Below are 144,179 nucleotides of genomic sequence, written 5' to 3'. Positions count from 1 at the left end.
GCCCAAACTCTGCGAGTTGCCGTTTGGTCTGACATTTGGCTCGCCCATCTACCCGTTGCGCTTTGCCGGCCGACCCCACTTTGAGTGAAAGACCCTGTATTATCATACCTTATTTCACTAATTATAAATTGGAACATCTTTACTTAGTTCGTCGATTGGTGAAGGGGTATGTCGCTAAGTGACCAACAACAAATTACCAAACTTACCGTTCACTGCCGTGAGTGTCTAATTAAAAGAGGAGAAATTGAATTTTGTTTCTTTCAATGTATTTCTCCACATTTTTGGCTTCTCTGAGAATTACCATGTAAACTTCTTCCTACATGTAGATTGGAGGTTTTATTACACTGTTCAACAAAGAAAAATAGTTGTCCGTTCTTTAACTAAAATAGTCAATTCCAAGCAAAAGGGGGTCATGAAACATGAATATAACATCAGAAAACATTATGTAAGCTCTTTGTTTTTACCTATTCACTGGAGTGTTCTTGTTTCTTTGATATTTGTAGTATGCTGCTGAGGCATGTCTCATCACAATCCAACAATATTCTGCAAGCACACATGTGTTCAATTGACCCCGTAGCTTCTTTCAGTCGCTAAAATATCTTCATTGAAATGTTCTCCATGCTCGTCACTCAAAGTACCTTATATTCTTTTCATCCAGTTATTATTTCCCTTTGGTATTTAACGTAACGTAACATTGTGATTTTTGCTGTGATAAAAATATGCCACAGGCTCATCGGAAAAAAATGTGTGCGAAATCAAAGAGGAGAAATATTAGACAGCAAAGAAGCAGAATCCACAGCAGAAAGGGAATCAAGACGAGAGCAGAGCAGAGAAAGAGAGCAAAGAAGATAAGCGGAATCCAGCACATAAAGAGAATCAGCAAAAATAAAAGGCAAAGGAAGACATGAAAGAAGCTGAAACTCTCACAGAAAGAGAATACAACACGTTAGAACTGTAACAACTACATCAAGCATGCGCATCCGGGGAGCTTTATAGAACGCAGCTTTTGAATAAGGACCCATCTGCGTATTATGCCTACAATACTTTGTAATAATAATTAACTACCTTTGCGGTTTTGGGAGACGCTGAGGATCGGAATTCAGTCCCGCAGGAGTTTTCTTACGTGCCAGTAAATCTACCGACACTAGGCTGATGTATCTGAGCACCTTTCATTTCCAGCGGACTGAGCCAGCATCGAACCTCCCAAGTTGGGGTTAAAAGGCCAGCGCCTCAACCGTCTGAGCCACTCAGCCCGGCACCAATATTTTGTGTCTCATATCATCAATGGCTATAAGACGCCACACTGCGAAGCAAATAAGAGGAAAGGTTAAGCCCCTGGTATGCGTTTCAGCGGAGAAAATGTTCAGCTTACGCCGTTAAAGGATCATTCGTGCCTCTACGTACTTTTATGATTCGCGTTTCCATGCAGGCTGAATATTTCCTGAAGAATATCAGACGTTACAACTCGTACTTTCTGATGACTTCTTTCGACACCACCAAAAATATTAGAGAGCCATGATTCATGCCCACTTTCAACGTTCAGGATCAAGTATATATTATAGCAGCGGTAGGCTACAGAATCCATCGAATGAAGATCCTATATTTTTGCAAGCATATTTTGTTTGGAACAGTACGCTATAAGCGAAACAGCGTTTCAGGAATGATCCACAAATGAGACGAGGCAAATTACATCAGTTGCAGGACATACCGAATCGTGAAAACTCCTACATCCATACCTTCATAACGTCCATGGAAAAGTTTAGATCAGAATTCAACCTCGTATTATTTGCAGAAAAAACCCCACAAGATGAATATGAGGGGGGATTCAGTACACCGGCGCCAGCGGAAGTTGGTGTTACAATGGCAGGAGGAAAACATGGAGCAGAGGACATTCTTACAAATCATAGAATAGGGACCATCAAACGAATTCCCGATACTTACCGGACATAAAATATGCTGCAGAATCCACTGATATTTTGGCACATGAAGGTTGATATCATTTTCAACAGCAACGAAGAAGCCCAACAACGAAAATGCTCCAAACCAAGAAGGTGTCTGCTATGGAGTTCTATGCATAGATAATGATGATTCGCTGTTCAAGTTACAACATTTTAATACGAAGTTATGGACTGTTGCTACAGTTAATCATAGACATGTATGTCAAGATTGAATCTGAAAGGCTGAGGATAATTAGAGTTAACCAGAGGACACTGACCTGGAACAGTATGTGCATTTGAGAAATGCCATTTACAACGATGGTAATGTTTCCGACATGGACCAGCTGATCATACAGACTTCTAGCTTTACCAGTGGTCACATGAACAAACACGAGCGTTCCCAGGATGCAATCACGTACGTGAAAAACTACGGTAGACCGGACTTCTTCATCCCATTTACCTGCAATCCGAATTGGACCGAGATACAGCAAGAAATTTTCGATGGACAAAAATCCCAGGATCGTATGGATTTGTCAGCAGAAGTCTTTCATCAGAAGCACAAGGTACTTATGCGTCTCATCACGAAGGCGAAGATGTTTGGTCAAGTACGGTGTCATATATAAATGATAAAGCGACAGAAGCATGGACTACTCTATGCTCACATTCTGGTTTCGGTCAGAGGCACCTTACACGTGCACAGATTTGATGATTTCATCAGTTCGAATTCCATGAACCAGAAAACGACCCAGAACGCCTTAGTGCAGTAACGGAGCAGATGGTGCACAGTCCCTGCGAATTCAGAAATCCTCACTCTCCATTCATGTAGGATGGAATATGCATAAAGCTGTACTCTCGACGCTCTCTGAAAGAGACTCAGACGGAGCAGGACGGATATCCACTGTATCGTCTTAGAAGCCCACACGAAGGAAAATTTACCACAAACATCAATGTTCAAGGATCGCAAGTTTCTGTGGACAATACGTAGCTTGTTCCGTATTGTTCCCTGTTATCGAAAGATGTCAGAGTGCATATTGCCCCGTTACACGTATTAACTCATTTGGCAAACGCGAGGAAAGCTACCTGTTGTTCGTTCGTGTGGCCAACCCAGAATTAGGACCTTAGAAAGCGTTAGGATGAACAAGTCATAAATAACATTCACAAGAAATATTGCCATTTATTTATAAAAGCGCCATCGTGGGTGGAAGAAAAGGTAATTAATATGTATTAGTGAATTCAGTTGAAATCAAATATGCATTGAATTCTTCAGACGAAATTTCTCACTCATCTCCACTGACAATCTAAAAGATAAAATAATATTACATTAACTTGTGAAATCGTATCACTCAGGTGTCAACATAACAATAAAACCTATCCACTTCTTCTGATAATTATTTACAAGCAAACTCGTTCATTCTCTGAAATGTAACCTCATATCGACGTATCCTAGCTGTCAAAATAGTAACCTAGGCTTGAAAATTATTTACTGACTAGTAAATATGACAACATTTCTCTGAACTGGAATTGTTGTATCACCTCATAAAACTAGAGCTTCAAGATTAATCTTACTCAAAAGCATCAATAAATTACATGAACTAAACTTATTCCTGCCTAAATCAAGGCATTTATTTAACAAATAATTGAACTCAGAATTACTCTAATAGCGCAATCAACAAGTCAAAGAAAATTTGTCTAGCTCAGCAATAAAGGTTTATCACAGTCGATCTCGCAGTTGAATTCATTCCACTTTAACTATTACGTCTTGAGTGATTAGTAATCTCCAAATTCGTTTATTTACAGTCCCTATTGAGTAGATTTCACACAAGTCTTATTAAATTGACACTATGAGATGTTAATCTCGAAAATAACGTCAAGTTACAACGTGAATTGGTCCTTATGGCGATTTTTGTTTACCTCATTAAATTACAAAATGTTTTATGAATCGGTTAATTTACATAAATTTATTAATAATCTGTTGTCCATTCAATCCGTTTGATTTGCGTTAGATTTATGAGTGTATTACGATCCCACCATTTAAATTAATTATCTAATTGTTCAATATTAAATAATTAAAATCCTCCAGGTACATAATTCAATTAATAAAAATAAATTTTAGCAAAATAGAACAACACACAAAATATATCAGACACGCGCCTTTATACAAGTATTTACGCGTCATAGTTTCCTTAATTTTAGGTAATGGTTTTTACGTAATCCAACACAATAATATCACAAAAGATCTACTTGTACGCCTCTATGAGCAATAATTTACGTGTGGATTGTGGCTGAATTAAAATGAGCCACCGAATAGGTCTACTTCCATTAAATTGCAACTTTGTATCATGAATTATAATTTGAAAAAATAGGCTAAATCTTTACTCCAATTTGCATTGAAATATCAACATGTATGAGGGTAAAGTAATCGAAATCACCTAGCTAGTTGAGTGCCAATAAATATACATTTAAATCTCACCTGAAAAACCACAACGTGGTTATATTCATCACCATCGCGTCGTGTAGGTGCTCCACAATTAAAGTCTAAGAGACTACCGTATATTCCACGAGCAAATTCACAGAATAATAGAGCACACTTCGCATTTCAAATCTCATCATAACTGCAAGTTTAAAACATTCAACCATTTCTTAACGTCATGTATATTTCGGTAACTGGAAGTTGAAAGCATTAATTCTACTCCTACCATTCATCCACATTGAAATTAAGAAATACATAGATGATCCACAGCTATCAAAATGAAGAATATGCGTTTTAGACAATTCTAGCTTCCTTTCTTTAATCTTAGTTTTCGCAATCATCGGCATATCAGAAATTAGTAATAGATTGTCACTGGTTGGTGCTTTTTATATCATTTTATTTACAATTTGTTTAACGTCGTACGGACACAGATAGGTCTTATGGCGACGATGGGATAGGAAAGGGCTAGGAGTGGGAAGGAAGTGGCCGTGGCCTTAATTAAGGTACAGTCCCAGCATTTGCCTGGTGTGAAAAGGGGAAACAACGGAAAACCATTTTCAGGGCTGCCGACAGTGGGGATCGAACCCACTATCTCCCGGATGCAAGCTCACAGCTGCGCGACCCTAACCGCACGGCCAACTCGCCCGGTTTATATATATCATTTATAGTTTCATAGTTCTTATTATAGGCCATAGCGATTTAGGTATAATATACTCGTAATATGGCGGTAAAGAGACCGAGAGGTAAAACAATTCACAGTGAGGCTAGAAACTTCAGGAATTATAAAGTGATGTAATGATGAAGCTCAGAATAAATGTTTCTCTGTACCTATAACTGAACCTGCACCTACGGCTGCGAATAACTGTAATGTTTCAGAGCGTACAATACGACGTATAAGAAATGAACTTAGTAATAGTGACGAGAATGGTATTTTGACCACGCCGGGCGAGAAACGGCCACGACCCGAGTCCTTGAAACGAGAAATAGATTACTTTGATCGTCGGGTGATAAAGGTACAATTGAAAACTTTCATTTGCGGCAGAATGTAGTGCCTACGTGTAAGAAACTTCTTCCTGTATTAGAAGAGCGAAGTGCTTTCAAGTAGACGAATTATTGTTTGTCACGCTTTGGTTTTAAAGTGTGGTTTTTGAAGTTTTTAGGCACATTTGACGAAAGGAACGTCGAGGACATGGTGATTGTATTGGACAATGTCAGCTTTAATTCGATACAGCTAGAACGAATCCCTACAACGAACACACAAAAACCTGATATATCGTGATAGTCTGCTAGGAATAGCAATCACACCAGAGGCGAACTGTTGTATCATCATCATCATCATCATCATCATCACAGATACCAGAAGTGGACACAGCAGCTGTAATTTTCATGCCATCTTCACTCAAAAAGAAAGGAAGTTACACTCGTTGTGATTGCACAGTAGCCTGTGAGCTTAGTGAGTACAGTCGAGTACCGAAGGGTGTGGAATATATAACATTTACCTTGTTTGATAGTTTCTGTTCCTAATAACGTAGTACCACAACGAGGCATCCATTCCACAGGTTGACGGGAGACATCTGGATATACATTTTTTATTATAATAATGTAATGTTTTACGGTTTTCGGAGACGCCGTGGTGCCGGAATTTAATCCCGCAGGAGTTCTTTCACGTGCCAGTAAACCGACACGAGGCTGACGTATTTGAGCACCTTTAAATACCGACGGACTGAGCCATGATCGAACCTGCCAAGTTGGAGTTACAAGGCCAGCGCCTCAACCTTCTAAGCCACTCACCCCAGCAGAGATAGAATAAAACTCATCTAAGGTCATACTCGAACTAGAACATATGAAAATCTGTATTTCATGACTATGCAGATTTCAATCCAACTTTAACGCGCGCGCAATCCCGGCAACGTTGCAGTATTGCTCTCTGTCTCTACCCTTACCGGCCTCTTACATCGTGCAGAATAGGTCGGCCCGCGCTTGCCACTTCCCCTGACAGCATGTATGCCGCCGCCGTCAGCGCAGGAAAAATGCCCATAGCAAGAGTGAAATAAATGAATACTCCACTTCTCACCGGGCTTCCATAGCTAGACAGCGAGTTGCTTGAGACATCGCTTGTCCGTAATACATCAGCTTGCGTTGTTCTTTTTATATAAGCCATAGGATTCTTACAATCGTCTTAAAATATAGTCAATCCTTTAGGTATTGTTGAGATACACTTTTCCAATGATTTAGGAGGATATTAAAATGTGATGCAAGCTGGCTCTTGGTGACGTCTATCTCGGCGCAAGCCTGAAGTGATGCGGTATACGTCATTATCTCCATGCTGAAACTCGCGTGCCTGTTGTACTTCAAATCACCTGAAGTAATTCGCGTTTTCAGCTCAAATTAATTACCGCACCAGTGTTATTGGCACAATATATTCCAGAAGTCAGTGCATTTTATACATAAAAGCCATAAAAGCCAATTACTAAAAGAACTGAGGATTGTGTATCTTCCAAATGAGAATCACTTACAAATCGTTACCTATAACATGACTTTAATATTACGTTAGTCCCTTTAATTTGTTATGGCAGCAAAACAGTAGGCCTATATAGTTTTGTGGAGCCGAAGTTTGTCTGGAATTGGTTGGAGGCATGGAAGGCCGGGACCTCCTTTACTTGTATTTCAGAAGCATTCACATTTTCCTATGAAACAACTGAGGACCTAATTTATTACCTATCAGAAGTTCGTGGCCAAATTTCATACACTTTTGCTTGTATAGGGCCTACCTCCCGCGCAGCTGTTGAGGATGTACACCCTCTAAATGTGAGACCATATTGACAATGTAGGCGTGCGTTCGGGCATGGCCAGGCCGCTCGAAACGATGAGCGTGACGTCATCGCTGCCATGGTAACTAGTAAACCTCCTATGCTGGCAGTCATATTCAGCAGAGGCCACTCTCATTCTGGCCTCAGAGGCCATGTGACGAATGGTGCCGAAAGCTGTTTGTATGACTCCTTCAAAGCGTACCGCAAGCGCGGAAGTTTGTGCGGTAAAACAGTGGCTTTATTATTAGTTGGTAGCCTGTACTTAAGCTCCAGTTTGGTGTAATTAATACGTATGTGCATTTAATTTTATTATCCCTGACCTCCAGCTCACATGAACTCGTGATCCGCCACTGATATGAACGTTTCTACCTATTTATGAACTCACAGTATTCGCCAGACAAGAAGCCAGTCAACCATTTATGGTACGACGAGAATAGGTTAATTGACTTCCAGAAACTGCACATAAAATTATCAGGGTAGGCTGTTATGAAGATATCCTCAAAAAAAGAAATGTGTCTGCCGGCTTGAGTGTCTCCGGTGGTTGAGGCGATGGCCTTCTGACTCCAACTTAGCAGATTCGATCCCGGCTCAGTCCGGTGGTATTTGAAGGTGATCAAATACGTCAGCCTCGCGTCTGTATCTTTACTAGTACGTAAAAGAACTCCTGCGGGACTAAATTCCGGCACCACGGCGTCTCCGAAAACCATAAACGTAGTTAGTGGGACGGAAAGTCAATGACATTATTATTATAAAACATGCATCTCCAGAGGTCTTCCATCAATTTGTGGAATGGATGCCTCGTTGTGGTACTACGTTAATAGGAACAGAAACTATCAAACATGATAATAGTTATATATTTCACACACTTTGGTATTCGACTGTTCTCACTAAGCTCACAGGCTACTGTGCAATCACAATGAGTGTAACTTCCTTTCTTTTTGCGTGAAGATGGCATGAAAATAACAACTGCTGTGTCCACTTCTGGTATCTGTGATGATGATGATGATGATGATGATGATGATGATGCTTGTTGTTTAAAGGGGCTTAACATTTACGTCATCCGCTCCACTTCTGGTGCAAGAGGTTGATACATTTTAGCCATCAAATGTGTACTTAATAACGGATATATATTCCAAAAATGTGCGTACTGTTGTGGTTCCTATAATTTTAATCAATGAATTAAATAATTTTTTACTAGTGGCTTCACGTCGCACCTACACAGGTCTTATGGCGACGAAGGGATAGCAAAGGGCTAGGGGTTGGAAGGAAGGGGCCGTGGCCTTAATTAAGGTACAGCCCCAGCATTCGTCTGGTGTGAAAATGGGAAAGCACGGAAAACCGTGTTCAGGGCTGCCGACAGTGGGATTCAAACCCACTATCTCCCGGTTGCAAGCTTACAGCTGCGCGCCCCTAACCGCACGGCTAACTCGCCCGGTAAATAATGGGTTTTTTTGAGGATAATAGCACTTGACTAGAAATAAGATACGTTCCCCTTGTTTGCCGGAAATAAAATCAAATCGGGACAATAAAACTGGTGATGGCAAAACTTTCACGGGGATTTGACGCTCTCGCACTGAATACCTTCTCGGTCTATCGGAACAATTTTGGGTATGCTGGATGTTAGGTTAGCGGAATAGAAATCTGTACTTAACAAGGAGCCATACCACCTTGAAGCAACGAAGCTACGAAAACACCTAATGATAGCCCACGGGTATTCATCTTAAGACCAGATAAATGCGAATTTACATCAAAGTACTCTTACTTGCGCATGCGCAGTGAAGAAACAGTTAACTGTCTCTAACTAGTGTGCTGAAATAACAGAAGGAAGAGACGGAATATTTATTCTGGTATATGGAGAAACGAACTTTAGGAGAAAAAATCAGCTGTCTACTCTCGAATATCTGAGAATCGCATTGCAAGGCAGGCAGAATTCACGCTTCTTGTATACACAGAGCATAACCATGGCTCAAGTGCTTATCGCTCCCGATACAGTCTCCACTGTCCAGTAGCCGTATTTCTTGAAACACGTTTTGGTGACATCTCATCTATCAACGCAGTTATATCCCGCATGGTATCAAAATAACTAGTCAGCAGTAATATTGAACGTACATAGTATTGCTCAGCGGGTTCAACATTCGCCGGACTAGACAGCTGATATATCTGAGGTGGTGTAAGTTCCTTCACGGCAACTGGCGTCAGTCACATTAAATGGGATTCAAAATGACCAAATATGACATTTTAATGGCCGAATTAGTCATGCATATACTTTATTGTCTAATTTATTATTTCAGAGACGCAGTGTATATTTCTTTCTTTCTTTCTTTCTTTCTTTCTTTCTTTCTTTCTTTCTTTCTTTCTTAATCTGTTTACCCTCCAGGGTTGGTTTACCCTCGGACTCAGCGACGGATCCCACCTCTACTGCCTCAATAGCAGTGTTCTGAAGTGGAAGACATTGGGTCGGGAGATATAGCTAGAGAGGAGGACCAGTACCAGTACCTCGCCCAGGCGGCCTTACCTGCTTTGCTGAACAAGGGCCTCGTGCAGGATGGGAAGATGGGATGGGATAGACAAGGAAGGGAAAAGGAAGCGGCCGTGGCCTTACATTAACTACCATACCAGCATTTGCCTGGAGGAAAATTGGGAAACCACGAAGAACCACTTCGAGGGTTGCTGAGGATGGAATCGAACCCCTCTCGACTTAGTTGACCTCCTAAGGCTGAGTGGACCTCGTTCAAGCTCCCGTACCACGTTTCAAATTTCGTGGCAAAGCCGGGAATCGAACCCGGGCCTATTAGGGTGGCAGCTGATCACGGTAACCAATACACCAAAGAGGTGGACGAGTGTATTTTTACCCAGCAGAAATGTTTTTCACGTTGAAATACTGGCAGAACATATTCATCGTTGATGGGCTAATTGTTATCGATGTCACTGAATTACGCCTCAGTAGTTACTGTGCTTGGTTTCGATGCAAGTAACAGAGTCCTGCAGCCAGGCCCACCGCGCAGCATTTCAAACCCATGGGCTCCGCCAGCCCAGCCCGTGCAGTACCGTTCTCTTCTGACGCGGCAGCGTACTGGCCCACAGCACTGGTCTCATACAGCCCACCACAGTCCACCGCACTGGGCGGGCTCAGTAGAATAACCTTGAGTACTTCTCACAACAACAATTGCGCCGTGCACAACGAAATGTTCACGTCACACTACTATTGGGATCATTCACTCTACGAATTTCCATACGCTAATAACATCTTTCAAAGTAGGCTAATCGCATTTTGAAATTAAACGGTAGATATTTCTCCTGCACTGTAATAATACTAATAATAATAATAATAATAATAATAATAATAATAATAATAATAATAATAATAATAATCATCTGTTTACCCTCCTGGTTCGGCTTTTCCCTCGGACTCAGCGAGGATTCCCACCTCTACCGCCTCAAGGGCAGTGTCCTGGAGCTTCAGACTCTTGCTCGGGGATACAACTGGGGAGTATGACCAGTACCTCGCCCAGGCGGCCTCACCTGCTATGGTGAACAGGGGCCTTGTAGGGGGATGGGAAGATTGGAAGGGATAGACAAGGAAGAGGGAAGGAAGCGGCCGTGGCCTTAAGTTAGGTACCATCCCGGCATTCGCCTGGAGGTGAAGTGGGAAACGACGGAAAACCACTTCGAGGATGGCTGAGGTGGGAATCGAACCCACCTCTACTCAGTTGACCTCCCGAGGCTGAGTGGACCCCGTTCCAGCCCTCGTACCACTTTTCAAATTTCGTGGCAGAGCCGGGAATCGAACCCGGACCTCCGGGGGTGGCAGCTAATCATGCTAACCACTACACCACAGAGGCGGCTAATAATAATAATAATAATAATAATAATAATAATAATAATAATTGAAAACAAACAGAAACTTTATTATAAAGTAATATTCGTCTGCAATTGACATCAAGTTAACTGAAAATGAATCTAAATAGCACGAAGCATATTCATAGGACTTCATTCGCGTTCACCTCAAAATAAAATACAAACAGAAATGACGTGCAATATGCCAAGAACAAAAACAAACCAGAACATAGCTTGTACTTAGTGTGCGTAGTTTATTGGTCACTGCTAATGTGGTGGAATTACTGTGAATGAAAAGAAGAGCATCAGCATTGTCTGGCTGTAGAAGAGACCGGCATACGTTGAGAATGAAGCCCGCTGAACTGAAATTTATCTCTGAAGCTGAACTTGATGCTAGCATACATATTACTTTCTTAGCGATCTGGTGAAATTTTGGATAGTTTTGTCCATTTGTTCTCCAATAGGACGCTATATCTAACTTCTTCCATTCCACAATTTTCCTTTAAATATCTTTACAGCTCATCTGTTGGAATAGGAGCATTATGAACGTCAGTCCACGAAGAAAACTTCATTACTTTGGCAGGTTGTGGCATAGTCGTGGAGTCTGGTGACACGGAAACATTAGAATGCTCATCATTCAAGCAAACCTCGTTCATCGTAAGTTTTTTATCTAATCATAAAAAGACAAAATCAGTCCGACTCCTTTAATCTATACTAATACAATACAGAGTGAGCGCGAATTTTGTTAATTTGTGTATACCTGGAGGGTAATCTCAGAAACTACTGGACAGATTCTAAGAATCCTTTTACTAATGTAAATACACTGCTGTTCGTAGAAAGTGAAATACTCAGAAGCAATGATCTGAAACACGCCAAAATCAGAGGACGTATAGAACAGTGGAACCATAATAAGTGTTTAAAATGGCAGAGAGATGGCGTGCACGTAGGCCCAGTAGTGCCCTTCTGTGTGTGACCGGCCAGGGCAGTGTTACGCAACGCTCAGTCAGTGTGGAGCCGTCATACGAAGGGGAAACGTGTACCTCAGTGCCACTATGTCTCGCCGACATCACAGGGGGAAATATCAGCATGTGAGTGCGTTCGAACGGGGCATAATGATAGGGCTCCGGGAGATGGGTCTGTCGTTCCGTGACATTGCGGCTCGTACAGGGTACGCTGCTTCAACGGTGAGGCGTATGTGGAACCAGTGGGGAGAAGAGCGCTTTACACAGCGCCGACAGGGTACTGGACGACATAATGTGACCACAGCGCGAGGTGACCGCCATCTTGTCCGCTTGGCCGCAATGGACAGAACAGCTTTGTCCACGGTGTTGGCTCGATGTTGAAGCACTGCAACGGGTGTGGGCATGTCTGCATCGACGGTTCGATGCCGTCTTGTGAGGGCCGGACTGGTGGCACGCATACCATTGCGCCGGCTTCCATTGACCAGCAACGACCAACGCCATAGACTGCAATGGGCACGTGAACACCGACACTGGCGTGCTGAGTGGCAAAATGTAGTGTTTTCGGACGAGTCCCGCTTCAACGTGTCCTACAGTGATGGTCGCATACGCGTTAGACGCCGCCGCGGTGAATGCCATCAGGCAGACTGTATTGTTGAGCGGCACAGCGTACAAACGCCAAGTGTGATGTTTTGGGGCGCAATTGCCTATAACATGCGATCTCGCCTCCTACGTCTTGAGGACAATCTGAACAGCTACCGCTACATCAGGGAGGTTTGACAGCCCGAGACATTGCCCCTCCTGCAGGCTGTTCCAGATGCCATATTCCAGCAGGACAATGCCCGGCCGTATGTGGCGAGGAATTTTTAAGCCTTCTTCGAAGAACGACGGATACCACTGCTTCCCTGGCCTGCCCGTTCGCCGGATAGGTCACCCATTGAACATGTCTGGAATATGGCCGGTCGGCACCTTGTTCGTTCAGGTCCTCCAGCAGCCACTGTTGATGATTTATGGACGCGCCTACAAACCGCGTGGCAGAGTATTCCCCAGCAGCATATTCAGGTGATCTTTGATTGCATGCCACAATGTCTAGTGGCTCTGATTGCAGCGCGTTGTGGCGCTACGCCGTACTGAATTTCCACGGTCACCGTACATGTACAGTTTTGTAATTGTAATCATTTGTGTCTTGTCATATCCCTAATATGTGGAATAAATTCCATTGTGATCACAGCTCTCAGTCTTGGTGTTTCACTTTCTACAAACAGCAGTGAATATATTATCCCTGAGGGACATGGTCTGTATTTTATTTTCAAAACAATTCGAGGAGGGGGCCGACGGGGGAGATATAAAAATAATAGGCTAATGTAGGCGAAATATCGAATTTGTCTTGCAAGGGCGAGACTAAGCTCATTTTAAGCCCCTTGACCCAAAGAACAAATCTCGGTAAGCCCTACGGGCCCGAAAACCATGTTTTAAGGCCCTAAAACCGAACGTTATGGAGATATTGGCACCACACTACCCCTGCTCCCGGAATGGGAAAAGGAAATGAAATGCCGTAACCATGGATTCTACAGCAGCGAGATTATGCGTGTACGTTTGGGCATAGCTGCCAACCAAAATGTGTACACATAATCCCTGAACATATCTACAATATATCTCAAAAACTTAACATGTTACAGACGTGAAGTGATATTTATAATCTCTTTTAAAAATAAAGGCCCATGTATTATTTTGTTTTCGGAAAAGACACTTAGGGGGGGGGGGGGAATAGGACTGAAATGTGGGTTGGCGTGAATTTTTAAGATGAGCATATCTACAGTATATCTCAAACACTTAACATGTTACAGATGTGAAAATTGATATTTTCATTATTTTAAAAATAGAAAACAGGTACTATTTTGTTTTTTGAAAACCACTTAGCGTGGGGGGTAAAGAGACTGAAAAGGGGGTTAAATTAATTTTATTAGGGCACTGATATCTCAAAAACTGAAGTTGTTACAGATGTAAAAATTGTTATTTAGAGTCTCCTTTAAAAAGAAAGAAATATGTATTTTTTGGTTTTGGAAAATCCACTTACGGGGGGATGAAAGGACTGAAATATTAGTTGAATTATTTGTATGAGGATACTTATATCTAAAAAACCTAAGCATGTTGTAGACGTGAAAATGGGTATTTGAAATCATATTTAAAAGTTAAGAAACACTCATTTTGGGGGGTTAAATGAACTTCGGAGAGGAGGGTTGAAATAGGTGTTGAATTCTTTTCATGAGGATACTAATATCTCAAGAACTGAAGATATTACAGCCATGATAATTGGTATTTGGCAGCTTCGTTATCAATAAACACGTATTTTTTTGTTTTTGGAAAACCACTTAAGGGACTGAAAAGAATTGAAAAAGCAGGTGAATTTTTAAAATGAGTACCTTTATATCTACAGTGAATGTCAAAAACTTTACATATTACATACATGGAACTTGGTACTTGTAACGTCCTTTAAAAATAAAGAAGCATGTTTCTCTTTTTTGTTTTCGGAAAATCAACATAGGTGGGGGAGGAGGAAGGGTTGATAAAAAGGTTGAATTCTTTTTATGCGGATACTTATATCTCAAAACCTGAAGATGTTACAGATGTGGAAATACGTATTTGTAATCTCCGTTAAAAATAAAGAAACCTGTTTTTTACTTGAGAGAAGACTTTCTCACGTGTACAGTTCTATGTCGCATGGTCATCTCAGCCCCAAAAGGCAATATCACAAACTTGGTTTACAAAGAGTTTCTGGGGTAAATGAAACTCAGTTTTTCAGTGAGGTTTTATACTTCAGGGATTTTCTGATAATGTCTTAGTACAGTACCGAGGAACGATTACTATTATCAAATTACGAAATCCACGCGAGAAGCCGCGGGTAACTGCTAGTGCGTACATAAAGCTCACCGCAGATCGTACAGCACACAAAATTAAGGTATTTCCCATCACCGTCAACTGCAGGCTTGAATACCAAACAAATACGACTTTTAAGTTTAGGATCCGGTTCAGAAGTCTTGTATTGTGCGGTTTTTAGTTCGTTTGTTGCTTCTTCTTTTACTTCACGATTTTTTGCCACGGTTTTTCTTTTGGAACTACAGTCCACATTCGTTTCCGATAACAGGATAGGTGGAGAACTCTAACTGAAAACCACAGCAAATTTGATCGGCTCCACTCGACCGCAATGCTACGCACTCCGCTGACACCCAGTACAATGTTACACATTGCAGCAGTAAGCCCATAGAACTACAACAGCGCTGTCCTTGGTTCACCACGTACGAATGACAGAGCGCTGTCCAGACCAGCCCATGCGATGACGTCACGGGCTTCGTATGTTCGAGCCTTCCAAAACTCATTGCAGTCTATCACCGAAGCAGCTCATGGGCTGGGCCCCTCTGCAGGACTCTGGCAAGGAATGCTCATGTATTTTGAGTGTATGTGACAGGGGGGGGGAGGAGTGGAAGGACAATTTCTGTGGAAATCAAGCACGAATAATTAAAAATCGGTCAATGTTGGATTATTCCAGATCTTGGCATTTACGATGTGCAGACACAGACTAAGTTACCGCAAAAGACTTGGTAAACTGAACGCCTTGGTTATCTCGGATAAAACCTATCTTTATATATATAATAGCTTGTCCTGACTGACTGACTGACTGACTGACCGACTGACTGACTGACTGAATGACTGATTCATCATCGCCGAGCCAAAACTACTGGACATAATGAAATGAAATTTTGGAGATACATTCATATTAAGATGTAGGTGCTCGCTAAGAGAGGATATTTGGATATTCCATTCCTATGAGGGTGAAAAGGGGGTGAACTTTTAAAGTGAGTGTATCTATATCTCATAACTTTAAGAGTTTACAAATGTAAAAATTGGTATTTAGAGTCTTCTTTGAAAATAAGGAATCACGTATTTTTTGGTTTTCAGAAAATCCCAATAGGACGGGTGAAAAAGGGTGAAAAATGGGTTGAATGCCTTTAATCAGGATACCGGTACTTATATCTCAGAAACTGTAGATATTACAGACCTGAAAATTGGTACTTTTGATCTCTTTTAAAAATAAAGAAACACGTATTTTTTGTTTTTGGAGAATCCAATTAATGGGAGGGAGAAAAGGGGGTTGAATTTTTAAAATGAGTGTTTCTATATCTCAAAACTTACAGATCTAAAAATTGGCATTTAGAATCTTCATTAAGAATAAACAAACACGTATTTTTTTTCGGAAAATCCCAATAGGAGGGGTGGAAAGGGGTGAAAAAGGGGTTGAATGCATTTAATGAGGATACTTATATCTCAGAAACTGAAGATATTATAAACCTGAAAATTGGTGTCTGGGATCTCCTTTGAAAATAAAGAAACACGTATTTTTTGTTTTTGGAAAATCCAATTAATCGGGGGGTGAAAAGGAGGTGCGTTTTTCAAATGAGTGTATCTATACCTCAAAACGTTGAAAGTTTACAGATGTGAAAATTGGTATTTAGAATCATCATTAAAAATAAAGAAACACGTATTTTTTGTTTTCAGAAAATCCCAATAGGACGGGTTTAATAGGGTGAAAAAGGGGTTGAATGCCTTTAATCAAGATACCGGTACTTATATCTCAGAAACTGTAGATATTACAGACCTGAAAATTGGTAGTTTTGATCTCTTTTAAAAATAAAGAAACACGTACTTTTTGTTTATGGAAAATCCAATTAATGGGAGGGGGAAAGGGGGTTGAATTTTTAAAATGAGTGCATCTATATTTCAAAACTTTAAAAGTTTGCACATGTAAAAATTGATATTTAGAATCTCCTTTAAAAATAAAGGAACACGTATTTTTTTGTTTTCTGTAAATCCGAATAGGAGGGGTGTAAAAGGGTGAAAATGGGTTCAATGCCTCTAATGATGATACATAAATCTCAGAAACTGAAGATATTACAGAACTGAAAATTTGTATATGGGATCTCCTTTCAAAATAAAGAAACACGTATTTTTTTGGAAATTCCAATTAATGGCGGTTAAACAGGAGTGACATATTGGGATGAATTTTTTGAAAGACTATATCTACAGAATATCTGAGAAACATAGAATGATACAGACTTAAAAAGTGGTATTTGGAATCTCCTGTAAATGTAAAGAAACATAGGTGATTTGTTTTTGGAAACTCCTCTTAAGGGGAACTAAAAAGGGGGTGAAATTTAAAAATGAGAATTTATGCTGTATATCTCCAAAAAAACCTGAACATGTTACAGAAGTGAAAAATGGTATTTTTTATCTCTATTAAAAATAAAGGAACGTGTATTTTTAGTTTTCAGAAATACCCCTGTGGTGGAGGGGGTTTAAAGCGACTGAAAAAGGGTGTTGAATTCTTTTAATTAGGCTACTGTTATCTCAAAAATGAAGATGTTACAGACGTGAAATTTGATATTTGGAATCTGCTTTAAAAGTAAAGAAACGCGTAATCTCGGAAAATCCAATGAAGGGGAGGGGAGAGGTGAAAGAATTGAAAAATTAATTGACTTAATTGTATGAGAATACTTACATCTATTACAAACTAAAGTTGTTAGGGCCTGCAGACGTGAAAAATTGGTATTTGGATCCCTTTTAAAAACAAAGAAAAACGCGTTTTGGGGGGCAAATCATCTTGGGGGCCGGAGTGAAAAGGAGATGAATTCCTTTCATGAGGACACATAAATAAAAAACTGAATAAGTTACAGAGTTACAGTCGTGATAATTGGTATTTGGAAGATCCTTTACTATTAAAGAAACAAATACTTTTTGCAGGAAATTTACTTAGGGGGGGGGGGGAGTAGTGTGAAAGTGAAAAAAAAAGTGAATGATTTTAATCTCAAAACTGAAGGTAATAGACGTGAACATTAGTGTTTGGAATCTCCTTTAACATAAAAAAACACGCCATCATTTTTTTTGGGGGGGAGGGGGCTTTTGGCTAAATAAACTTAGCGGCGGTGGGGTGTAAAAGGAGGTGAGGCCAATTGATTTTACTCTTCATAATGTATTTATAAGGAGCATCCGTTGCTCAGGCAGCAGCGCGCCGGCCTCTCACAGCTGGGTTCCGTGGTTCAATTCCGGTCTCTCCATGTGACATTCGTGCTGGACAAAACAAAGGCGGGACAGGTTTTTCTCCGGATACTCCGGTTTTCCCTGTCATCTTTCACTCCAACAACACTGTCCAATATAATTTCATTTCATTTGTCATCCATTAATCATTGCCCCAGAGGAGTGCGACAGGTTTCGGCTGCCGGCACAATTCCTATTTTCGCCGCTATATGGGGGCTTTATTCATTCCATTCCTGACCCTGTCGAATGACTGGAAACAGGCTGTAGATTTTCGATGTACTTATTCTGATCATAAACCGATCATTTTTAATCTTTCCTGGGTTCGTTTTCAAGAGCCATCTTTTCCTTCGGAGAACGTTCTTAGATTACAGTAGATTCTCCTGGCATATAAATAAAAATTTAAACACATTTGAAATAAACGATAGGAATGAGATAGACCGTCAAGTTTTTCACCTCCATAATAAGGTCAATAATGCACGAAAGTATGTCATTCGTATGGGCAGAATCCAGCACACTTGCCTAGGCGCGACAATGGTGTTCGTCACATTTTTAACAATGACAATGGCAGCAGATGTAATTTATCGCCATGTAGCGGTCTTGCATCTTTCTGTGGGGTCCAGAACATCTATAATAATAATAATAATAATAATAATAATAATAATACCGGGCGAGTTGGCCGTGCGCGTAGAGGCGCGCGGCTGTGAGCTTGCATCCGGGAGATAGTAGGTTCGAATCCCACTATCGGCAGCCCTGAAAATGGTTTTCCGTGGTTTCCCATTTTCACACCAGGCAAATGCTGGGGCTGTACCTTAATTAAGGCCACGGCCGCTTCCTTCCAACTCCTAGGCCTTTCCTATCCGATCGTCGCCATAAGACCTATCTGTGTCGGTGCGACGTAAAGCCCCCAGCAAAAAAAAAAAAAAAAAAAATAATAATAATAATAATAATAATAATAATAAAATAATGTTCTGGACCGTCGTCAAATGTGCGGACCGCGCTGAAAACGGTTCCTGGACGGGTAATGACTAAGAATGCAGTCCGGCCGCGGGTTCAGTATCGCCAAGGCACCCAAGACGACACCACGCTGGATCTCCTGAAGGATTTGACCCATATTAAAAATGCTTATAGGAAAAGATGGCAAAGATTATGGACCCAACTGACCGGGTGGAATAGCTGGACTTAGCACGGGAAGTACGAAATCGATTGCTGGAAAGAAAGATTGAAAAATGGGAGGAAACTTGCCATAATCTATTAGAAAACGAGTCGGATCACGAGTTTTGGCGGATTCTCTCAGAAAACGAGTCAGATCGCGAATTTCGGCGGATTATATATAAAACAATAAGCATTCAATTCTAAATTTCAGTATAATACCGTAGCGAAGCATGGGTATCTTGCTAGTAATTTAATAAACTTCATCACACCGACATATTGCACTGAAAAAATGTTGCAGAGCAACAATACATTTAAATCATTCTTATTAAAAATATTATTTCGTAAATCCAATATCGAAATATTCGAAATATTTTGTTTCATTTTCCTCATTAATCCCCACATACATTGTATTCAATAATTTAGGAATGGCATGTACCAACAAAAGTATCCTTGAGTTGATGTTTTCTTATTAGGAAGTTGTCCGGCTCCTTGGTTAAATTTTTAGCATGCTGGCCTTTCGCTCGAGGGGTTCCAGGTTCGATTTCCGGCTGGGTCGGGGTTTTAACTTTAATTAGTGAATTCTGGCTTGCCCTGGGTGTTTGTGTCGTCTTCAGAATTATAAACCATCATAGTAGAACCCTATGCACACAGACGTGTAAGTCGCTTATACGGGCATCAAATCAAAATACCTACACCAGGCCTCACCGAAGGCCACACGCCACTATATTAACTAGAAATTCCGGTAGGAATAACTCCCGTATTTTCCCATTATAGGCGTATAAACAGTCAGACGCACTGAAAGACAGATTAATACATTAAGTATTCACGCATTGGGCTGCGGTTACGGAACATCTCGCTCCTTCTAGAGCTTTAAGCAGTATTTTACCGAATTATATTACTATTGCGCAGTATTTTATTAAATTGTCGACTTCTCGCCAGTATTTTCAAAATTCTCCTATTTTTATAAAAATTTAACGAAATAATCGTACTTTTCGCTGTATTTTACTTATTATTTGTACTCTTCAGCAGTAATTGACAAAAGTGCTGTAGTTTTAAGCAGAATTTTACTAAATTCTTATACTTTTGAGCAGTATTTTACTAAATTTCTGCACTTTTCGACAGTATTTTACTAGGTTCTTGAAATATTTATCAGTATTTTACTAAATAATCGTACTTTTTCGCAGTATATTATTATTTCTTGTATTTTAGCAGTATTTTACATAATTCTTGACCTTTTCTTAGCAGTATTTGACTGAATTCGTTTACTTTTCAGCAATATTTTACTAAATTGTTTTACTTTTCAACAGTAATTGACTAAATCCCTGTTATTAAGCTGTATTTTACTAATTTATTGTACTTTTCAGCAGTAATTAACAAAATTGCCGTACTTTTAATATGTTAGTAGCTAGTAAACACTTTCGCGCTTGTACTTTATAGTTGACTGGATGCCAGTCTGAGCGTGTTCTTTACAAGTAATTACTCTGTGAGTGAAGAATTATCTATATATATAAAATAACTTGTCCTGACTGACTGACTGATTCATCATCGCCGAGCCAAAACTACTGGACATAAAGAAATGCAATTTTGGGGATTTATTCATATTAAGATGTAGGTGCTCGCTAAGAGAGGATTTTTGGATATTCCTTCGCTAAGGGGGTGAAAAGGGGGGTGAAATTTTAAAATGAGTGTATCTATATCTCAAAACTTTAAACGTTTACAGATGTAAAAATTGGTATTTAGAATCTTACTTAAAAATAAGGAAACACGTATTTTTTTGTTTTCAGAAAATCCCAATAGGAGGGGTGAAAAAGGGTGAAAATGGGGAAAATGGGTTGAATGCCTTTAATCAGGATACCGGTACTTATATCTCAGAAACTGAAGATATTACAGACCTGAAAATTAGTACTTTTGATCTCTTTTAAAAATAAAGAAACACGTATTTTTTTGTTTTTGGAAAATCCAATCAATGGGAGGGTGAATAGGGGGTGAATTTTTAAAATGAGTGAATCTATATCTCCAAACTTTTAAAGTTTGCAGATGTAAAATTTGGTATTTAGAATCTTCATTAAAAATAAAGAAACACGTATTTTTTTGTTTTCGGAAAATCGCAATAGGAATCGTGAAAAGGGGTGAAAAAGGGGTTGAATGCCTTTAATGAGGCTACTTATATCTCAGAACCTGAAGATATTACAGACCTGAAAACTGGTATTTGGGATCTCTTTTAAAAATAAAGAAACACGTGTTTTTTTGTTTTTGGAAAATCCAATTAATGGGGGGTGAAAAGGGGGTGACTTTTTAAAATGAGTGTATCTATATCTCAAAACTTTCAAAGTGTATGGATATAAAAATTGGTATTTATAATCTCCTTTAAAAATAAAGAAACACGCATTCTTTTGTTTTCGGAAAATCCCAATAGGAAGGGTGTAAAAGTGTGAATAATGGGTTGAATGGCTTTAATGAGGCTACTTATATTTCAGAACCTGAAGATATTACAGACCTGAAAATTGGTATTTTGTATCTACTTGAAAAGTAAAGAAACACGTATTTTTTCGTTTTTGTAAAATCCAAATATTGGGGGGGTGAAAAGGGGGGTGAATTTTTTAAAATGAGTGTGTCTACATCTTAAAACCTTAAAATTTACAGATGTAAAAATTGGTAGTTAGAATCTCCTCTAAAAATAAAGGAACACGTATTTTTTTGTTTCCTGTAAATCCTAATAGGAGGGGTGTAAAAGGGTGAAAAATGGGTTGAATGCCTTTAATGAGGATACTTATATTTCAGAACCTGAAGATATTACAGAACTGAAAATTTGTATATGGGACCTCCTTTAAAAATAAAGAAACACGTATTTTTTAGTTTTTGGAAAATCCAATTAATGGCTGTTAAACAGGAGTGACAAATTGGGGTGAATTTTTTGAAAGACTATATCTACAGAATATCTTGGAAACGTAAAATGTTACAGACGTAAAAAGTGGGTGTTTGGAATCTCCTGTAAATGTAAGGAAACATAGGTGATTTGTTTTTGGAAACTCCACTTAAGGGGAACTCAAAAGAGGTGAAATTTTAAAATGAGAATTATTACAGTATATCTAAAAAAACTTAACATGTTACAGAAGTGAAAAATGGTATTTTTATCTCTATTAAACATAACGAATCGTGTATTTTTAGTTTTCGGAAATACCACTTTGGTGGTGGGGGGTGGGTAAAAGTGACTGAAAATGGTGTTGAATTCTTTTAATTAGGCTACTGATATCTCAAAAATGAAGATATTACAGACGTGAAATTTGATATTTGCAATCTGCTTTAAAAGTAAAGAAAGACGTATTCTCGGAAAATCCAATGAAACGGGGGGGGGGGGGTGAAAGAATTGAAAATTTAATTGACTTAATTGTATGAGAATGCATACATCTAATAAAAACTAAAGTTGTTACAGACGTGAAAATTCGTATTTCGATCTCCTTTAAAAACAAAGAAAAACGCGTTTTGGTGGGGAAACCATCTTGGAGGGTGGGAGTGTAAAGGAGTTGAATTCCTTTCATGAGGACACAGAAATCAAAAACTGAAGAAGTTAGAGTCGTGATAATTGGTATTTAGAAGATCTTTTACTATTAAAGAAACAAGTATTTTTTGCGGGAAAATTCACTTAGGTGGGGGGGGGGGGGAGTAGTGTGAAATGAAGTGAAAAAAGTAAATTATTTTTATGGGGATACTTATATCTCAAAACTGAAGGCAATAGACGTGAACATTGGTGTTTGGAATCACCTTTAAACATAAAGAAACAAGCCTTCTTTTAACTTTTTTTGAAGGGGGGGGAGGGGTGGCGGTAAATAAACTTAACGGCGGTGGGGTGTAGAAGGAGGTGAGACCTATTGATTTTACTGTTCTTAATGTACTTATAAGTATTCTCCGTTGCTCAGGCGGCAGCGCGCCGGCCTCTCACAGCGGGGTTCCGTGGTTCAAATCCCGGTCACTCCATGTGACATTCGTGCTGGAAAAAACGGAGGCGGGACAGGTTTTTCTCCGGATACTCCGGTTTTCCCTGTCATCAGCCATTCCAGCAACACATAATAGTAATAATAATAATAATAATAATAATAATAATAATGTTCCGGACCGTCGTCAGATGTGCGGACCGCGGTGGAAACGGCTCCTGGAGGGGTAATGACTAAGAATGCAGTCCGGCCGCGGGTTCAGTGCCGCCAAAGCACCCAATATGACACCACGCAGGATCTTCTGAAGGATTTTATACATATTAAAATGATTATAGGAAAAGATGGCAAAGATTTACGGACCCAACTGACCGGGAAGAATACCTGAGCCTAGCCCGGGAAGGACGAAATTGATTCCTGGAAAGGAAGATTGAAAAATGGGAGGAAACGTGCCGTAATCTAATAGAAAACGAGTCAGATCGGGAATTTTGGTGAATTCTCGCAGAAAACGAGTCAGATCGCGAATTTCGGCGGATTATATATCTGAAACAATAAGCATTCAATTGTAAATTTCAGTATAATACCGTAGCGAAGCACGGGTATCTTGCTAGTTTTTATATACAAATAGTTTTCTGAAATCTGGATATTTACGTAGACAAAGATTTTCAGTGCACCCAATTTAAAAAATCGACGTGAAGTCGGTGAATTCCATCATTTGCATAAAATGCTTGAGGACGACAAACAAACATTCCTCGAATATTATTGAACGAGGCCAGTTATATTTTACCATAATCTTAGATAATATAAAGGACTTTACTACAATGCACAGAAAAACAATCCATTTCAGAAAAAGAGAAACTTGCTGTAACACTGAGGCAAGGGAATTTTGGAATTTCATATACAGTAATAATATTTTCCTCATATTATACACAATTACCGGTACTTAAAAATCTGAGTGGAATAGAATTAAATAAAAAATGTCTTCGTTTATTAATTTTTCGTAATCCATGAATACCATTCTGCGGACAAGCTTCAACTGGTGCGAGGTTACCGACAGCGGACAGTTTCACTCGCCTTACTGGCGCTACAATGCACTCGCTGGAGCTAGCTAGCGCGAATAGCCGCTACTTGTTCCGTAACCGCAGCCTTAGCCTTGAAACTCTCTGAAACGTGTAGCAAATACAAACAACGAATTGATTTCCACAAAAGATCCGCTGGTTCCTAATAGACACCGAAATATCAGAAATTCACCCTAAAATAGAGCTCTCCAATGTGTCTATGAAGGGTTTCTCGCAATTAAGCAAACTCAGATGCCAGGATTCCACCTTGTTACCTTGGGTATAGGAGGTGATTGCCTGAACTCATTAGTTTCGCTACTCAGGCAGCCAATTACTTGGAAAACGTTCATAAATAAGGATATCTAAAGATGTCTAGAATGGACATCCTTGAAAGAAAATAGTCTGCTCAAGTGACTTGTGCAAGGAATACTACATTTCTGAGGAAGCCGATGATTTATGTAGGTTATTATTGAACTGCGAAAACATACGATGGATGCGCTGTTGATTTGTGGCTGAACTGTAATGATATTACCAGCAGCTATGGTTGAGTGGAGAGTTGTCTTGAATCCATCGTTTATACAGCATACCGGATCAAGGAGAGGCTAGTATTATTTCTTTCCTTTTAATCCATTTACCGTGCAGGGTAGGTTATTCTCTCGGAATGAGCGAGGGATGCCACCTCCACCGACTCAAGGGCAGTGTCCCGGAGCGTAAGTCTTTGTGTCAGGGGATATAACTGGGAAGGTGGACCTGGACCTCGTCCAGGCGCCACACCTCCTATCCTGGGCAGCGGCCTTGTGGGGAGTTGGGAAGACCGGAAGGGATAGACAAGGAAGAGGAAAGGAAGCGGTCTTGGTCTTAATTTAGGTACCATCCCGGCATTTGCCGGTTGAGAAGTGGAAATCCACGGAAAACCACTTCGAGGATGGCTGAGTTGGGAATGGAAACCCCCTCTACTCATTTGACCTCTCGAGGCTGAGTGGACCTCATTTCAGCCGTCGTACCACTTTTCGAATTTCGTGGCAGAGTCGGAAATCAAACCCGGGCCTCCGGGGGTGGCAGCTAATCACGCTAAACACTACACCACAGAGGCGGACATTATTGGACTTATGGGCTTTTATTTCTATTTTATTTTTTTATTTTACTCCAAATGTATGTAAGTATAAATATCATAATAAAGTCCAATCAAAAAGTGTTATTTTCGTTATGAAACAAGCATATTGAAGATGTAAGCTCATTTTGATATCTTTGACTTTTTTTATTATTATTATTATTATTATTATTATTATTATTATTATTATTATTATTATTTAGTTAGTTAGTTAGTTAGTTAGTTAGTTAATCTGTTTACCTTCCAGAGTTTGATTTGCACTCAGACTCAGCGAGGGACCTCACCTCTACCGCCTCAAGGGCAGTGTCCTTGAGCGTGAGATTTTTGACCGTAGACACAGTTGGGGAGGAGGACCAGTACCTCGCCGAGGCGGCCTCACCTGCTATGCTGAACAGGGGCCTTGTGGTAAGATGGAAAGATCGGAAGGGATGTACAAAGAAGACGAAAGGAAGCGACCGTAGCCTACAGTTAGGTACTATCCCGGCATTTGCATGGAGAAGTGGGATAACACGGAAAACCACTTCGAGGATGGCTGAAGTGGGAATCGTATCCCCCTTATCAGTTGACCTCCCGAGGCTGAGTGGACCCCGTTCCAGTCCTCGTAAAACTTTTCAAATTTCGAGATAGAGCCGGGAATCAAACCTGGGCCTCCGGAGCTGGCAGCTAATCACACTAACCACTGCACCACAGAGGCGTACATCCTTGAATTTATCCTTTTAAATATTACAAATGTGGCTCACTAAACGGAACGGCCGGGCATGCTTGTCAGTTCGCGCCAAAATTAATTCTGAGAAGAGAGACATGGGTACATGCAGCAGTCAATAGGTTATATGACTCAGTTACTGTTCATCATACTTCAGGTTTAAGTGATAGTCTTTCTGGGGTGCATAGTGTTTCGTTGTAAACACAATGCATTAGTGCATTCCGTTGTTCACGAATAACATTGCTTTTCGTTTTGTGTTTACAGTGTATATTGTTTTTTTTTTCTGTTCAGTATTCGTTTACATAGGTACCCAATGTTATATTAATCAATCAGCGAGTAATATTTTCGGTTTACGGCTGAACATACGAAAACGAGAATTGGTGAAGGTCTCAGGAGAAAGGAACGGCAGATGGTGTCTCATATATTTTAACTAGCAAGATACCCGTGCTTCGCTACGGTAATATACTGAAATTTATAATTGAATGCTTATCGTTTTAAATACAACCCGCCGATATTCGTGATCTGACTTTTTTACTGAGGGATTACGGCAACGTACCTCCCATTTTTCAATCTTTCTTTCCAGCAATCGATTTCGTATTTCCCGGGCTAGGTCCAGGTATTCCACCCGGTCAGTTGGGTTCCTAAATCTTAGCCATGCTTTCCTATAAGCATTTTTAATGTGGATCAAATCCCTGAGGAGATCCGGCGTGGTGTCCTCTTAGGTGCCTTGGCGGTACTAAACCGGCGGCCGGACTGCAATCGTAGTCATTACCCGTCCAGGACCCGTTTCCAGCACGGTCCGCACATGTTGACGACGGTCCAGGATATTATTATTATTATTATTATTATTATTATTATTATTATTATTATTATTATTATTATTATTATTAGGGTGGTTGAAATTAATTGAATTTAAGTATTATTATTATTATTATTATTATTATTATTATTATTATTATTATTATTATTATTATTGTTACCGAGTTTTAGCGGTAGGTAGAGGTGAAAGAAGGTGCGGGTGTGAATGGATCTCAAGCTACGAAATTATAGTGCCTGTAAGGTAAATTTAAAATTTAATACGGTTATATTTTCTTTTCAAAATAAATAAGTAACAAGCATGGCAGGTACACAATAGGAAGTCAAATAAGGTAGTTACAATATTTACAGAATTTGGGCTTCGCGCCCCGAGTTCACAATGCTTGGGCAATCAGCTCAGTTTTACCCCAAACACAAGTTTTAACAGAGGGGCAGAAAACCCCATTCATACCTAGGAGCCCTTGCTCCAAATTACACTGAAAAGCCTCCTCGAGGCATACAACATACAATTTTCAAAAGAGCCACTCGCTCTCAAATTTAAGCCTCTCCCAGGCCACACCAAACTTCACCTTCAAGCTGTCCTCAACGGACATAAACAGGGGTAAAATACCCAATCTACTGAGGTCTATTAAACGAAAAGAATGTTAATTAAATGACCTCTAAAATAACAATTTGAGAGGAGGCGAACTTGCACTCCTAATACACTAGATTAAGACATACTTGGCGCTAGGCCGTTAATACAAGGGCTAATCCCATACTACCGAGGTGACTTTAGAAAAGAGCAATTTGATTTACATTATCGAAGAATAGGTTAAGAAAATAAGTTCACCTCAAGACAATGAGAGTGGGAGCTCGAGAGGGTTAGCACTCTCTATCCCAATATGCAGCTTAAAATAGAATAGAAGAAAAGATCGTTACATTTTAGGAAAAGGTTACATGGAGGAACGCTTCGCACCCGCCCCGAGAGTTAAACTGCTGAGCTAGCAAAGAAAGAATTTATTAATCGGCCATTACCTTATTGTTGACCGCTGCCGGAGAAAGAGGCGCTTCCCGCCTCCTGCTATGTACTTAATACACTGAAAGATGGAACAGAAGTGGCCCGGAGACCCAAAAATCAGCAGTTTATATCCTCTCGCGGAAGGTTCTAGGTGTTAGGGGAAAGAAAACACCCTCCCACAAACTTTTTATTAGCTAGGGTATAGAAACATATTCAAGTTGGGGGAAGATACCTATGATTGGTCAGAAATTAATACCAGAAATTCGGGATTGGTCAAATGCAAAACAAGGGGAAAGAGAGGGGTATACAGCCAACTTAAACAATAACAGAAAGAAATTTAACAAAGAACAAACTTTTGAAATAAAATTTTCTCCAAAGAACAGTTATTTTTCTTCCCACTAGGGTGCACTATTGTAGTTTTTCAGTGGTGTCCTCTAGAAGAGAAAGTTCACACTTCTTACTTCAAGTAAAACAAAAGTACGTCGAAAATGACACAGTTCACAAACTCAAAAATTTCCCGGTGGTGACATCTTCTGAGAAACTAGAAAATTAATAGGGAAAATAAAGTTCAGACTTCCCCCAGCAGAGGAGTTTCCACAGGCGCACATTTTAAATTAGCGGAGTGGAGGTGTACCGCCCGGTACAGACCTCCCCCCCCCCCCCCAAAAGTTCCTCCAGGGATTTCACATGAAGTCAGTTTGAAACAAGTTCCAAGTTATGATGTGAATATGAAGATAGATTGCAGAAGCATTTATGAGATTTTCTTAATTTGGTTTGTTTCAGTTTCAAAATTTTGTTGTTGCAAGTGAAGTAAAGTCTTTCTGTTTGTAGTAGTGAATTCTGAGGATAAACTTTTAATACTTAAAAGTGGAGAAAAATTTTGCAATGTCCACCAAATATTGCTGTTGAATTCCCATGAAACGGTATTAAGGTTGAACAGGAATGTCTATGTAGTTGATGTAGGCTAAGTTGGATGGCCAGACCGGCCGTTACAGCTTGCGTCCAAAGGAAGCCGCTCGGACCCCTCAAGTACCCTGAGATACCGCTCGCCCGCACTATGAGGGGAGCAGAGGTGTTGAAGCACGCCGCACCCGCGGTGAACATATACAGGCTGCGGGCAAGTAGCAGGTCGTGCGCCGCACATCAGCCTTGGCCGGGAGGAGAGCTCCGGCTCGCCGTGCACATGTCGTCCTCGCTGGGGCCGAGGGGGCCCGTCCTCGAACCCAGCCGCGGCACAGCGCCGCGCGGCTGCGGGGGCACTGAAACATTAAAGCTAGGCGGCAGAATTGTGTTGGACCATCATGTTTCTTTTGAGGGCACAGGCATGTAGAGAGATTGAGGGGCCAGCGGCGTGCAGATATCCATGGCATTTCATCTAAGCCAGCCACTGTGTGTAGTGGAGCAGGAGACGGGAGCGTGGTAATGGCCGTGACAAGGACAGGATGGCAGTTTAACAATCGGGGGAGGTTTACAAGAAATGCTTACATATAAAATAAAATAGAAGGAGCAGAATGCCTTAAGAGTGGAACTCAAAAAAAAAAATATATATATAACCATCATATTCCTATCAAATTATATGAAGCAAGTTGACCCAAAATTTACACCGGTTTCACCTGGGACAGGTGAACCCTAAATATCCTCTCGGTGGCTGGATTGCTTACTAACAATGTAACCGGAGTAAGAAAATCGAGAATGATGCATGGCCCATGAAATCTGGGGGCAAGCTTGCCCGCGGGAACAAAATTCTTGACCATAACCTGGTCACCTACCTTCAAAGGGGTGGGTCTCCGTCCACGATCATACCTTTCCCTAACCTTTTCATGAGACACTTTAAGATTGGCTTTAGCCTTCTTCCAAAGATCTTTAATGTTGTCCGGATCTATTGTCTCGGGTAGAATGTCACTCAGAGACCAGAGGTTAGAGAGCGGCGTGTTGGGAACAAACTTGAACATCAAAGAAGCTGGAGTAAACTTGTGAGATTCATGAACCGCCGAATTCAAAGCAAAAGCTATCCAATGCAGGGACGTGTCCCACCTGGAAGGATCTTCATGATGATAGGCAATAAGTGCGGACCTGAGATTACGGTTAACCCGTTCAGCCAGAGATGTTTGAGGGTAATAAGCCGAAGTAGTTACATGAGAGATGGGCAAGTCAAAACAGAATTTACGAAATAAATTAGATGTAAAAGCCTTAGCATTATCAGATACCATATATTGGCACGGACCAAAAGAAGCAAAAATAGAATTTAAGCAAGTAATGGTGGACTGAGCGGTAGCCAGCTTAGTCGGAAATAACCAAGAAAATCTGGTAAAACCATCTACACACACAAAGATGAACTTGTTGGCATTACCCTTTGACTGGGGGAAGGGTCCTACATAATCAATATACAGGCGTTCCATGGGGCGCGACGCTTGCTGAGAAGACAAGAGGCCTACCTTGGTGGACATGGTCGGTTTACTAAGCAAACAGGATTTACAAGCCTTTACTAGTTCACGGATTTCACCGTCCATACCTTTCCAGATGAACATATCACGAATCTTTTCACGAGTTTTAAAGATACCAAGATGCCCTCCTAATGGGGTCTCATGATAATACTTGAAGATCATAGGTACAAGAACCGCTGGAACAACAACTTTCATCATCTTATCATGCCTCGAAGGGCAACATAGAACCCCATTCCTCAGAACATAAGGGACAACATGTTCCCCAGAAGAAAGGGTTTCCATTATCGGAGCCAGCGTCGGATCTTCACGTTGGTATTTCTCGATATCCCTAAAAAGCATGGGAGCATCTGTTAGGATGGCATTAACCTCAGATAGTATGGACTCGGAAGGTGATGAACTGTCGACCGGTTCGTGGGTCTCGACGTCGTTAGAAAACATACGGCTGAGTCCATCAGCAACAACATTTTCGATACCTCTGATATGTCTAACATCAAATTGGAAGGCAGAAATACGGATGGCCCAACGGGCTATACGACCAGTACGACGCGGTCTACCTAAGACCCAGCTTAAGGCTTGATTATCTGTCTCCAGGTCGAATTTGACGTGTTCCAGATAGAGACGGAACTTTTCTAAGGCGAATAAGACTGCCAAACCTTCAAGCTCATATATGGAGTACTTTGCTTCTTGAGCCGAGAGAGTCCTAGATGCATAGGCGATGGGGCGCCTCCCTAGTTCAGTCTCTTGGAGAAGGACTGCAGCTACCGCCGACGACGACGCGTCGGTTTGGACGATGAATTTCTTCGAGAAATCAGGCATAGCAAGTACAGGGGCATTACAGAGAGCTAATTTAAGGTCTTCAAAAGCGGCTTGTTGAGAAGGTCCCCACTCGAATTTGATGCCTTTCCTACGAAGAAGGTTTAAGGGCGCCGCTCTATTAGCGAAGTTAGGAATAAACTTCCTGAAGAAATTCACCATACCAATGAACCTGGCGATACCTTTAATGTCCTTGGGAGGTTTAAAATCACGGATGGCCTGTGTTCTAGAATGATCGACTGCTACACCATCGGGTGACACAATATGCCCTAGGAATGACATAGAGGGCTTAGCAAAGGCAACCTTGGACAACTTAACAGTTAACCCAGCCTTACGAAGGCGATCGCGAACTTCTCGCCGATGATCTAGATGTTCTTCAAAAGTCTCTGAAAATACGACGACATCATCTAAGTAGTGATATAAGTACTCGAATTTGATGTCGGAGAAGACCCTATCTAGTAGCCTAGTGAGCACAGCTGCCCCCGTGGGGAGCCCGAAAGGTACGCGGTTGTATTCATATAAATTCCAGTCCGTGGCAAACGCTGTAAGATGTTTAGACTCTTCGGAGAGGGGAATTTGATTATAGGCCTGATTCAAGTCCAAGATGGTGAAGAACTTGGCCTTACGAAACCATGAAAAACAAGAATGAAGGTCAGGAAGGGGCACAGATTGCAACACCACCTTCCGATTGAGAGCCCTGTAATCAATGACAGGCCTGAAGCCTCCTTGGGGTTTCGGGACTAGAAAAATCGGCGATGAATACGCCGACTTAGAGGGCCTAATAATACCATCCTTCAACATCTGATCGATAATTTCTTTCAGAGCCTTCATTTTAGGTGGAGATAGCCTATAAGGTGGAAAACGGACAGGAATCGAATCCGTGACCTCAATTTTGTATTCAATAAGGTCAGTAACACCAAGAGTATCAGAGAACACCTCGGGAAACGACTGACACAGTTTGCGAATACTATCAGCCTGCTCCTCAGGTAGATGTCTAAGGTCTAACAACATCTCATCCTGGGTAGGCGAAATAGACGAACATGACACAGAATTACACTTTAATAGTGGGATTTTACAATTAGAAGCAAATTTGAATGTGCACGACCTAGACTGGAGATCGAGCACAAGACCAGTGTGAGAAATAAAGTCAGCTCCCAATATAATGGGGCAAGACAATTGCTTGGCCACAAACAATTTAACTTTCCATGTAAACTTAAAAATACGAATTTTGACCAGTAAAGAACCTAGAATTTCTAATGGAGATGAATTAGCCGATACGTATTGAACAGGAGAAGAGACATAGTCAGGAAGTTTACAAACCGTTTTCAATTTAGAATACCATTCAGCCGAAATAATCGAACAAACACTGCCTGAATCTAAGAGAGCTGTTATAGGCTCGTTATTTAACTCAATCTTAAGAAAAGGAACAGGTGCGGGGGTATCCGCCGCAATCCTAAGACACTCTTTGGGACCTTCAAAAGATGAATTTGAAAATTGCTCGTTCCCTGAAGTTACAACCTGTTTACCCGGGGCTGAGTCTCGGGAAGGTGGATTATACGACTCAGCCGAAGGCACTAGTCACTTTTTATTATTGGCATAGGTGGAATTTGCACCAGAAGTTGAGCAGGAGGGGGTGCTATTTGAGTTTGGGCAATTCTTGGCGATATGTGAGAAGGCCCCACACTTAAAACAGCCTTGTGATGACCCGGCTCCATTCCTTGTCCCACTTGACTTGATCAGTGGACACTTGTTGCGCAGATGGTCAGGCGACCCGCAAGCGTAACATTTACGGGGATTGACTGGTCGGCGAGGTGGAGGCCGAGTGTTACTAAAAGAAGGCGGGGGTTCTTTCGCGACACGCAAGGAATCGGCGTATCTAACTCCTTCCGCTGAGACGGCCAATGCTTCAAGTTCAGAGAAACTTTGCGGGCACGCCGCGAAACACAAATATGACCTATAGGGAGGTGAAATTCCCTCTACAATAGCCTGTACAATCTGATCTTCAGGAAAATGAAGGGCAAACACCCTAGTATAAAACTTAATGTCCTGTATGAAATCAGCCAAGTTTTCATCCAAGCGCTGTACACGATAATAGTACTTCTGAATAAGGGAGGACCTGGCCCTAGCTGGGATGAAATTAGCTAGCAAATGGGCATGGAAATCCTCTATAGATGATTGCTCGGCAATGGCTCTTACGATTTTATCTGAGAGAATACCAATAGCATACGGATAGATAATTTGCAAAATTTGACATGGAGAAAGAGAAAACACAAGGGCATGATCCTGAAATTCAACTAGAAATCTTAAAAATGAAATTACATCACTGGTGGTATTAACAGAAAATTTAGAAATACCTCTGAGCAACATTGCCAAAGGATGAGGCAAGCTGCTAAACCCGGGTGACATAGTAGGTAAAGGTTTCAATGGCAAGGAAGTTAATTCAGAACGGATGTTACTCAATGATGCACGACGTTCAGATTCGTTGTCCAATGGGGCAGGGATAGTTTGAGCAGCAACGGTTATCCTATTAACGTCTCCCTTGGGAGGCGCTTCCTCACTACCTGCATTCACTATGGTGGGTTGATCAGATTTGGGAGGAACTTCCCCAGTTAACAATAGAGTGACCTTACTAGATAATTCGGAAATATTTTCCAGGAGCGTACTAGCTTCCTTCCTCTGAACGTCATTCAGTTTTAGAGACAACAGATCGTTAACCCTATTCGAAAAATGATATAGCCTGCCTTGCACACGCTTAATTTGATTAGGAGACGGATCATTTTCATCAAAAAAACTAACTACAGAAGCTAGCCCAGTAATATTCTCGACGATCGTGGAAAGAGAGTCATCAATTTCTTTCTCTCCCAAATTGGGGATGGAAATGGGCAAATCAAGGGACTCTCTAAGCTTGTTAGTGTCTACTGCAACCGTGCCTCCAGATTGCACATTTCTGATAGTTAATTCATAGATCAACTCCTCTTTGCGCAAATAATTAAGATGGAGAACATCGCGAGGGCCTGGCATGATGACAGAACAATTTTGAAAAAGTCAAAAAATTCCAGCAACTGAGAAAATGGTTAGAGTTCGGATCAAAACAATGTGTAGCCGTCAAAAAGGGGCTAAATTGAGACCCATTCAACCACGCTCTGCTACCACTTGATACCGAGTTTTAGCGGTAGGTAGAGGTGAAAGAAGGTGCGGGTGTGAATGGATCTCAAGCTACGAAATTATAGTGCCTGTAAGGTAAATTTAAAATTTAATACGGTTATATTTTCTTTTCAAAATAAATAAGTAACAAGCATGGCAGGTACACAATAGGAAGTCAAATAAGGTAGTTACAATATTTACAGAATTTGGGCTTCGCGCCCCGAGTTCACAATGCTTGGGCAATCAGCTCAGTTTTACCCCAAACACAAGTTTTAACAGAGGGGCAGAAAACCCCATTCATACCTAGGAGCCCTTGCTCCAAATTACACTGAAAAGCCTCCTCGAGGCATACAACATACAATTTTCAAAAGAGCCACTCGCTCTCAAATTTAAGCCTCTCCCAGGCCACACCAAACTTCACCTTCAAGCTGTCCTCAACGGACATAAACAGGGGTAAAATACCCAATCTACTGAGGTCTATTAAACGAAAAGAATGTTAATTAAATGACCTCTAAAATAACAATTTGAGAGGAGGCGAACTTGCACTCCTAATACACTAGATTAAGACATACTTGGCGCTAGGCCGTTAATACAAGGGCTAATCCCATACTACCGAGGTGACTTTAGAAAAGAGCAATTTGATTTACATTATCGAAGAATAGGTTAAGAAAATAAGTTCACCTCAAGACAATGAGAGTGGGAGCTCGAGAGGGTTAGCACTCTCTATCCCAATATGCAGCTTAAAATAGAATAGAAGAAAAGATCGTTACATTTTAGGAAAAGGTTACATGGAGGAACGCTTCGCACCCGCCCCGAGAGTTAAACTGCTGAGCTAGCAAAGAAAGAATTTATTAATCGGCCATTACCTTATTGTTGACCGCTGCCGGAGAAAGAGGCGCTTCCCGCCTCCTGCTATGTACTTAATACACTGAAAGATGGAACAGAAGTGGCCCGGAGACCCAAAAATCAGCAGTTTATATCCTCTCGCGGAAGGTTCTAGGTGTTAGGGGAAAGAAAACACCCTCCCACAAACTTTTTATTGGCTAGGGTATAGAAACATATTCAAGTTGGGGGAAGATACCTATGATTGGTCAGAAATTAATACCAGAAATTCGGGATTGGTCAAATGCAAAACAAGTGGAAAGAGAGGGGTATACAGCCAACTTAAACAATAACAGAAAGAAATTTAACAAAGAACAAACTTTTGAAATAAAATTTTCTCCAAAGAACAGTTATTTTTCTTCCCACTAGGGTGCACTATTGTAGTTTTTCAGTGGTGTCCTCTAGAAGAGAAAGTTCACACTTCTTACTTCAAGTAAAACAAAAGTACGTCGAAAATGACACAGTTCACAAACTCAAAAATTTCCCGGTGGTGACATCTTCTGAGAAACTAGAAAATTAATAGGGTAAATAAAGTTCAGACTTCCCCCAGCAGAGGAGTTTCCACAGGCGCACATTTTAAATTAGCGGAGTGGAGGTGTACCGCCCGGTACAATTATTATTATTATTATTATTATTATTATTATTACTATTACTATTATTGATGTTCTGGACCCCACAGCAATATGCAAGACCGCTACTTGGCGGTAAAATACATCTGCTGCCATTGTCATTGCTAACAATGTGACCAGCACCATTGTTGCGCGTAGGCAAGTGTGCGGAATTTCTGGCTATACGAATGACATACCTCCGTGTATTATTGACCTTATTATAGAGGTGAACAATTTGACGGCCAATCTCATTCCTATCGTTTATTTCAAATGTGTTCAAATTTTTTTTATATGCCAGGAGAATCTACTCTAATCTAAGAACGTTCTCCGAAGGAAAATATGGCTGTTGAAAAAGAACCCAGGAAAGATTAAACATGATCGGTTTATGATCAGAATAAGTACATCGCAAGTCTACAGCCTGTTTCCTATCATTCGACAGGATCAGTGATGGAATGAATAAAGCCCCATCTAGCGGCGACAATAGGAATTGTGCCGGCTGCCGAAGCTCCCCTCTGGGGCAATGATCGATGAGTGACAAATGAAATGAAATATTGGTCAGTGTTGCTGGAATGAATGATGACAATGAAAGCCGGAGTATCCGGAGAAAAACCTGTCCCGCACCATTTTGTCCAGCACGAATGTCACATGGAGTGACCGGGATTTGAAACACGGAACCCAGCTGTGAGAGGCCGGCGCGCTGCCGACTGAGCAACGGGGGCTCCTTATAAGTACATTACGAACAGTAAAATCAATTGGTCTCACCTCCTTTTACACCCCACCGCCGTTAAGTTTATTTACCCCCACCCTCCAAAAAATTAAAAGAAGGCGTGTTTCTTTATGTTTAAAGGAGGTTCCAAATACCAATGTTCACGTTTATTACCTTCAGTTATGAGATATAAGTATCCCCTTAAAAATAATTCACGTTTTTAACTTCCTTCCACACTCCCCCCCCACCCTCCCTCACAAAGTGATATTAAAGCAAAAAATACTTGTTCCTTTAATAGTAAAGGATCTTCTAAATACCAATTATCACCACTCTAACCTCTTCAGTTTTTGATTTATGTGTCCTCATGAAAGGAATTCAACTCCTTTTCACTCCCCCCACCCCCAAGATAGTTTCCCCCCCCAAAACGCGCTTTTCTTTGTTTTTAAAGGAGATCAAAATACCAATTTTCACGTCTGTAACAACTTTAGTTTTTATTAGATGTATGTATTCTCATACAATTAAGTCAATTAATTTTTTCTATCCTTTAACACTCCAAATCCCCTTCATTGGATTTTCCGAGAATACGTGTTTGTTTACTTTTAAAGCAGATTCCAAAAATAAAATTTCACGTGTGTAACATCTTCATTTTTGAGATATCAGTAGCCTAATTAAAAGAATTCAACACCATTTTCAGTCACATTTACCCCCCACCCCCCACTACCCAAGTTGTATTTCCGAAAACTAAAAATACACTTTTCTTTATTTTTAATAGGATAAAAAATGACCATTTTTCACTTCTGTACATGTTAAGTTTTTTGAGATATACTGTAGAAATTCTCATTTTAAAATTTCACCCCATTTTAGTTCCCCTTAAGTGGAGTTTCCAAAGACAAATCACCTATGTTTCTTTACACTTACAGGAGATTCCAAATACCCACTATTTACGTCTGTAACATTTTACGCTTCTCAGATATTCTGTAGATATAGTCTTTCAAAAAATTCACCCCAATTTGCCACTCCTGTTTAACCGCCATTAATTGAATTTTCCAAAAGCAAAAATATACGTGTTTCTATATTTTTAAAGGAGATCCCATTTACAAATTTTCAGTTCTGTAATATCTTCAGTTTCTGGGATATATGTATCCTCATTAAAGGCATTCAACCCATTATTCACCCTTTTACACCCCTCCTATTGGGATTTAGAGAAAACAAAGGAATACGTGTTCCTTTATTTTTAAGGGAGATTCTAAACACCAATTTTTACATCTGTAAACGTTTAAAGTTTTAAGATGTAGACACACTCATTTTAAAAATTCGCCCCCCTTTTCACCCCCCATTATTTGGATTTTCCAAAAACGAAAAAAAAATGTTTCTTTAATTTTAAAGTAGATCCCAAATACCAATTTTCAGGTCTGTAATATCTTCAGGTTCTGAAATATAAGTAGCCTCATTAAAGGCATTCAACCTATTTTTCACCCTTTTTCACCCTTCCTATTAGGATTTTCCGAAAACAAAAAAAGTACGTGTTTCTTTATTTTTTAAAGGAGATTTCTAAATACCAAATTTTACATCTATAAACTTTAAAAGTTTTGATATATAGATACACTCATTTTAAAAATTTCATCCCCCTTTTCACCCCCCCATTATTTGGATTTTCCCAAAACGAAAAAATACCTGTTTCTTTATTTTTAAAGTAGATCCCAAATACCAATTTTCATGTCTGTAATATATTCAGTTTCTAAGATATAAGTATTCTCTTTAAAGGCATTCAACCCATTTTTCACCCCTTTTCACCCCTCCTATTGGGATTTTCCGAAAACAAAAATATACGTGTTCCTTTATTTTTAATGAAGATTCTAAATACCAATTTTTACATCTCTAAACTTTAAAACTTTTGAGATACAGATGCACTCATTTTAAAAATTCACCCCCCTTTTCACCCTCGCATTTATTGGATTTTCCAAAAACAAAAAAATATGTGTTTCTTTATTTTTGAAAGCGATCAAAAGTATCAATTTTGAGGTCTGTAATATCTTCAGTTTCTGAGATAAATGTATTCTCTTTAAAGGCATTCAACACATTTTTCACCCCTTTTCACCCCTCCTATTGGGACTTTCCGAAAACAAAAAAATACGTGTTCCTTTATTTTTAATGAAGATTCTAAATACTAATTTTTACATCTCTAAACTTTAAAACTTTTGAGATATAGATACACTTATTTTTAAAATTCACCCCCCTTTCACCCTCGCATTAATTGGATTTTCCGAAAACAAAAAAAATATGTGTTTCTTTATTTTTCACAGCGATCAAAAGTACCAATTTTGAGGTCTGTAATATCTTCAGTCTCTGAGATATAAGTAGCGTATCCGGATTAAAGGCATTCAACCCCTTTCTCACCCTTTTTCACCCCTCCTATTGGGATTGTCTGAAAACAAAAAAATACTGTTTCCTTATTTTTAAAGAAGATTCTAAATACCAATTTTCACATCTGTAAACTTTTAAAGTTTTGAGATATAGACACACTTATTTTAAAATTTCACCCCCCTTTTCACCCCCTTAGCGACGGAATATCCAAAAATCCTCTCTTAGCGAGCACCTACATCTTAATATGAATATATCCCCAAAATTTCATTTCTTTATGTCCAGTAGTTTTGGCTCGGCGATGATGAATCAGTCACTCAGTCAGGACAAGCTATTTTATATATATATATAGATAATTGAAAACAAAGCAGCCATGACTTAACAAGCTGGGTAGTAGACGAAGCCGTGAGACGTTGCTAAAAATACATGTAGATGGATTTTGTTTTAAATGGTATTTCTGTATTTGTCTGTCTGTGTGTGTGTGTGTGTGTGTGTGTGTGTGTGTGTGTGTGTGTGTGTGTGTGTCTGTGTGCGTGTATGTGTTCACGTTCTCTTACAAACAAGACATTCGGCATTCTGTATTTTATGTTGTGAAATAATATTTATCGAATTTTCTGATCAAATCTTAGCATCTCTGGTTGGTTACGAGTAAATGTACTTATAGTGAACTGTAGGGTACATCGCGGAATGAAGGCAGGCCCTGATGGCTCATTGTCGCCAATCTGGTTTTTTTTAATATAAGTTGCTTTACGTCGCACCGACGTCTTATGGCGACGATGGGACAGGAAAGGGCTAGGAGTGGGATGTAAGCAGCCGTGGCGTTAATTAAGGTACAGTTCCAGCATTTTCCTGGCGTGAAAATGGGAAACCATGGAAAACCATCTTCAGGACTGCCTACAGTGGAGTTCGAACCCACTTTCTACCGAATACTGGATACTAGCCGCACTCAAGAGACTGCAGCTACCGAGCTCGGTCACCAATCCGTTAAAGGAGCTTCTGTATTGTAACAACAGATCATTTGCTGAAAAGTGAAATGTTTCTGGAGGATAATTAACTCAGCACCCGGCCCCTTGAAGCAACAACTGTCAAGAAACTTCCTCAGACACAAGAAACAAGGCAATGCAAGCACGGGTTTCAGTTTGGGTTCTGGACAGGCATGTTATTATTTTTGTTATTATATTATTAGGTATTTTTGTTATTATTATTTAGTTTACATCCCTGCGTGTTCAAATTCATACCATAAAGTATTTCGAATGATACCGTTAGAAAAGTTCTGGCGAAATGAAATTTCATTAATTAATTGAAATTGTCATTTCATAACAAATGGAGGAAGTAAGACATCTAGCATTATTATTATTATTATTATTATTATTATTATTATTATTATTATTATTATTATTATTATTATTATTATTATTGTACCAGGGACACACCTTTCCCGGCTATTTAAACAGCGCACCTTCTCTATAGCCATCTATGTCAGTGGAAACGAAATTCTAAGAACTTTCTTCTCCGACGGTTAGATAGCTCTGCCATCTGTTTTCTAGCGACCTCTAGTGGCTACACACAAACTAATTGCTGAAGATATTATTGTTGTTGTTGTTGTTGTTGGTAAACCTTTTATCTGATGATTGATTTTTATGTACCAAAGTTGTCAACATTTCACCTGGTTCCTCCTCTAATGTATTCTGCCTATCACATGCCTGTAACGGTGTTCTCTAGCCAATCAAACCCGGGGGTGTGTATGGAAATTTAGCCTATCACTGCTCTGTATTTTAATTTAATTGGGAACTTTCCCCTACGGAACTATTTAAGGAGAGCACTCTAGGGCCGTCTTTTCTGATTTGCTCCGGATATTGAGATTGCGACTTGACATAGGTTAGAGAGGGCAAGGTACAGGGTGCGGTCGGCTTGAAGAAGATCCAGCGCTAAAAGGTAATGGTGGAATATTCATGCCAACTTCCAACAACTTGCTTTACGTCGCACCGATACTGATAGTTCTTACGGCGACAATGGGATAGGAGAAGGCTAGGAGATGGAAGAATCGGTCGTGGCCTTAATTAAGGTACAGCCCCAGCACTTGCCTGGTGTGAAAATGGGAAATCACGGAAAATAATAGTCAGGGTGCCGAAAGTGGGGCTCGAACCCACTATCTCCCGTATGCAAGCTCACAGTTGCACGCCTCTAACCGCACGGCCAACTGACGCGGTACCTAAGCATGTGATTGTGCTGGCGTGTATTTCGAGGGGAAGGTTTCAGCAGTTTTCTTATTACCTAATATGTAATTTTTCCTTTATGGGATGGCCTCGGACTCTATTTATATTCCCTACTGGGAAAACATTTAATGTAAGGGAGCACGAGTGGCGACCCTCGGATTTCTCCTCTTCAACTTTTGAGCTGGGTGACTAAATTTTCAACCTCTAAAATTTGGAAATCTTTTCTCGACTTGCAAATTTTCTCCCTTTAGTCAACCTTTTTGGTATGGGATTTGCCTCTGCGTCATTGGGCCTTAAGCCCACGTGGGTTCTCTTCTCATCCTGATAGTTCGTTAAGGAGTGCTGGTGTTCCGCCTCCTTGCCTTTTGTTAATGGCCTGCTGGGTGTAACCTTCCCTTTTTATTCTTACGGCCTTGTAGTATGGGTAATTATGTCCCTATATAGTCTTTATAGTTCTTTGGGTAACCGTGTGTACGGTTTGGTTCCATTTGTGAACAGTACTTACAGTAAACTAACTGTGCAAATTTTTAATAGATAAGCCCACCATGTGGCAACCGGCGTGGGGTCACATTAGGGGTTACCGAGTGTAATTTCGATTGCGAATAGCAACCGACTGCTTGATTAAGGCTAGCCTTTATTGTACTCGGAGATGAAACTCCTATAATATTCTACCTTTTCGGAGCAACTATGCTCTTTCATAACATTCATTGTACCTTTCAGCAGCAATTATGCTCTTTCAGAAGTAAATTAACGACTGGGGTTCTCACAATTAATTTTGTACCTCATTAATGATTTAAAGTTCAGTACACTGTTGAAGCTGACGAGCTCGTTGTTAACGTAAATACCCCCAAGTTATGTTTCAACTATTCTACGTTACGTCTTTAATTACTACCTCTGAGTTTTAAAAAAGGAAAGAAATAAAAAAAATATTTTTGTTTAAGTAGGCTATAAGTGGTCCGCCTCTGTGGTGTAGTGGTTAGTGTGATTAGCTGCCACCCCCGGAGGCCCGGGTTCGATTCCCGGCTCTGCCACGAAATTTGAAAAGTGGTACGAGGGCTGGAACGGGGTCCACTCAGCCTCGGGAGGTCAACTGAGTAGAGGTGGGTTAGATTCCCACCTCAGCCATCCTGGAAGTGGTTTTCCGTGGTTTCCCACTTCTCCTCCAGGCAAATGCCGGGATGGTACCTAACTTAAGGCCACGGCCGCTTCCTTCCCGCTTCCTTGTCTATCCCTTCCAATCTTCCCATCCCCCACCAAGGCCCCTGTTCAGTATAGCAGGTGAGGCCGCCTGGGCGAGGTACTGATCATTCTCCCCAGTTGTATCCCCCGATCCGATGTCTGAAGCTCCAGGACACTGCCCTTGAGGCGGTAGAGGTGGGATCCCTCGCTAAGTCCGAGGGAAAAGCCATCCCTGGACAATAAACAGATTAAGAAAGAAAGAAAGTAGGCTATAAGTGATCCCTTGAAGGCCATTCAACGCAGGCGCTTCCTATTCCTGTGTGAGCCACGGAATTGCGATAACAATTATATTATTATTATTATTATTATTATTATTATTATTATTATTATTATTATTATTATTATTATTATTATTATTATTATTATTATTATTATTATGTACTACGCATACTATTACAGCAGCTGCAGCAGGCGATGTATAATTTTATGCCGCCACCGTACTTCACAACGAGTGTCCGAGTTGCGGTATATGAGGGACTATTGCAACAATAGAACGCACTAAACCCACGCGGCCTGTAGTCTTTTCTTAAATATAGATGCTCTATAGCATCAATGTTTGTTAACTGAGTTCGATTTCTGGAACTGGTGGTCTCTCTGTAAGGCCGCGTTCACACTAAGGCGATATAAGATAAGTGATATATCGTAAGCGATATACGATACGCGACACACACAGACAGATACTTGAAATCTAAAGGGAGGCGATAAAAAAGGTTCACAGCTGCGCGATCGCACAACATATCGCAAGTGACATATCTCTCGAAGTGCAGCTTCTAAGTCTCTTCAGCGATTAGTATCGTACGATATTTCGAGCTGTGAACATGACGGGAAGAAGAGAAGACAAATCTGTAATACCCTTCATTAATTTAGTGGAACTGATTGGTAAAATTTGTAGAAAAAATATGTAAAAAAAAAAATCAAATTAAAACTGCTAAATTTTATTTATACTCCTTTTTTATATTCATATCTACTTATCGTAATCAGAATTTCTTTATCTGAAGATATGACCTTCCTGAAGGGTGTATTTTTTTTTCAAGGGTTCGTGATACTAGGCTTTTAAGAAATTGAAAGTTTTCAGGATTCATTCTATAAAACTCCCTGAATTTTTATTCATGTTGAGACAGCTTTCGAGAAACAACAGCCGAGCTATGGTGCAGGTTGGTAAGATTGTAGGGATGTACCCAGTGTTTCCGTTTTCTTCTCATCCTACGCCTGAACCAATAAGCCACTGGACGTTTGAACTCATATTTGTAACTGATGTAGTGAGAATTGTGTTCCCACCAAATTTTTATCGCCCAGATCGCGCCGATTTATCGCCCAGTGTCATGAACCTTCCTAGCAATATATCGTTGCAATATATTCCTTACTATACAGTATATCACTTATCTTATATCGCCTTAGTGTCAACGGCGCCTAACTCTCCAGAATATGACTGTGGGGCATGTAACCAGATTGAAGAATACATAGTCTACGAACGTCCCTTAAGAAAGTATTAAGGATTTCTTGATGACTTTATTAACACTACACTATCTGGACTGTAATAGTTTCAATCTCTAAATGTTAATTTATGATTGGTGAATTTGTTGAGGGCTTTTCTTTATTGCTATGTTGTCTTTCTTACTTTCTATCTTCCTTTCTTAATCCCTTTACCCCCAGGGTTGGTTTTTCCCTCGAACTCAGCGAGGGATCCCACCTCTACCACCTCAAGGGCAGTGTCCTGGAGCGTGAGACTTCGGGTCGGTGATATAACTGGGAGGGGGACCAGTACCTCGCCCAGGCGGCTTCTCCTGCTATGCTGAACAGGGGTTTTGTGGGGAAGTGGGAAGATTGGAATAGATAGGCAAAGAAGAGGCTCTATACTCAGTTGACCTCCGAGGCTGAATGAATCCCGTTCCAGCTCACGTACAATTTCTTAAATTTCATGGCAGAGCCGGGAATCGAACCCGGGCCTTCTGGGGTGGCAGCTAATCATACTAACCACTACACACAGAGATGGACGTTTTATTTCTTTACCTATGTAAATCCTTTCTCATCTATTCTGTAAATAACCATATCTCAGCAATAGTTTATTGCTGGTTCTGTTTTCATTGTTTCTGTAATTACAATAGTTTTATCCAATGCCTAAGTATTGTGTTTGATTCCTTGTCCTGCGATAATTAAAAAATATTATTGCAAAATAGGTTAATAACTTACGAGATCATATCTCAGTATAAGGAACAAATGACAATAGCGATGGCCTATACGTCAGAGAGGATGCGGTACCATTGCGATCGTGTCCAGGGAAAACGGCGAGTTACAATAGATCTAAGGATTGTAACTACGAACCCATTGCAAGGAACAACAGAATTCTACGCGCTGGTACAATATGGCCTGTAAAAGACATTCACGATCTACTCGTCCGTTTTAGTCTTACAATTTATGTATTATCGGCACACATTTTCTGGATAGATTTGTGTACGGGGGTGAGGAGTAAGGAGGGAGCTCTCCCGGTTGCGGTAGTGCTGCCAACTAAATGGAAATGAAATCTGAATTGAATCGATAATATGATCAATCGATATGATGTTTCTAAACCGTTATTATCTTAAGCCAACAAATGTGTCGCACACACATTATAGGCCTATAACATTATATAACATTACTCGATGCAAATCTTATTCCTAGCATGAATTCTATAGTTTGGCTTTGCTGTGTAAACAACAACAGTACTAGTACGTAAAGTGCACGCCAGATGTCGCACAGCGATGAATACGCGATTCATAGTTTGCGTTTCAAAGGTTGCCAGTACGAATCTCGAAGATTGTCGAGGTCGACCGATTCAGCACTAGGGTGTAAATCTCTCCAGAAAAGTGTGCCGATAATATATGCGCCTACACCAAGCATGGTATGTTGTGAATTTACTTCATGTGCGGTTCCCATTCGTTTGTGGAACACCTCTCATCGGATATTAATTATGTCATAAATTAATAGATTAGAGTAAAATGTATACCCCGTTTCCCTCGCAAAAGGGACATATATTTCCATAAGGCATTTCTCGATTATTTTATTTAGAGAAAAGGTGCAACACCCATGGAAATGGTTAAATGAATTTCAGTGATACTCCAAATATACGGCAAACTAGAAAAAGGCGCAAGTTCGAGGAAACGCAAACAGTGCCCGTAAACGGTTCCCGATTCGTCTGCGTGAGATTGTAGGTTGTGATACTAGTGATGTAATTGCTCGATACCATCGATTTCCACTGGTTCTACTTTTATAGTTTCTGTAAATTAAAATATTTTTATCCAATACCTATGTCGTTGTTTCCATTGCATACGAAAATAACTAAATTATTATTGCAAAATAGATTACTAGCTTTTACTAGCTTTCTATATTCACACCACAGTATACGGAACAAGCGAAAACAGAGTTGGCCTATAACGGCCCCTCAGTCGCACCATTTCTAGGTGCATTAGAGGTGTATTCCTTACTCTAAATTTGGACTTAGATTAAGTCATAATATTTCCCACAGATTTTCACACGCGTACTTCTGTTTTATATTTCGTGGCTATCCTTAGAGAGCCTGCCCAACTTTCCCCTTGAAGACCAGAAGAATTGTATTTCACACCTCCTTATGCCTTCCTCATTCCGCAACATTCATACGGTTGCATGAAATTTGTATTTCAATTTAAGTACTGAAGCCCTTTAGGCCTTTTCAAATGGTTGTTGAGTACTTTAATATTCGTAATTGGTGGAATTAAATTTTGGTTTCCTTGCAGGAATTTAATATTTTATATAACATATTTCAAATGGTAGTCAGCCTGAAAAAATGAAAATTCACTTTCTGTTCCAGTCATTCGACAGCGTCAGGAATGAAAAGAATGAAGCCCCCCACTAGCGGCGAGGATAGGAATTGTGCCGCCTGCCGTAGCCTGTCGCACTCCACTGGGGCAATGATTAATGACTGACAAATGAAATTATATTGGAGAGTTTCGCTGGAATTAAAGTTGACGGGGAAAACCGGGAGTACCCGCAGAAAAACTTCTCCCGCCTCCGCTTTGTCCAGCACAAATCTCTCATGGAGTGACCGGGATTTGAACTACGAAACCCAGCTGTGAGAGGCCGGCGCACTGCCCCCCGAGCCATGGAAGTTGTCTTTAGTCAGCCTCGTGAAATTTCTTTATATATGATACAACAGTTTCCTCCCTATGGTATCTGAATTATGGCACGTTTAGTACTTAAGGGCATCGTTACATAGCTTCCGATATATCCCTACATAATCTCAACATTTCAGCAAGGGGTGTGTGGAGCCTATCTCTTATGATCCCCATTAAACAATTTTGTATAATTTGTAAAATGTAAACCACTCAGTATTCCTTCTTACCTGAGTTCATTATCCACTAGGTTTAGCTTCATCTGCGGACTACAGAAATATATTTTCCAACGCTGTAAAGGCTTCAAATTGGCACATTCGAAAGGAGAAGTGATTAGGTCTGCCTTTATATATGATGCAACGTGTGGCTTATAGAGACTGGAAGCGTGAAGAATTAAGCATTACCTGAAATTAAAATAAGGAAACCATTATACGAAATGTCGTTAGTAAAATTCAAGCACTTTCATTGCTATAAGCAGAGCACAAATCAAATGCACTTATACATTCTTGTGAAAAGCTTAATTTACTACTGTTATCTCCTCTTTATGTGTCCCCGTTTATCAGTTCTGCCTTTAAGTTTTAGAAGCTGTTCTGAAAATTTTACGAGTATTCCACCTGTGCAGCTGTCTCTCTGGCATGGATGTTTCAGCTGAGCCCATCTCATCCCATTACTCCGTGTCACCGGACGTACTCAATATTTCAAAACCTTAGTGCACGTCCTGTTGAGAATATTACAAATCCCTCCCGACAGGTTTAGAGACGTCTGTGTATTACTTGCCAGCCCCGTGGTGTACGGGTAGCGTGCTTGCCTCTAACCCGGAGGCCCCGGGTTCGATTCCCGGCCAGTTCAGGGACTTTTACCTGGACCTGAGGGCTGGTTCGAGGTCCACTCAGCCTACGTGATTAGAATTGAGGAGCTATCTGACGGTGAGATAGCGGCCCCGGTCTAGAAAGCCAAGAATAACGGACGAGAGGATTCGTCGTGCTGACCACACGGCACCTCGTAATCTGCAGGCCTTCGGGCTGAGCAGCGGTCGCTTGGTCGGCCAAGGCCCTTCGAGGGCTGTAGTGCCATGGGGGGGGTGTATTACTTGTTTCTCACGGAACACTCACAGAAAGATATAAAACTGTTTTTCTCCTGGTGTGTTTATCGTAAATGAAGTGACCCATATTGTGTCCCAAGTATGCATCATCCAACGAAGTTTAATACTCTCTTGGTACCTGCAGTAATCGATTAATTAAAGACCATTTCGAGAAGGTAATATCAAGAAATCACGAATTTTTCACTCCGCCAAAGGAAATAGTACAGGTGAAATTATGATACGATATAGCAGTCTTTCTATTATACTGTATGTAAATAAATGAACAGAAGAAATCCTATTTTCATAGTTTTAATATTTATTGTTTTTCTATGTAAATCAATTACAAGAAATTCGGTGCCTTTTAGAAAAGTATATTTATTCGAAATCACTAATTCACGGACACAGGAAGTTATACATTAAATGAAAAATCTTTCTCTACTAATAGAGAGAGTTTCATTACGTTCTCCAGGGATAGGACTTTTTTACGAATAATAATTGCATTGAATGCAACAAAATCAGTGCTGAGAGAAACAGAATATCAACGAGCTTTTCAAAGCAGAATTAAAAATATCGAATTTGTTGGAATTACACAACAAAGTCTGTACTTACTGTACAATATACATTTCGTTTAAAATTTGCCAAGAACCCACCTACTGACATTTCAATTTGTGCATGGCATAAACAGTACAGTCAAACGGACTGAGTAAATAAACTGGTCGTCTGTCTGTCTAAAGAACACACTCAATTGGTTCACACAAGTACCCTACCCATCCCCCCCCCCCCCCAAAAAAAAAATATTGCTACGGAAGTTAGAGATCTAGAAATGTCAATAATAACTGAGGAGAGTTCAATGTAATCGTTTGTGTTTCAACAGCTACTCTGCGAAGCTAACGAAGTCGGTTTAATGTTTGAAGAGTTGGTTTCCAAAACTCACTAAGGCAGCTTTCTACGAAATTGAGAAATTCGTTTCGTCTTGTTTCTATCTATGTCCCTAATATGTTATTTCAGAACTCACTACGTCATGGTAAAGTGTGAGGTTGGAAATCGCATTTTCGTCCAAAACTATACTAATCAGGCCGCGGTGTCTTCCAGACTCCATTACGCCTAATACGCATGCTTACGAGTTTGCTCGTGCTTAATACTTTTGATGAGGGAACAGCGTGTTCTTCTGTATAATAAATGAGAGAAAGAAGTTTTTGCCAATAATGCCTAAAATGTAGACTTCAATTATAACTAAGAAGGAAAACCTTTCATCTCCAACTCTCCGATCTGATTGAGATTTGGTACAACGACTTCAGAAGGAATGTTTTATTCAGCCATATCAAAATTATATGACCAATCATATACACTGCCGGAAAAAAAAACATGCAAAATCCTCAAGGACTGTGTTCAGTGGCACCAGGGTATAATATGTGCATACTGAGGGGACTTGTGTTAGTGATTTATTTGTTACGGACATTGGCGATTAGATGGCACTCAGGAGGCCCATCCATGCGCACTCTGCTTTGACGCTGCAGGCAGTAACTGTGCTGAGGTTAGAGGTAAACAGTGTTTGCAACAATCATTCTAGAGTACAACCATGCACTGCCGAAGAGTACGTGTTCCTACTGAACAACTGCAGACATTTGAACGGGGTCGCGTTTTGGGCCTGCGGGAAGCTGGATGGACCTATCGACGGATTGCTGCACAAGTTTAGCACAACGCATCGGTGGCGTGTCGCTGCTATCAGTAGTGGTCTTTGGAACATTCCCACACCCGTAGACTAGGCTCCGGACGTCGGCGTAGTACAGACGTACCTCAAGATCGACGCATTGTGCGAGCAGCGATGGCCGATCGAACATCACCCAAGAACGAAATCCGGTCACTTGTGTCATCTGCTGCGTCCCAAGGACCACTGGGAACTGTCTGCTTACAACGAGATTACGATGACGTGTGCCTCTGGCCAGGCTACCATTGACACCAAAACACCACCAAGCAGGGGAACTCTGGTGTCGTGAAAGAGTCGACTGGAGAAGGGAGCGGCGGCCTGTTGTCTTCAGTGACGAGAGTAGGTTCTGTCTGTATGGAAGTGATGGACCCTATACGTGTACGGCGTAGACCTGGTGAGCGGCCTATTCCAGAGTGCATTCGCCCATGACACCCAGGTCGCACCCTAGGCTTCATGGTGTGCCGTTGTATTGTACGGTTGTTGTCCTCCAGCTACTGCCATTTCTTTGGCAGGAAGGTGATGTTTTCTTCAGCAGGACAATGCACATCGATATACAGCTGTTGCGACGCAACGTACTCTACATGGTGTACAACCTTGCCCTGGCAAGCAACATCAACGGATCTCTCACCAATTGAGCACGTATGGGATATAATAAAAAATGTAAATGGGCGTATGGCTTTTAGTGCCGGGTGTATCCGAGGACAAGTTCGGCTCTCCGGATGCAGGTCTTTTGATGTGACATCCGTAAGCGACCTGCGCGTCATGATGAGGATGAAATGACGACGAAGGTGACACATACACCCAGCTCCGTGCCAGCGAAATTAGCCAATGATGGTTAAAATTCCCGACCCTGCCGGGAATACAACTCGGGACCCTTGTAAACGAAGGCCTGCACGCTAACCATTTAGCCATGGAGCCGGACATGGGATATGATGAATCGGGAACACACGCGTTCTCCAGAACCTGCAAGAACCATTGCCGAATCGCATCAAAAGGTGCAAGATGCTTGAGACAATCTATATCAGGATGCCTTTCGGCACCTTTATGGTCGTTTGCATGCTCGAATACACGCCTGCATTGCCGCCAGAGGGGTGTACTTTGTGTATTGATGCGAATGTTTGGGCACCCTTTACTGTGACATGTGTGTTTCATTTTGTCTGAATTTGTAATCATATACTCCTGCGATGATGAACTACTTGTCACATCGCCTGTGAATAAAATGATCTTGTCCTTGTGGTTTTCGCATGTTTCTTTTTTCCGGCAATGTATTTAGCAGCTGTGTTGGGGTGTCAAATTGTGTTCGTTTGAACATCGCATAGACAGGAGTGAGCTGAGGGAAGCCGACGGTAGGATATTAATGTGCGCGCGCACGCGCGCGTGTGTGTGTGTGTGTGTGAGAGAGAGAGAGAGAGAGAGAGAGAATGGGAGATGAACAGGCCAGCCGCGCCACCTCTACCTACCGGACGAGTTGGCCGTGCGGTTAGGGGTGCGCAGCTGTGAGCTTGCATCCGGGAGATAGTGGGCTCGAACCCCACTGTCGGCAGCCCTGAAGACGGTTTTCCGTGGTTTCCCATTTTCATACCAGGCAAATGCCGGGTCTGTACCTTAATTAAGGCCACGGCTGCTTCCTTCCCACTCCTAGCCCTTTCCTATTCCATCGTCGCCATAAGACCTATTTGTGTCGGTGCGAAGTAAAAAACAAATTCTTCTTCTTCCACTTCTACCTCCCTCCCGCCGCACAGTGGGTAATTTCTGGCATCCAGCCGGCCAAAAATAATATTTTCGACCCTTTCCTTTGGTGCGCATTGTCTGTGAGTCTGGTTATAAGACTCTTGGGTACAGTAATTAGGTAAGTATTGAAAAGTCGCAGTGTCTAATTATCTAATCTCACCGAAGGCCTAAAGTGGCTCTCCTCCGTTAGGGCATCATATTCTGGCGAGGCGAGCGCGCTGTTATTGTTATGTGCGGGCTCAGTAAAGACGTCAGAACTAAATGCTTTTTTAGCTTGCAATGTTATTATATTAGATAAAGGTATGTATTTTATATAGTATGTAGAATTTTCTGAAATTTACTATATTGTTGTCCGGAATATACACTTAAAATTTACGTACACGGTGTCCAAGCGTTATCTAATTATAAAAAATTTGAGCTGACTTTCAAAATGGATTGCCATTGATTTCCGCAATGAAAGTCTTTTGGATGAGTTATTTATACTTTAATAAACAGAAAACTGTGAGTTTTTGCTGCGACCATGCGCGACCATGAGAGTGATTAACTATTTTCAGAAGCCATGTACTCTGTAACCCGGAGGTCGGTTTTCGAGCTGTTGAGTAACAGCAGGGAATATAAGCGGAACGATAATATTGCGAACGTTGTAATTGAACATTTAGGCCTTGAGGATTGTTCTGAAGATATATCCAAGTCAATAAGGAAATCTTTCAGTATTTTGTGTGCTAAAATTCTATCACGCTGGACAAAATATAGTAGAAAAAGGGACAAATTGCTGAAGTACAATAAAAGTTGGTTCGAGCAGAGAATGGGCCTTGCAGAAATACGTTGTTTGGCAAGTACATGTATTCCTGTATCTTTTTTTGAACATTCTAAACAGTAAGTCCCACTATTAACATCTATTTAATTTCTTAAAGCTATAACGAAAAATGATTAAAATTACTAAGATTAATAATTCTATTCCTGGCCTAGTAATTTGTTCTTTGTACTTGATTGACCACACACTTAATTATCTAGAATAATAGCAGTTACATACTAAGTTTTATGTAAATCGGTCAATTAGTTTCCGAGATACGATTTTTGGCCGACTAGATTCCTGAAATTACGCACTGTGCGCCGATCACTCCCGTCTGCGGTGCTTAAACGGACGAATTTTAACACAAAAAACAGGTACTAAATATGCGATAGGGAATCTTTTTTTTTTTTTTTTTTGCTAGTTGCTTTACGTAGCGCCGACACAGATAGGTCTTATGGCGACGATGGGACAGGGAGGGGCTAGGAGTGGGAAGGAAGCGGCCATGGCCTTAATTAAGGTACAGCCCCAGCATTTGCCTGGTGTGAAAATGGGAAACCACGGAAAACCATCTTCAGGGCTGCCGACAGTGGGGTTCGAACCTACTATCTCCCGAATACTGGATACTGGCCACACTTAAGCGACTGCAGCTATCGAGCTCGGTGATTGGGAATCTAATTTTGATGTGGCTAATTACAATATTCCTACCGAAGTCGTTGTACCAAATCTCCATCAGATCAAAGACTTACAGACAAAAGGGTTTCCTTGTAAGTATTAAAGAAGAAACCAGGAACTCTTGCAGATTGGTCAATGTAGTACTAGAATGCAATAAAATATCTTCAAAGAAGAAGGAGAACGTTGAAGAACATCTAAAGTTCGTTATTCTGTCTGAAGAAGCTCAGTTATACTACAATCAAGCTCTGAAGAACTTTACAGATGATGCAGAAGCGGTTGATCACACAGTAGTACACTGTGCGGAAGAAGAGCCATTTGTGGGGCAATACAAAGTAGTTAAGGCAAGTAGTACAATGTTAAGTCCGGGGCAGTGCGTTTTTTCATGCATATTCATTGACTTAATATTTTTAAATTGTTTTCAATGACAAGTATTCGACAATTATTCAACAACTCTTTGATTACCTTATTGATTTTCAAAGAAGTTTGTTTACTCTTGCATTTCAGTAAATCCACAATATTACATGATAAAATCAAAGTAGTCCGCCTCTGTATTGTAGTGGTTAGTGTGATTAGTTGCCACCCCCGGAGGCCCGGGTTAGGTTGCCGGCTCCGCCACGAAATTTCAAAAGTGGTACGAGGGTTGACACGGGGTCCACACAGCCTCGGGAGGTCAACTGAGTAGAATGGATTTAGATTCCCTCCTCAGCCATCCTCGAAGTGGATTTCTGTGGTTTCTTACTTCTCCTCCAGGCGAATGCCGGGATGGTACATAACTTAATGCCACGGCCTTTCCTTCCCTCTTCCTTGTCTATCCCAACCTCTGCATCCCCCACAAGGACTCTCTGTTCAGCATAGCAGGTGAGGCCGCCTGGACGAGGTATTGGTCCTCCTTCCCAGTTGTATCCCCAGACTCAAAGTCTCACGCTCCAGGACACTGTCCTTGAGGCGGTAGAGATGGGATCCCTCTCTGAGTCCGAGGAAAAAATCAACCCTGGAGGGTAAAAGGATTAAGAAAGAAAGAAAGAAAGAACATGAAAGTAAACAAGAAGAAATCTAGAAATTATTCTTTCATCTTCTTTTTCTACCACTTTTCCCACGCCTGTGGGGTGACGGGTGCTAACTGCGTCGCACATGTGGATTTGGTCATGTTTTATGGCCGGATATCCTTCCTGACTCTAACCCTATGTGGACGGATGTAATCACTATTGCATGTTCCTGTAGTGGTTGGAAATGTGGCGTGTTGTCTGAATATGAAGAGGAGATTGTTGGGACAAATACAAATACGAAGTCTCCCAGCCAGAAAAATTAATCACAAGTGATTCAAATCCCCGACTCGGCCGGGAATCGAAGCCGGGACCCTCTGAACCGAAGGCCTCAATGCTGACCATTCAGCCAAGGAGTCGGACAAGAAGGAATCTAGAATAAGGAACTAAAATCCTATTGTTTTGAATGCTTGTTACCGATCTTCGAAATGTTGAATCTACAATGTGCATGTAGATGTTTTATTTCAAAACTCACTAAGTCAGTAGTCGTTTTTCGGAATCGACCAAAGTCAAATTACTTAGTTACTTTCGGAAAAAACACTGCATTCTGACGTAAATACCTTCAAAATAGGATTTTAGTTTGTTAATATTGTCCTTAATATTACTTTGAAAATGTTTATCTTATGTCATAATGAAGTAATATTGCCTACATAGGCCCCGGTTCAAATATATTTCCTGAAAAATCAATATTTTTGACTTAGAGAATTTTGGAAACGAGCCCTTCATTGTGCTCAGTTCCTGGAATATCTAGAGGCCAATGAATCTTTTGCGTAAAATATATAATCTTCAGTGATGAACACCATTATTTTCGCTTCGTTTATGACCGCTTACCATTTCTTGTGTATCCCCTCCCACCTTCACTTCCTGTATCCTCCTTTCTTCTCTCGCGCAGGCCTTCATCCTCAGCTCATTTGCAGCTTCCCTGACTCCTTCTAAGACCGCTTCGATGATATTACATCTGTTCGGTGTTCCTCTCTTGCTAATATGCACATCCTCATCTGCCCTGCTGATTTCTTCTTGCTTCAAACTCTCTTCCAATGCTTTCAGTTTTGTCACCATCCAATATCGAGTCCAATTCCCGCAGCTCACCACCAGTATCCGTCCCCTAATATACGCCCTCAACCCCTGCAGTTTTGCTCTCACTAAATGTTTCTTCAAGATTTTGAAATTCATAATCTCCTCTGACTGACTCTACTGACTGCCTTAGGAGAAACCAGCATGGTAAGGTTATTTCATTTAGTGTGCAGGATGTATGAGACAGGAGAAGTCCCATCCGATTTTCGGCAGAATGTTGTTATACCTATTCCCAAGAAAGCCGGTGTTGACAGGTGTGAAAACTACCGCACCATTAGTTTAGAATCTCATGCCTGCAAAATTTTAACACGTATTATTTACAGAAGAATGGAAAAACAAGTTGAAGCTGAGTTGGGAGAAGATCAATTTGGCTTCAGAAGAAATGTAGGAACACGTGAAGCAATCCTGACTTTACGTCTGATCTTAGAGGATCGAATCAAGAAGGACAAGCCCACGTACATGGCATTCGTAGATCTAGAAAAGGCATTCGATAATGTTGATTGGAACAAGCTATTTATGATTCTGGGGATGATAGGGATCAGATACCGAGAACGAAGAATTATCTACAATCTGTATAAAAATCAATCTGCAGTGATAAGAATCGAGGGCTTTGAAAAAGAAGTAGCAATCCAGAAAGGAGTGAGGCAAGGCTGCAGTTTGTCTCCTCTCCTATTCAATGTTTACATAGAACAGGCAGTAAAGGAAATCAAAGAGAAATTTGGAAAGGGAATCACAGTCCAAGGAGAAGAAATCAAAACCTTGAGATTTGCCGATGATATTGTTATTTTATCTGAGACTGCAGAAGATCTCGAGAAGCTGCTGAATGGTATGGATGAAGTCTTGGGTAAGGAGTACAAGATGAAAATAAATAAGCCCAAAACAAAAGTAATGGAGTGCAGTCGAACGAAGGCAGGTGATGTAGGAAATATTAGATTAGGAAACGAAGTCTTAAAGGAAGTAGATGAATATTGTTACTTGGGTAGTAAAGTAACTAACGATGGCAGGAGTAAGGAGGACATAAAATGCAGACTAGCACAAGCAAGGAAGAGCTTTCTTAAGAAAAGAAATTTGCTCACTTCAAACATTGATATAGGAATTAGAAAGACGTTTTTGAAAACTTTCGTGTGGAGCATGGCATTGTATGGAAGTGAAACATGGACAATAACTAGCTCAGAAAGAAAGAGAATAGAAGCTTTTGAAATGTGGTGTTACAGAAGAATGCTGAAGGTGAGATGGATAGATCGAATCACGAATGAAGAGATACTGAATCGAATTGGTGAGAGGAGATCGATTTGGCTAAATTTGACGAGAAGAAGAGATAGAATGATAGGACACATCTTAAGACACCCAGGACTTGTTCAGTTGGTTTTGAAGGAAGTGTAGGTGGTAAGAACGGTAGGGGTAGACCAAGGTATGAATATGACAAACAGATTAGAGCAGATGTAGGATGCAATAGTTACGTAGAAATGAAAAGGTTAGCACAGGATAGGGTGGCATGGAAAGCTGCATCAAACCAGTCTATGGACTGATGACTCAAACACAACACACAATCTCCTCTCTTCCCATATCCCTCTTAAACCCAATTTTCTCACTCTGTAGATTACCAGCGTTCCTTGTCACTATATCTGCCATCAATGAAGATAGCAAAGACACATTTATGGGTCTGCGCCCTCTCATCTTGCCTACCCTCTCCGCATTATCTATATCGACCTCACTAAAGTTGATTTTCATTTTCTTCTGAATAACATCTACCTCTTTGTAAATTATGTCCACTTCAGCTTCTGTCTTTTTTTCCTCCACCCCATAAATAAATGTGGATTTCTTCTTACGAACGAGACTGCGGACTGCTATTTCTTTCTTCAAATTTACTAGCTCCTCTTCCATATTTTTTTTATTTTCTCCCTTAGTGATACCATTTCTCTCTCACTGTCTTCCATCTTTGCCTTAGTATCTTTCATGTATTCCTGGATCCACTGCCTCGTCTTCTCGTGCTCCTGGACTTGCTCCTGTAGCATCTTTTTTAACTGATCAAACGGGCATAACTACTCCACTACCTCCTTTACCACCTTCCATATCTATGTCTTCCCAGCTCATGTTGCTATAACTCTGTGGACCTGGATTTACCTCCACTCCTCCAATAACCAGCAGCACTGTGACCACCAATGCCACTAACAGCAACTCCTCCTTCACTCCCATCTCTACCTCATATTCCTTGTTATTATTAGTTCCCTTCTTCATTCTTCCCTGCCATCTCCCGATAGTGACCCTGTACTGCTCAAAACCAATCATCTTCCGAGCTTCCTCCTCACACTCCACTTGACCCGTCCACTCCCCCACTCCTTCTCCACTCCACTCAACCGGCACACACCACACGACACGTCCGTTCTCCTTGCTGGCTTAAGCTAGACTGCATAAGCCTTGTCACCCGTGATGGGTATATTGGAAGTTATGAGCCATGATCGTGTATTATCCGAAACATAGTGAAAGTGCATTATGGAAATGTGTGGTGAAATGTCCATGTATTCAGTTAGGGTACTCAAATTCTGATCAGGGCGTTAATATGTATGCTCCCATTTCCACAGTCTACATGAATTACAAGCCGATTTTCGTTAACTTCGTTAATTTTTCAGAAAGGATATGTTTTTCCGTTTGGCTAACATCAATGACACATTATGCGCAACAAGCGAACACGAAAAAAGATGTTAATTATAATTAATACGCCTTACTCTTAAAGATCAGACTCCGTCGCAGTTCCAGAGACTTTCTTGTTCTTTCATAGAAAACATGACCGAAGTTTACGAATACTAATAAGTTAAAGGTTGAAATGACGTTAACACAGCAACTTTCTTACATTACATTGCGATAACTGTATTACTATTACAGTCAAGGAATGTCCGGATACATGGTGAAATGGTTAGCATGCTGACCTTCGGTTCATAGGGTCCTAGCTTCGAGTCCCGACCTCATCGGGGATTTTAACCTTCATTAGTTAATTACTATGGATCAGGGGCTGGGTGTTGGTGACGTTTTCAGCATTAGATTTCACCTTAGATAGGGCTCTATCCTCCCAGGCTCGCAGGTCACCTGTACGGTATCCGACTCGTTGGCTGAATGGTCAGCGCACTGGCCTTCGGTTCAGAGGGTCCCGGGTTCGATTCCCGGCCGGGTCGGTGACTTTAACCTTCATTGGTTAATTCCAGCGGCTCGGGGGCTGGGTGTTTGTGCTGTTCCCAACATCCCTGCAATTCACACACCACACATAACACTGTCCCCATAACAATAACACGCAGTTACTTACACTTGGCAGATGCCGCCCACCCTCATCGGAGGGTCTGCCTTACAAGGGCTGCACTCGGCTAGAAATAGCCACACGAATTCATTATTACCTATACGGTGTCTACTCGAAAGACCTGCACTAGATGTTTCCGGAGACCGCGCGCCATTATTATAGTCGAGGAATTATTCCTAGAGCAACATAGAAACGTGACGCAGAGAGGACGGGTGTCGCAGAATATTACGCACTTACCCTGATGTCCGCTAGATTTTCTTGTTCTCCTCTGCACACAGGATTTCATTATGCCACCCAGCTGACCTGTCATATTTTCAAGACTTCAGCTTGTACTGCCATTGGCGTTAAAGGGATGGTAATTATGTAATATCTGAATAAAATGCAACTGGGTAGTTAAAATATCACATTGTTGTGGGTTGATGGTTTCTTCTACCTGGCGAGTTGGCCGTGCAATTCCATTCACGCAGCTGTGAGCTTGCATCCGGGAGATAGTGGGTTCGAATCCCAGTGTCGGCAGCCCTGAAGATGGTTTTCCGTGGTTTCCCTTTTTCACACCAGTAAAATGCTGGGGCAGTACCTTAATTAAGGCCACGGCCACTTCCTTCCCACTCTTAGGCCTTCCCTATCCCATCGTCGCCATAAGACATGTCTGTGTCGGTGCGACGTAAAGCAAAAGCAAATAGCAAAGGTCTCTTCTAAGATCATAAGAGACGCTAGAGTGCCAGAACTCTTCCCTGAAGGAAAGGATTACTTTAAATTGGGAGAAAACCTAATTACACTGGGATCTCGCTATTGAGGGATTGCAAACACTAGTGAAAGTACATCAGAAAATATTCAACATTTACGCAACTATTGGAGAGAGAGAAACCGGGCGAGTTGGCCGTGCGTGTAGAGGCGCACAGCTGTGAGCTTGCATCCGGGAGATAGTAGGTTCGAATCCCACTATCGGCAGCCCTGAAAATGGTTTTCCGTGGTTTCCCATTTTCACACCAGGCAAATGCTGGGGCTGTACCTTAATTAAGGCCACGGCCGCTTCCTTCCAACTCCTAGGCATTTCCTATCCCATCGTCGCCATAAGACCTATCTGTGTCGGTGCGACGTAAAGCCCCTAGCAAAAAAAAAAAAAACTATTGGAGAGATTTTCTTGAAATTTGGTCCGACCACGAAAATTGCCCCTCGCAAGCGAGACGACAGCATCAGTGGCAGACAATGTAGTTCATGAAGCCGTTGACCAGAAACCGTGTGCACCTAATCGTGCTCCATAGGGACAGTCCTGCACCTTGTTCCTGAATATGATTTCTTTTCTGGCCAAGTTTTCCTTCTTATATAATTTGCTAGTGGACGTATCCATAATGTACGTAGGTCGAGTCATAACTCATGGCAACTATTTTTATTCTCGCGAACAGGAAACAACACGGAAAATCTAAGATATGCATTTGGAAACGTACGGTATGTACTTGCGTATGATGCCACTAGATGGTGTATGTATACAACAGTGTGGGTCTAAGCATGCCAACAAGTTCAGTGCGTGAGTGAGAGCGTCACAAAATGGAAGTCAACACACAGGAGCAATGATCGTATATTAAGATAGCAGTTCACCGCGGCAGAAATGCACGTCAATGCCATGCAGAGCTGCGGGAAGCATTAGGTGTGCATGCCATGCCCTATAGAACAGTGGCAAGGTGGATGGAAACGTTCAAACGCGGTAGAGTATCAACTGCCGATTTGCCTCGGCCAGGCCGTACAGTGTCCATGGACAAAGATGTTTATTATTATTCCTTTTTGTTGTACCAATTGCGCCGTGCAACCTAATGTCCAGATCTTTTGGACAACGCCATAATCCTACACGATAACGCGACAGCTCACACAGCAGCCATCGTTCAGCGTTGCTTACAACGGAGGGGATGGGAGGTTCTTCCACACTCGCCGTATTCGCCTGATCTGAGTTCATGTGACTATGATCTAATCCCCAAAGTCAAGAAGCAATTACGTGGACAACGGTTTGCCAACAAAGAGGACACCGTAACAGCATTTCAGAGAGAGGTGTCACACGTTAGCGATACACATGCAGCGAATGGTATTCGGCGCCTGCCCCACCGCTGGCAACGCACAGTGGAAACCTTGGGTGATTATTTCGAAGGTCTGTAACCAGTGGAGACCTGTCCTTTGTACGCAGCCTTGTGTATTTGCCGTCTATACCATAACAAAACAATGTTTACCAATGGCCTGTGTTCTGTCACTTTCCTACGAGAATCTTCTGAAGTCAGAATTTTTCTTCAGGCACTATGCATAAGTACAAGCCCTATATTTCCACATGCATATCTTAGATTTTCCGTGTTGTATCCTGTTAGCGAGCAAAAAATAGTTGCCATGACTTATGTCTCGACCCTCATATAAGTGTTAAAATAGGAACAAGCTGTGCTAGAAATCTGCAAGATGCAATGGAATTCAGAAATAAAAACTACTACGATAATATCGATAATAATTTAAACAAAGACTGGAACAAAATTGTGTACAAGCATAAATTGTATAATATTGTATTTTGGGAAAATTTTCTTCTCTTGTTAATTTAATATCTAGTGCTTGACAATAATGTATTTTAGTGTACCATTTGCCACCGAGGTAGACACCTCATTTGCAAATAAAGAGATTTTTATTTCGATTTGATTTTTTGTGATCATTATAAAATATCAAAGCCATCTTATTAACAGTGCTGATGGTAGTACTTATTACTATAATTAACCATATACAGTGGTATCAGTACACGAACTGTTTAAAACTTATTTTAACTAAATGTAACAATACACTCAAGTGAAATAATTTTTTTTTTAAATAATTTCAATTTGATGATGGACCTTGGAATCCGAAAAATGGTTTGTAAAAAATTAGTGTGATGATAAGACTGTATATGATTAATTATTATAATAATTACCACTAGAATACATTAAAAGCAGACACTATCGACTCGCAATCGAGAGCTCCGATTTCATAATTTCAACATATTCTATCCTTTCCAATATTAAGCTTGCTGTATGACTTTAAAATTTTCCTTTCTTTATTATAAAAATACCACGAGCACCCACACACATATATTCGACAAATGATGAATTCAGAAACAATAAAAACGCAGTTCGTTTGTTAACTGTACAACTGATGGCCAACTGTTGGGCTAAATATGATCTTGGCATTACTTCGCTGTTCACAGTTAGTTTCAAATATGGAATGTCCTGAGTTTCTTGAAATTAAATAGTTTATATTCGTGGACTAAGAATTAAATATCTTCAATTCCATAACTTTTTCTCAAGCACATGACACCTCGTTACCAAATATACGTTGAATATTAGAGTTTGATTTATTGTTAAAATATTGGTGCATAAATTATGCGTAATAGTAGTAATATTAGTAGTAGAAGCAGTAGTGGTAGTAGTAGTATTTTCCCTTCACAAATATTCGATATAAGGAGGCAAAACGTGCCAGAAGATTGCCATGAAAGATATGCTACTAGCTGTCTCCTATATTTAAGCACCCTAATGAACCAACCAACTGTGCTGGGTATCGATCCTGGGACTATGAGCACAAAAGACAAGCTCCTAACCAACTGCACTCCTTAAATGACTGGTCCGAATTGGACTGCGTGAGCTGCACGTCTGTGTTACAGTGTATAGCGATTAATCTTGACATATTTCTTGACTTATCCTAGAATATTGAAATTTATATAATAATATTACCGCATTGTAGTGATATTATGAACATTAATTCGCCCCTCTTCTCGTATTTGGAATGGCCATTGCAGTGTGTCAAGGATGACAAGCCAAAGACATACTGGCAGAAAGTCATAAGGCTAACGTTGTTCCTAGTGTGTAGTATTGTAAGGAGTATTCGTCAATGTGCGTACGTATTGTTGGCCGTGCCCAACGCCGTTCTCATGTCACACTTGAGACAAAAAAATAATTATTTACTATTATATACATAACTATGGCAGGTGTAATTAGATGAAAATTAACACTAGAAGAAAGTCAATTAGCTGATGTTCCCTCTCAAAGAAGCTGCAACACATGGTGAAGGAACAGGAGCATTTAATTCAGTTTGCTCACTGTGACAGGACAGAGAGACGTCCGTGAAATGCGTTCACTTCCTTCTTTGGTTCTTTATATATCGTAAAAGTTTCCCCGAGCCCAATCCATCGATCGCTTCTATCGTTTCTGCCATTGCATACCACCAGGACTCCAGTGCATCTCAACGCTATACCCTCTTAACCTAATGAAAATGCCAGCAGGGTAGTCGCCGTCACGGTCTACATTTTCGTTCTGCCATTTCCATTTCTACGTTCATAGTAATAAAAATACCCTGAAGAAATTCTAGGTGTAATTCATAGTGACGTCATAATAAAAAATGCATCCCATAGAGATATTAATTAAGACTCACTGAATAAGATAACTAAAACAGAAAATTAAGTGATTCGATGCGAGGATCTGGCAGACTGTCCTAGGATAACCTGTGTAGTTTATACTTTGATATTCGTGTCAGGTAGATGTTATATAGTACACTACTTCAGAAACTTTCCAACGTAAAACTCAGGCAATAGCAATTACCTACAATTCAACAGAACCTGCTATAACAAAGTTAACAGACTTCCTCATCGTTAGTTTCATTCTCAAGGGACTTAACAAATAATTGTAGCCAACAGTCCATAGATATTACTGATTATTGCTTGTTCTAGTGGATGTATTCACAGATATGAGCAAAATAAACCTGGTCTTTAAATACCAGCCAGAGACTTACAGTCCCAGCATTCTCCCTCGTGCGAAATGGTAAACAACGCTTTACACGTTGGTCAGTGATAGAATTCGCACTCACCAAATCTCCTACGTCTTCACTAAAACATATCTTGTTTCTTATCGTAAACGTCATCTGTTTTGTTACATGTCTTAAATACATTTCATTTTAAAAATCCAAAGTTTGAAATTCATTTTGCCCTCAATTCTACTTTTTTACTAGTGGTGCAACATCACACTCATTCACTGAAGGCTTTTGGCGACGCATAGAATGTAAAGGGCCATTATAGGGAAGGAAGTAGCTGTAGCCTTAATTAAGATATATTCGCAGCATTTTCCTGGTGCTTAAATGCAAAATCAGAAAGAATCTTCAAGGCTGTCGACGTTGGGATTCAAACCCACCACCTCCTGAACGCAAATTCACAACTGTGCATCCCTAACTGTGTGACCAGCACGCTCGGTTCAATTCTATTTTTAAGGACAGTTGTTTCACGTCCCACAAACGACTTTTATGATTTTTCACAGACACCAAGGTGCCGAAATGTTGTCCCGCAGGAGTTTTTACTTGCCAGTAAATCCACCGACACAAGGCTGACGTATTTGGGCACCTTCAAATATCAATGGACTGAGCCAAGATCGAACCTGACAATTTGAGCTCAGAAGGCCAGCGCCCTACCGCCTGAACAATTCAGTTAAGAGTTGTAAATAACAACAATTAAACAAATCACTATCCAACATATTACACTAGAGCAACTATGTCGTCGTTGCGCCTGTAACACCCACAATGAGAAATACTACAACTTACAGTCGTGGCTAGGAAGTCCCTGCCACTAGGCAGTATAATATACACAAACTAGCTGTAGCACCTTTCATTGAGGGGACAATTACTTAGAATGTGCATGATTATATTTTACTTTGCCCCTCATATTGTTCCTCACATTCTGAGGCACATAAGTGGCCATGCCTCTCCTTTTAGTAGCTTGTCGTAACGTACTCACCTCCTTGATCTCTGTGGCCCTTTGCAGTTTCATACTGCTTTGTATTATTGCTGATCTTGATTTCATATCTTCCTTCGGATACAAAAGAAAGCCAAGTATCGGATTAATTAAAAAATAGATGAACAAATCCTTTAAAAAGCTGCCGGAGCGATTTCCATAGCGACTCCCTTTACTATCTATAAAGTTAATAACCGGCTCTTGTACTTAACCTCTCACACGACTGCCACTGATATTAAACCTATTTTTGGCTGTATCTTAAGCAATTATAGAACCAAAATTGCCATGAACTGTACTGTTGTAAATCCAACCCTAAGAGTGATACATCGATGTTTATGCTTTAAGCCCCACGAACGTACTACTCTGGCGTTCTCTACAATCGGGCGCTGATGGGAATTGAAAACGGCAGAACAACGTTTCACCGGTGTTTACCGGGTCATTCCAGCTCAGGAACTTGATATTGTTAGAACGTAATAAACTTGATACAACCTCGGATAGTTGGAATACTATGATGAACCAGTATGTCACGTACCAGTATTTATCAGAACATGTATGAACCAAAGGAGTGACTTGATCAAAAAAAGCAAAATTTACCAACTTCCCAGCTACTTTCCGCCAATATTCAGGCAGGCTGTTCAACTTGGCACGCAACAGTAATACCATCTAACAGAGACCGGTGGCATCAGAAGAGACAAACATCATTACAACAAACTACAAACAGTAGTATTGTTAATCAATTTTATGGACATTCGATATTGTTCGCCTTTACACACAGCTTTCTTCTGATTGTGATATTGGAGCATCCAATGTAAAGGGAGTCCTTCTCCCTCCTTTCATGAAGTTCGATCACGACCTTTTTTCTCATTTTGATAGGCATATTTACAATTTTCCTTGCCGATATAGGCAGACAAGCACGCGATTTTTTCACAATAATGACAAAAATAACACAATTGCCAGCTAACACAATAGAACAATATTTCCATGTTAGCTATGATCGGCGTCGACATGGACTAAGCAACAAAAAAAATAAATTATGAATATCTCAGGTATTCATCTAAAGTGGGGTAGCAGCCTTCAGAAGTTACAAGGGCGGCAGAATAGATGACTGACTGATATGGTCTTGTAATAATACTTAACATGGCTTAGTTATGTTGATACTGCTACACACCGAGCTCGATAGCTGCAGTCGCTTAATTGCGGCCAGTATCCAGTATTCGGAAGATAGTAGGTTCGAACCCCACTGTCGGCAGCCCGGAAAATGGTTTTCCGTGGTTTCCCATTTTCACACCAGGCAAATGCTGGGGCTGTACCTTAATTAAGGCCACGGCCGATTCCTTCCCACTCCTAGCCCTATCCTGTCCCATCGTCGCCATAAGACCTATCTGTGTCGGTGTGACGTAAAGCAACTAGCAAAATAAAAGATACTGCTACACGGCTGAAGTCAACGGGAATCTAGAGCCGTAACTAACAGCCGAAGACATGCAGCTCTCTCTGTATGAATGATGTACTGATGATTGCTTCCTCCCGGGTAAAATATTCCGAACGTAAAATAGTCCCCACTTCGGAACTCCGGGTGGGATATACATGAGAGGGAGAAATTATCAGGAAGATGGAAACTGATATTCTGCGAGTGGGAGCGTGGATTGTTGGAAGTTCGATAATAATAATGTCATTTGCTTTACGTCCCACTAACTACTCTTTTACGGTTTTCGGAGACGCCGAGGTGCCGGAATTTAGTCCCACAGGAGTTCTTTTACGTGCCAGTAAATCCGTTGGAAGTTCGAACCGTTGTGATGGGTTAGAGAATCTGAAAACGGAACTAGATGGACTAAAGTTGGATGTAGCTGGTGTGTAAGTGAAGTACGTTGGCAGGAAGAGCAGGATTTTTTGTCAGACAAGTACAGAATTATGAACACAAAATCAAACAGGGGAAATGCAGGAGTTGCTTTAAGAATGGACAAGAAAATAGGGCAGAGGGTAAGCTACTACGACTAGCATAGTGAAAGGATTATTGTCGTCAAAATAGACACCAGTCAAATGCCAACCACAATAGTGCACGCCTATATGCCTACTATTCAGTGGATGATGAAGAAATCGAAAGACTATGTGCAGAAATAGAATATTTAATACAATGTGTAGAAGTAGACGACAGTCCGACTGCTTGGCTGAATGGCCAGCGTTGAGGCCTTCGGTACAGATGGTCCCGGGCTCGATTCCCGGCCGGGTCGGGGATTTTAATCGCGTGTGATTAATTCTTATGGCTCGGGGACTGGTTATTTGTGTCTGTCCCAACACTGTCCTCTTCACATTGACACAAAACACTACTACCAACCACCACAGAAACCCGCAATAGTGATTATCTCTTTCCCCATACGGTTGGCGTTAGGAAGGTCATCCGGCCGTAAAACAGGGCCAAATCCACATGTGCGACGCATTTCTCACTCGCGACCACCCCCCCCCCCCCCGCAAAGCGTGGGAAAAGTGGTAGTAGAAGAAGAAGAAGAGTAGAAGTTGACGACAGTCTAATTGGGATGGGAGAATGGAATGCAGTGGCAGGCCAAGGAAGAGAAGGTAATATAGTAGGAGAATTCGGACTGGGGCGAAGGAAAGAAAGAGGAAGTCGGCTGCTTGAATTCTGCACCTAACATAATTTCGTCCTCGCTAATAATAATTGGTTCAAACACCACAAACGACGACTGTATACGTGGACATGGCCTGGAGGCAATGGGAGGACTTCATTATGATTCAGCAGTGATTCAGAAACCGGATGTTGGATTGCAACACATTGATAAAATATGCAAGTTTCTTTACGTCGCACCGATACAGATAGGTCTTATGGCGACGATGAGACAGGAAAGGGCTAGGAGTGGGAAGGAAGCGTCCGTGGCCTTAATTAAGGTACAGCCCCCGCATTTGCTTGGTGTGAAAATGGGAAACAACGGAAAACCATCTTCAGGATTACCGACAGTGGGGCTCCAACCCACTATCTCCCGAATACTGGATACCGGCGCGCACATAAGCGACTGCAGCTATCGATCTCGGTTATAAAGCATGTATAAAATATAATTCCTCTCTTGAATCGTATTTCAACGAAGTTCTTCACACCAACGAATAGTGCCTTTCAAGCTTTATCTGTTAACAGAATGGCGGCGAACAGCAGTGTTCCCAGATCTAAAATATAAAACAGATGCCACTGCTCATACATCGAGGCTGCGCGATCTTAAGGTGCTTTATCTTCTTCTTCTTCTTCTTCTTCTTCTTCTTCTTCTTCTTCTTCATAATCTGTTTACCCTCCAGGGTTGGATTTTCCCTCGGACTCAGCGAGGGATCCCACCTCTTCCGCCTTAAGGGCAGTGTCCTGGAGCTTCAGACTCTGGGCCGGGGGATACAACTGGCGAGGATGACCAGTACCTCGCCCAGGCAGCCTCACCTGCTATGCTGAACAGGGGCCTTGCGGGGAAATGGGAAGATTGGAAGGGATAGACAAGGAAGACGGAAGGAAGCGGCCGTGGCCTTAAGTTACGTACCATCCCGGCATTTGCCTGGAGGAGAAGTGGGAAACCACGGAAAAACACTTCCAGGATGGCTGAGGAGGGAATCGAACCCACCTCTACTCAGTTAACCTCCCGAGGCGGAGTGGACCCCGTTCCAGCCCTCGTACCACTTTTCAAATTTCGTGGCATAACCGGGAATCGAACCCGGGCCTCCAGGGGTGGCAGCTAATCACACTAACCACTACACCACAGAGGCACTTTACCTTATTATTTAACAAAATCAATCAATTTTAGTATGTTTATGACAACAATCCATGAGGTTGTATCAAGTTTATTACGTTCGCCACTTGATGTTTCGATGCTTATGTCATCTGTAAAATACTAGGAACACAATTAACTGAAGTAAAATTCAGCAATAAATAGAAGGCAAATATTAAATATTCATAAAATAATAAAGGCTACTCTAATCTACTGATTTTATGATAAGTTACAATGATCTTGCTGATTGAAGACACGGTAGGCTACTCTCAAGGAGTCTTATTTCCTGAGCTGTTAACTGACACGGTACTAAAACACTGACTTTCCACGTGTTTTCAAGCTTGATAACTTTGATGCATGCTTTCTACTTTTGAAGTGTTCATTGGGTCAACTTTGATCCTCATACGAATATACGTACGTCACTGGTTGAGCGCAAAAAATAGTCCTTTACGGGTAACAGCCAGGAGAAATGGTGGTAGCAAATGAAGGACTAGCTTCCCCCAAAGTTCAGCCACTTGCCACGACTGTTCATACCAATAATTCTGTGTTACGCAAGTTTTTTTCTTTGCTAGTGGCTTATCGTCACACTAACGCGCAGAATTCGAAAGGTAGCGTCCGTTTCCTTAATTAAGATAGCCCAGAATTTTCCTGATATTAAATCTACCTGCATGATAAGATGCGAACCCACCATCTCCCGAATGTAAGCTCAAGGATAAGCGACCCAAACCACGCGGTCTACTCGCTCGTTATACATACTGTACATTATAGCAAAGTCATCTCCGTACAGGCCATGAAGGCCCTTGGAGGGGTGGAAGGTAAAGGCTTCCACTATCCTTAACCTCGGCACTTGATGGGGTAGAGTGGTTAGCTCTACGCCCGGAAAACAAAGTCACCTCCGTAGAGACCATGAAGGAACTTGGAGAAGTGGAAGGTAAAGGTGATGGGGTAGAGTGGTTAGCACTACGCCCGGCCGGCTTTGCTCCCAGGAATTAACCTGGTACTCATTTTTGGTGTAGGCTGAGTGAACCTCAGGGCCATATGCACCTCCGGAAGTGGAAAGCTCGTTTCTTAAATTTTGTGACTTCCTGACGGGGATTCGAACCCACGTCCTTCCGGCCGAACCGAGCACGCCTTTACCGCCTCGGCCAGGCAGCCCCTACTGTACATTATAGTAAGATGTAAATAGTAATGCATCACTTTTTCTATAAAAGGTGATATAAGTATCAATACTCCCATCATACGTTTATATGACATCTTCCAGACATATTCTGATACACACGCTGGACCTCATACCTCTCTCAGTGGACATCTTTGCCAGGAGGATTTTGTTTCCAAGTACCGGTAATTTCAGCGAGTGAAGATTTTCCTCCTATATCTTTTCTTAATAAAAGGATTCTTCAAATGAAACATACGGTAGACAAAGCTGTTAATGCTACCAGTAGTCGATAGGTGGCCATGAGGTGGCAGCGCTGCATGGCTTGGCATTTGTTGTAACAGTACCAGGTGGCTCACAAACGCCGTACTTTCTACATATAAATGTCCCTCGTGCAAAATGATGAATGGGATGTCTACCAACTGATTTTCACGGGGTAACTACTGCCAGCGGGTAGGTTACGTCAGAATATGAAGAGATAAGGACGGGATTGTCGCTCGCAGCATGTTACTCAACGCTACCGGTCAAATGCACCCCTTGCATTAGTAAACATCGTTTTCGACCGCATAGTTCTAGGCTGGTGTATGGTACAGCCGCACTATATTTGCTGTCTGCATATCGACAATGACTAGTGTGTTCAGCAGCGATGGATAGACAGAAATTATCTTAAACTGGACAACCTGGTCGGAATGCAACAGAAGCTCCAAACAGACGTATGCCTTCTACTCACGTGTTTCGCCGAACAGCATTAGTTTTTATTTCATACAATCAACTCTTTTATCCAGTGGAATGTCTGCACGTGTATAAATTAATAAGTTATTAGATATTCTTTACTGCATCTTTGGCGTGTCTACCAACAGTAGCGACGATTAGGGAGTGGGGCGAGGAGGGACAGTCACCCCCTCCCCACTCACTTTGTGGAGTAAACACTACATTTTTATTCCACTTTGGCCAACTGGAACTAGGAATTATTTAAAAAAAAAACTCTTTTTACAAGCCTTGTTATCTTATATGCTAAATCGTTCCTTTATTTTCTCTAATTAACGTAATTATTGGCGGAAATACGCACAAAACGTCGTTTGTCGCGGCTAAGCGACTTGTATAGCCCTACGGCAAGTAGTGGAGACTTTGCATATGCTGTGAGGGAGGGTAGTAGGGGTACCTTTTTTTGCCAAGTTCGTGGCCACTGAGTTATAATTCACCAGCTTGCCGCACGCATTCGTCAGTCTGGCAGTCACTTTAATGTCTGTTAGTTTATTAGTGTGTATTCAAATACTAAATGTCCGACTCGTACTGGCCTTCGGTTCAGAGGGTCCCGGGTTCGATTCCCGGCCGGGTCGGGGAATTTAACCTTAATTGGTTAATTCTACTGACACAGGGGCTGGGTGTATGTGTTGTCTTCATCATCATTTCATCCTCATCACGAAGCGCAGGTCGCCTACGGGCCTCAAATAGAAAGACCTGCACCTGGCGAGCCAAACCCGTCCTGTGATATCCCGGCACTAAAAGCCATACGACATTTAATTTATTCAAATACTAAATGATTTTTAATTGCATTATCATGCCGTACTTCTATTTAATTGTACCGGGCGAAGTGGCCGTAGGGTTAAGGGCGTGCAGCTGTGAGCTTGCACTCGGGTGATTTTGAATCCTACTGTCGGCAGCCCTGAAGATGGATTTCTGTGTTTTCCCATTTTCATACCAGGCAAATGCTGAGGCTGTACCTTAATTAATGGCACGACCGCTTCCTTCCCGCTGTGTCAGTGCGACGGAAAGTCAATTGTAAAAAAAAAAAAATATTGTAATGGTTATAGCGTCCTCCATGCCAACTTGCCATGGGCCACGCTCGTCACCGTATTCGGCCCACCCCCTTACTTCAACCGCGCCAATCACGAGCAGCACTTAAGTGCTAGACCAGCCCCACTCGCTTCCGCCCGCGGTCCCGTAGCAGAGGAGTATGGAAATGAATCCACGATTAATCTGGAGTCTTCCATCTCGCGAGGTTCCTGGATCCATCGAGTATCCGGGCTGTTCTAGAAGGACCAGCGCAGGTATATAAGAGAGGAACGACCTGCCTGCAGTCAGTGAGAGTTATACAGGAAGTGAGTAAGAGTTAGTTAGTTAGTGAGTGAGTGAGTGAGTGAGAGCGAGATTGAGTTCGCTGGAGCGCAGTCAGTGATGGCCTGGGAGAGTGCAGCCTGATGGAGTATCTGCCTGTTGGAGCCGAGGACTCGTTCCTGTTTCCCTGACGTGTTGTGTGTGGGTCCCTTGGGGCCGGCTTCTGGAGAAGAACCTTGGGGGTTCTGGAGCAGCGCGAAGGGAACACTGGGTGACGACGTGTGCGGACTGCGAACGGAGTTCGACGGATTGAATGAACAGCGGATAATATCCCGACCTGCGCGACTGACGTGTAGGCTGCGGACCGTTACAGCACTAACGAGTGCGACTGAGTGGCTGTGAGAGTGTAGTGTAAATAATCGCTGACTCTGTGTGTGTGTGTGTGTGTGTGTGTGTGTGTGTGTGTGTCATTGTAGATGGAACATGAGAAACTAAGAGAGGGAGCGCGAACCGTGTAAGTGTGTAACCGTGTACTTGTGTGAGTTGGAAGCTCGGCTATCGTCTGTGTGTGTGTAAATCCGTAATTGCAGTGATAATAAATCTTAGAAATAGGACGCTGCCAGGTTCTGTACTCATTTATTCATTTATTTACCCCGCCAACACGTAACAATATATTTAATTGTAATTGTAATTTCAACGCGAGAGAATACCAACTTTACTTTCACCGGACTAAATTATTTCGTTTTTATTATGTTATTTTATATGTAATTAACCTGCCCCGTAGATTATTCGTAATAATAGTTTTCTTTTGAGAATTTGATTCAATGCTGTATAATCAAATTTTCACCAGGTCTCACAAACATACTACGGGGCAGATTAAATACATTTACTTAATAAATAACATAACACAAGAAATAATTTAGCCCAGTGAAAGGAACTTTGGTATTATCTCCCGTTGAAATACAATTACAACTGAATATTTTTTTACAATTGGCTTTACGTCGCACCGACATAGATAGGATTTATGGCGACGATGAGACAGGAAAGGGCTACGCGTGGATAGGAGGTGACCGTGGCCTTAAATAAGATACAGCCCCAGCACTTGCCTGGTGTGAAAATGGGAAACCACGGGAAACCATCCTCAGGGCTGCCGACAGTGGGATTCGAAACCACTACCTCCCGAATGCAAGTTCACAACTGCGCGCCCTTAACCCCACGCCCACTTCGCCCGGTACAGTTAAATAGAAGTACAGCATGATTATGTAATTAAAAATCCTTTTATATTTAAATACGCACTAAGAAACTAACAGACATTAAAGAGACTGCCAGACCGATGAATGCGCGCGGCAAACGGGTGAATTATAACTCAGTGGCCACGACCTTGGCAAAAAAAATGTACCCCTACTACCCTTCCTCACAACACATGCAAAGTCTCCACTACTTGCCGTAGTGCTATACAAATTGGTTATCCGCGACGAACAGCATTTTGTGCGTATTTCCGTCAATAATTATGTTAATAATTAAAGAAAATAAACGAAGGAATTAGCAGATAAGATAACAAGGTTTGTAGCTGCCTCTGTGGATCCGTGGTAGAGTGTCGGCGTCCGGATCCCAAGATAGCGGGTTCAAACCCGGCAGAGGTAGTCGGGTTTTTTAAGGGCGGAAAAAAGTCCATTCGACACTCCATGTCGTACGATGTCGGCATGTAAAAGATCTCTGGTGATACATTTGGTATTTCATCATCATCATCATCTGTTTACCCTCCAGGTTCGGTTTTTCCCTCGGACTCAGCGAGGGATCCCACCTCTACCGCCTCAAGGGCAGTGTCCTGGAGCTTCAGACTCTTGGTCGGGGATACAACTGAGGAGTATGACCAGTACCTCGCCCAGGCGGCCTCACCTGCTATGCTGAACAGGGGCCTTGTGGAGGGATGGGAAGATTGGAAGGGATAGGCAAGGAAGAGGGAAGGAAGCGGCCGTGGCCTTAAGTTAGGTACCATCCCGGCATTCGCCTGGAGGAGAAGTGGGAAACCACGGAAAACCACTTCCAGGATGGCTGAGGTGGGAATCGAACCCACCTCTACTCAGTTGACCTCCCGAGGCGGAGTGAACCCCGTTCCAGCCCTCGTACCACTTTTCAAATTTCGTGGCAGAGCCGGGAATCGAACCCGGGCCTCCGGGGGTGGCAGCTAATCACACTAACCACTACACCACAGAGGCGGCACTACATTTGGTATTTACCCGACAAAATTAATTAAATCTCAGCCATAGACGCCCAAGAGAGATCCGGTTTATTCTAGGTCCGCTAGATGGCAGACAGAGTAAGCCGGAACGTCGAAATTGACGAGCAGACAGCCAGATGGCGTCAAATCGAAATGTCTGCAAACGGTAGCTGAGACCATACGATTATTATTATTATTAACAAGGTTTGTACAAACAGCTTTTTAAAAATAATTACTAGTTCCAGTTGGCTAAAGTGGAACAGAAATATAACGTTTACTCCACAAAGTAGGGTGGGGGGGACTGTCCCTCCTCACCCCACCCCCTAATAGCCGCTACTGTTTGTAGACACGCTAAAGATGCAGAAAAGGAAATCTAATAACTTGTTAATTTATACACGTGTAGACATTCCACTCGATAAAAGAGTTGCATGTATGAAACAAAAACTAATACTGGTCTTTGTTTTGCTAGTTGTTTTACGTCGCACCGACACAGATAGGTCTTACGGCGACGATCGGAAAGGAAAGGGATAGGAGTGGGAAGGAAGCGGCCGTGGCCTTAATTAAGGTTCAGCCCCAGCATTTGCCTGGTGTAAAAATGGGAAACCACGGGAAACCATTTTCAGTGCTGCCGACAGTGGGGTTTGAACCTACTATCTCCCGAATAGTGGATACTGGCCGCACTTAAGCGACTGCAGCTATCAAGCTCGGTACTAATGCTGGTCGGTGAAGTACGTGTGTAGAAGGCATACATCTGTTTGGAGCTTCTGTTGCATTCCGACCAGGTTGTCCAGATTAAAATAATGTATGTGTATTCGTCGCTGCTGAACACACTAGCCATTGCCGATATGCAGACAGCAAATATAGTGCGGCTGTACCATACACCAGCCTAGAACTATGCGGTCGAAAACGATGTTTACTAATGCAAGGGGTGCATTTGACCGGTAGCGTTGAGTAACATGCTGCTAGCGACAATCCCGTCCTTATCTCTTCATATTCTGACGTAACCTGCCCGCCGGCAGTAGTTCCCCTGTGAAAATCAGTTGGTAGATATTCCATTCATCATTTGTGCATGCGGGACATTTATAAGTAGAAAGTACGGCGTTCGAGAGCCACCTGGTATATATTGTATTTATTCTGAGTAACGTGTCCACTGGGTATAGGAGACAGTTGACGTAACAGTAGTTTCAAGATGGCGGGTGTGCACAGTGGACCTCTCGCGACCAGGATGGGTACCTGTACTGACGAAGGAAGAAGTTGCCGCTGTGGACATGCTGGTGAAAGACAATCACCGTGTGCACCGTACGTGAGCTATCAACCTTATCTTCGGATTCATACAGAGCATCGTAGGTAGGGAACTGGGGTGTCGGATAATGTCTCCAAATCGGCACCCTGGTACCTCATCGACGAAGAGGAAGCCGTCTAGATGAGTCAGCCGACACCATACGGACGGACAGCGTTTCTTGGAGCAAACTGTTACTGTTGACGAAACCTGGTACCACCATATTGAGCTAGCAATGAAGAGAATGAATCAGAAATGGAGACATCCTTTGTCACCAAGACCAAAGGTAGCAAAGTCATGCTGACAGGGTTCTTCGACGTCAAGGGATCTCTGCTATTCGAGAGGCTACAAGTCAGTGCAAAGATCAACGCTCAGCGTTACTGCGACATCTTACAGAAACTCCGAAGGGTCATGTGGAACAGATGTCCGGAGAAACTGACATGAGATGAGCCTATGCTCCATGATAAGGTACTACCATGCGCTGCCAACGCAACACTGGGCACACCGTGTTGTTTTCGCTTGGATCTTATAGATCACTTGTCTTATATTCCATATCTCTCCCCTTGGGACTATAACGTCATTGGTCTCTTGAAGTAGGCGCTAAAGGGTAAGCGTTTCACCAATGAACAAGCGGTTCGTGATGCTAGGGAAGCGTGGCTACATCTGCGACCACCGACCTTGTTTGCGGACAGTGTAGAGAAACTTGTTCAGCAGTGGGATAGGTGCCTGAACGGTTGAGGTGATTGTATTCAAACTCTCTTGAACTGTGCTCAGTATGCTGTCGTTAGGATAAATAGTGAATATTGTTCTGTGCATAAAATGTTCCTTTCTGGACACCAGTTCATATTTCATTTGAACAACCCTTACATTATCCCCAAGATATTGGGGCCGATGACCACGATATCAGACATCCTAAAGCAACAGTTATCCTCGCCACCATCCCAAGGACTGAAGTCACAATGCCACAAGTCATGGCTTATGATATGGTTATAAATTGCCTCGGTAAGTGCAGCAAGTACATTTCTGGCAATGAGAGATGTTGTTTCGTTTCTTTTAAAATTAGAGTTCACTTCTTTTCTAACATAAGTATGTTCCTCTGAGAATGGCGCAAAGGTATTTTCGGCGAAAATTAAACAAGTAACAAGTTCATGAAGGAAACTGTGGATGATCAATCCCAAAACACTGATCGCTAACAAACCCCTACTCTAAAATCATACAATGCCTGTTGGAAATAAGTGTCTGGTTCTTTTGAACTATAATATCTTTTCTTAATCGAAACAAAACCACTTTTGTCAACATACGAATTATAGATGAATATGTGTTGTTCTAAACACTAGCGTACAAAAATTTACCGAATACCAAGGGAGTTGGTTGCTGGGATTTGGTCGCGTAGCTATGAATATACAATCGAGAGAAGTGGGTTCGATCCATACTGTCGGCAGCCCTCAAGAAGGATTTCCGTGATTCCCCATTTTCATACTAGGAAACAATTGCAGGGGCTGTACCTTAATTAAGGCCACGGTAACTTTCTTCACTTTAATATCCCTAAAGATATATTAGTCAATCAATCATCACTGATTTGCATTTAAGGCAGTCCCTCACTTCATATTGTGATTTTTCTTACTTTTTAAAGCACCACTCAAACTTATTGGTCTACTAATGTCATACCATGGCATCTCTCCACTGACAGCTCGAAACATACCGCTTAATCGAGCAGCTCGTCTCCTTACTCCCAAGTCATACCAGCCCACAGTATGCAACATTTTCTTTCGCTACTTTTTTTAATGAAAATCACCCACAACAAATCGTTGTGATTTTCTTTGGATTTTTCCAGTTCTCCAATCTAGAAATCCTGGTGAGAGTCCCATGAACCGGAACCATACTCGAATTGTGATCTTACCAGTCATGTATATGACCTCTCCTTTACAGCCTTACTGTAATGACTAAATACTCTCATAACCATGTGAAGAGATCTGTAACCTTTTTCAAAAATCCCTTTTCTGCGATTACCCGAATGAAGAACTTCCCTTTTATTAACGCCTGGATACTTATAGTGATCTCCATGAGGTACATTCATCCCATCAACACAGTAATTAAAACTGAGAAGGCTTTTCCTTTCGGTGAAAACTCACAACCTGATTTTCACACCCCTTGTCATCATATCATTCTTCTGCTGTCCAGCTCACAACGTTGTCGAGGTATTTTCGCAGTCGCTTACAATCCTGTAAGTTATTTACTAATCTATACAGTATAACATCATTCCTCAATAAGCCTTATCTCTGATTCCATTTCTTCGATATAGTCCTGTTGACCTGCGGAATCTAAAATATCTTTTATGTCTTACTGGAATCCTACAAGTTGAGCCTCAGAGGTATATTTTTCCCGAACTTCCTTCTATCAAACCAAATAGTAATTTTGCAAACATGTCTAATAAAGCAGAAAGAATGTTTCCTCATAGGTTACATGCAACACATGTCCAGCTGAATGGCCTGTATTTATCGGCTTTATGTTGATCGCATCTCCCTTTGTACAGTGGTGCCACTATAACAACTCTCCATTCATTTGGTATTGCTCCCTCAAGTAAAAAGCAGTCAAATAAGTAAAACAGTTAAAGTACTATTTCTCAACCCGTTGCTTTTAGCATATCCCCAAAATTTTATCAATTACAGCTGCTCTTCTAGTTTTTCACTTTTGTATCTTATTTTAAATATATTTGTTATCAAAGATAAATGGCAATAGTTCGTTAGTATTAGTGACCTCATCTACTTGAACATTTTCCTTGCAGCCAGCCATCTGTACATACGGATGAGTGAATACTTCTGGCTTCTGTAAATCCTCACATATATACACTCTCCTTATTCGTTAATGATTCCTGGAGTGTCCTTCTTGGAATTTGTTTCCGCGTTCAAATACCTATACACACCTTCCCATTTTTCATTAACATTTGTATGATTGCCAATTACTATACGCTTGCCATCATGTTAGTGTCAGCTGACTTCGTCGCAAGTTTCAATTTTCTTGTACGTTCCTTCAATTTCTCCTTTCATATACAACTATTTATCTTTCTTTTCAACCTCCACCTCCTTCCTAGTCTCTTTACTCCTCTGTTATAATATAGCGGGTATTCCTCAACAAATGCTTTAAACCCATCCCGCAGGCTGTTCCTTTTTTGATTACCATTTTCCACCGATCATAATTACGTTTTAAAACTCCCCCACACCTGCCTTATCTTTTTTTGTTATTGGCTTTACGTCGCACCGACACAGATAGGTCTTATGGCGACGATGGGACAGGAAAGGGCTAGGAGTGGGAAGGAAGCGGCCGTGGTCTTTATTAAGGTACAGCCGCAGCATTTGACTGGTGTGAAAATGGGCAACCACGGAAAACCAGGGCTGTCGACAGTGGGATTCGAACCCTCTATCTCCCGAATACTGGACACTGGCCGCACTTAAGCGACTGCAGCTATCGAGGTCGGTACCTGTCTTATCAAGCATATTATGGTACTTGATTGGAATAATAAGAATAAGTTGATTTATTGATTTCACCACCTAATCAATACAATAAGTCTTGTCTTAATTGAATTTACTTTGGCATGTTAACTAAAATGGTACATGTTTCGCCTTGAATTTAGGCATCATCAGCCATTATCTTAACCTTAAAATAGAAACAGGCACCTGATTTACATATACATGGAATCACATGTAATATTATGGTACTGCCAATCATTCCTACTTTTACACCATTACGTTCTATCGTATTATTTTAAACTACGTCAAGAGCAGCTTCGTGATCACCAATACCATCTATCACATCAGTTTCTCTAGAGAACTGATCTGGTTTTAGCAGCAACACGTGCAGAATATCCTTCCCTCTAGTTGGCTCCATCACTTTCTGATTCAACTGACCTTCCCAAATTAACTTATTTACCATTTTTTGTTCATGCTTTCTGTCATTCGCATTACATTACGAGATACTAGTTTGTAAATTGAGATCACCCGCTAAATTCAGACTCCTTTATCTTTTCTCACACACCTAGCTGATTATTTTATCAGATAGTTCCTAATCAGCATCAGCGCTACCCTTTCCAGATCTGTAAACCCCAAAACAACAAGTTGCCTATTAATTTTATAAATGAGCCTTATACCTAGAATTTCATGTTTCCCTGGTTAACATTTATATAGCTTAAAAATTATTATTTTACCAGTATGAAAAATCTCCCTCCTACCGTTCCCATCCTGTTTCTATGATAAACACTCCAGTTCAGTGACAACATTTCCGCATACATAATATCACTTCTCGGCCATGATTCAACTCCTATTACAATATCCGGTAAACATATACAGTATTTTGTATTAAATTATTTAATTATATTTCTTTTTTACAGAACTTCTACGGTTTAACACTAATAACATTATGTCATTCTTACTTGACTTTCAACTCCCTGGGCTCTTATCACCACTCCAGAGTCCACACCGTTTCCCTCAATATACCTCCCTACAATCCTTCTAAAAAAACTCCTCACTGATACGTACCACTGAGGTCTAAATGAAGGCCATCTGAGTGCAGATCACTATCTCCTACCCACTCATTACGATCTACAAATCTCTCCCAGTTCCCCACATAACCCCTCCATAGTGCGCCGTTCCCGCGTCCAGGTAAGGACGCACAAGATCCAGACTAGCTCAAATATAATTATAACTGTCGCCGTTCATGGATTACGGGCTATGGGTTCCGAATGAGAAAAAGAACACCGATCTATACTCGTGGAAATATCTGACTTACACAGAAGGACGTCTCCTACTCGTATTCCTAGCTAGTATTCACTGGTAGATTGTGAAATTACCTAGACATTAGCACTTACAACTAGGTAATTACTCTAAAAGTCATTAAAAGAAAGACTGACTTTTATCATGCTTCATTTATTATAAATTAAATCCAATCAGGGGTAAAAGATTATCATATTCTCTCTTTGAGATAAAAGGTAATGAATGTTGAACTATACATATGTCTTGAAGTCCATTTTTGGGAATATTAAGTTAAAGTCTTTGGGTAGAAATAAAATATCCAGTTAGGATGTTTAAAAATGAAACAAACACTACCTTAAACGATCTTAATTGCAAGACATTAGTCTGAAAATATCTAATTAAAAAGAAAAGAATCTAAGTTAAATAAAAGTATTAGATGCCTCTAATGAAAATGAAAAATTACATCATAACATACTATGTACACTGTCGAGTATTGAGAGCTTTTCTTGAAAATGTAGGACGCAGTTTCATATTTGGCAATGAATCAACTAAGAATTGTAATCACATCTTTCCCTAAATAAATTCGTGAAAAATTAATCTAAATGTACTATTTTCTTTCGTCTCATTTTCGTTAATCCATGGGAATACATTAGCTTTTCTTGATTCTAACTATTTGTGTCCAAATACACAAATAAATTAACCTGGGAAAATATCTTCAGAACATTTCAAATACTTGACAGATATCGTATTTTCAAAACATGTTCATATTTCGTGGCATATCTTCTTGCATAAACATCGACAACTCCCTTTAAGTCAATGTATACTCTTAAAATATCATGATCAAACATCACATCTAAAAAATTATGCAAATTGCTCTTAATTCGAGATCATTAATTAATTCAAGTGCATATCTGTGTCATAACACTGTGCTATTAGGTGTATCTGACCGTCATTCCATCAAAATATACAGTAATTGGGTCGTCTACCTTGTGAGAAGACTTCACTTTCAACTAACAACTCTTATTTGTGAAGTTAAGTCACCAGTGATATTGGGTAGTGCATTGGAATACACATCAAAGCTTCCCTAACATACGAGAAAAATCTTGCAATTAGATCAAATACACGGATGTAGGCTAATTCAACATCATCCTCCTTATTATGAATTATTTGGTGATCGTTAATAGAAATATCAACATACGGACGGCATTGAGATCGTATTCTATTCTACTCATGTCTTACTCATGGATAAATGATCAACTGAAGACACATTATATTCGTTAACTACCTCAAAAATATGTTACTTGGAATATTATCCTCCTTAACACACACAACTATAACCATACTCACGAAGAACAATAACTATCACCAACATTAATTACCATAACCTCATATCATTATTCATATTAAAGAACCATCATTTCACATTTCATATAAATATCACATTTCACTTCACAGTATATGCATTATCTCATTCCAACTCGACGTTTTTCTGACTGTCATCATGGACCGTGAACTTAACTACTCTGTCATGGTTTCAATCCTTTCATAATTCCAAAAGATATTACCTCATCCTTCTATATAGTAAGCATTTCCTACATACGATCTCATTTCTACTGATACTCGGTGTCATAAGTTCTCACATATGCCTAACACTTATCTCAACGTCATATAAAATTCACCAATAGATTAAAAATTAACCTCCTCTCATATTACACTGACAGCATTACGAACGGATGTTTTATTATCACTGGTTGACTATACCCTACATATGGATTTGACGTTTAGGTTTGATGAATACCTAACATCCTTTAACCTAACTTTGCTAATCGTCTTCTCGTATATATTTATCACACTGACACTAACTAGAGTAGCACTTTAATAAAAAGAATGAATAAATTCTTACTTGTATATTTGACTTAAAGAAAACTTATCTTTGCTTTGCATTTCCCGTTGTCGTCTCATGTCTGGGTGGATGGACATGTGGGCACAGCTCCTTGCATTTCCCTTAGGTGTTTGGGAACATTTGGGACCGTCTCATCTGGTTACTGGTCTTCATGGGCCGGCAACGTCATCCTGCGCTGCTTTCATCTGGGCAGTCTCGCCTTCATTTTCTTAGTACATCATGGTAGTAGCTTGAGCAAATGGAACAGAATAGGACATCAATTTAGGCAATGTCGTCATCTTATGGCTGTATTTTTCTACTATTTGCCTGTGATAAATAAAGATTGCTCTTGGAAGAGTTGATCCCAGAAATATTCTAACAGTTCGGAATATGCAAAGGTGATTATTCCGCTTAAATTATGGAGATTGTGCGTTTTTATATATTTCCTTTTCTCTATCTTCTTGCCAATGTTACAGTTCTTTAGCCGCTCTGAATTGGTGGTATCGGCTAATACGTCGTCTTAGGTGTGTGACGTGACGTGTCACTTTGGAATCTTTTCATATTTTTTATATATATATTTTAAAAGCGATTTAATTTCGCGGTGCGAAATAATTTGTAGCGCAAATACTGCAGAGAATACCTGTGAACGAAGACTTCTTTCTGTCTTAGGAATAGAATTCCGGTGTAACGATATTTTCTTCCTCTTGCGGTCGACTGTGACGTGCTTCTTCTCATAAGCAAATTGAATGAATGTTAAAATTTTCTTCTAATAATAACTCTTAACAATCTTCATACGTCATTCTTTTATCACCGCCTTCTATGTTTCTTTTTGGGGCGCTCAATGAAAATATTACTACTTCGGCTTGTAGTAGTGTCTGACGTTTTAGTATCGTCGTTCTGATAACTGAGACTCCATTTTTGTTCCGGTTGGATCTTGTTGAGAACAGTGAAATGGCACAATAGTCTCATTTAAATCCAGTATCTCTCCTACTCATTATCTCACTGATAACAATCTCCGCTCCCTTAAAATTCTCCCGTGCTGCATTAACCAGTCTCACACATCCCCAGCTATGTTCTAACCAACGCGAAGAACTACCACCTTCATCTTACCATCCTCCTTCCCTTCTACTTTCCTCAGTATCTGACTTAATCTAATTTGATCCTGTTTCCCTTTCCGCACACACTTTTCCCACATGCCTCTAACGATGGGGTCACCAATGACTAGAGCCTAAACTCGTCCCTTGTCATTTGATCCCCTACCGTCCTGGTCTCCCCTATCTTCCCTGATAGCTACAGAACCTACTTCTTCCTCCCTCTTCTCCCGCCCATGACCCTGTTCGAGCTCCCTTTATCTATCCCCTACATTACATTTCCCTTTCCTACCTTATCATTCCATCCTACCCCAAGCCCCTCATTGCCATACGACCTGCCTGAGGCGGTGCGATGTAAAACCAATAGAAAGTAAAGAAGAAAATTTAGCAAATATTCTGCATCTGCACTCGAAACGCACCTAAACGATGTGAAATGAGCCGTGGACAGATTGCAAAGAACTTGTATTTCTTCTTAAACAAGTAATCACTTAGACTTCCACTCTAATGCTTTGAAATTGCTTAAGTCTGCTTTAGTGGTGTGTTTTCGTGTTGCATTTTTGCGATTGTAGTGTTAGATAATATACCATGAATATTCACGGACGGAAAAATTATAATATCACGTTGAAAATAACAAAAGCAAGACCTATTACTTCCCTAATTCGCAATTTTACACAAACAGCTATGGTTTTCATAGGATGTAAGCTCACTGGAAGACTGTAAATTAATTACCCCGGACATGTACAATGCCGTTTGAGAGAGCTGCGGCATTTTTCTCGATATATACATAAATCAAGGGAACGACACCCTCTACGGACATACATCAGCGACACAGATGTCGAACGCCAGCTACAGTATCATAGTGTGGAGAGCCATAATGTACAAAGTGTATTCGCCTCCGGTATTTGTATTACGGAATGTGCGTGGTACATGCAGAACACCACGCAGTCCGATGTGTTCCCATTCCTGTGAAAACAGGTAGATATGCTGCTCCATGTTACGTACTATTCATTTAATACAATGAGCTCTCCAAGCTGTTCTTCAATTGTTGGCCAACACAAACACTACTATACCTATCCCACATTGAGTTGAAGTGGAACTGTCGTCTAGTTGGTCAACACTAGCAGAAAGACTTCTCCAATTTCACTACCAGGCGAAATTTCGATGGAACACCATTCCTCAGGATGATATTCGTCACCTCTACAACAATTTGGCTATATTTCTAGAAAATAGAACTCAGAGAATTAGAGTAGGCGAAGCTTTATCTGACCCTGTAATAATTAAGATGTGAATTCCTCAAGGCAGCATTATTGGACCTTTATGTTTTCTTATATATATATCAATGATACGTGTAAGGAAGTGGAATCAGAGATAGGGCTGTTTGCAGATGATGTTATTCTATACAGAGTAATAAATAAGTTACAAGATTGTGAGCGGCTGCAGGGTGACCTCCATAGTGTTGTGAGATGGACGGTGGACAATGGTATGATGATAAACGGGGTTAAAAGTCAGGTTGTGAGTTTCACAACTAGGAAAAGTCCTCTCAGTTTTAATTACTGCGTTGATGGGGTGAAAGTTCCTTTGGGGGATCATTGTAAGTAGCTAGGTGTTCATATAAGAAAAGACCTTCATTGGTGTAATCACATAAATATGATTGTTAATAAAGGGTACAGATCTCTGCACATGGTTATGAGGGTATTTAGGGGGTTGTAGTAAGGATGTAAAGGAGAGGGCTTATAAGTCTGTGGTAAGACCCCAACTAGAGTATGGTTCCAGTGTATGGGACCCTCACCAGGATTACTTGATTCAAGAACTGGAAAAAATCCAAAGAAAAGCAGCTCGATTTGTTCTGAGTGATTTCAGACAAAAGAATAGCGTTACAAAAATGTTGCAAAGTTTGGGCTGGGAAAATTTGAGAGAAAGGAGATGAGCTGCTCGATTAAATGGTATGTTCCGAACTGTCAGAGGAGAGATGGCGTGGGAGGACATCAGTAGACGAATAAGTTTGAGTGGTGTCTTTAAAGTAGGAAAGATCACAATATGAAGATAAAGTTGGAATTCAAGAGGACAAATTGGGGCAAATACTCGTTTATAGGAAGAGGAGTTAGGGATTGGAATAACTTACCAAGGGAAATGTTCAATAATTTTCCAATTTCTTTGCGATCATTTAAGAAAAGGCTAGGAAAGCAACAGATAGGGAATCTGACACCTGGGCGACTGCCCTAAATGCAGATCAGTAGTGATTGATTGATTGATTGATTGATTGATTGATTGATTGATTGATTGATTGATTGATTGATTGATTGATTGATTGATTGATTGATTGATTGATTAATTGATTGATTGATTGATTTTCTATGCAAGAGTTGTGAGTTGACGCCGACATTGCTGTTGGAAGAAGGTATACGGAGCACTGAAAACTACTGTATCTTTCGACACGCCCTGGAAACTCTAAACAACGGGTGGCAAACTTTGCCCGCCGTTAAGCGCAGTGCCCTTGCTTGAAATACCGTTACACACGGGGTCAAGTCTCCTCCCCTCAGTCGGCTTGTACTTCCCCACGTTGCTGACTCTGCACGCCTACCGAAGATAGGCTCCAGTTACCCATTTTGGTCTACAATTATTGGTTAAAACGTACAGCTATATAGGCTGTGGTATAAGCCTATAGAAGCGGTGTAGTGAAATGAATGAAAATCCACAGCCTGTTTCCAATCATTTGACCGGGTCAGGAATGAAATGAATGAAGCCCCCATCTAGCGACGAGGATAGGAATTGTGCCTGTCGCACTCCTCTGGGGCAATGATTAATGAATGACTGATGAAATGAAATGGTATTGGAGAGTGTTGCTAGAATGAAATATGACAGGGAAAATCGGAGTACCCGGAGAAAAACCTGTCCCCCCTCCGCTTTGTCCAGAACATATCTCACATGGAGTGACCGGGATTTGAATCACGGAACCCAGCGTTGAGAGGCCGGCGACCTGCTGTCTGAGCCACATAGGCTCCACAGAAGCGGCATAGTATTCGGCATTATTCTGCTTCATAATAAAATTGTGCATAGGATAGTTGAGCACGTTAAGCCAACAATACTTTCATTTTGCACTTCATACTTTACGGCAAACTTTAAATAAATTATTTGTGTTCCTAGTACACGGTGATTACGAAGCATGGTGTTCCGCGAATTTTATGCAGGCACCGTGTTGAACGCATTTAATTATGCATGTTCCTACATGAAAGAGTATATCGTCGCACCGAGAAGAAAACTCCTATGTTAAAAACATAAAATTGTACAGGAAAGATAAAAACAATATTTCGTTTTTAAGAGACCACGAATATGAGCAATTCTTAGCTTCTGTTTCATGTTGTCTGCATAATGTTGATATACGCTATAAAATTAACATAACTATGTTAGACATAGCACATAGGAGATTCCATTTTTTGCAAAATGACACATACAAGATGTGTTTCATTAGATTACACCGTTATTTTAAAATGTTGATGATGATGATGATGCTTGTTGTTTTAAGGGGCCTAACATCGAAGGTCATCGGCCCCTTTTAAAATGTTTACCACATGAATAGTTCAGGTTATAATAATAACAGGAATAGTGATACAGTACTGCACCCTTTTTAATTATCGGGTGCAGCACATAAGTACATGATCTCACAACCACACACTCACAAACACACACACTAAAGCGCGCTTGCAGATTCGTGCATGTAAACTCACACTATCACTCAGCATGTTACTTGTAGCCTATAATACAATATTTCGCTTGTTTTATGTCAGCGTGAATGAATGTAATAATCTCTATGTGGAAGGTAAAATATTTTCACAAAAAGCAGCTATAATTTTAAAATGTCAGATAAGATGTTTTGTTCAGATTGTAGAGCGCGGTCTGGGCTTTTCAGTAGAATCAAAATCCCATTTTCACTCATTGCTGCACATAGGAGATTCCTTCCCGGCAGCGACGATATATACATGTATTGCTGAAGTACCGTAGTTTAATTTCGTGTGGCTATTTCTAGCGGAGTGCAGCCCTGCAAGGCAGACACTCCGATGAGGGTGGGCGGCATCTTTCACGTGTAGGCAACTGCGTGTTACCGTAGTGGAGGGTAGTATTGTGTGTGGTGTGAGAGTCGCAGAGATGTTGGGGACAGCACAAACACCCAGCCCCCGGGCCATTGGAATTAACTAATGAATGTTGAAAATCCACGACCCGGCCGGGAATCGAACCGAGGACCTTCTGAACCGAAGGCCAGTACGCTGACCATTCAGCCAACGGGTCGGACAAACTCGTGTCCTCATCCTGAGGTGGTGCAGCTCTTTTCGGGCACACCCCCATTGGAGGTGAGCTGCAAGTACCATTTCAACCACGTACCAGCCCTACTGCCAGTTGTAAATTTCTGGCACAGCTGTGAGCTCGCATCCGGGAAATAGTGGGTTCGAACCCCACTGTCGGCAGCCCTGAAAATGGTTTTCCGTGGTTTCCCATTTTCACACCAGGCAAATGCTGGGGCTGTACCTTAAATAAGGCCACGGCCGCTTCCTTCCCATTCCGAAGCCTTTCCTGTCCCATCGTCACCATAAAATCTACCTGTGTCGGTGCGACGTAAAGCAACTAGCAAAAAAAAAATTTCTGGCAATACCGTGGATCGAACCCGGGGCTCCGAGGACGGCAGCTATCAACACTAACCGTTACGCTACGGACGCACCGTAGTTTTGAACTGTAATATACACCAATCCAGGCGTGCGCTATCTGATCACGTCCTGGGATAGCGTTCGCAATAGCTGTTTCTCGTGCAGGCAAGACTGTCAGACAGCTCGTGACCTTGACATATCTACTCTAAATTCACAAGTATGGTCTTTTCAGAATGAATATTTATAGACACTACATAAAATGTGCGTGAATAAAATTGTAAAGTCCTGGGACAATGTTTTAGTTTCCCATTTCCGTTTGTATGAATTAAATAATACTCATGAGGTGTTGCTGAAACAGACTTCTTCAGCAAACATAAGTCCCAGTCAGTAACTGATAAGTAGTTCATTGCCAGTCCGCTTTATCTGAAAGGATCGTCCTATGGAGTTCTTATCATTTTTGCTTGTGTGTGTGGAGAGGAATTCCTCAAAGACCAAAGAACTGTACTTTCAGATGTTGAGTTCTAAATCTCTTCGCAATATTTACACACTGTGAACTCATAACCATGCTAGTTTATTATTTTCACTCCGTCCGGCTCCTTGGCCGAATGGTCAGAGAGCCCCGGGTTCGATTCTCGGCCGAGTCGGAGATTTTAACCTTTAATGGTTATTTTCACTGGCTCGGCTGTTGAGTGTTTGTCCTGTTAACAATATTCCTGCAACTCACACACCATAATACGCAGTTTCCTCGTTGGAGGGTCTGCCTTACAAGTGCTGCACCACGCAAGGAATAGCCACACGAGGATGAATTGTCACTCGAAATATTAATAGTACTAACAGACACTAGAATGCCGAAATTTCTCCTTAAAGTAGTCACTGAAGGTATCAGTAAACCTAACATATAAGAACTTTTAAACATGTCAATTGACAGTAACATCATTTAATAGTGCGAATCCTTGTACAACTTGTGGTAGTACATTTATCACACCCTCGCACTGTATTCAGAAGTAAGAGATATTATTGTCATTATTCGTATTATTATTACTATTATTATTTCATTTGTACATTTCTTCTTCTTCTTAATCTGTTTACCCTCCAGGGTCGGTTTTTCCCTCGGACTCAGCGAGGGATCCCACCTCTACCGCCTCAAGGCCAGTGTCCTGAAGCTTCAGACTCTGGGTCGGGGGATACAACTGGCGAGGATGACCAGTACCTCGCCCAGGCGCCTCACCTGCCATGCTGAACAGGGGCCTTGTAGAGGGAAGGGAAGATTGGATGGGACAGACAAGGAAGAGGGAAAGAAGCGGCCGTGGCCTTAAGTTAGGTATCATCCCGGTATTTGCCTGGAGGAGAAGTGGGAAACAACGGGAAACCACTTCTAGGATGGCTGAGGTGGGAATCGAACCCACCTCTACTCAGTTGACCTCCCGAGGCTGAGTGGACCCCGTTCCAGCCCTCGTACCAATTTTCAACTTTCGTGGAAGAGCCGGGAATCGAAGTCGGACCTCCGGGGGTAGCAGCTAATCACGCTAACCACTACACCACACAGGCGGACCATTTGTATATTTATTCTTCATATTTTAAGTTTTGTGTAAACGGATGGGAAAACAGTGCTATTTCCAACTCGGAAAGTTTTTTTTTTTTTTTGCAAGCTGCTTTACGTCACACCAACACAGATAGGTCTTAAGGCGACGAAGGGATAGGAAAGGGCTAGGAGTGGGAAGGAAGCCTCCGTGGCCTTTATTAAGGTACAGCCCCAGCATTTGCCTGGTGAGAAAATGGGAAACCACGGATAACCATCTTCAGGGTTGCCGACAGTGAGGTTCGAACCCACTATCTCCCGAATACTGCATACTGGCCGCACTTAAGCGACTGCAGCTATCGAGCTCGGTGGCTCGGAAAGTTAGCGTGAATCATATGGAATAGCCCAGAGTCCGATGACACGGCCTGGTTGTCATTGTCCTGGTACCCGGAATAGGTTCGGGGTGTGGATGACCAGGGCCAATCTAGTCGTACCGTGTGAGAGTTGGCGGAAGCTGGGGTCTATTGGGCATGTGAGAAAACAGCGGAGAACTTGACTTAATATAGCGGAGGAAGAGAGGAGATGTAACTTTGGTAAATGGAGACTTGCCTTAAACCTTTTGTGGAAGATATTGGACTTAAAAATTTAGTGGAGTGGTCTTGCCTTAAAACTTTTGTGGAACGTTGTTGACGTGAAATTTTGTGGAATGCGATGTGTGGTACTGACCTACAAACTGTGGAGTGCTTAGGCACTTGATATTATATCACTTGTGGCGGCTTGGTGTCTTATATGTTGGTGAAAGCAATGGGGTACTGTATTTCAGACTTTCCATAATTTATGTTCTGGAATAACAAGCATGTGTTGCCCAAGTGAAAGTATCCTCAAACCAAGTGTTAGAATCAGTGAACACAGTATTATAAAGGCACAGTATCAATGTGATATGACAAACGCCAATAATGAAAATATGGAAGGTGTGCTGATACAAAGAGACAGTGAAGGTTATTTATCTACATACAGTATATATATGCTTTGTAATTAACGTTCAACAAGTGGTAGCTAGGTCCTCGCTTTTCGTTTCCCACTGTTTTTGTTGTTGTTGGATAATTGTGTAAATATGGAGTCTTCCAGCAGTATTTTGGTGTGTTGATGAGTTGCTCAGGCACGGATATTATTCAGAATATAGTTAGTTATTTTAAAATCAGTGGAGTTATTGATGAACCTATGTGATATTCCTACCTAGTTAGTCGTTTTCATAAGTCTAGGTAAGGCCTGAAGCAGATGTACCAGTACGCAGCTTTATGTACACGCTCTGGGAGAGAGAATTATCATGCTCTATTAAAACTTGAGTGATCTATTCTGGTGAACTCTGACGCCCATACGAGGGACATTTCAATTAATTATATTTATTTATTAATTTATTTCAATTATTTTATTAATGTATTTCAGTTACTTATATACGTATAAAAATAAGAATTCAATTGGCACCCAACAGTGTGGCAATGGTTATTTATTATTATTATTATTATTATTATTATTATTATTATTATTATTATTATTATTATTTCGTGTGGCTATTTCTAGCCGAGTGCAGCCCTTGTAAGGCAGACCCTCCGATGAGGGTGGGCGGCATCTGCCATGTGTAGGTAACTGCTTGTTATTGTGGTGGAGGATAGTGTTATGTGTGGTGTGTGAGTTGCAGGGATGTTGGGGACAGCACAAACACCCAGCCCCCGGGCCATTGGAATTAACCAATGAAGGTTAAAATCCCCGACCCGGCCGGGAATCGAACCCGCGACCCTCTGAACCGAAGGCCAGTACGCTGACCATTCAGCCAACGAGTCGGCTATTATTATTATTATTATTATTATTATTATTATTATTATTATTATTGTTTTACATATATTACAAACTGCACTAAAATTTTGGGTACGTACATTAAAGTGAAGATAGCCAAAAATATAAACTCATGCTTTCTTTTCTACAATTAGTTTTACTGCGCACCGACACAGATAGGTCTTTTGGCGACAATGGGATAGAAAAGGCTTATTAGTAGGAGGGAAGCCGCCGTGGCCTTATTTAATGTACAGCCTCAGCATTTGCCTGGTGTGAAAACAATATTCAGGGGTGCCGACAGTGGGGGTCGAGCCCACTATCTCCCGGCTGCAATCTCACAGCTGCGCGCCCCTAACCGCACGGCCAACTCGCTCGGTATAAACTCTTTAAACTTATGAAGTATGCATATCTCATTATTTCCTTGTTTTACAGGCCACAATCACTAATAACTTAAGTTCAATTCAGTATGGGATGTGGCTAGCGTAATGATTCACCCTTCATTTCATGAATGACGTTACGATCAGGATTACATGTTAGCTTAGTGGATGAACTGAATGTGATTCCTTCGGAAATCAGTCTGTATTTTCTCTGTATTATCATAGAATTTGCTCCAATCAAGCAAAATACAATAGAGTTTTCAGAACTTCATTTACTATGGCACCATTTCGTGGATATGAGCAATGATTCCTTTGGAGAGACTGTCTCCCTGTATCAGTCTCGTCTACAATATATATGTCCGCAAAGAGATCTGGGTAAAAGTAGCCTGTCCATAACATTTTATCGGTCACTTGTTTGCTTCTCCTTATTGCCGAATAAACTCTAACTGATGAGGCGAGTTAATTTAAGAGCCACCCCGCCGGCGCCCCACTTCGATGGCGTCGTAACCGTCACAACATTCACTTAGTTGCCAACTGATACACAATTCGTTCAATTCCAGCCATATATCTGTATAGTGAAAGAATTTTACGTTGTATTAATATTTATTATTATTATTATTATTATTATTATTATTATTATTATTATTGATGGGATGAGTGGATCAGACTGTTGAGGCGCTGGCCTTCTGACCCAAATTCTCAGGTTCGATCCTGGCTCAGTCTGGTGGAAATTGAAGACGCTCAAATACGCCAGCCTCGTGTCGGTAGATTTACTGGCACGTAAAAGAACTCCTGTGGGACTAAATTCCGGCACCTCCGCGTCTCCGAAAACCGGAAAAGTAGTTGGTGAGACATAAAGCAAAATTAAATTATTATTATTATTATTATTATTATTATTATTATTATTATTATTATTATTATTTTCTTCCTATTCTTTTCTCCCGTGCGACGTAAAAAACTGTAAAAAATTCTCAATTTATTGGATTCGGCATTTGATGTGCATTTTGCCGTGATTTCCGGTCGGATGTCCTACGTGGAGGGGTGTATTCACTACTGCGTGTTTCTGTGATGGTTGGTAGAGTGCTGTGTTGTATGCACATGAAGAAAACTGTATTAACACGAACACACTCACCCCGTTCTGAAGCCGGAGGAATTAACCATACACAATTAAATTCCTCGGCCTGGTCTGCAATCGAACCTAGGGCCCCTGAACCAGAGGCCAGTATGCTGATAATTTAGCGAAAGATCGGGGCATATTATATTATATTATATTATATTATATTATATTATGAGGGGCTGCCTAGCCGAGGCGGTAAAGGCGTGCTCGGTTCGCCCGGAAGGACGTGGGTTCGAATCCTCGTCAGGAAATCGTCAAATTTAAGGAACGAGATTTCCACTTCCGGAGGTGCATATGGCCCTGAGGTTCACTCAGCCTACACCAAAAATGAGTACCAGGTTAATTCCTGGGGGCAAAGGCGGCCGGGCGTACAGCTAACCACTCCACTCCATCACGTGCCGCGGTTAACAATGGTGGAAGCCTTTACCTTCCACTCTTCGAAGGGCCTTCATGGCCTGTACGGAGGTGTCTTTATATTATATTATATTATATTATATTATATTATATTATATTATATTATATTATATTATATTATATTATATTATATTAATGATGCCATTTCTTTTTGAAGAATTTCAACATCAAAGGTCATTTGAAAGCAGTGTTTTCCTTGCGGAATAATTGATTGTGGTCACCTCAGTGATTACATTTGGAATCTCAGTTATTCGTCACATGCACCGCATTGTTTAAATCTGTGTGGTAACCTGTTCTATTATATTCGTTTCAGAAATGTGAAAATGTAATTATGCTACTATGGTCTAGAATTGGGCTAGATAATATAATATTAATGCCGTTACGTCCTACTAACTACTCTTACGGTTTTCGGTGACGCCGAGGTGCCGGAATTTAGTCCTGCAAGAGTTGTTTTACGGGCCAGTAAATCTACTGACACGAGGCTGACGTATTTGAGCACCTTCAAATACCACCGGACTGAGCTGGGATCGAGCCTGCTAAGTTGGGGTCAGAAGGCCAGCACCTCATCCGTCATCCCGGTAATTGGGATAGATTTTTGAGGAACCGAAAGCAACTTTTTGGGTTCTAGTAATTTTCGAACTATATAACTTAAAGAAGAATCAGGGGAAAGAGGACATAGTTTACTGTGTGTTAGTAGATATCATACATTCATCCACCAGGAGTTGAGGGTTAACTGTACAATTAACCGAAGAGAGAAATGAATTCAATATTTTTTAACCATAATTGATTCAGAATTCGTGTCTGAAGTCGTGGTTGCTTCTGAATTAACGTGCGGATTTCTCTTCTAACCAAAAAAGTTGATCAGTGAAATAAGTATTTGACTTACGTCCAGTCAAATCCTCTGTGCTTACTTTAAAATTCATCTTCTGTCTAGCTTTGAGCGTTAGCTACATATCGTAGGCCTACAGTATACTGTGTCCATGTAGTGTACGTTGTCTATTGGCTTGTTATCTATCACTGTTGCCTCTTTAAGAGTCACAATGTGTGTTGGGAAATTGTAATAATGAACTTTGTTTGTGGCCTCGATTTTCCTCTAGCATGTCGTTACCGTAATCACTGTTAACCCGACTTGTCTGCAAGCACCGTTGCACATTTGATCACTTAAAAGCTTAGTTACGTTGAAGATCAACCAACAGATCCTGTGTGTACACCAAATTCAACAAAAATGTTACCGGTATGTGTTATGCAGTCTGTTTAATGAATTCGAAATCTTTGTACTTTGCCGTTGTTTGAAGCCTAATTAACGAAAATACGATTTAACTGCATTTATAACATAGGATTTCATAACGTTGCGACTATGATTTTGCAGAATAAATGGTTTGTAATGATACTGAAATCCAGTCACTTTCTATGTCTTCCACATTTTTAATTTCTACCTGTGCTACAAGCTGGATGGAATTTTCATGCGGTATGATTCAGATATCTCTACAGGAAGAAACGTTGCGAAATCGTACCTGTCCACCAAATCACTTAACAGTAGAAGGCTGTAATAATGCTGCTTGTAACATACTCAGTCATCCTAAGAAAAACCAATTTGAGGATGATTTTGATGTGCATGTCAAGAATGAAAAATGTTAAAAAAGCACAGAAATCAAGAAATTATATCTATGACATGATCAAATGTAAACAATATTTCACTATAACCTTCATAAAATTGTTAAATATTTATTCATTGTTATAATACATTTCACAAAAGCAGAAAGTGCTCATTTCGTTGATATATTTTATGTTTCAGTACTTGGTAACATAAAACTGAATTGAAAAACTGAAGATGCAATGTAGAGGACTATCAGGCACAATATATTCTTGGCATAAAAGGGAAGCTACATCTCACGCATGCACGGCGCCTGACATTAAATCAAGCCGAAAGAGAAATATTCGATTACATTAGCACGTCATATACGATTACGATCACATTATCAAATTTCTCAATGAAATACATAACGAATTCCATCTTAACCATATCGTTTTGATGATAAAGTTGGCAGATTTTATTGTTTAATTCACTGAGTAGTTCAATCACTTCACGGCAGAAAATATGCAGACTGTACTTCAGGAATCGAAACTGAAATGTGCTTTTAGGTATTGGTATTGTGTACAGACTGCACATGCGAGACCACATTCGTCTGAAAGTAGTCAATACGTACTAGGGAATATGTGAAGCAGACTTCACCAAGTGACACAGCTTGTATGATTCTCTGAATCAAAACTTGTCTATTAAACAGAAGTACATCCAGTGACATTCTTTAAGAATTTCTCGATGGGAAAGTAAGACTACTTGAAGGAGTTTTTGAGTTATTCTATCTCCATAGGATAAGTCTTAGATCCACTGAAAAGTTAAAATATGTGAAATGTAGCTTCAAAAAATAAGGTAACAAGAGCTCGCGTGGAGAAACTTTATTTTGCAAGCAGATGCAAGGATTCACAGTAGTGGGTCATTGATAAGCGTTACTATTCAACACAGTCACAATCCTCGTCCAAGCACCTATTCCAAAGGTATATCAGGGCTTCGATGCCAGCATGGAAGGAATATGCCTCCGGTCCCTGTACCTCCGACCGGAAGCACAATAACGATTCACGCATGCTATTGGCTGCATCTGATCTGGGTGTCGTGTTGCAACAGGACGTCTGTTGAGGGAAGTCCACGTCGATTTGTGCCAATTGCTACCTGAAAATATTCCAGTCTATCACAGTAAATGTCAGCATTCACTGTCGCTCCTCTGATGATAATAATAACGGCGTATGGTCTCCAGAGAGGCCTGGTGCAGGTCTTTTTCTAGTAGACGTCCTATTAGGCAACCTGCATGTCTGTGAAGATGAGGGCCCTACCTAGGATGATTTCTAATGTTGAATACGCCACACACACCCAGCCCCCGAGCCTTTGGAATTAACCAATTAAGTTTAAAATCCCCGACCCGGGCGGTAATCGAACCCGGGACCCTCTGTACGCTGATCATTCAGCCAACGAGTCGGACTCCCCTGGTGAGGAAACCACTAACAGGAACATTCCCTCCACAGCCCTGACGCGGCACCCAGAGATTTCCTTCTCTTCGGACCATTGAAGAACCATCTGGATGGTACGAGATTCAATGACGCTACGGCCGTCGAGCATGGATCATGACGTGGCTTCAGTGACTGGACGCTGATTACTTTCATGCCGGCGTCAATGCCTTGGTAAACCGTTGGAACCAGTGCTTGTACAAGAATGTTGACTATGTTGAATAGCAACGCGTCTCAATATCCTGGTACTGTGTATCATTCCGTCTGTCTCTAAAATAAAGGATCGAGCTCTAGTTACCTTATTCTTTGAAGCACCTTTGTATTACTGTTTACCTGTACCATAATTATATTAACTGAGTGTAATTTAACAGGGCATAGCCAGAATTTGATTACACCTACCATGATAGACTTGCTGCGAACCATCTATAAAGTGTTGGTGTGAGTTTCAATGAAATCCTTTCGCTCTCAAGTGTACAAGCCGATGCTTTCAATTCTGCTTAGTCGTATACACAACTGAAAAGCAAATTCCAACTACGAAAGCGACATTAACTGAAAGCAAATCATTTAGGACAAGAGATGAACAACTGATATCAAAATTTTTGATGAAGAGGATAGGGATTTTGATACATTCCATTGATATGTTCGTAAAATGCACCAGGGAAAATGGAAATAGAAACTCCATGAAGACTATGAAGGTGTGTGTGAATCAGTTACAAGATAAAAACATACCAGGTGCCTCTGAGTGCACATGTGGACACAGGTCAGTACAGAGGGAGCCAACCCTGAGTTGTTATACACTGCTGAAGACTCATCCTGAACAGTTCTTCTTGGTTAGTACTGTTCATGAAACTTAAAGATTCACCATTCATAAAAAATTTACTCTACGGAGTACTTAGGGTGACTTTTGAAGTTCCGCAGGAAAATTTAGTACATTTAAATTTTCAGAGTGTCTTTGACATCAAGTATGACTGTGAACCTCAAGTATAATCAATTTCGATATGTCAACAACATTTAGTACTGAACATCACTGCTTCAAAAGTGATAATAATGTTCTTCGCATTTGTTCCGAAAAGGGGTATCGTAATGTTCCTTCCATTCGCTCCCAGCATTCATTGATTACACACGTTGATTTCTATGACTGTTAAGATTATGAAAGTTTGACATGTATATTAACATCCAGGTAGTGCAATATTTAGATCAGTTGTTTCAATAGAGTTTTAAATACAGTAAGTTATACTGAAATAATTTCACGTTTGAGAATACTGTTTTTGTTAATAATCGTAAAGAATTAGCGACATACTCTGTCTCGCAAATTCTTATATACACCTTTTAAGAGAAAATATCCTCGTCGCTTGTCATGGATGATGACATAAACGTTCTTTCATGTATATTTTAGCGGCTGAGAAGTTCTTCTCACCTGCAAATTGTCATGAAATTGTTATTTGTTACTTCCCTTTCTGTTGTCAATTTGACATGTTTACTGATGATATTGAAATGTTCAAGAATAGTCAATTTGTCAGATATCACTTTATTGGGAAGGCTAGCGTCATGGAAATCCACTATACTGGATCTGTATTTTTTTTTTTTTACAATTGGCTTTACGTCGCACCGACACAGATAGGTCTTACGGCGACGACCAAACTGTACAGTCATATCTCAAGCCAAGTCATAATCACTAAGAATTAGGTTTAATGAGAGCATACTTTTTGTGACAGGTAATCGTGTGGGAGGTCCGGAGTGCCTGAGTGTCATTTGCTTTGTACTGAAACCTTAGGTCGCCGTCGATCGTCTGTCATCTTCCTCTACTGCAATATTTGATTCTCCTATCTCTGATTGTTACGGGTCGTTTATTGTCACTCCATCGAATGATCCAACAGGATACGATGGAATGCATAACTACTTCAAATGAAAGGCGAAATACACTGATTCAAATGTATTTAACAAAATAGGTTTTAAATGAAACTGAATTTGCAAGACAAATCTGATTAAGAAAAAATGTGACAGTCACATGGATTAAATGTTGCTTGAGAATTCTTGAAAACAAGTACATTGCTTCTTTATTACCTTATTTCTATCTACAATTAAAATTTATGTGGTGTTCAACCACTCTGAAAAAATGAAAAACCTGAACGTCGCAAAGTCGGCTTCCAAATAAAACCGTGGGTTAATCCGGTTGATCCATGAAAGAATTGGTTTTCGTAACCGAACTCACGAAATGTTCATTTAATTAAGGTTATCCAGCCCCTTAGGTGAAAATGCATGGTATCATACAAGCACCGAATGGACCTTTAATCGAATCAAAATAACCTCCAGATACCTTGGACCGGTTATATCATTATATACAAAACATGGTGCTCTAAAAGTTAAATTATAATTTAGGAAATGAAATGTAAATGCACCATCTTATGGCACCAGGTGACATTATGCAGTTATTAATTAAGGAATGCTCAAATACTCATAAAAACTAAAACATGTTCAGAATGAACCAATCACTGATCAAGAAATTACTTTAATTGACTCTTCAATAAATTAAGCAATTGATCATTAGTTTATGTCGACGTTATTGAACACCGAAATAATTATTTAAATAAGCACCCAATGTTACAACGACGAACAATATAAAAGTGGATTTCTTTCTTCCTCTTCTACTGTGACATTACATGGTCTGTAAATAAATGTGCATGCAACTTAGTATATGAACCTTCATATTTCATCAGCAAAGAAAGCGAAACTAACTCAACATAAATTTAACTCCCGCGTGTGGACATATTCAGCCACTGCTGACGAATCTCAACTGCATTCGAATAATACACCAATTTTTTAATAAGATTGACCCATTTGACATCATATTCTGAACAACCAATAATAATCTCCGGCATGTAGTTACGTGAAAAGAAATAAACAACTATTTCCGAAACTTACTGGTAGGAACAAGTCATCATCAGCTGCGTTTTCATGCTGTGTAACACATACTTTATACCTGCTTGTTCAACACTATTCTGGAACACATTTCATAGTTACTTCGGCAGTAACCGAGCTCGATAGCTGCAGTCGCTTAAGTGAGGCCAGTATCCAGTAATCGAGAGATAGGGGGTTCGAGCCTCACTGTCGGCAGCCCTGAAGGTGGTTTTTCTGTGGTTTCCCATTTTCACACCAGGCAAATGCCGGGGTTGTACCTTAATTAAGGCCACGGTCGCTTCCTTCCAATTCCTAGGCCCTTCCCATCCCATCGTCGTCATAAGACCTACCGGTGTCGATGCGACGTAAACCAAATAGAAAAATAAAATTCGGCAGCAATGAATCCCACTAACATACTCTTCTTGACCTGATCCACCGCTGAGAACAAGAACACAATTCATGAAAACAAAACCTAAATTACTAAACCTCAAAGTTATTTACAACACAAATGTCTGCTCAGTCCTATCGTGAGTCATACCATAACTGAATATACGAACACTAATGTATGACAATCTCAATGATTGAACAGCAAAATTATTCACAACAAAAGTGGCTGCTCTGTAATATCATGAGCCTTACTAACCTCACCAACCTATATCATAACTGAGCACGCCAGCATTCATTTATAACAATCTCAGTAACTGAGTCTCAAAACTATTCACAGCAAAGTACCTACTCATTCTTATTGCTAGCCTGTATTCTACAACAAAATTGGAACTCAAATGAAAAGCTAGCTTTTTTACAAGTAGCTTTGCGTCGCACCTACGCAGGGAGCTCTTATGGAGACGATGGGACAGGAAAAGGCTAGGAGGGGGAAGGAAGCAGCCGTGGCCTTAATTAAAGTACAGCCTCGTGTAAAATGGGAAACCACGGAAAACCATCTTCAGGGCTGTCGACAGTGGGGTTCGAACTCACTACCTCCCGAATACTGAATACTAGCCGCGCTTAAGCGACTGCAGATACCGAGCTCGGTGTAAAGTTAACTCATGACCTCCCAACACGGCCCATGATGAACTAGATTTACTCATTAAACACAAATAACTCAAATGCCAATGACCCACAACGAGGATCCAAAATGCGTCCATTATAGTGGTTCACTAAATAAAGATTCACACTATGCAATGAAATTTTAATAAGTTCAACCCTAAACGTACATTTACCTATTATTACATCCGTCTGCTTAACTCACTCATCATCATCATCATCATCATCTGTTTACCCTCCAGGTTCGGTTTTTTCCCTCGGACTCACCGAGGGATCCCACCTCTACCGCCTCAAGGGCAGTGTCCTGGAGCTTCAGACTCTTGGTCGGGGGATACAACTGGGGAGAATGACCAGTACCTCGCCCAGGCGGCCTCACCTGCTATGCTGAACAGGGGCCTTGTGGAGGGATGGGAAGAGTGGGAGGGATAGACAAGGAAGAGGGAAGGAAGCGGCCGTGGCCTTAAGTTAGGTACCATCCCGGCATTCGCCTGGAGGAGAAGTGGGAAACCACGGAAAACCACTTCTAGGATGGCTGAGGTGGGAATCGAACCCACCTCTACTCAGTTGACTTCCCGAGGCTGAGTGGACCCCGTTCCAGCCCTCGTACCACTTTTAAAATTTTCGTGGCAGAGCCGGGAATCGAACCCGGACCTCCGAGGGTGGCAGCTAATCACGCTAACCAGTACACCACAGAGGCGGACTTAACTCACTCGAACACTCGAAATAGTATGCACTTTTCACAGTCGGAACTTGAAATCTATGTGAAGCTGTAATACAAACGAAATTCTCACATTTTAACCAAAGCACTTCTTCATTTCTAATCTCCAACTATCTAAATATTTGAGGTCTAATAATGACACGTTCTCTCTAGAGTTATTGGACGGATACAAACAAAATCGAATTACTTGGGTATACAGCTCAACGCGGGACAACAAACAATAGAACAAAGTCACTCATTACCAAAAACAGCACTTCAGGCATCTACCAACATACAGGGGCATTACGCACAACCTGAAAGACACTAGTTTTAAAAAGTTAAGCATAAGTTACGAGTAAGCAGGAGTTATACATGAGCAAATTCTTACTAATATATTATGAGTTCTCTAAATCTCTCTTAAATTTAGAAACTTTATTACACAGGAATGTGTAATCTTTATTCAGTTGTTGTGATACATAACCACATCCCATTTTTTATCTAACTTGTTGCATCTTAAATTTACAGTATAATTTATTTTTCTGGTGAATAAGGTCTTAAAGGTCAGGAGTTATACATGAGCAAAGTCTTAAGCAAGTTTCTTCTGCTCCAAAACGGCATAAAGATGAAAGCGTCCCTTGAGGTTTTCTCGCTGTTCCAAGTGCTTACGTCACTACAGGTCAACAAACCTGGATATTCGTAGCTTACAGTAAAGATCGTTTTCATATTTGGAGTTTACACAGAATTCATTGGTGGAAAATTTTCTTACAATATTTGCATTTCTCCTCGCTAATTACGGGCTTATCATATGCCGAATATCTTGATTTTTGTGACTACAAGAATCCGAATCATGCCGAATTACTAAGTCTTACGAATATCCGTCCGTCTTTCCGAACTTGGAGATCGGCAATCCGAAGTGACCCAGCCGTCCTTGGATGCTACAAAAGCACGTGACTCATAGCTGAGAAAATAAAACAAACATTGACCCAAGGATATAGATCGCCTGCTCACACTAGGTGAAACATGGCGTTCAAACTGCGGTGCGCGCAAATAACATAATTTATGATGCACCGTATTTGGCCATTAAGGATAATTGGTTCAGTACTGTCACTGTCCAATTATAAAATGTTGATCAAAGTCGTATCTACCCGTAAGTGCAGGCTTTCTCAGAAGGTAGGCATGGTACGGTATATTCTATGCGTCATTCTCGACATCTGTTTCTTCTGTCCGGCTCCATGGCTAAATGGTTAGCGTGCGGGCCTTTGGTCACAAGGGTCCCGGGTTCGATTCCCGGCAGGGTCGAGAATTTTAACCATCATTGGTTGATTTCTCTGGCACGGGGGCTGGGTGTATGTGTCGTCTTCATCATCATTGCATCCTCATCACGACGCGCAGGTCGCCTAAGGGAGTCCTGCACCTGGCGAGCCTAACATATCCTCGGACACTCCCGGCACTAAAAGCCATACGCCATTTCAATTTATTTCTTCTGTCAAATGAACTTTGGTGGCGAAGTGAAATTCTAATTTAAGTCTCCCATTAAGCAACACAGATGATTGGGTAGAGGCTGTTTAGCACTCCTTCATACCATTCGAGTTGGCCGTGCGGTTAGGACCGCGCAGCTGTGAGCTTGCATACGAATCACACTGTCGGCAGCCCTGAAGACGGTTTTCCGTCGTTTGCCATTTTCACACCAGGCAAAAGCTGGGGCTGTACCTTAATTAAGACCACGGCCGCTTCCTTCTCACTCCTAGCCCTTTCCTCTCCCATCGTCGTTATCTGTGTCGGTGCGACGTAAAGCAAATTGTAAAAGAACCACTCCTTAAAAGCACCACGATAGTGGTGAAAGCTTGCTGTTAGATGTGCTGTGGATCCTCTTTCCGTGGGAATATCTTCACAAGATAACCCTTAAAACGTATATTCCTAATTCAGTCATCTAAGCCTGCAAGGATAATATGAAAATAAGTGGCGTTCTTCGATTATGTTTGGGTTCTCGCACCCTACCACAGACTTGGAAGAGAAGCTGTCGAAACTTCGGAACATCCCTATAACATGAACCGTAGATACGACACGAAACGACAGATTGATACCTACTTTCTAGGTAGCGCTGTACTTGTATTTACACCAACTTTATACGATCAATGCCTGGCATATGACGTAATAGCTGGTTTAAGAGAGGGAAGAGTTTTAATAAATCTCTTCATCTCATTCTTTGTTCGTTTTTCACTTTGCGTCTTCTACATTTCTCCTTTTGTTATTATTTTAGCGGTCTCATCTGATCCATTATTACAATCATCGTTTCGTAGGCCTTTCCGTCACGTTCATTTCTGCTTACTAAATAATTGTTTGACTGCTAAACTGCTGGCTTATTCTTACAAATACCGTAACAATTGTGAACAGAACCTTGTCAACACTCGTTACGGAGTTTCAGACACTGAGCAGGCTGCCTGTTAAACTGAACATTTCCAGACAAAAGTAAACCGTGAGTACATTGACGTAATACGTAGTGTCATGGGGACTTGTGAGATGCACGAGCAATAATGTACCGTAAACACCAGGCTCAAATCACAATATAAGATGCAATAAAGTGTGTGCAACTGTGACTTAAAGTTACAGTCTAAAATGTATTTCATATTTTGTTCGCCACCCTAACTCTAAGGGAAGCGATGAAGAAAGTAAGTGAATTTGAAGAGATCGTGAAAGACTTTCAGGCCCACTTTGATTCTGCCGTACTTGTTGGCAACCACAGCCCATCAAATACATTACAAACTCTGTACAGCAATTTCGCGGCATTCTTGTCGTACGTCAATACAGGAATCAGTGACCTGAAGAAAGCACTGTACGCTCTCAAGGATCAACTGCAGAAACAAGACGATATGCTGAACCAAGCTGAAAACTATAGTCGTCGGAACTCTCTCCTAATAAATGGGGTTCTAGAAAAGCCACCGGAAGACGTTTATGATAAATCATTCGATATATTTAAAAATAAAATATCGATTGATCTCTAAGTAAACGATGTCGTTTGCTGCCATAGACTGGGACAACGCAGCCGAACATCTGCTGAGGTATTCAGACAGAGAACTCACCCAAATCATCATAAAATTCCTGCTCTACCACGATCGTGACCAAGTGTGGCGTGCGAAGAGTGCATTGGAAGGAAGCAGTTTTCTAGTGAGTACCTTATGAATGTTAGGAAGACGGTACTAAACCGTGTGAGATAAATCTGGAGAACCCTAAATATTGTCGGACCCTGATCGGAAGGATTTATGTGATAAAAGAAAAGAAACATTGCTGAAATGTGCGCTGTTGCATGGCTAAATGCACTAATCGAGCATAGGATGGAGCAAATGTCATCGCTATGAGTGCTGATGCCAGTGTTCGTGTGTGTGTGTGAGAGAGAGAGAGAGAGAGAGAGAGAGAGAGAGAGAGTCAGTAGATGTACTCACAGTACTGGTAATGTAAGCCCGTCTTATTGCATGCACCATTGCATTCATGTGTTATTGGTTTTAGTCTCCAATGTTGGTAGGCCAGAACATCTCCAGTGCATGCCTCTCGCAACGAGCGCAGAATAAAATAGAGATGGCGATGCGTACGCTACTGCAAGGCACCCGCTCGCTCTCGTCGTGTTTTCGCGCTTCGCCATACAGGCCATACTACCAGTGTCAGTTGATTCCTATGAGAATCAGTAATTTCAAAGGTATTTCGGTGTTGTTTTTACCCGTTTGACTTAACAATTATGCAATCAAATAACGTAGTATAATATCAAATTGTACTGCAAATCTGCAGGGTATAGCTAAAATAATGAACCATATTTAAAAAGACAAAGCCTATAGGCTTATGAGATAAAGGAACAACGTTGTGAACGGTTCGTGAGTATATAGGCCTAAATGAACAGTATAAACATAAAATACCATGCGCAACAAAAACATACACAGTAGGCCTAGAATTAATTGAATCATATGCACAGTGGTTTAGTTGGACCGGAACGGGCTGGAACGCCATTCCGGAAAATATTTTCCCGCTTTAGAATGACGTAACATTTTTACATTAAGTGTTGAGAAAAGTGCTTATAATGTAACGTTAACACAATTTAACACAAATGCTCCAATTTATTTACATAAAACAAGTTTACAATTCACTGCACTGACCAAGAGATACATTGTACGCCATGATCTACACCACAACCAAAGATTACACAAACAAGATAAACAGTGTTGTGTCACTTGTAATGTTCATAGATATGCCAGTAAGATATGACACGGCAGTCCATGGAATAAATGTGGTTCCGTAACATCCTCCCACCTTGCAATTGTTATTTTCAATTGCAAAATACTCCGTACCACAACTGAAACAAAAACACATAACACAATAAATAAATGAACACAAAAACAAGGTCACATCAAGAGTATTCACAAATCAAGTCTTGATGGCACTTTAATTCTCCGCCCCCCATTTGACAATTTGAATTCTTCATGTGGAGGCTTTGTCACAGGCGAAGTGATAGTCACAGTTTCAGGCTGCTTCCACTCCTCTGGAGTAGTGTGCACCTCCAATGGATAGAGACGCTGGAGTGGTCTGATCAGCTCTCCCACAGATGTCTTCAGTTTGGCTACTCTTGCTACTTCATCCTTCCCTGGATACACTTCCACGACGACCGCGAGGGGCCAGTTGATACGTTTTGTGGAATCTGCTCCTATCAATACCACATCTCCCACCTTGATGCTGTTGGTCTTCCTCTGGCCGTGGTGAACTAGGAGCGCCAAGTATTCATTCCTGAATCTTTGTCGTAGGTCCTCACGTAGTTTCTGGAGGTACCTACATCGTTTAACATAGTCAACCTTGTCAACTGCATCCAAATCTGGAGTCTCATTTGTAGCAATACCCTGCAGAAATGTTGCTGGTGTCAAAGGCTTTAGTTCAGACGAATGGTCCGCAATGTATGTAAGTGGTCTAGAGTTGATCGTCGCCTCGCAATCACACAACACAGTATATAACTCTTCATAGTACACAGAGGCTCGTCCCAAGATTCGACGCAGTAGTTCTTTCACTGTTCTGATTAGTCTCTCCCACCATCCTCCCCACCAGGCTGCTGTAGGTGGGATAAATTTCCAAGTAATCTTTCTCACAGCCGAATGGGTGACAATCTCATCCCAATCCAACGCTTTCAGGGCATTATTAAGTCCTATGAAATTGGTCCCGTTGTCTGAGTACAGCACAGAAATGCTTCCACGCCGGGCAATGAATCTTCTTAACGCCAGAATGAAAGCATCAGTTGTCAAAGACTGCACCAGCTCCAGATGTATCGCACGATACACCGCACAAGTAAATAATACAACCCACGCCTTTTCTCCAGACTTTAGGTACAGCGGTCCAGCATAATCCACTCCCGAGACCTCGAAAGCTGCTGTTGAGCCCACTCTATCCTTGGGCAAAGGAGCAAAAGCTGGTGCTGTAGGACTAGCCTTGTACCTTTTACATTTGACACATCTTGCAATAACTCTTTTTGCCACTTTCCTAACTCCAAGAATCCAGAATCTTTCCCTGAGTCTAGCTAACAGCGTCAGTAGCCCTGCATGCTGTGACCGATGATGTTCGTCCCAAACCAATCTGGTCACGATGGCATGGTTTGACGGCAACAAGACGGGTTTCGTGAATGCTTCACTTTCTTCCCCAAAGGTAAGTTTTGTTTCAACCCTCAGAACTCCCATTTCGTCCTTGAATACCCTGACTTTCTTCTCAAGTTCCTGCTCGTGATCTCGAAAGCATTCCTGCTGCACAACTCTCAACAAGGTGTTCTCGGCTTGTTGCATTTCTTCACCAGTGAGTTCACCTCTTCTTGCTTGTTTTGCCTTAGTAAGGTTGCGGAAGAATCTGATGATCCAACCAATCATTCTGACTATCTTGACATAACTTGAGAAATACAAGAGACGCGAGCAAAAGTCAGGTGAACTACACGCCACACTCGATATAACTGTCTTCCGTTTCTCAATATTGACTTCGTCTTCAGGTGCGGCAATTTCATAAAAAGGCCACTGCTCTGGGTTATCCTTTAGCCACCGTGGTCCTTCCCACCATTTGCTCTCAAAGAGTGCCTTTGGACTGCATCCCCTTGATGGAAGATCTGCTGCGTTCAGAGTCCCCGGTAGGTGGCGCCAATCCTCAGTATTGGTGTACTGTCGTATTTCATGACAACGGTTACCCACGAATGTACTCCAGTTGTCCGCCCGCTTTATCCAAGTCAAGGCTACTGACGAGTCGCTCCAAAAGAATGTTCTGCACCGTTGTAGTCCCAATGCCTCTCTCACTTGGGTAGAAATTCTGGTACCAATGACTGCTGCCAACAGTTCCAAACGTGGTATAGTGACATGTTTGACAGGAGCAATCCTCGCCTTAGCCTGGACCAACTGGACCGATACCTCTGTGCCTCTCCTTGCCCTTAAGAATACACAAGCTGCATAAGCAAGTTTGCTCGCATCACAAAATACATGAAGACTGATATCTTCCGCTCCCCAGTCCACTTGTACCATTCTCCTTGGAAGGCGACATCTAGCTAACCATTGCATCTGCTCCACCCAGTTCTTGAATTTACTTGTAATGCTATCCGGAAGCTCTTCATCCCATCGAAATTTGTGTTTCCATGTTTCTTGCAGCATCAGCTTTGGTAGTAAGGTAGACGGACATGTGAAGCCAATTGGGTCGAAAACACGCTGAGCCACAGACAACAGATTCCTCTTGGTAACTCGACAAGTGGTCATCGCAATGGTTTTGACATCACAGAGAAGCTCATCTGTAGTGACATCCCATAAGAGACCCAGGACTGGAACAACTCCATCTTGCATAGCAGCTCTGTCTTCTTGATGAACGGGGCTGCTGATCCATCCGCGAAGATCAAATTGTGCTGTAGACATCAGTGCAGTAGCTTCCCTCACAAATTTCTGCAACTGTTCTTCATTGGCTACACTGGTAACACAGTTGTCCACGTAGAAAGAGTCTCTGAGTCGCTCTGCAGTACTATTCAGTTCCTCAGGCGCATGTCTCAAGTGATGTGATATAGTCGCACCCAGTAGAAATGGACTAGACGACACTCCAAAGACAACTCTGCAGTGCCTGAGGATTGCCACCTCTTTGTTACGACAGTCCTTCCACCAAAGAAATCTTAAAAAGTCCTTGTCACCTTGGGCTAGCTTGATTTGTAAAAATGCCTTTCTGATATCAGCTGTCACTCCAATAGCATGTTTTCTGAATTGTATCAACAGCTTGGGTATTAATTCCACCAAATTGGGCCCTTTCTCCAGACAGCTGTTAAGTGAGTTGCCTCTTTTATCTTGGGCTGAGGCATCGAACACAGGCCTAATTTTGGTGGTCATACTAGATTCCTTTATTACTGGCTGGTGAGGGAGGTAGTGACCATCATTCTTGCTGGCAGAGGGTATCATTTCCACTATGCCCTCCCGCAGCCATTCACGAAAGATTTCATCATACTCTTCCAACTTGCCAATGGTTTCTAGTCTTTTGCTTACACTCAACAATCTCTTCTCCGCTAGATCGTAGTTGTCCCTCAGCTGCGGGTGCCCCTCTTTCCAGGGAAGGCAAACCTCGTATCTTCCTTCTTGGTCAACTTTCACTGTCTTCTCGAAGAATTCAAGTGTCTCTGCTTCTAGAACTTCTTTGGTTTTGACATCTGCCGGGTCACTAATGCCTATGGCTTCCAGACGCCACAAATCAGCTACATTAAAACCTGCCATACTAAAGAGGTCAGTTACTGTATTGCAGTTGCTGAATATTCTACGCTGCCCCATCACCGTCCAGCCCAGCTTAGTTTCGAGAGCAACCATCGTGTCATCTAAAACTAATCTGCAGCCTGTTAGCAGTTGCCCCATTACGTCTGCCCCAAGTAATATCTTTACCTCAGGAACATTATAGCCTACATCTGATAAGATTATGTTGTGGTTTCGAAGCACTGGGTAATACCGCTGTGTCTCAAGCCGGGGTACAAAATCACAAATTTTCTGTTGGTCCAACATAGGAATGGTGCACTCAAATTTGTCATCTAAACTTCTAAGAGTAACTTCATAAATACCATGCACTTCTCGCCCTGTCTCTACTCCACCAAACAGATTATGTATTAACGTCTCTTCCCCTATCTTCTTCAGCCCAAGCTTGTGAACACTGTCCTTCGTGATGTATGATCTTTGAGATCCCGAGTCTAGTAACACTCTTGCCAACTTAACAACCTTGTCCACCGACACTTTAACTACCAAAGTTTGCAACAATGTCTGACCCTTTTGATGAGACAGTAAGTTCTCTGTTCTACCTGGTTCGTTTCCTTTCTCAACTGAACTTTTCTTGCTGCTATCGACTGGAATTATATCCTTTAAACCCTTGCACATAATAGTGTGATGCCCCTTGCAACAAATCAAGCACTTGAGCACAACTTTGCACTTTTTTGCACTATGGCCCACCTTGAGGCAATGGAAACATGCTCCTTTCTTTTTCAAAACCTCTTGTTTTTTCTCTGTAGTGAGACCTCTAGCTTTAAAACAGTCCTGAGACATGTGGTTCCCTTTATCGCACCAAATACATGCCCTATCACCCCTTTTCTCTTCACTCGAGAAAATTACTGCTGCTGTCGGTAGCTTTTCTTTGTTGTTTTGCGATGCACTCCCACAGCCACCTAGGAAATTAGAACGAGCCAGAAGGAGACGTTCTTCACTTTCTACCTCTTGTCTCAAAAATCTCAAAAGTGTCTCGAGATAATTAGATTGGTCACCCTTCTTACATGCCTGCGACATACGAGACCGCTCCCATGCTTTCAAAATGTCATCTGGTAGTGCTGATTCTACAAGCGGGTAGAGCATTGCCGCATATTTATCGCTAGTAACCCCTAGTGACTCTAGTGCCCTTAACTGGGTCTCCAGTTTATCAAAAAGACTCCGTAGACTTATATCGTTTAGCATGCTACTCTTTTGAAGTACTAATTGCAAGAGTTCACGAACGTAAATCTCAATCAGAAGTTCATCTCTTGCAAACCTCGATTTTAATTGCTCTATAGCTTTCTGATAATTTGAAGCTGAGGGTGGGAAACTTTCCACGAGTTCTCTAGCTGACGTCCCGGGTACAGTAGCCTGGCAAAGGTATTGGAATTTATCCTCTTCCTCGATTTCATCATCTTCATGTATCTTTCTGAACTGCCCCCAGAAGGCTATCCAGTTGCGCACATCTCCATCGAACTGTTTAAGTTCTAATTTCGGCAATCTTAAATTTCTTTTACTCCTGGATTTACTAGAACTAGTACTAGCAATACTATTTGCCCCATTGTCACTGAGTGTGTCATCATGCAAAAAATTCTCATACCTGGTCTTTAAGGTTAACCACCTTTCGCGGTATCCCTCCATGATTTCGTATTCGGCAGCGATTTCTTCTTCTTCGTGCTCTCCGGCGTACCAAACATCACGAATTTTTTCATCGAGCACGAATAATCGTTCAGCTTTGTCCTCGAAGATCTTGAATCCTGCGGAGACCTCTTTTCTTGTGGGTTGTTCTGCATTTAACTTCTGTTCAAAGTCATTGCCAGCACGTGTAAACAATCGGCGCAATTGTGTTCGTTCACTTTTCAATTTCATAATTTCTGCCATATTTGCGCGGAAACTAGTCCTGTCACGGTCGCCAGATGTTGAGAAAAGTGCTTATAATGTAACGTTAACACAATTTAACACAAATGCTCCAATTTATTTACATAAAACAAGTTTACAATTCACTGCACTGACCAAGAGATACATTGTACGCCATGATCTACACCACAACCAAAGATTACACAAACAAGATAAACAGTGTTGTGTCACTTGTAATGTTCATAGATATGCCAGTAAGATATGACACGGCAGTCCATGGAATAAATGTGGTTCCGTAACATTAAGAACATCTTATAATCTATACAAAGCGCTGAAACGTCATGGGTGTACTCCAGCTGACTAATATCGAACCTCACGGTTTAGGTCGCTTTTACACTCCTGGGTGGTTTTCTGGTTCTCTAAGGTTGGCTACTCTGCTGTTGGATTCGGAGAGCGGGAAGTGAGCACAACAACTTTCTTCCACTCGTTATGTTTGTGTGAATCCAAGTTTTATTTTATGTTTTGCTCAATGTGTGGCTGTGAAGCAGCTATTATGGGATATCTCTGCAGTTAACGAACATCAGTAGCCCCGTAGTACCTTCCAAGTTTTCCAGTGGCTGTGAAAGTGAGTTGTGAGTGTGACCATGAGTTTACTGAAGTGCCTGGTTCAAAAAACGTGCTGGGGATGAAGATGAAGTATCAAAGAATACTAAAAAGATGTGTGATAGCTCAAGTAAAAACGCAACTGAATGGAGTTCCGAGAACATTAGTTTCATTAAAGACGTGAGTATAAAGACAGAGCCTGGGTTAAAGTGTTGCTAAAACCTGTGATGCGGATTTAAGGGAGAATCGAGGTTAGGGTTCTACACCTTCTACCATCGACTGTGAAATTCAAGGACCCAGCTACCGAAAACAAGATTTTCGAGACTGTTGGAACGAGTCTCAGTACCGTTATTTTTTGTCAGAGAACAAGGTGGTTATTTCCAGAACATAAAAATTTAGGCTGCAATATTGTAAAGAGGAAAGTAAATTAGAATTAAGAGTTTCTAAAGGGGAAGGACTTAAGCTACCGGTAATGAAAGTATGGGTAGAATGCAAGGTTCATCCAACGGAAATAATATTAATCAACAACAAACAAGCCTTCGGAAAAAAAAACATTTGACACAAATATTCAGAATCTCACAAAAAAGCTGTGTTACAATAATCAGAATCTAATAAAAGACATTTGAAAGTTGCTTGAACACTATGAATGCCAAACACCTAGAACCCACCGTTCAAGTATTTCGAACAGCATACTCAATTGCGAAAAGAAATAGGCCCTTCGTAGACCTACAGGCTTATGTTGAACTTCAACAATTAAATGGTTTAGATATGGGACGAGTTCTTCATACAAATTTTAGTTGTGCTAATATTATTGAACACATTTCACAGGAAATGAGAAATAAAATACCAAAATCTATAACAGAAAATCAAAGGAGAATCAGTATTATGATTGACGAATCAACAACAGTTAGTGTAAAATCTGTTTTAGTATTATGTTTGAGATGTGCTCTTTCAGATGATTCTGAAGTTGTTTACTTTTCTTGGGACTTGATAGAACTTGAATCAACTACAGCAGATGTTATTACTCGAGAGATATTGAAGAATCTTTCTTCATATGGGATGAATGAAAACTTTCTGGCAGAACATTTAGTTGGTTTAGCATGTGATGGGGCCTCTGTAATGTTAGATAGAAAAATGGAGTTGGAGCACTGTTTTTAAAGTTATTTCCAGATATAGTAATCTGGCACTGTTTAAACCATCCCTTGGAATTGGTAACAGTATGCAGTAAAGGGTTAACCATTTCTATTCGGTCTTTGACAAATTGTATTCTTTATACAGCATGTCTCCCAAAAATCAAAGGGAACTCAACATTTGGGCTGCTTCACTGCAACAAAGAGTTAAGAAGATTGGGAAAATATTTACAATGAGACGGGTAGCATCAGGCCAGATAACTGTAAAAGCTGTCTGGGAAAACTATAGTGCACTAGTAAAACATTTTAGTGAGGCTAAAATGACCACCAGAGAGACTCCAAAGAAAGGGAAAAATTCCAAGTTCTAGAAAATATGTTAACAAGTGTAGAATTTCTAGAAAACATTGCAATTATGTATGATGCTCATGTTGAGTTAGCTGATTTGTCATTAGAGTTGCAGAAAAGAAAGATAAGTCTGACAGAGTCACAAAATGCAATCAAGCGCACTATAAAAGTGTTTGAATCTATGTGTAACTCAGCTTCTGGAGAATACTACAGAACAGTTCTTAAGGCAACAGAAAACAAAACGTTTAGAAACATAGAATTACATGATTCTAAAAAAGTTGTAAAAATTGACACAAAGCAGTTTTTCAGAAGTTTTGTGAACAATTTAAATAACAGGCTTATGGAAAATGTATCCATATCATCTCACCTTGGTTCCAGCTCTAGTCAGCAGAGACATGAGAAAATGACAAAAGTTATCAGTGATTCAAAGGTACCTGTATTATAGAAAAATAATTGGCCCTCCGCTTCTACTTAGGATATCTGCTATGGTGATAAGAGTGTTGGCAACCTTTGCGACTTTTTCTACATGTCAGGCAAGAGGAGGTACGTTAATGCTTTTAGAAAGTATGTCGAGACCAAGGAAATTCCAGTGGAGCTGATGCCTTTAATCAAGACTGTACAGACCATTCCCATGTCTTCAGCAGAAGCTGAAGCAGACCATGAATGAGATCCACACCGAAAAGAGATAGGCTGCTGGTTGCAAGATCAAGCGGACTTACTTTCATAAGCAGCGTTGGACCTTCTGTGCATATATTTAACCCACAACCATACGTCAAGTCATGACTACGAAAGGAGAAACATTTAGCTGATGAAACAACTTGTCGGAGACATGAGGCCGCTGATTTTGACACCCAATACGAGTCCATTTGGATATTGCTGAATTAATAAGGTGACTTCCTGTAAATATTTTGTTCCAACTAAATCACTGCATATGCATATAAAACAGAGAGGTATTAAGCATCAATATATTCAAATAAATAAATTGTCCCCTTCCACACCTCCGGTTTCGATTCCCGGCAGGTTTGCGGGATTTAAATTTAAAGGTTAATTTCCTTGTTTCAGGTATGGGTGTTTGTTGCTGTACCTATTACTGCTGCAACTAATATACCACACACCACACTACCCTCCACCACATAAACACAAGGTTTCCTATTCACGCTCGACGCTGACCTCCCTAAGAAGAACTGCACCAGTTTAGCTACACGAAGTAATAATAAAATTAATTATAATTTTGTGTGGGTGTTTCTAGCCGTGTGCAGCCCTTGTAAGCCAGACCCTCGGATGAGGGTGGGTGGAATCTGCCATGTGTAGGTAACTGCGTGTTATTGTGGTGTAGGATAAAGTTATGTGTGGTGTATGAGTTGCAGGGATGTGGGGGTCGTCACAAATACCCAGCCCCCGGGCTATTGGAATTAACCAATGAAGGTTAAAATCACCGACCCGGCCGGGAATCGAACCCAGGACCCTCTGAACCGAAGGCCAGTACTCTGACCATTCAGCCAATGAGTTGGACACTAAACAAATTAATTAACTGATAAATCGTGTGGGTTAATTTCTAATAACTTACAATGAAATTGAATTGTTGAAAGTGTTTCTCACAAATTAATACTGGTATGCTTTTTGAGAAAGAAAATGCCTAGTCTTTAAATTAGACATTGGCCCTATACTTGTAAAAACTGATCAGCATTGATGGTATGAGGAGAAAATTCAGAGATATGAATTTTTCCATATTAGTAAAACTCTCAATCCAACTGAGCTATACTATTTATACGGTACAGACTTGTACCAAATTCCGTAGACTTGAACTAAACATAGTTCCTCGTCCAGAAGATTTACTGAATATAACACAAGCCGTAAGCTTGTTTCGTCTCACGCAGATCCGATAACATAACCGCAGCTAAGTACTGTATCGAAGCGATAACACACTGTACAAAATTAACTATGTCGCGGAGTGACCACACAATGTCTCAAAATCAATAACGTCGTTCAAAGTAGATGTTCACAGTAGAAGTTCTAATAGTAGTTAGGTCGTCAGTTCTTGTAGTGAGAATCTCTATATAAACGGGCTCACCCCCACTCTTGGTAACAGTTCAATCTCAAAACTCATATACAATGAAGTATCTGATTCGCAGATCGAATTATCAACTCCCCTTCTCTTCTTTCTTGACAAGTCCAGTAGGCGTGGCGATGATGTGGCTGACCAGCTTGCAAGCCTCGCGCGCGCGGGTCGCTGTTTACTAGCCTTGGCTCATGAGTTAAACCCAGAGACTCATGCAAATTTCCACGCTCAAGAATAACCTTTTCCGTATACACAAATATGAGATGAAATGACAACAACTATATTTCAACATATTAACCAAATCCAATACATAATAACTTCCTATCTTTCATAATATAATAATAAATAATAAATGATGTTATAATATATACAATATGATTGCAAAAACCTTATTTACAAATGCTTGACGTAGAATACATATGTTATTACGAATAATTGCCGATGGCGGATAAACTTGATATCAAATGATATCACGTAAAATGATATTATATTAAATTAGTAGGGCTGGAGAAGCCTGGCCGGTTACAATGTGTTTCTTATTTCTTAAAGGAGATTCGAAATACCAATTTTTACGTCTGTAAACTGTTATGTTTTTGAGATATAGATATGCTAATATTAAAAATTCACCCCTGTTTTCACCCCCTTAGCAATGGAATATCCAAAATTCCTCCCTTAGTGAGCACCTACACCCTAATAATAATGTAGCGCCAAAATTTAATTTCTTTATGTCCAGTAGTTTTGGCTCGGCGATGATGAATCAGTCAGTCAGTCAGTCAGGACATGTTATTTTATACAGTTTGGTCCAAAATAATATCTCCACCTACAAATTTTACTTAATGCAAGTCAAAACAACAACAAAGAGGCTATATTTCATTGGTTTACTAAACCTTTTTTTGTTTAAAAGTTAAATTAATTTGTACAGAACATATTGCATCAAAATCAGTTTGCATTAATGTTTTGTGTGCCTTTTTAAGTGCTAGATCTGGATGGGTCATTGACTCGACAAGGTTTTTGAAATTAAATATACATCAGTAAGTTTCAAAAACTCAAACTAGATTGCACTTACATACTTGGAAGTTTCATTTCACTCCACCAGTTGTCTCTAGTTTGTCTTCCCACCAATTTTCTATCAGCTGTTGTTTGTTAAGCTGAATTGTGTCCGCTTTATGAAGAATTGTGTGAAAACCTAATTCCGTAAGTATCCAGACATAAGTTTAAAAGATATTACTAAAATTTATTAGGATCAACCTATTCAATACAATTGAATTCCTAAAGTTATGATTTACATCTAATTATACTAAAATTTGATGGGACATGTTTCGCCTGTTATAAGGGGATCATCCACATTTTTACACTCATACCTAAAAGACAAAAATCAGGATCCTGATTCTTGTGGTCAAAATATAACATTAAGAATGAGTATTACAATATATGAAATTGTTATCAGTTCTTAATTGATAATTTACAGTTAAAGCTTGTTTAAAATGTTTGCAAAGAAATGAATAATGTTGGTGCGATATTGCACTGGTGATTTGAAATATTTTACAAAATAGACAACTATTCCATATCCACATAATAATAAGAAGGTGGATATGGACTAGTTGTCTATTTTGTAAAATATTTTAAATCACCAGTGCAATATCGCACCAACATTATTCATTTCTTTGCAAACATTTTAAACAAGCTTTAACTGTAAATTATCAATTAAAAACTGATAACAATTTCATATATTGTAATACTCATTCTTAATATTATATTTTGACCAAAACAATCAGGATCCTGATTTTTGTGTTTTAGATATGAGTGTAATAAGGCTGATGATGTCCTCAAATTGGGAAAAACATGTCCCATCAAATGTTAGTATAATAAGATGTAAATCCTAACTTTAGGAACTCAATTGTATTGAATAGGTTGATCCTAATAAATTTTAGTAATATTTTTTAAACTGATGTATATTTCAATACAGACCAGACTTGAAATTTGTAACATGCAGTATCCAGACAGTTTTTATATTTGTATATTGTGCTATTTAAAACATAAATAACAATGACTTTGTGTTTCCATGGTTATTCATATAAATATTTGGTTTCACAGGTTATCGGAAAGAGAAAAGACCTTTCTCCAAGGAAGCAAGGGCTAGTTTTGGGACTCAAAGCAGAAGGATTCTCAAATAGGGAAGTTGCTAGGAAATTATCAATTGACCGCAAAACTGTGGGAAATATATTGAAGAAACAATCTGAAACTGGAAAGTCAAGTTTGAGGTTCAAATGTGATCGGAAGAAAAACTCCAGTCCCAGATTGTGCAGGGCAATGAAAAGGATGGCAAAGCAAGATAGAAAACTGAGTTCAGGGCAGATTGCTTTCAAGATCAAGCAGGAGTTTGGGACCTCATCTTCCCATCAAACAGTGCTAAGACACCTTTCTCAACTCAACCTGAAGAAGAAAAAACTTGCAAAGAAAGTCCTCCTAACACAAAAGCATGTTGAAGAAAGAAAAAGGATTGTCGATCTGTATCAATAATGGACATCCGAAGACTGGAAGAGAGTGATTTTTTTGGCTGAGAAGAGATTTAATGTATATGGTAATGACAATGGTTTGAAACTGTGGATGGGGCCAAGAAAGGAATTAAAGAAAGATTGTGTAGTGGAAACAAAGAAGTTCAGTGAAAGTGTAATGCTGTGGGGAGCAATTACTGCTAAAGGAGTGGGAAGAATTAAGGTTTGTGCAGGTTCAATAACAGGGTTAAAATATTGTGATATCCTTAAAAATGAAGTATTAAATACAGCATAGGATCATTTCAGTGGAGAAAATCTTGGGCCTTTCATTTTCCAAGATGACAATGCTAGCTGTCACCGTGCCAGGGTTGTCAAGGAGTGTTGCACAGATTTGGGTATTGAGCGATTATGGTGGGCCCCGAATTCTCCTGACATGAACCCTATTGAGACTTTGTGGATAATTATATCTCAAAAATTAAGTAAATATTGTTGTACAAGTAGAGTAGAGTTAATTGAGAAAACTGTCCAAATCTGGTACTATGCAATTCCACCTGGTACATGTGAAAAACTTGTTGAGGCAATGACAAATCGAGTTCAGGCCCTTAAAAAGGAATGAGGTGAATTATGGAAAATTTATAATGTCCAATAACGGACCATTTATATTGGTGTTATAAATTTACTCATTTGGGACAAATATTTCAGGTTCCCTATGGGAATCAACATCTATGTCATCAAAAATGTCTATCACAGCATAGTAGAAATTAGGCTTCCTCATTCAGTCACTTAGAAATTTCTTTTCAATCGCAATTGAAGAAAGTGCAAAGAACCTGTCTACTTGTGAATTTCTTTGGAAGGTGTGTATCCTTTTAAAGGCTGAGAAGCTTCTTTCAGCGGAAGCGCTAATTGCCGGGATGGTGAGAATGAGGTCAATCAATTTTGTTGCTACTGAATATGCTTTTTAAGACCACTGGTGTGCAAATATTGGTAGAGGTCATATGCATTACGCATTATTTTTCACAAGGTCTGGCTTTGCGTGGAGGACACACTTGTAAGTTTATACAGTCAAAATTTCATCCATAGGTCTTCACTAATAACTGATAGGCACTGTTCAGGAACTTCCTTGCGGAATTGTTAAACTGGTCAATATCAATTAACTGAAGGAACTCGAAGTTGTTAATATCAGAGAATCTATTAGATAGTTGCACGAACGTGATGTCAATTATTTCCAAATATAATCGTAGGTACGATGTTGTCTTAGTTCCTATAAAATCAATTCGCTTTTGAGGGTAATCTTGCTTCCCTTCATTGCCTTGCAAATTTGACCACATAGTTTCAAAATTAATTCTCGTTGTCTGTAAAAATGCTTTAAACTTCTGGATCTCTTTGGTGCAGAAGGCAATATCATATATTTTCTTCTGAAGGATCTGATACAGAACATCAGATTGAGGGAGCACTTCGGCAAATAAATTTAGTAGGAAATAGAAATCACAGTCTTGCAGGGTAACATAGTAACCCTTAGTTTGAATTCTCATTCCACCATCCCACTCGTCTGAGTATCTTTCATTTCTCTGAAGAATTCAAGGAGATCTGTATAGACAGAGATCACAACTTCAACCACCCTACTACAATATATATATATATATCTCGGGTAGGCGGGTAGGCTCTACTGTTGGTAATCATCTTTGTATTACTTTATCAAGGGCAGCAGCCCATTTAGGGGATGATGGAAAAAACCTGCTAACCTGGACAATGTCTGAAAAAATACTTTGCATTCCTTGATGTAGTTAACAGATTGCTGTAATAACATGTTGAGCCTTTGCCCATAGCAGTGAACAAAATAGTCTGGTCATATTTCTCTCTAACTTCTGCAACCCACTGTGTTGTCCTGCCATTACTGCTGCGCCGTCCTACGTCTATTTGTATATCAGACGAAAGTCCTGAGAAAACTGTAGATGTTTCTAAGTTGTGCCGAAATATGTCATCTTTCTTAGCAATTAATGCTAGTAACGCCCTGCAATTACCTCTGCTATCAGATTCTTCAGTTTCTCGATGACCGCTGAAAGGTAATCCTTGCATTGAAAGATAACACACAATATCTATTGAAGTGCTGATAATATATCTGTTATATTTACTAGTTCATTATGCTCGTCAATTTTCTTTCTGTAAGCTGAACTCAAACAGAACTCTATTATGGACCTTCCGAACTGAATCATATCAGCAACAGCGTTGTGTGCTTGAGACACCTCATGGCATCTCTTTAAAACTCTGAAACTATCTAAATTGTCCACACCATCTTTATTCCAAGCATTATTTTCTGAGGAAAATAGAACACATGGTCAACAGTACAGTATAGTTTATTAATTTTTGCACAACCACATAACAATTCCAGATCAATGTACCATGAATGTTTTTGCTAGTGGCTTTACGTCGCACCGACTCAGATAGGTCTTATGGCGATGATGAGATAGGAAAGGGCTAGGAGTTGGAAGGAAGCAGCCATGGCCTTTAATTAAGGTACAGCTCCAGCATTTGCCAGGTATGAAAATGGGAAACCACAGACAACCATCTTCAGGGCTTCCGACAGTGGGATTCAAACCCACTATCTCCCAGATACAAGTGCACAGCCGCGCGCCCATAACCACATGACCAACTTGCCTGGTATATGTACCATGAGCCACGAAAATACCATACTGTTCTTTTTGATTCCTTGACCAAATTTTTAAGAGAAGGCGTGGGTTTAGATTTTTCAATAATTATGTTTATCTTTTCTTCAAAAGTTCTTAATGAAAATGGCTTTTTCATTAAGCTTTCTATTACACATGAACGTTCTGGGCCTGCCAACTCACTTATTTTTGAGGTGGAAGCGACAGCACTCATTTAATGTTTAATACATTGTGCAGTCCTATAGCCTATCCTTACCTAACATAAATTAAATAAAAATTCACACTTTAACAAGAAAAGTCACATCGTATTATAATAGAAAATAATAACACAATAATATAGCAATGCACTGTTCAGTGTGGCAGAAAGAACAGACAGAAAAGCTCAGCACCAACGTCATAAGCTTTTGTTTCCAATTTCTATTGCGGTAACATGACCGGAAAATGTGGTAGGATACATCTCAGTGTCGAGGGGAGAGGGGTCTTGCTTGATGCAGGCTCAGTAATATTCACCTAGCTATTAGGAGAGATTCAAAGCGCAACCACTGCGTTGAGTTGGTAACAGCCTCTCACTCACCTTTGACAGTGATTATCTGCGACTCTTGCGACACGTCCAAGTGAAGAAACAAAAAATATTTAATATTACTATTAAAGAATAATCAGTTTTTATATTTTCAAACAGTTAGTAGTGGTAACAGTGGATACTAGCACGCTTCACCACTGCTATAACTATAATCTACATACCTAAATGTTCTAGACTTCAACAGAGTTATAATGTCTGGGTTGCCTTGGATACAATCCTGTTACTAACTAGCATGTAACAATTCTTTTCTTTCCATCAATTTACCTCCTCACATTCCCCTGATAATGATGAATAATTTTGCATTTCTTCCTAGGCGCAACGATTCTCAGTTCAATAAACTTACAATCACATACAGTGGTTTCTTTATACTTTTTTTCATAACCTCCACATCTATAAATTTCTCTCTATTATGTCCCTTGTGTCTAAACAGTTTTATATAAGATATTGATATAGCATTTCTTTAGAACATACAGGTAGTAAGCTTTTATTTTCATCTCTATTTTGTCTGTATGCTTTCTTTTTGTGTACCACTATTAACCACCATAATATGACCCTCGTTTCCTTTGTTGTCATATAATCTTCATTTTGTCATCATTCTACCAATTATATTACAAAATTACTCAGTGACCTCTTAGTGAAGCAATTTGTTGGTTTTCAATATCCTTAGCTCTTAGAACTATACTTTTTTCAAATTATTTCCTGTTCTGTGCAATCACTTTCCCAGTAGTATTCCATTCCTGTGATTTCCAAAGTGTCCCGTATCCTGTCCCTCCCAATACTCTTCGTTCTGATATTTAAGTTGGTGTTGGAAGGCTGTCTGTAACACTTTGCCAGCTGATCCCAAATTCAATATTAGCCAATAATGGTACTTAATTATAAGAAGTGCTGATAGCGCAATGGTTAAGGCAATGGATCCCTATGCCTATACATCATTATATGGTAGCAGTGGTATTTAGAAAATAAGTTATACACATCCTGTGATTAATGTAGAAACATGGTACATTGATGCCATTTGGTATTCAATCGGCCCTTTTCTTCAACAGCCCTTGTTACTAATTTGGCATTTATTATTATTATTATTATTATTATTATTATTATTATTATTATTATTATTATTATTATTATTATTATTATTATTATTATTGTTCATGGTGTGAGTTACTGTGGTCACGTCCTAGTTCGTGAACCATGGGCAACGGCTGAGTGGCCTAGTAAGTGGTCCTGAAAGTCGGGACACCAGTTGCTATGGAATGGGCGTGGGCATCTCGGACATACTCTGAGTCATGGTCCTCCTTGTGCTCTGGCGGCTAGGACTATACAATCCACTGTTGGTCCCTAACCCGTTAGAGGAGAGGTCCTCACTTGGACTATGTGCAAGTTGGATAGCATCCTGCTTCATGAATTTACCGAGCTCAGAACATTTTAAGCAAGCTTCGGACCTATGGGAGTAATGGAGTCCCACTCACAATTGACAGGCGAGGGACTCCTTGGAAACAACTTGGCGAACAAAATGGAATTTGATGGGGAGCTATCCGTATTAATGGGGCTTATGGAAGAAAGAAGATAGAACTGGCTGAGTCAGCAAAGAAGATGCATCTGGATGTGCTCGGGGTGAGTGATATATGGGTAAGGGGAGATAATGAGGAAGAGATAGGAAATTATAAAGTGTACTTGATGGGTGTTAGAAAGGGAAGGGCAGAGTATGGGGTAGGGCTGTTTATCAGGAATACCATTGAACGCAACATAGTTTCTGTTAGGCATGTAAATGAGCAAATGATATGGGTAGATTTGTCAATTTGAAGAATTAGGACAAGAATTGTTTCAGTGTATTCACCATGTGAGGGTGCAGATGAGGATGAAGTTGACAAGTTTTATGAAGCATTGAGTGATGTCGTAGTCAGGGTGAACAGCAAGGGTAGGATAGTGCTAATGGGCGATTTCAGTGCGAGAGTTGGAAATAGAACTGAAGGATATCAAAGTGTGGGGAAGATATGGAAGCTATTGGGAATGGGAAGCATTTGCTGGAGTTCTGTGCTAGTATGGGTTTAGCAGTTACAAATATATTCTTCAAGCATAATGCTATTCACCACTACGCATGGGAGGCTAGGGGTACCAGATCCATAATAGACTATATCTTAACAGACTTCAAATTCAGGAAGTCTGTTAGGAATGTGCATTTTTGGGGGGGATTTTTTGATGATACAGACCACTGTCTGATCTGTAGTGAACTAAGTATATTTAGGCCTAAGTTAGAGATTGTGAAATATGTCTGCAAACAAATGAGGGTAGAAAATCTCCAGGACGAGGAAATTAGATAGAAGTACATGGATATGATTAGTGAGAAGTTTCGAACAGTGGACAGTAAGCAGGTTAAGGATATAGAAAGAGAATGGGTGGCATACAGGGATGCTATAGTAGAAACAGCAAGGGAATGCCTAGGAACGACTGTGTGTAAAGATGGAAAAAAGCGAACATCCTGGTGGAACGATGAAGTGAGAGCAGCTTGTAAACGTAAAAAGAAGGCTTATCAGAAATGGCTCCAAACAAGGGCCAATGCAGACAGGGAATTGTACGTAAATGAAAGAAACAAAGCGAAACAAATAGATATTGAATTCAAAAGGAAGTCATGGGAAGATTTTGGTAATAACCAGGAAAGGCTAGGTCAAGCAGCAGGGAAACCTTTCTGGACAGTAATAAAGAATCTTAGGAAGGGAGGGAAAAATGAAATGAACAGTGTTTTGAGTAATTCAGGTGAACTCATAACAGATCCCAGGGAAGCAATGGACAGGTGGAGAGAATACTTTGAAAATCTTCTCAATGTGAAAGGAAATCTACATGGTGGTGTTGTGAACAACCAAGTTCATGGGGAGGAAGAAAATGATGTTGGTGAAATTATGCTTGAGGAAGTGGAAAGGATGGTAAATAAACTCCATTGTCATAAAGCAGCAGGAATAGATGAAATTAGACCTGAAATGATGAAGTATAGTGGGAAGGCAGGGATGAAATGGCTTCATAGAGTAGTAAAATTAGTGTGGAGTGTTGGTAAGGTACCTTCAGATTGGACAAAACAAGTAATTGCACCTATCTACAAGCAATGGAACAGGAAGGATTGCAACAATTATTGAGGTATCTCATTGATTAGTATACCAGGCAAAGTATTCACTGGTATCTTGGAAGGGAGGGTGCGATCAGTGGTTGAGAGGAAGTTGTATGAAAACCAGTGTGGTTTTAGACCACAGAGAGGCTGTCAGGATCAGATTTTCAGTATGCGCCAGGTAATTGAAAAATGTTACGAGAGGAATAGGCAGTTGTGTTTACGTTTCGTAAATCTAGAGAAACCCAGGGAAAAGATGTTCGCCATACTGGGGGACTATGGATTTAAGAGTAGATTACTGAAATCAATCAAAGGCATTTATGTTGACAATTGGGCTGGAGTGAAAATTGATGGTAGAATGAGTTCAAGGTTCAGGGTACTTACAGGGGTTAGACAAGGCTGTAATCTTTCACCTTTGCTGTTCGTAGTTTACATGGATCATCTGCTGAAAGGTATAAAGTGGCAGGGAGGGATTCAGTTAGGTGGAAATGTAGTAAGCAGTCTGGCCTATGCTGATGACTTGGTCTTAATGGCAGATTGTGCTGAAAGCCAGCAGTCTAATATCTTGGAACTTGAAAATAGGTGCAATGAATATGGTATGAAAATTAGCCTCTTGAAGACTAAATTGATGTCAGTAGGTAAGAAATTTGACAGAATTGAATGTCAGATTGGTGATACAAAGCTAGAACAGGTTGATAATTTCAAGTATTTAGGTTGTGTGTTTCTCCCAGGATGGTAATATAGTAAGTGAGATTGAATCAAGGTGTAGTAAAGCTAATGCAGTGAGCTCACAGTTGTGAACAACAGTGTTCTGTAAGAAGGAAGTCAGCTCCCAAATGAAACTATCTTTACATCAGTCTGTTTTCAGACCAACTTTGCTTTACGGGAGCGAAAGCTGGGTTGACTCAGGATATCTTCTTCATAAGTTAGAAGTAACAGACATGAAAGTAGCGAGAATGATTGCTGGTACAAGCAGGTGCGAACAATGGCAGGAGGGTACTCTGAACGAGAAGATAAAAGCTATGTTAGGAATGAAGTCGATGGACGAAGCTGTACGCATAAACCAGCTTCGTTAGTGGGGTCATGTGAGATGAATGGAGGAGGATAGGTTACCTAGGAGAATAATGGACTCTTTCGTGGAGGGTAAGAGGAGTAGAGGGAGACTGAGATGACGATGGTTAGACTCAGTTTCCAACGATTTAAAATAAGAGGTATAGAACTAAATGTCACCACAGCACTAGTTGCTAATAGAGGATTGTGGTGACGTTCAGTAAATTCACAGAGGCTTGCAGACTGAATGCTGAAAGGCATAATGGTCTATAATGATTATTGAAATCAATCGAAGGCATTTTTGCTGACAATTGGGCTGCAGTGAGAATTGATGTTAGAATGAGTTCTTGGTTCACGGTACTTACAGGGGTTAGACAAGACTGTAATCTTTCACCTTCGCTGTTCGTAGTTTACATGGACCATCTGCTGAAGGGTATAAAGTGGCAGGAGGGATTCAGTTAGGTGTTATTATTATTTATCAGGTCACTTGTGTTGTTGGCTGATGAGACCTTGACCTTAGGTCGAAACTAGTACCAAATAAAAGTTTTATTTTTAACATAAACTGCATTGCAAAATTTTTTGTATTGATAAGCTGGAACTGTTAAACTCCTTTAATTATCAATTTTTCAACATAGCCACCAAGTTTGTTTAAACACTTATCATACCTTACAACTAAATTTTGAATACCCTCTTCATAGGAACTTGTTGCCTGCTCCGATAACCAAGAGTTCTTTATCTTGATATTGCACTGGAACAGAGTCTGTTTGGCCTTCACCTTTACAGGTGAATGTGTGTGTCTCCATTCCAAATCAAAAACAAAAACAAAGGATTTGAGTGTTCAGTGATGTTTTTGACTCATTATGGCGAAAAAGGTGACGACATGTTGATTCAGATTGTAACGGGAGACGAAACATGGGTTTTGCATATCACGCCTATATCGAAGCAACATAGCATGGAACGGAGACACACACACATTTGCCTGTAAAGGTGAAGGCCAAATAGACTCTTCCCAGCGCAAGATCAAGATCAAGTACTCTTGGTTATTGGAGCAGGTGGCAAGTTTCTATGAAGACGGTACTCAAAACTTAGTTGTAAGGGATGATAAGTGTTTAAACAAACTTGGCGGCTATTTTGAAAAATAGAGTAAAGTATGTCGAAACTGCAAATAATATGGTTTTTGAAAATTGTCTTTCATTGTGCAGTTACTTTCAAACAGCCCTTACTTAGAAAAACACGCCTCGTATTACTCCTAAGGAATTTAACTCTTTATATTTATGATTAATTTCCAATGGCATGGCCAAGAATCAAACCCTGGACCTGAAGGTCCAATAGCCAAAGTGTTGAAGTGTTGACACAGTTAGCCATGTGGCTACTTGTCGTTCCAAATGATTCTATTAATAAAACACCAGATAAACACAGAGAACTTGAGAGAACAAAGAGCATGCTCAGAACCAATCCAGTTTGGTCTCTAAACACAAAAGAGGTTAATATTTAAACTAAATGTTTCCTGTCATAAAATGTGTGCTTATCTAGCATGGTGCATGTAAATTATGTAATTTACTTTGATACAGATGACAAGAAGAGGACACATTTTCGTGCATGTTACCTAGTACAGTGATTTTTGGCAGTACAAACCACTTTTGTACTCCAAAATGTTTCTGTATGGACATTTGATACATCAGGAGTACTTAAAATGGTGATTGTGATGGTGATGATGATGAGATCACCATCATCATCATTATTGGAGTTAGTTTGTATTTCCTGGCCAAGAATATCACAGGAACCTACTGAATATCAATCCACTGGAATTTCTCCATAGATAATGAATGAAAATTATCATGTTCTCATGTACTGGTTGGTTCACCCACCCCTTGTGATCCAGTTTTATTTTATGCAACCCACCGTGTTTACTACAGTTCTGAAATACATCAGTCCTTCACCCCGAACAGGGGTAATATAACACTCTGTGTGGTTGCGGGCTAGGAAACAGCGGAAATCATGTATGCCACTATTAATTAAGTAAGAGTACCCTGAATGCACCTGTAAAACTAGCGCAGATGCGAAGAACATGTACCTTAAAACAGGAGGTGCACACACAGACCAGGAACAGTTACTGTATAAGCTGGGAACTGCCTGCTGTATGTCAAGCCTTGCAATAACTCACTCGGTAAGGATGCTGTTGGAGATCTGAAATTGAACTGTGCTCACGGGTTAGGAGATTCAAATCCCACACAAGTAATTTTTTTTCTTTTTTATACAGTCAGTTGCCTGAGGTTGCATAACTAATAGTTTTCACATACTAATTTGTTTATTTGGACGTTGTGTGGTGGCTTATGGTATGGATGAGGCTAGGAAACTGGTGACAGGATTTCAGTTACCTACGCCGTTTAAAGCAGCACCTGTTCGAGCTAATGTCCTCCATGGTCAATACAGAGATGCGTGTGTTGTAAGGGCCATCTGGCATGTTGCAACATCTCTGGCATAATGGATTGGCATGCTTCGATGATGAGCTGTCTAAGGTGACCAGAATTGTTTGGCTCCTGTGCGTTCATTAGTTGTTTTACATGGCTTCACAGAAAAAAAATCCAGGGGCATAAGATTGGGCCATCCGGTGAGCCAGAGGACAGGTTCTCCTCTTTCTGTCCATTTATATCAATACATTGCATGGAGATGGCTCCAGACAATCACCGCCGCATGCGGTGGAGCTCCATCATATTAAAACCATATCGTGCAGTGGTCAAAGAGTGGCACATATTCCAAGAACAGTGGTAGTTAGGAATATATGACGAGACATTGACTAAGCTTTGTGTTGTGTTATGTTGTGACTTACCTCATAGGAGGGGAGTTTACATAGCTACATGCCTACCTACCATCGCATATTGTTATCGTTCCAATGGGGCGCACTTTGCCCTACCTGTGGTCTATGAAGCTTGGAACATGTTATGATGTAGGTAGCTGGTTGTGTGTGTCCTAGCTATCCTCATCCTCATCCAACCCAGCTCCATACTCTATGCCACAATACATACAGCTCTTTACAGGGCCAAATAAACAAATCAGTCTGTGGAAGGTATCAAGTATGCAATCTTATCACATCCCAGGCAATTGGCATGAGAAAACAAAAATACTTGCATGGGATTAAAGTCTTCGAGCACTCGCCACTATCGCATTTCTTACCGTGCCCTTGCTATGTCAGCTGTTGTGAGGCTTAACATACAGTGCGCAGTTCCCAGACTATAAAAAACCTGCTTCTGGTTTGTGTGTGCACCTACTGTTTTAAGGTATGTGTTCTTCATATCTGTGCTTGTTTTATGGGTTCATTCAAGGTACCTATAATGAATTAACAGTGGAACTCATGATTCCTGCTGTCTTCTAGTCTGTAAACACACATGTATTTCAGAATTGTAGTAAATGTGGCAGGATGCATTAAACTATATCACAAGGAGCTGGTAGCAAGCCTGCCCATACCCGGGGGCAAGGTGGGGCCGCGCCCCCCCCCCCCCCCCCAGCTCTGAGGGCAAGGAAAAAATCTAGTGTAGTCAGGTGTTTTCCTTTCAAGAAAATGATTCAAAAGTCAGTATTATGTAGTAGCGGTAGTACCGTCCCCCACCAAGAGGCAGAGGATATCGAGGGTTATTCTACCGCAGAATACAAGTTGCCATTTATCATCAAAAATATTAAAAATACTACGTACCCAGGTCTGGGCCCCCTCTACAAACTGTCATATGGGCGCCCATAGCTGGTAGACCACCCATATATAATCATACATGTCCATAACTTATACACTGGTAATATTTTTATAAGAGAGAAATTCACTCTAAATATTTTTGTACTGAAACAATTGCTCATTCAAGAATAATGAGAGATGGAATTTCTTAGGAGTTCTCTTAGTTGAATATAAGTAGCAACATGAACTCAATCCACTTATCAGAATGAATTGAAACAGTGCCAAAAAGGAGAGAATTATTAACCCGCCATCGGTATTGTTGTCCGCACTTACGCGAGAGGTAGTGTGTATAGGGGCTCCCTAACATCGGCTTGGTATATGATTTTAGTTCTTATATGGGCTCTTCTCAGCAGTTTGAATAAATTATACTACTATTTGGTTATTTAGTATATATATATACATACTTACATATTTGTATATATCCACAATTGTTTATTACTTAAATATTTGCTACTACAATTTCGACTCGTACACTGTTTTCGTTCTTTTAGAAGGTAATTATTATTTTGTTTTATCAGACTGGTTTTATGTTAACCATTTATATAAATCTACATAACTATTACTAAATATTATCGTAAGTAACAAAAATCCTTGGCATTACACATACATGTTACAGTACAAACAAATGTTATCATGATTTGTAAACCTCATTATTTTGTATCATTGTCCTGTTCACTCACTTCTTTCAACTTCTTGCGAAAAACAGTCACTGCATATTACTTTCGTTAGTCCAGTGTGCTCTTTGCATATTGAGCGTTTGCACGCATCACAGCGAAATGATGTAAATCGTTTTTTTCGGACTGGGCAGTAGGCACATCTTGGTTTCCGCCCAGGAACGTCTGAAAATATATACAGTAAATACAATAGTTTTTTTTTTTTTTGGTAATGGTTATGAACAAGTTTTACAAAGTGTTCAATTAGATACTTGTAAAAATGGAGAAGTGAAAACTGTTAGCAATAATTACCTGGGGCTGCTGGTGTCGCATTTCTGATGGGAAGTTCTTGTCCAAGGATATTGTTGATGGAATTTCTGAGGCCAATTGACGGAACATCGACTGAAGCACGTCTCAACAGATGTGGATTTACGATTTCCAGGGCAAGATTTGTGATGAATTTTCTTCGTGGAATCGAATCTCCTGTATTAGAGAAATAAATAATCTGGGCATTCACAGTAGCCAGATCCAAAAGTCCGCAGAAGACTGCTAAAGGCCATCTGTTGTTTACCCTCTTCACGCTGTAGTCCTTTTTCTTCCTGTCAACAACATCAACTCCTCCTTTCGTAAAGTTGTAAAATGTAATGACCTCTGGCTTGTTGACATCTCCGGTCACTGGGTCGATGGTGTCATCATTATGTAAAGTGGACAGCATAGGAACATTTTTATTTTTCTTGGGAACGTATGAAACTAATAGCGTACTATTAGGTTCTTTGCCGAATGCAAACATGCTACTTCCAACGGGTCTGCTCTTGACATTCAGAAAGTCTGGTGGCAGTTGAGGTTTGTTTTTCCTTACTGTGCCAACTATTGTCATTCTATGGTGAGTAAACAGGTCATTGGCAAGTGGAACAGATGTATAGTAATTGTCCATAGTGATGTTTCTTCCTGACTTGTCAATTGGTTGAATTAGCCTCTTCACAACAGCGGATGCAGAATTGTCTGTAGCGTAAGGACTTCTAACTGGTTGTTTACTGGGATAAATTTTCATATTTACAGTAAAAAAGGTCCTGGCATCAACCAAGGCATAGATTTTAATTCCATATTTGTCCGGTTTGTTACTAATATACTGACGGAATTTACATCTTCCTCGGAAACCTTCAAGCATTTCATCAATAGTTACGTATTCACCAGGTGTATAGCTTGAAATACAACTACTGACGAAACTATCAAAAATTTGTCTAATAGGGGCCAGGTTGTCAATTATTGTACGAGCATTTCGAGTACGTTTGTCATCAAACCGAATACCTCTGTACAACTGGTGAAATCTTTTTAAACTCATGACTCCTCTGAAAAACTCAGGAGCTGTACCATTAGTTTCCCACATTTCTGATGTGTTTAGATGATTGCCTTTCTTCACACCCAACATATATAAAATGCCAAACAGGGCTAATAATTCATCAACATTGGTTTGTGGACAGTCCTTTTCACCATTTTTATAAGAATTGGCCATTTCAGAAAGCTGGATATTTGTGAATGAAACAATGTCACTGATTGTTTCATCAGAAAGAAAAGCTTTCCAACAATCTACAACTCTTTTACAATTTTTTGCATTACCATTGACACCTGGTAATTTACTAACTATATTTTGGCTTATGGATTTTCCTTTCTTATTTGTTTGTTTGTGTACGTACCATTTCGTATATTTACCCTTTCCAATGTACTGAAGTCCAGAGGGCTGCGTTATGGCTGTAGCGGATGGACGTTTCAAGTTTTTCCGTTGTCTTGAGGGCTGCACTGTGGTTTTTCTGGGTGCAAAAATCCCAGGTGACAGCGTTGAAGATGTGGAGGGTATAGGCTGAAGAATTTGGGTGTCAGTTAGTTCTGTATCAATATCACTTTCCGAATCATTGGATTGCTCTGTATCAGTTTGATGCGAGGAATGTTCATTAGGAGCATCACTTAGACAGTCAGAAGCAAAGCCTTGTTAGTCACCATCAGTAAATACATCTTCCGCTTCTTCAATCCAGCTCAAAATAAGAGATTCACTAGGCCTATTAGCCATTATAATTTCACTGTGACACTTTTCACTAAAACATTACACCAGCACGGAATGCGCAAAAACTGTGATGCCAAAGGTATCAAGGCTAGAATGCGCCTAACACTGCCTGTGACGCGACCAGTATCGTAGCGAGGCACAGACTAACACTCCACACAGAACACACTCCCCCCACGTGACACGTGTGCATGAATCACCGCGTAACGAACGAAAACATGTGACTCATATGCTCATATGAGAATACCTGGAGTTTGAAAATTTTGAGTCTTAAACCAAAAAACTTTTCTTAATAAGGAATGTTTTTGTTAGGAGCCACCTAACAACGATACCGATGGCGGGTTAATATTAACCATACACCAAAAGTCACTACCCACTGCATATATACCAAACATAAGACACTCAGGAATAAATTAGCTAAAAAAATTGTAATGAAGTAAAAATTATTCAAGTTGTTCTAAGTTGTAATTTCCCACCACTTACAGGTTTGATAAAATCAACACATCGAGGGTTTAATGTAAAACTAATGTGACCATTCATGACATCGTCCGTAGAGTTGCGCGCAATTAGGAAAAAAGGGAGTACAAGCGCATGAAGTGGAGTTCGTTCTCTCTCTGAGCGAGAGAGCTGGAGCAAGCAAGATGTCACATGACTGAGGGGTGAGGTCACGAAACAGCCTCAAAGAAGTCGTCTCAACATACGAGACGATATCACCCCATGTATTCCCCTAAATATCTAGTGGCACCAATGCGTAGTTGTCAACTGTTTTGAGGGTATTAACATTAATAATCCTCCTCTGCGAACCATGTGACCTTGCCGCGGTGGTGAGGCTTGCATGTCCCAATGATGCAAATAGCCGAGCCGCAGGTGCAACCATATCGGATGGGTATCTGTTGAGAGACCAGACTAACGAATGGTTCATCGAAAGGGGGGTAGCAGCCTTTCGGTAGTTGCAAGGGCGGCAGTCTAGATGATTGACTGATACGGCCTTGTAATAATACTCAGCATGGCTTAGCTGTGTTGATACTGCTACACGGCTGAAAGCAACGGGAAACTACAGCCGCAACTAACTCCCGACGATATGCAGCTCTCTCTATATGAATGTTGTACTGATGATGGCTTCCTCCCGGGTAAAATATTCCGGAGGTAAACTAGTCCCCCATTTGGATCTCCGGGTGGGGACTACACGAGAGGGGGCGATCATCAGGAAGATGGATACTGACATTCTGCGAGTTGGAGCGTGGAATGTTAGAAGTTTGAATCGTTGTGGTAGCTTAGAGAATCTGAAAAGGGAGATGGATAGGCTAAAGTTAGATGTAGTTGGTATAAGTGAAGTACGTTGGCAGGAAGAACAAGATTTTTGGTCAGTTAACTACCGAATTATCAACACAAAATCAAACAGGGGAAATGCAGGAGTTGGTCTAATAATGAATAAGAAAATAGGGCAGCGGGTAAGCTACTACGACCAGCATAGTGAAAGAATTATTGTCGTCAAGATAGACACCAAACCAATGCCCACCACAATAGTGCAGGTCTATATGCCTACTAGTTCAGTGGATGATGAAGAAATCGAAAGAATATATGAGGAGATAGAAGATATCTAAAAGGTGAAGAGAATCTAATTGTGATGGGGGACTGGAATGCAGTGGTAGGCCAAGGAAGAGAAGGTAGTACAGTAGGAGAATTTGGATTGGGACAAAGGAACGAAAGAGGAAGTCGGCTGGTTGAATTCTGCACTGATCATAATTTAGTTCTTGCCAATACTTGGTTCAAACACCACAAATGACGGCTGCATACGTACACGAGACCTGGAGACACTGGAAGGTATCAAATAGACTTCATTATGATTAGGCAGAGATTCAGAAACCAGGTGTTGGATTGCAAAACTTTCCCAGGAGCAGACGTGGACTCTGACCACACTTGTTGGTCATGAAATGTCATCTGCAGTTGAAGAAATTGAAGAAAGGAAAGAATGCAAAAAGATGGGATCTAGACAAGTTGAAAGAAAAGAGTGTGAGGGATTGTTTCAAGGAACATGTTGCACAAGGACTAAATGAAAAGGCTGAAGGAAACACTATAGAGGAAGAGTGGAGAGTCATGAAAAATGAAGTCAGTAGGGCTGCTGAAGAAATGTTAGGAAGAAAGAAAAGATCAACTAAGAATCAGTGGATAACTCAGGAGATACTAGACCTGATTGATGAACGACGAAAATACAAGAATGCTAGAAATGAAGAGGGCAGAAAAGAATACAGGCGATTAAAGAATCAAGTGGATAGAAAGTGCAAGGTAGCTAAGGAAGAATGGCTGAAGGAGAAGTGCAAGGATGTCGAAGGCTGTATGGTCCTGGGAAAGGTAGATGCTGCATACAGGAAAATCAAGGAAACCTTTAGAGAAAGGAAATCTAGGTGTATGAATATTAAGAGCTCAGATGGAAAGCCACTTCTAGGGAAAGAAGACAAAGCAGAAAGATGGCAGGAGCATATCCAACAGTTGTATGAAGGTAAAGATGTAGATAATTTAGTTTTGGAACATGAAGAGGCTGTTGATGCTGATGAAATGGGAGACCCAATTTTGAGGTCAGAGTTTGACAGAGCTGTGAGTGACCTAAATAGGAACAAGGCACCTGGAATTGATGACATTCCCTCTGAATTACTGACTGCCTTAGGAGAAACCAGCATGGCAAGTTTATTTCATTTAGTGTGCAAGATGTATGAGACAGGAGAAGTCCCATCCGATTTTCGGAAGAATGTTGTTATTCCTTTTCCCAAGAAAGCCGGTGCTGACAGGTGTGAAAACTACCGCACCATTAGTTTAGTATCTCATGCCTGCAAAATTTTAACACGTATTATTTACAAAAGAATGGAAAAACAAATTGAAACTGAGTTGGGAGAAGAACAATTTGGCTTCAGAAGAAATGTAGGAACACGTGAAGCAATCCTGACTTTACGTCTGATCTTAGAGGATCGAATCAGGAAGGACAAGCCCACGTACATGGCATTAGTAGATCTAGAAAAGGCATCCAATAATGTTGATTGGACCAAGCTATTTATGATTCTGAAGATGATAGGGATCAGATACCGAGAACAAAGAATTATCTACAATCTGTATAAAAATCAGTCTGTAGTGATAAGAATCGAGGGCTTTGAAAAAGAAGCAGCAATCCAGAAAGGAGTGTGGCAAGACTGCAGATTGTCCCCTCTCCTTTTCAATGTTTACATAGAACAGGCAGTAAAGGAAATCAAAGAGAAATTTGGAAAGGGAATCACAGTCCAAGGAGAGGAAATCAAAACCTTGAGATTTGCTGATGATATTGTTATTTTATCTGAGACTGCAGAAGATCTCGAGAAGTTGCTGAATGTATGGATGAAGTCTTGGGTAAGGAGTACAAGATGAAAATAAATAAGTCCAAAGCAAAAGTAATGGAGTACAGTCGAACGAAGGCAGGTGATGTAGGAAATATTAGACTAGGAAATGAAGTCTTAAAGGAAGTAGATGAATATTGTTACTTGGGTAGTAAAATAACTACCGATGGCAGAACTAAGGAGGACATAAAATGCAGACTAGCACAAGCAAGGAATAGCTTTCTTAAGAAAAGAAATTTGCTCACTTCAAACATTGATATCGGAATTAGAAAGATGTTTTTGAAGACTTTCGTGTGGAGCGTGGCATTGAATGGAAGTGAAACATGGACGATCACTAGCTCAGAAAGAAAGAGAATAGAAGCTTTTGAAATGTGGTGTTACAGAAGAATGCTGAAGGTGAGATGGATAGATCGAATCATGAATGAAGAGATACTGAATCGAATTGGTGAGAGGAGATCGATTTGGCTAAATTTGATGAGAAGATGAGATAGAATGATAGGACACATCTTAAGACACCCAGGACTTGTTCAGTTGGTTTTTGAAGGAAGTGTAGGTGGTAAGAACGGTAGGGGTAGACCAAGGTATGAATATGACAAGCAAATTAAGGCAGATGTAGGATGCAATAGTTACGTAGAAATGAAAAGGTTAGCACAGGATAGGGTGGCATGGAGGGCTGCATAAAACCAGTCTATGGACTGATGACTCAAACAACAACAACAATTCGGAAATACTTGATGGATAATTTCGAGTTACGACTTCGGTGAATGAGGAGATATTATGCGGATTTATCATGCAGAGAACCGTTCTACATAATAAGAATAATAGGAAGTACGCAGATAGTTGATGGCATGAAGAGAGTAAAACCAGATAGCCAACTCTGACAGGACCAGGAAAACTAAAAAATCCCCAGAGTCAGGCTCCACCTACTGAGAATTGGTACTGACGCTTTGATAATTACAGACGAACCCGCGAAGGACTCAAAACGAAAATTGTTCTGTGGAAAGTGGGATGTACAGGCTTTAATTTGATATAAATTTCAACATTTAAATATACCTGCCAGCGGACCGATGTTTGACAAGGGGGCGTGGACTGACTCCCCCTCAAGAAAATAAGGCTTTCCATTATAAAGGCGAGTGGCAAGAAGGGAGTATATCCAGTATATCCAGTGCATTCGGTCTAATCAGCAGACCTATTCATTAGTGAACGGTCAGTTTTAATATTCAGTGAAGATTCCTTATCGAACAGTGTTATGTAGTGATAAACGACAACACACAGTGAGTGACAGTGCGCTGAATGCTAAATATTTGTTACTTCCTTAATACAGTTTGCTTTGATCTGGATGTGATAAATTTTTTCTTTGATTATGTGTCAGAGAGGCGTGGGATGGTAAAAAGATGTGATCAGTTGAAGTAAATTATTATGTGCACAGTTACGAAACTGATCTGAGTGAATATAGTGGACTGTGTCGCATTATGCGAGATATATAAATGATCGTATAAACGAGGTTTAGTGAAGGAAGTGATTAAATACAAGATAGTTCAGTAACAGTGTTACAGTAAGGTCTGAACCAACGCTAACAGTGAGCGGTTTATCGGCTATCATTTTAGTGGATCGGGCGGCACCCTCCGTATTCTCTCAAACGCAATGAGTTGAACATCATATCAATGATTATTGAAATGGAGTGGGTCGATTAATGACCAGTAAAAAAAAAAAATATATATATATATATTAATACCTAACATTCATATCCTGTATTGTGACCAGCGAGTGTGTGGTGCTTCAAGACTAAACTACTTGTGGAGAACTAGTGTATACAAATTAAGGTATCGATCTCGAGCTGCAGGACAAATTAACGATATAGGGCTAGGATACTTGAGTTTATGAGTACCCTTAATCCTAACAAAGTTATAATGCATGACACAATTAGTGCATTTATAACAAATTAGTTCTTCCTCATTTGCATATTTGACCTCCGAGAACTTCAGGTTTGAAGAGCGCTGGTGAGCGGTCCACTGTACATTCACTCCAACATATCAGGGATACTCTGGAGCTCCTGGCGCCAGATGAGGATCCAACCAACATGCAGGTGAACCAACATAGGACGACTTTGGAGGCCATCACAAGTGATGACGCCCTGATGACAGCTTAAAAACCCTGGTTGTGCCCCCCTGAGGAAAGCTGATTGCAGACATCTAAGTGTTGAGTACATTTTTTTACCTTTTTACCTTGGTAGCTAGTCACATTGAGATAATTAAATAACTTGCATGTAAATACTTTGAATATTATTTGATTATAACAAAGGTTTTGGAGGGATTGTAGTTTGTAAGATTTTTTTCTGTGAGATGTTCTTCGTGGTTTGAACCACTGATTTCATTCATTATGGGGGAATAGTGCATGGTAATTATAAGACCCTAGTATGATTTACAAGTGACGTGATGCAATGCAAAAGGATAACTTTTCGTAATATGATCCAGTCATAAAATTACAATTAAATGTTATGAGTCATCATAAGAGTTCGACTATTCATTTCTTAATCGCACGTCACATCAATGTTAGAAATTCCTCCCGTATAGATTTAAGGCTGCATGCTTCAAGACAACAAAAAGTCAACTGTGGGGTGTAATTGAATTACATAGATCGTGATTAACTGTGAATTATTTTTTTAATCCTGAAGGTTGGAGTCTTCTCTTTAAATATGCATGTTCTCGGGATATGAGGATTGAGAAGACAGTATCTGATTGGTAGGCTGGTAAATTTGAATATACAGTGGTGATAAAATATGTAAATTCACCGGTTGAATATATATGTATGGCGATGTATAGTGCCGCCTCGTGAGTAAAACAATTGAAGCCAAATGTAGGGTAATAGCTGATGCTACGCTGAGGGCGTTAGTATATTGAAGAGAAAGAATGTCTTTGCGATGATATGAAAATGGCAGGTAAAGGCTGGAGCTTCACTCTGCCAGAAAAAGGAGAGAATGAGCGAGTGTCCGTGGCCAACTCGCTTCACAGTTTTATGAGGGGATGGGGGAAGCTAGACCCCAAACGAGGTTCGTTCACCACTTTGAGAAGGTAGACACATTTGGTTCGTTCTTCTCTTCTTCTCATATAACGGAGACATGCATAAATTAAGAAAATAACACCGTCGATAAGTTCCAGATAGAATAGGTGAGTGAAACCTTCCCATCTTTCTATTATTTGAGTTTAATTAAAGTAAAAACTGTTATAGGATTTCCAGGTTATTACACCCCACATGTGGAAGTCCGGGGTTCAAGACCCCAGGTTCTGGCAGAGACTGTTGCCCATCTGTGGCAAATGAGATGGGTCTTGCCAGATACTGCTCTTTCCATGGAAATAAAGTGCAGAATATTATATCATTTCTCCAAGTGAATGTTTATTCTCTGTCATATAATGTAATATACTGGTTATTGAGTTGTTATATGTATTGTCCTTTTTAGGGACACCGTTGAAAGGGAATGTCATGTGTTATATTACTGCATAGATAATCCCAATGAAACAGGTGTCATGCAGGAGTTAGTACTCCACACGATAAGTGTGGTGAATTCATAAATGTGTACAATGTGAGAACTATCATGTGTTTAAAATGCGCTCAGCAAAAATTTGCAGTAACTCTCAATTAACACGATCTGAATAAACTGAATGAAATAAAATTCATGTCATGAAGAAGATATGCCTCTGTGGGAGATGTGTATAAAGTGTTTTAATATAAGGGGACACCCTTTCGATGTATTTTAATTATATGAAGGTTATGAAGCAGTAAATGCTAATCTGATAAGAGACAGAAAAGGACATTCAAAGTTCAAACCTAATTTATGAATTAATGTTATTGAATATGTAAATATCCTTGCATATCAGTGTGTAGCATGTTTCCTTAACTAATTAAAGGTGTTTGTGCAAAAATAGATGATTTTTTCTCTCGTTAATAGTGTATTCGTATTCCTTTGATGTCCAAGACTCTTTCCCCCTACTTAGAATTAAATAGTTTAAGCTCCTTTCCGAACATACCACGTACCCAAGCTCTTGAGCAAGCCGAGGAAAGACTCAAGTAGGGGTGATGGACTTCGACTCCAGGGACTGTAAAAGGGTCTCATCAAATAAATCCTTACAGCCACTTCATAAGCCAGTCAAGATAAATTGTTATGCACTGGAACCCTGGACAGGTGCACTAAGGCCAATACAAAAATTAACATTTCAAATTTTACACTAATTGATATCAAATTTGTTCTCCTACTTGGTGACAAAAAACTGTTACTCATTTTTGAATAGTCTTGTATATAATAGAGTTCAAAACTTCAAAACATAATGGTATATTTCAAGTGAAATAATCATATTGCCTGTTAAGAATTGTATTGCAAATAAAACTTCAAGATTTTAATGTGAAAAAATTGTATCCGTGCTTTTAATACTGAGGGGAATTTCGCACTCATTAGTTAAGCATAGTGCTCAATGATGAACATATGAAAGTTTACTTAGAGTCACTAGAAGAGTGCTAGTTCATCTTTTTTGTCTACATCCTTGTCACCCTTTGAATCATTTCTGTTTCTGTCATTCAGTGCCATCAAGTGTTTTGGAAAACTTAGTTTTCATGAAGCTGTTGGAGACAATCACTTCTGATATGTTACCACAAGCCTGAAGGAGCCATTGCCAGATCATTTGGAGAAATGAAAGCTTCAGCTTACCACCAGGCATATACTGCTATTCATGGTTTCCAGCAGCCATCCAGTTTGAATAATTTTGCCACAAATTGTCTCCAAATGGTTTGTTCACTGACACATCCAAAGGTTGCAAGATCAGAACAATCCAGTATCATAGAGAGATCTGTTTTCTTGGTTTTGAGCTCTTGCCTCACAGTATCACAAGGTAGCCTCTGAATCTGTCCAGTATGAGTAAGGCCTGCATTTGGAGCAGAACATCAGGTCTTCATTGCCACTTAGAGTGTATCTAGTCACACATCATTTTCTAATCCATCCAACGTTTTACCTGAGCACATATGTAGATATAATTTGGGAGTGTAATACTATATTTTTTGGTAATGTCTTCCAATTAAATATAATGTATGGAGGAAGTGTATGGCCACTGCTAGTAATGTCCAATATCACAGTACACTGTAACTTTTCATTGCCTGTATTTTTAAATAGATCATTTGACATTCCCTTCTCAGAAACAATAGTGAGCTTGACAAGTCACAGGAGTTTGGTCAGCATGCCAATCTACAAGAGGAGATATGACTTCTGCTGCTTTAAACTGACTACATTCTTGTGAAACTCAGCAATTTTATTGGCACAGTCTTTAGGCAATTTTTGGTATGAAGATATTTTCTGATACAATGGCAATTACAGTATTATAACACATAAAATGAGTCTCTCAACCATGACTTACCACTTTCTGCTTTCACCAGTTCCCCCCTCATGTTTGCTTCTACAATTGTAGAGGGCTAACCTTGGTTACCCTCTTCAATTGAAGATCCTCTGCGCGGTGAGGGGGACTAGTAGCTCCTTTCTTCAGATGCAGAATGGAGCCCCGTTGGGTAACCATTTGGTATACAAGGAGGAGGAAGCTAAAGCACCACCCAACCCTAAGGTGTAACGCGACCTGTGCCAATGGGGTACATGGCACATAGGAAATGTGTCTTGAATGGAGCCTTCGAGATACTTGGTGCCCTCTCGAAGTAAGTAGCCTTACTCAGGTATGCGGGGCTCTGCCTGGGCAGATATCATATTTCCCTAGCTACTCATGGGACCTACGTGAGTAACGTAGCAACCCAAAAACTGGAGAGCTCCCTCTGAGAGAAGCACCAGCTCGACGACAACCAATGGAGACTCTTCGGAGATACCCTTGGACAGTACGACCTCGACTGTAAGAGAGCTCACTCTAGAGGTGGGCATCTTCTAGTTCAGAGGAAGAAGAAGAAACAGCGCTCCGGCGCTGAGAAGAGAAGGTACAAGAAGGCTATAAAGGCCCGGGAGTAGGCCAAAGAGAGCCTAACTCCTGGAGCTGAGAGGCCTTCTACTGCCATGACAACGACGACTGCGGGGGTTCCAATGGGCACAGGAGGCGGGACCCTGAAAAGGGCTCTGCTTCCAGGGCACAGAGGACTCCTCGCACCAAGACGCCAGTGGGAAAATGACTCATGTCGGGGGAAACCCCAGAAGAAGATCGGCAAGCCCACAAAAGACCCAAGATGGAGTATGCCAGGATAGCTAAAGCTGGGATCAGGATGGCCATAGTGCCTGAAGGATATCCTGACCAGCAGCTAACTGAAAAATGGGTGGAGTCTGTAGAGGAGGCTATCACCAAACTGATAGATGAGCTTCCGGAGCAGGGGCCCAATAAGCCTCAGTTCCTTGACTGCTATCTGTCGAGAGGTGCGGCCATCATCATTGCAGAGAATGACAAGACTGTAGCATGGCTCTCTAGTCTTGTTACAGATATGCAGCCATGGGAAGGAGCCAGGCTCACAATTGTGGGCATGGATAAACTCCTCTCCTATAAGAGAGTCATGGTCTGGATACCAGGACAACCAAAGTACAACAATGTCCTTTTGGGAAGAATGGCACATCAGAAGCATGGTCTAAACCCCAGTACCTGGAGAATCTACGACCGCAAGGAGGAGAAGAAGCGTGTCCACCTTGTGGTCAGCATGGACTCCAGGGATGTGGAAAAAGTGATGGGGAAGAAGATCTTCTGCGAGGTGTATGTTGCTACATTCACCCTGGTGGAGGGCAAATGCAACAAGCAGAGGACCAACCCCACCACAGACAATACTGAGACCAGCAGGGGCAAGGAGCACGAGCCTGGACGGGAGCCGGGGCCAGCCAAGCCTCAAGATTCATCGTGGGAGATGGAGCTGCATGTTCCGGGGACTGCATAAGGTAAAGCATTGCATGAAGGTAAGAAATGATTACTTTCATACAATCAAACATACAACATTGTATAGCGGCCTCTAGGGTACTTATAAGAAGTATCCAGAAAGGTGGGTTTTCGGTCACCCTGATACAAGAACCCTGGCATAGACAGGGACATATCATGGGACTAAAATGTGCAGGCTTCAAGTGCAGTACAACACAGTTATAAAACCAGAAGCTACATATGCAGCAGAAACACTCTTTTACCTGAATAAACAATCAAAGACTGACAGACTTCAGAAAATTGAAAGGAGGATTGGAAGAACCTGTATCAACAAAAAATATCAGAAAGATGGACAGTGGCGGTTAATACCTAACAAAGTCGTGTACAAAGAGCTAGAACCCATTACAGATACTATGCGTAAGAGGAGACTAGGATTCTTTGGACATATCATGAGGATGCTGGACTCGAGACTTCTGAAACAACTAGTACAACACAATCTCGTCTCAAAAAATACCACAACAGGATGTAAATGGATCAGAGAAGTAAGAGAGGATCTGAAGGAAATAGGCCTTACAACAGAAGACACCAAAAATAAGATAAAATTGAATACAAAACTCAAGAATACAAACCTCCGCTTTACCCTTACACAAAACAAACCAACAACACGCACATTTTCAACTGAGGAAAGGGCATGAAGATCGGAGCGTCTGAAGAAGTACTGGGAGGACCGCAAAGCCCGAACAATCCCTTCAAAGAGACCTGAATGACGGACTGACTAAAGTGATCCTATGTGGTCATAAAAGAAGAAGAAGAAGAAGAAGAAGAAGAAGAAGAAGAAGAAGAAGAAGAAGAAGAAAGTATTAAAACGTGTTATTTACATTTTCTATTATGTGTAACATTGTTGACATCTTTGAACCCATGGTTATGATTTTATGCAAATTATGCTCAATATTAATGTCAAAATTAAGCAGAAATACCATATCTCTGGAAACTTGGAATGTTTTCTTTCTTTTTTGTTCAAAAACTCATATGCAACTAGAATGAGAACATTATTTTGGAGGATACCATGTAGAACAAGACTGAAGATCCCTTTTCTCTCAAATGAGTTTAGGTGCCTCCATTTGGAAGCCTTCACAGTTAAGAATGCAGAGGCCAATTTATAATATAGGCCAACTAGGCCCATGTCTAGAGGTGGTGGCATTCAAGATTGGCACATTTTGACTAACACGACATCTTGATAATAGTCTAGCATCAACAAAAATTTATGCATGCTTTTAATAGTGACAATTAGAAGTTATTGCCTTCATTCTTCAATATTTTTATTCTTAGAACAACATAAGAACTGTGTGGTCTTACTTTTCTATTACTAAGGCATGTATACTTAATACCCATCATTCTTAACACAAATATGACATATTTGTTTCTTGAGATCTCACTATTGGCTAACAGTATGTCCGTTTCCACTTCCTTGTTCACTGTAATCTCTAAAGAAGAGTGGCTCATCTGATATCTACAAGTTGTACATTTTCTTAAAATATTCAGTGACCTTGGCTGTGAAAATCATTGTTCTTGATGCTGCCCACTTTCCTCTGAGCCACCTTATACTATACTGTCATGCCATATGCTGTAGGCCTATTATTACAAATAGTTTATTGTTATTATTAGGCTCATGCTGCCTTTTGTGAATATGATTTTTGATGAATTACTTTCCAAAAAACATGTAAGTCATCATCAGCTGTTACTCGTTTCTGAATATACAATTTCTCTTTCTTACAATCCATTTTCAAAAAATGCTGTTTGTGCTTGTACTTCCCATGACTGAACAAGCCAATTCAAGCATGAAAAATAAGTCCTCAAAAATTGCACTAGATTGGTGGGGAGGATGAGGCTGCATCTGATGAAGTATGGGTATGGGTCATTTAGACTTCTCATGCCTGCGTTACTCTCATTCAAACAATTCAATGGGTGTAGAGGTGGTTCAATGCCAAAGCGAGCAATTCTTGTCATGGGAGTTCTAAAAAAATCAGATCAAAAATGGATGGCTTTTCCGGCGTTTGCTCTATTAACCAGTGATTCGTCTTAGGTCTGACACTAGACTCTTCAGAGTGGGATGTGTCAGAGCAAACGCCGGAAAAGCCATCCATCTAATTTTTGATCTGATTTTTGATATGCTCTATTGGTGGAAAAGAATCTAATTCCCTCCATGGGAACTTAGAATTTCCATGGGAGTTCTAGGTTCAAGTATTGCTCTATAAGGCCTTCATGGTTTGTTTAAACTGGTCTTGTCACACTTTAAAGGGCATCACAGGATCTTGTGCCTGAAGAAAGTTCACCATACAGGAACGTGCAAGGGATACTGATGAGACTCATACAGAAGTGTGTGGAACCTTTTGAAACAAAGCTGGATTATTTGAACAATTTTCACAAAAGTAAGTGGTTTCACATAATATTTATTTGAATTTCAACTAGCAATAAACTCGTAAATGTCTGAAAAATCACTGTCACTATTTAGTATTGTATTCTCAATGTTGTTATCAGGAATATGAGGGATTTTATCCATCCACAACATGCATGATCTGCTTATTGATGCCATGATGGATGGACTGGCATGTAGCGAGAGCTGGGCACCACTCCTTGGAATATCCTACTGTATTGGGAGAAAGATTACACACTAATAATAATGTATCCCCAAAATTTCATTTCTTTATGTCCAGTAGTTTTGGCTCGGCGATGATGAATCAGTCGGTCAGTCTGTCAGTCAGGACATGCTATTTTTTATATGTAGATTAGACATGTTTGCGAAAATAATAACTGGTTCGATACAAGGCAGTTCGGGTTTAGGAAAAGTTTATTCCACTGAAGCACATATTGTAGGATTCCAGCAAGATATAGCAGATATCTTGGATTCAGGAGGTCAAATGATATGTATCGCAATTGGAATGTCTAAGGCAATCAATTGGGTGGATCATGGGAGACTACTGACAAAAATGAGTGCAACTGGAACAAACAAAAGAGTGAATGGGTTGCTCCATTTCTAGAAAATAGAACTCAGAGAATTCGAGTAGGCAAAGCTTTATCTGCAAAAGCAAAGCAAAGTCATCTCCATACAGGCCATGAAGGCCCTGGGAGTGGTGGAAGGTAAAGCACTCCATGGAATATCCTACTGTATTGGGAGAAAGATTACACTCTAATAATAATGTATCCCAACTATTTCAGTGTATTCCACTATTTGTAACCTCAGCACTTGTTGGGGTAGAGTGGTTAGCTCTACGCCCCACCGTCATTGCCCCCAGGAATTAACCTGGTACTCATTTTTGGTGTAGGCTGAGTGAACCTCAGGGCCATATGCACCTCCAGAAGTGGAAATCTCATTTCTTAAATTTTACGACTTCCTGACGGGGATTCAAACCCACGTCCTTCTGGGCATGCCGAGTTCGCCTTTACCGCCTCGGCCAGGCAGCCCCTAAGCTTTATCTGACCCTGTAATAATTAAGAGTTAATTCAGTTTCACTTACCCCGGCAACTCTTTGTAAACCACGTTTAAGGTATTGCCTTTTGGGGCTAAGATGACCATGCAACGTAGAACTGTACATGTGAGAACCAGTCTACTCTCAAGTTGAAAAAAAACATGTTTCATTATTTTTAAGGAGATTCAATATACCAATTTTCACATCTGTAACATCTTCAGTTTTTGAGATATAAGCATCCTCATAAAAAAAATTATTCAACTATTTTTCGCTTTTCTCGCCCCCGTTTAATGCCTTTTCCAAAAAAATTGTTTTCCTGTATTTTTAAAGAACTTTCCAAATACCAAGTTTCATGTCTGTAACATGTTAAGTTTTTACGTATTCTGTAGATATACCGGTACTCATTTTAAAAATTCACTTGCTTTTTACATTCTTTTCAGACCCTTAAGTGAATTTTTCAAAAACAAAAAATGTGTGTTTCTTTATTTTTAAGGGAGAATCAAAATACCAACTTCACATCTGTAACATCTTCAGTTTTAGAAATATAAGTATCCTCTTAAACAGAATTAAACTTTTTCATTATGTATAATCACCCCCACCCCTTAAGTCGATTTTCAAAAGAAAAAAAATACGTGTTTCTTTATTTTTAAAGGAGATTCCAAACAGCAATTTTCACATCTGTAATATCTTTAGTTTTTGAGATAAAAGTATCCTCATACAAAGAATTCAATCAAATTTTCAATTCATTCACCCCTCCCCTTAAATGCCTTTGCTGGCGAGATGTTGTGTTTACAGTGCACTGTGTCTTCTGGTATGAGCTACATCATATTTGTACTTTCATTGACCTGTCTCAGTCTCATCCTTGGCTTTGACAATATGAAAGTGACTGAGGTATGAGTGATGCTAGTAAAACCATTGCTTATGCAGCCAGTCCCTGTTACGAATGGTGTGAAAATATCGCTCATAGGGTCGGTTGGTGTATGCATTTCAGTGGGCTTGGCAGACTGATATATAATAGCAATGGGTGGCTCGGTGAGGAAAGCAACGGGAAACTACATCATGCCTCATTTCCCTAGTACG

The sequence above is a fragment of the Anabrus simplex genome, chromosome 2 (genome assembly GCF_040414725.1).
Source record: "Anabrus simplex isolate iqAnaSimp1 chromosome 2, ASM4041472v1, whole genome shotgun sequence".
Lineage (NCBI taxonomy): Eukaryota > Metazoa > Arthropoda > Insecta > Orthoptera > Tettigoniidae > Anabrus > Anabrus simplex.
Note: the sequence above shows the minus strand (reverse complement) of the source record.